The sequence below is a fragment of the Cupressus sempervirens genome, chromosome 8, assembly GCF_028749045.1.
Source record: "Cupressus sempervirens isolate cs-2001-9-10 chromosome 8, ASM2874904v1, whole genome shotgun sequence".
NCBI classification, from domain to species: domain Eukaryota; kingdom Viridiplantae; phylum Streptophyta; class Pinopsida; order Cupressales; family Cupressaceae; genus Cupressus; species Cupressus sempervirens.
In genome coordinates, this window is record NC_143125.1 from 740,233,515 (window position 1) to 740,377,693 (window position 144,179).

Here is a 144,179-nt window from a genome sequence, read left to right on the forward strand (position 1 = left end):
GTTCCTATTGTGTAGGATTGATATGTTGTTGATTTATTCTCTTTCATTTCTACATTATTTTTTAGCTTGATGCTAGTCAATATTTGTTGGTTAGTGGCTACGAAGACTAATGTAGATGCTTATGGAAATGATAGAATAATGTTTATGATCAACAATGTTGTTGCAGTCTTCATTGTGCTTGTGAGCCAAGTATTCAGATGTACAGATGACATAGGACAAGTTGGGAGGCCAATTCCTCACTTAATGTCAGAGTAAATATGACTTTTGGAGGTCCAAAAGTTCTTCAATGGGGAGGCCTGATCTGACAGATAATTTTAGTAAAAATTGAAGTGTCTTCAAATATCTAGATTTTTGCACCAACAAAAAGATCTCAGCATCCTAATTCCAATGCAACTCTAATGGAGCAAGAAGGAGTTTGTTCATGCAGGTTATGCTCGGTCAAAGTTTTGGTCAACAAGAAAACCAGAGGGCTAGATAAGGGGCAAAATTGGACCATCTCGAAAGTGGTCAACAATGGGTTTCAAATTAAAGATCTCGTCACAAGCTTTCCGACGGCATTCGTTTTGTCAAAACAAACTTAATATGTGAAAGTTATCGCAATTTGAATTTTGGAGGTAAAAATGTCATTTGAAAGTTGATGATGTCATCATGATGTCATGGTGACAATTTTAAATTTAAAAAAAGAAAAGAAAAAGAAAATGGTTACTGGTGAGATTCGAACTCCTAACCACCCCTTTGCTAAAATAAGGCATGGCCGTTGGGCCACGCAGATTGTTCATTACACAAATTTCAAAACTTCTATTTAAATTTGAGCTAGCCACCAATTTGGTTGTCAAAAAGGTGCTAGCGGGGGTTGAACTGCCAACCCAACACGTTTCAAAATTAGCTATAATCGTTGCACCACGTGCATGTTTAAAGATATGGAATGTGTGATTGCTATTTAAAGTTTAACAAATGGCCTGCTCCCCTTTTAAATAAGGAATGTGGTTATTTTGTTAACCACCCTAATTTGGCAAAATGCTAAAATACAAAAATGTAAAGAGGGCTATTTTGAAAGGGGGAGTTTGTTCAAGGCCTATAATTAATTTTTTTTGTTTTGGCCTAATTTAAGTAAATTTTTTGTATAAAAAGGGGGAGAGAGTGAGTGTTTTTCACTCATAATTTTTTCAAGAGTCTTTTTGGAGGATAATTTTGGCCAAATATTCTTGGAGGCAGATTTTATTCTCTTCAAGTGATGAATTATTGAAATAGGTATTGTGACAGAGATGTCTTGTAAGGAGATTTTTGTACCATTCTTGTATCTCAGAGTTTTGTTACTATCAAAGTGCTCAAAGGAATGGTCTTGGTGCTTTGTAATTGATTTTTGGAGATTAATCAGATCGGTTGTAATCTATTGGAGCTGAATCAAAGATGTAGTCACTTTTGTGGTGAACTTTGAAATCAAACTTGTTTCCATTTTTTCCTCTCCTCTCTTATGTTTTGATTCTCACCTTAAGTTTTTGAGTTTTAATGCATAATTTTAATTATATATAATTATGACTTATACTGAGTTGTGTTTTTAATTAAGCATTCAATACTACAATTAGTCTAGATCCGTCCATTAGATCAAGTGGTATCAGAGCCCAGTTGACTACTATTGTAGTTGTTTTCTTGAATGCTAACAAGATCCAAGATTCAAAAGGGTGAAGGCAAGCTTGAAGAATTTAATCCTGAGATCGGGAAGCATAGAATATTTCCAAAGATGTCTATTTCTGGAATGGAGGTTCCTGATGAGAGTAGTGAGCAAGAATTTTGAAGAGCATTCCTTGAGATGAAGGCTAAGGTGAACATTCTTCTCCAAGAGAGACATGAATGAAAATTGAGAAAATAAAATAAGGCTAAGAAGAAGGAGGAAGAAAAATCCTCGTTAAAGGATGGCAAAGCCAAAGGAGTAGGAGGTGGTACTGACCCTCCTAAGCCTTTGTCCCCATCTTCATCATCATCATCATCTTCTTGTTCTTCTCCATATTCTCCTCATTCTACTTCTTTTAATCCTTTCAAGAGTGGGTATATGCCTAAGATCAAACTGGATGTAAAATTTGACTTGCCTAAGTATTGTGGTGAACTTGATGCTGAAAAATTGGATGATTGGATTCAACAAGTAGAAGTCTACTATAGAGTCAAGAACCTATTAGATGATGTTGATAGGATTCAATTAGCTACTCTTCGGTTAGGAGGTACAACTTTAACCTAGTGGGAGAGTAATACTAAGGCAGAAGTTTCATAGCATGGTAGAGTGAATTTAACTTGGGTAGAGTTTGTTAATGCTCTTAAGAAGCAATTTTATCCCCTAGGACATATGCAATAGTTAATGATGGACTAGCAAATGGTTAGGCAAGGGAAAGATCAAATTGTCCAAGAGTACACCCATGAACTTAGGAAATGGGCTATTGCTTTGAATGCTCCTTTTTACACCCAAGATAGATTATTGAAGTACATAGGAGGTCTTCATTCCTACCTTAGACATTATATTTTGGTATTGAACCCTTGTAATTTGGATGAAGTGTCTATTCAAGTTACACACTTACAGTCAAGGGGTAAAGGATCTTTTATTGATAAGTTTGACAATGATGTAAAGAAATCTTCTAAGGTTGTAGAGACAAAGAAAGGAAAGAAGGTAGCTAGAATCAAGAAGGATGAGAAACTTTCTTGCACTCATTGTGACAGGAAGGGTCATGATGAAGAACATTGTTGGAAGTTGCATCCCGAATTGAAGCCTAAGTGGGCTCAAAAATGTGATCAGAAACAAATAGGTAAGGAGAAAGCCGCAAATGTTGTTATGGATCTTGGTTTAGATTCAGATGATGAGACTAAGACAACAGCTATGGGTTTGAAAGGTAAAGCTCCTATTTCTAGTGTTTCTGTTGCTAGTTGTGCTTCTACTTCCATAGTAAATGATTTGTCTGAAGATAAGAAAAGGAATGAGCTATTTCATTTAAGGGTTGTTACTAAGAACACTAAAATTGATGCACTCATAGATAGTGGTTCTCAAGTGAACTTGATTTCAAAAACTATTGTAAGAAACTTGGGATTGAAAACTACATTACATAAGAAACCTTATCCACTAGGTTGGATTTGTGAAAATGATAAGTTGCAAGTAACAAGAAAATGCACCTTAAGATTCACAATCGCTAGTAAGTTTGTGTATGAAGTACAATTTGATGTGGTTCCACTAGATATCTATGGGATAGTTCTTGGTAGCCCTTATCTTTATGATCGAAAAGAAATTTTCTATAGGGAGAAGAATCATTATCACTTGTTTAAAGATGGCATTCAGTATATTGTGCATTCTCACAGGATTAAGACTGATCGTTCTCTTGCAAACATAGGGCAATTAATGAGGGTGATTAATGCAAGTAAAGAGTTAACTCTTATATCTATTAGTATAGGTTGTTCTACACTTGAAATTGGAGTAGCTAACTAGGGTCAGATGTTGTAGGATGCACCCACAGTACAACATCAGGGAATGATGATTGAAAGTATTGATGGTTCCTTGTGTAAAAATGTTCCTATTGTGAAGGATTGATATGTTGTTGATTTATTCTCTTTCATTTCTGCATTATTGTTTAGCTTGATGCTAGTCAATATTTGTTGGTTAGTGGCTATGACAATTGATGTAGATGCTTATGGAAGTGATAGAATAATGTTTATGATCAATAATGTTTTTGCAGTCTTCATTGTGCTTGTGAGCCAAGTATTCAGATGTACAGATGACACAGGACAAGTTGGGAGGCCAAGTCCTCACTTAATGTCAGAGTAAATATCACTTTTGGAGGTCCAAAAGGTCTTCAGTGGGGAGGCCTGATCTGAAGGATAATTTTAGTGAAAATTGAAGTGTCTTCAAACCTCCAAATTTTTGCACCATCAAAAAGATCTCAGCATCCTAATTCCAACACAACTTGAATGGAGCAAAAAGGAGTCAGTTTGTGCAAGTTATGCTCGGTAAATTTTTGGTCAATAGGCAGACTAGAGGGCTAGATAAGGGACAAAATTGGACCATCTCAAAAGTGGTCAACAATGGGTTTCAAATTAAAGATCTCGTCACAAGCTTTCTGATGGCATTTGTTTCGTCAAAAATGGACTTCATATGCAAAAGTTATGGCAATTTGAATTTTGGAGGTAAAAATGTCATTTGAAAGTTGATGACATCATTATGATGTCATGGTGGCAATTTTTAATTTAAAAAGAAAAAGGTTAGTGGTGAGATTTGAACTCCTAACCACCCCTTTGCTGTTCATTACACAAATGTCAAAACTTCTATTTAAATTTGAGCTAGCCGCCAATTCGGTTGTCAAAAAGGTGCCAGCAGGGTTTGAACTACCAACCCAACACCTTTCAAAATTAGCTATAACCATTGCACCACGTACATGTTCTAAGATATGGAATGTGTGATTGCTATTTAAAGTTTAACAAATGGCTCGCTCCCTTTTTAAATAAGGAATGTGGTTATTTTGTTAATCTTTAACCACCCTAATTTTGTAAAATGCCAAAATACAAAAATGTAAAGAGGGCTATTTCAAAAGGGGGAGTTTGTTCAAGGCCTATAATTAAATATTTTTGTTTTGGCCCAGTTTAAGTAAATTTGTTGTATAAAAATAGGGAGAGAGTGAGTGTTTTTCACTCATAATTTTTTCAAGAGTCTTTTTGGAGGAGAATTTTGGCCAAGTATTCTTGGAGGCAAATTTTATTCTCTTCAAGTGATGATTTATTGAAATAGGCATTGTGATAGAGAGATCTTGTAAGGATATTTTTGTACCATTCTTGTATCTCAAAGTTTTTTACTACCGAAGTGCTTGAACGAATGGTCTTGGTGCTTTGTAATTAATTTTTGGAGATTAATCGAATCGGTCGTACTCTATTGGAGCCAAACCGAAGACATAGTCACATTTGTGGTGAACTCCAAAATCAAACTTGTTTGCATTTTTTTCTCTCCTCTCTTATGTTTTGATTCTCACCTTAAGTTTTTAAGTTTTAATGCATAATTTCAGTTATATATAAATGTATTAAGACTTCTGTTGAGTTGTGTTTTTAATTAAGCATTCAATACTATAATTAGTCTAGATTTGTCCATCAGATCAATAATAGTCCAAGAAGGTCTAGCTACTTGGAGAACATGTTTCAAAGATGAGAACACCTACTCATTACATATCTTCAATTTTTCTATGTGTTCCCATACACATTCTAGAGAAATATTTAGCCATGAAATGTAGAAATAGACAATGGGGAGTTAATATACAAAATTCATTGCAATGGTCTAAATTTTGCACTAAATTATCCATCTAGTAAATTTCCTACATCTTTGGAATCAACCACCTCTTTCTCTCTCTATATATATTGATATATCTTGTTTAATTAATCTACATACATTAGGCCAAATTTGTAAGCTTCCTTAAAAATATTATCTTAACCAAATTAATCTCACCCTAAATAGATGTTCCCAAACCATTAAGGTATCTTACAATTATTCAACCTCATCATCTATATGTCAAGATATGTCATCCAACCTATAATATTCTTTTGCATACTCTTTTATAGTAGATTCCTTCAACTTTAAATTTCACATCTTCCTCAACAAAATAACTTGGTAAATAACCAAGTAAGAATTTTCCTCTTAACTTATTTACTATCTTATCTCATGAGTTGATCTTTTCCTTTTCTCTTATATATCTATCTATTTAAAAATATTTTTACACCATAATGATGCATTTCCTTTCAACTTAATGCTAGCAATTTTCACCTTCTTATCTACATTTGAAATTTAAAATTTGATTTTCATTTCCATCTTAGTAATCCAATCAGGTAATTAATTTGAATATAGATTACCATTATAATTACATAAATTAAAATGTGTCCAAGCATTTACATCTAGTTAGGTCTCTAATAAATCATGCATTTCCCTAATCATGTACTATTTCAACATCTCTTGCAATTGATTCCTAAATTTCTTCATCGTTGTTGGTATAAAGATTTTCCCTTTAATAGAAAGAAATAACTAAGAACTTCTATGCCCAAATTTGCAAGACAAATACAAGTTTCCAACAGTTGAGGAATTTTAACTTCTTTGATTCCTCTCTAAATTTTGGTAAGGTTTAGCTTCCTTATTAGATGTTCAATCAAAACTTCCTTCTAAATGAGGGTTACTTTTAACCAAAAAGTAATAAGGCTTCCCATCTATTCTTGGATAAAGGGATGATAAAAAAAACAACAAATAAACAAACAAGAAAGAGCAAAATAGAGAGAACATATAGTTTCTCTATCAATCGCTTCTCATAAACACATATAGAATAGAAGCTTATTTTAACATGTCTACCATATATCATCCAACATCAAAAAGAGATTTCAACAATTTGACATCAATTCAATACCAAATCAACAAGGAACTAATCAAAAGCATACAATCTTTGAATAATTAGATCTTTTTCATTCCAAAAATAACAATCATGTTCAAGTACAATGCCAGAAAACTTTTTTTAAAACATCTATTTAACTATTAAAACTTAGATTTAAGTTCATAGTATGATATCTATCAAAAACTATCAATCCATAGCACTGCTAAGTTTCAAGCTTAAATAAAAAGCTATTTGAGAATCTCCCTTAGAACTTGATTCTCCGATAGTTAAAAGTAGATATATTGCTATCAAGATTTAACTATGTGATTTTGAGTCAAACTCATTGACTCATGTTTCATGAGTAGTGATTCAACATGAATCCATCTCTCATGAGAATAAATGGAATACTTATCACTCATTGGATCTAGGTGATACTCACAAGGTACTCATTGGATATCCTACTTATCAATTAAAATTAATTATGAAAACCAACTTAACGGAACATAGACCTAGAAATTAACTTTAGAAACAAAAACCAAATGTCTTAAAAGAATTTTGAAGATAAAACTTAATCATTCACCAGTTGTTCAAGTGGTTCTTCTTCCTCCTCATCTTCAGCATCACCCTATGCATGTGCAAGCTTCCACATCTTGAACACTTTCATGAATTTGGTCATGGTAGCTATATTTGTGCTTGTGATGCTCTACAGTCAATTTTTATAGAAGTTTCTATCCAATTGAGCATCTTGTTGACACTATCCAAATAACTAGAAAGTTAGAGAGTGAACATGCCTGATATTATCTCACTCTTAGCCACCTTCAAAAAGTCAAATGATGTGACATCAATTTTATCATTCATAGAGTTCATGCACTCCTCATATTTTTTGATCATGATCTCCACATCTAAATGTCCTTCTTTAAGAGGAGTGGAAAAGGCTAAGCCAAAGGATTGGAAGTCCCTATTTACATTTTCAAGAAATGTTTTGAATTCTTTTTAATGTGACTACATCTAGGAAATAGAAGAATTCTAATTAGATACCCTCCAGGCTATGTTCTTTCTTAAAACTTGAATCAACCCTGCATCTATGTGTGATAGTGAGTTTTCCTCTAGAAACTTTTCTGGCCTGTAATCCTCTACCTCTATCAATTGAGTTACCATATCTAAAAAACTTTCAATTTTGCCCTTTCCAACTATTGATTGAATGTGGGATTCATCAAGCAGGGTTCTGGCTAGAGAAATGATTTTATGTGCAAATTTTTCATGAGTTTAAAAACTTGATTTGTTACTAGACCAATCCAACTAAATAGAACTTCCATCATCATCTTTCCCTTCTTTAAGTCACCTAGAAATTATTGGTTTTTTGGGGCACTAGAGTCAAAGGTAAGTTGTTGTTGGTCACTAGGAATCAAACTCTAACCTTTTAGTGAATTAATGTATTTGGTCATTGACTTTATCTCAACTTTTAGTTTCTTCTTTTCAATCCCATCTTTCTACAACTATAGAACAATTTTTTTGGTGGATGCTTCCAACTACTATTCCTTTGTCTCATGGTTCACCACCCCCAAATCTATGTGTATGATTTCAAAATTATTTAGATCCAATTCATTAGTTCCCTCTTTTTGATTTTAGGTAGCAACTTTAGCTATTCTCCTCCCCATTGCACTATCAAAAGTTATTCTAGCTATGCTTTTAATCCTTTTAGGTTTTGAGGCCTTATTGGTATACTTTCTCACAATGTCATCAGTAGGAAAACAAACAAGAATTAAAATCCTCTTCATATTTATTATAGCTATGAGCTAGTTAGGAGTAGTAGCATCCTTTTTTGATTTAGTAACTTTTTTAGGGGTGTTTATGACTTGAATCCTCGAAGGATATGGACCCACTTTCGTTTGGACTCTTTGGCTATTTTCAATAAGCTCACCACCTAGGTCTTTATCTTGTTTTTTGTCTACTTGGATTACTTGGTGAAGTTTTATTTGCACTAACATTTTGGTTTTCTTGTTAGAATTGGCTTTCTACACAAGAGGAAAATTATGGATCTTCCTCTTAGAAATCCTTTACAACCTTCTATTACCTATAATCATAAGATGAACATTAGAAACAAGGTCAATTTGGTTCCTAGTATGTGTGCCCTTTATCATTCTCTACCAAGACTTTTTCATTTCAATCACATTTGTTGTTCTTTCAATAATATTATCCTCTTCTTTAGAGTTCTAATCTATAGAAACCATGTTAAACTTATAGTTTCAATTTCTTGGGGGGCTAGGGTATCAACTCTATCTTCTTCTATGTATGTGATACCTATACCTAGTTTTAATTTAAATAGATGGACTTGTGAAATAGTGAACCTTGATGACTCTCTTCTTCTCACCTCCAACTCAGCTACAAAATCCTCCCAAAAATCTTCCACATTAGGGACATGTAAAATCTTTGCATGAGTAATGAATAGACTATGAAGAATTCTTTTGTTGTCAAAGTCCAGTCTATTCTAGTAGAAGCCAAAACCAAGCTTAACCAAGTTAGAGCTTATACATGTTGCATCTTCCATGCTTCTACATGTCAATTTTCCTAACTTAGGTGGGAAAATAATATCACAAGCCTCTTCATCAAAGAATTTATTTATCACAACAATTAATTGTTGAGCTACCTCCACTAGGAAAAGCAATCAAGAATGAACCTGGGAAGGCATGTGGGCTCTTCATCAAAACCCCCTACCCTCAAATAAGTGAATTTAGTGAATTGGATGTATAGGCTACCAAAATAATGAATGAGATTTTGAGACTCAAGGACAATCTATTGCGCAAGGGGCTTTTCAATTCAAAACACAATTTTCTAGAAAATACATCATGGACTCTTCTGAAGTCTTCCAAAGCACTATCCTTATGCAACATGTGGAAATAATTATATATGGTGGTGTTCTCATTCCAAGGTTCATGTGGTAGATATTGTAAATCTTGAATGCTAGCTAGCATATACATCAAATAATATGACATAAAAAAGTTCTTTTTCAAATTTAGAGCACCCTTTACCTAATTTCCTAGAGAGCTAGATATTAACTCCATGTAGTTTAGAAATTGTGAGCCTTTCAACACCATTTAATTATTAAAATACATCCACTCTTCAAAGAGAGAGACATCTGGAGACCCACAAATCCTATGCAGTAGAACCATTATGTCCTAGACCTAAATGGTCATTTGGTTTTTTTTCAAGGTTTTGGGTAACCTAATACCACCTTTGTAGAAAGACTCAATCCATCTCTTTTCTATGGTGTTCCTAAAGAAATTTTCTTTCTCTCAAAAATCTACCCATGTACAATGTAGGAGCCAGGTCAAAAAATAATTGCTCCTCTAGGTCAAATAATCTAGATACATTTTCTCTATTTGATGCAGTACAAGGCAGAACAATCCCCAAAAGAGATGTCCTAGCCCCTAGCTAATAACCACACCTTGGAATATAAATAACAAACCAATATTTGAAGCCAACTTACAATAATTTATTCATGGATATAATTTATTACATACAATGTGTCTAGTTGTAAGGCTTTCCTAGATATGGCCAAATCCAAAGCAAGTAATAGTTCTGCAAGATCCCTTAAGATCCAATCCAATCAAATGTACTTTGAGGTATAATAACATTTTCATCAATCATTCACCAACCCGATCATTCTTTCAATTCATCCTTTCCTCAAGCTAATTGTTGACCAAGGATCTCCCTTAGAAATCCTTGATCAAAAGTGATTATCCCAAAACAATCTTACAAAAAATTTGAAAGTCTATTAGTATACAATGTAAAAGGGAGCTTCCCTATTCCACCTAGAGACTTCTTTCTCACTCATCATTTTTATTATGTCCTTGGTGAATTAAAAAAAAATTGGCATGAAGACTTGAAGAAATTTGACTTGGCTGAAAATGGATTTGATTCAACTTCTATTCACTGAGAGACTTAGTGGCTGAATAGTCTGCACCCTCTCAAGATCTATCTAAATTCCTTTATTTGACATAGTGTGTCTTAGCAACTTTCCTTCTTCAACAAATAAGACTAACTTTTTAGGATTTAGGGATATCCCATGTTCCCTGCATCTCTAGAATATGGTAAATAAGTCTTTAAAATGAATTTTTCTCCTCTTAGATAAAACAATCAGTCATTAAGATAAATCATAATGATTTTGTCTCTCAAGTCTTTGAAAGAGGAATTCATGACCTGCTAAAGTGTGGCACCAACATTAATGACACCAAAAGGCATGCTATTATAAGAAAATGTGCCCCAAGGAGTTATGAAATTCATTTTATGTTGATCTACTCTAATACACTAATTTGGTTATAACCTAAAAAATTGTCAAGCATTGACATCATTTCTGCTCTTGTGAATTTTTGAAGAAAATGCTCCATTATGGGAAGTGCATAGTTATCTTTGAGGCTAGCCTAATTCAGGTTGTAAAAATCTACATAGATACTTATTTCTCCATTTGGCTTCCATACTAGGACAATGTTAGCTACCCAAATATAGTGCTAGATGGGTTAAATGATTCACACTTTGAGCATCTTTTCTACCTCTTCAAAAATAGCTTCTAAAACTTTAGGGTTGTAACTTCTCAAATTTTGTCTAAAGGGAATAGCTTGTGGTTTCAATGGGATAGAATTTTTGTACTCTCCATTCCCAAAAAGTTTCAAATCATCATAACTCCAAGAAAAAATATCCTTAAAATTAGTTAATAATGATCTAAGTTTATCTTTTTCCTTTAAACAATATGTTCTCCCAATAGTAATCCATTTTTGATCTTCACTGCTTCCAACATTGATCAAATCATATTCTCTGATTACTTCAAGATCTAGCCCCATTTTTTCTATAAAACCTTCACCCTTCCATGAAAACATATTTTCTAGAGAGACTAACCCACAAGGGATTTTTTTTCCTCGAACTTGTTTTATAATTAATTCAACATCTCCTTTCATAGTGAGTGATTTTATTCCTTTAAACTTTTCTTCATGCAATCTTAAAAGAAGGCCTTCATTTTTTGAAGTATTATTTGTGTTAGGAAAATCTAATTTGAAAGAATGTGTGAACATATCTCCTTTAGGGGAAATTAGGACAACCCTCGCTCCTAATCTATAAGTAGAGAAAATTCCATCAAACTCCATGTTCCACATTTCTTCCTCCTCAAAGTGACTTATCACTTCTTTAGACTGAATAAAGTAATTACCAAATTGGCATTCCTAATACAAAATGTGAGATTTTAGATCATTAGAAGGAAACATTGTTTATTTATTTTTCTCCTCAAGGGTTAACCAAACCTTCTTGTTACCAATAAGGATAAAAAATTTAGACCAATCCATCTTTATCTTGCCATCCATATCTTTGCAAAAAGTTTAACTAAGTAACATCCCATAACTCACTAATATCTTAGCCACTAAATTGGTTAGTTTGATCCTTTTGTCAGGGTATGCCACTAGCATTTCTTGTGCATCTTTCACTTGACCTATTAGAGGTACTTGTTTACCATCCATAGAATAGGATTTCCCATAATTCTTTGTAAGAGTTAGTCCTAAGGCTTTGGCAATAGAAGAAGGCATTATATTATCATACACACTAGAGTCAATGATGCAATTATTGAGTTTCCTCCGATTAAGTAAAAGAGAAATATAAAAAGGATTACATTTTCTATCTTGATTGTTTTTCTTGAGGATCATCAAACTCTCAAGATCTATAGCTTGCTTTGGGGTATGTTCATTAGTTAGGATAGGTGTCATAGAAAAGTTAGAAAATTCTCCAATGACTTGTGAATTATTACATGCTTCACCTTTTATAAACTCCACTAGTCTATCTATTTCCTTAGGATTTTATTTTAGGTAATCAAAAATAGATATAGTAATAGTAGAAGATTTAAAAAACAGAAATATATCAAACGAAGAAAAAGAACTTGAATTTACAATACTTTTCCTAGGGGAAACATTTTCAGTACCTTTGGGAGGATCTTTGATAGGCTAAGATGAATCTTTCATCTTTGTACCTTATGAGCTTGAGATTTTCCCAAGAGTAAATTTGGATACCCTTTGACCTCTTGTTAATATAAAACATGAAGGATAATTTGTGGGTAATAGAAAATCTCTACTTTGATATAAATCAGACTTGTACTCTAGAAAGAATGTGTGTGAGGTACTCATTTCAAGTGGATCTAATTCTACTTTAGTAACAATTCCATGTTGATTGATTAAAAGAATTTAAGCAATGGAGAGAGGGAGAGGGAGAGGTCAAGGGAGTAGATGGGAAGCATCTATTCAAAATTCAAACCTTGTTTCAGGCAAGAGTCCTCAGAGAGGAGGATCTTAGAAACTAGGTATGAAGGAGGGTTTTTAGGAAAAGTGTAGAGAGGTGGAAAATGGGGATGGAGACCCATGTACTAATGGTGAAGTCTAGATAAGCCAAAAATTCAACCCAATGTGGTCAAGCTAGGGAATCTTCCAACAAAATGGGCCCAGCTCTTTAGTGTCAAATGATCTACTTAGTCGTCTTTCCCTTTGATTAAGATTGTATCAATTTTGGAAAAGGGATCATGCACGATTGCTATTCTAGATGAATTAGTTGATCATACCATAGCTTTGATGGCATCCAAGATGGTTGGAAAGTTTATCAGTCAGAGACCAAACATTGATGTGGTGCGGTCCTTCACCTTGAAGAAATGGCACCTTAAAGGTCAGGTTAGTGTTAGTACGATGGCAAAGGGTTTTCTCTCTTTTGAATTTACCTGTAATGAGGACATGGCTAATATTCTGTGTGAAGGGCCCTAAAGTATAGGATGGGCAACTCTAGTGGTGCATAAATGGTCTTCAAAATTGGACTTATATGAATCTTTTTTTTAGCAAGCTCCAGTATGAGTTAGAATCCCTGTACTGCCCTTGGAATTCTATAACGAGGATGTTTTTATGGGTGTGGTTCGTTCCTTTGGAGAACTATTATCAATTGATCCTATAAATACTTCTAAGAGTAGACTTACCTATGCAAGGATATGCATAGGAGTAAGGGAAAGGGAAGATATGCCGAAAGTGGTGTGCTTTGAGTATAAGCTCGGCGCCCACATACAATAGTTTGACTATGACAGCATACCTTTTGGTTGTTATCATTATTTTAAGATTGGACATAAGGCTTAAATTCAATGTCTAAAAGTGAAGATGGACAAGAAGAAGAAGTCTCTCCCTTCCTCTTATCTAAATAGGGACAAGAAAATTTGGAAGAGGAAGACCACTAGCATAGGCCACAAGGCTGATTATATTATGGTTGGTCAGAAGGCTAGAGAAGTTAACAAGGACATTACACATAAGTCAACACCTTCTTCCACAATAGCTTGAACCAAAGATAAGAAGGATTTTCCGCATTCTTAAGAGCATGCCCAAAAAATTTCAAATGGTGAAGTATTTGCAGATCTAAAGGGAAAGCTAGAGGTAAATGCCCTAGAAGGAAACCAAGTTGACTTTAATGAGTCAGAAGACTCTCAAATTGTAGAAGGGGTAGTAGATTTGCAATAGGTAAAGCCTATGGTTAAAGATTGCAAGGGAACTCCTCTATGGATTATGAAGGAAGCAGATTCGAAAGGGATCCCTGAGTCTAAAGGGAGAAGTGTTTTGGCCACCAAAGATGAAGAAAAGGTTAGAGTTAATAAGGATATAATTATCTATCAAGGCCTAGAGGATAATTTTGTTTCCTCTAGAGTAGGAGCTTAAAGTGTTGTGGAGAATGAGAAAGAAGTTTTGGTCAGGGTGCTCAATGATTGGGAGGATCCTCCTAGAACTCCAAAGAAAGCTCAAACAGTATCTAGGTCTTTGGACTCTATTTTTGAAAGAGAAGCTTTTCTTTCCCCTAAGCCTAGGAAGAAAAATTTAGGGAACCCTCTTTGGCCTCTTTGGTGGAGACTAGAAGTAGTTGCAAACTAGATGTGGGAATAGTGGCTAGAAAAGGTAGAAAAACAAAGAAGCAAACTAGAGAGGAGGAGACTAGAAGATGCTAGGTGAATGGGCACCAGAGAACTCTTTAGGAGTGTTCCAGAATGGAAAATGAAGATCATATCATGGAATATAAGGGGCTTAAATGGAGCCCACAAATATGAAATTATAAGGAATTTGATCAAAGATCAAAGACCTAATATTTTGATGATCCAAGAAACTAAGATGAAAAATGAATCTCTAAGGAAAATTAAGTTTAGTAGCATGATAATGGGCACCCTATTTAGTACCAAGCTTTTCAAAGTTGAAGAAGTGTTTAATAAGGGTAATATTTTTCTCTGTCATGTTCATCATATTCAATCTAATGAAAATTGGTTTTGGCTGAATTTATATGCTCCTAACAATAAAAGAGATAGAAAAAATCACTGGACTAAAGTAGGAAACCTAGTGCAAAGTAGTAATTTAAAGAAAGGCATCATTATGGAAGATTTCAACACTCCTCTTGTGGATGGGGAGATGGGTGGTCTGATCCTAGACTGGGAAAGTAAACTAGAACTCTCTAGCTTCATCAATGGTTTGGCTTTTCTAGATCTAGATCTTTTGGGAGGTGCCTTTACTTGGTCAAACAAATGCTTGGGGTAGGATTACATCTAGGTCAAATTGGACAAAGCTTTAATCTCCCCTAATTGGTTGAAGTCTTTCTCTTGTAGGTTAGCTCTCTTGCCTAGAGTGGGATCTAATCATTCTCCTATCTCCCTCTTAGTTGCTCCTATAGAACCTAGAAGGAACCCCCCCTTCATATTTGAAAAAATGTGGACTTCTCATCCTGATCTTTTGAATAAAGTCAAATTTTGGTGGGGTTTAGAAGTGGAAGGCACTGCTATGTTTAGAGTTTCCAAGAAACTAAGTAATGTTAAGAGAATGGTTAAATTTTGGAATAAGATTGATTTTGGCCATACCTTTCATGAGAAAGATGTCTTTTCTGAAAAACTTATTTATGTTCAAGCCTCTATTTAGAAGGACAAGTATGATGAGCTTAATAGGGAAGCTGAGTTGTCTATTCTTACAGACCTACATAATATCATCAGCAAAGAGGAGAAGTTTTGGAGGCAAAGATCTACGGTCAACTAGCTTAAAGATGGTGATTAGAATTCAAATTTCTTTCATCTAATCACCCTTAAGCATAGAGCTAATAATATAATTGTTGGGATCATGAAAGGGAAAGATCTGCTGGCTAAGGAGAAGGAAATATCAGTTCAAGATGTCTCCTTCTTCTCTTCTCTCTTGTCTTGGGATCCTCTTCTATCAAAGGTGGACCAAGAAGATTTGGTTGTTTCTATTCCTTAGATAATCCAACCTCATCATAACTTAATGCTTCGAGCCATTCCTTCTATTGTTGAAGCTCTCTTTTCCTTGCCTAAAGATAAATCTCCTGGCCCTAATGGGTTCCCTACCTTCTTTTTTCAGATGCATTGGTAGGTGGTGATGGATGATGTGTTGAAGGCAATTTAGGAATTCTTTGGAGCTAGGAGATCAACTCCACTTTTCTAGTCCTCATCCCTAAGATTCCCAGGCCTAACTCTTTGGACAAGTTTAGACCTATCAGCTTGTACAATTCCTTTTACAAGATTATCTTGAAGGTTCTTACCTCTAAGTTGCTCAAGCTCCTCCCTTTGATTATATTGTAGCAACAAACAGGTTTTTTCCTAGGTAGATAGATTTTAGACTCAGTCATGTTGGTGCACGAAGTGATCCACTCTATGGAAGCTAGAAAATGAGAAGGGATGTTGCTTAAACTGGACCTATCTAAAGCCTATGACTGAGTTGATTGGACTTTTCTTGATATGGTGCTCAAGGCTTTTGGGTTTGATTTAAAAGTTTCTAAATTGATATCTCAGCTTGTCTCTACTTCCTCTCTTGCTGTGTTGGTTAATGGAGCTCCTTCAAAAAATTTCAAACCCTCACGAGGACTATGGTAGGGGGATTCTCTCTCACCTATACTCTTCATTATCCTGGTTGAATGTATGTGAAGGCTTATTGAGAGAAAGAAGAAAGAAGGAAAAATAAAAGGGATAAAACCTTCCTCTAAAAGTGATCCTTTCTCGAATGAGCATTTTTTTGATGATACTATCATGGGGGGGAGGATTCTATGAAGGAGGAAAAAGCCATGAAGGATGTCTTGGATATCTACTCCAGAGGGTCAGCCCAACTAATTAACTAGGAAAAGAGCTCTTTACATTTTATTAATACCCTAGAGGATAGACAGAGGAAAATTTCTAGGCTTCTGGGTTGTTATGTGGGAAAGTTCCCCTCTACCTACCTTGGGCTTCCTTTGGGTCTAATTCCTCCTAACTCCTTCTGGAATGGTATTATGGATAGGTTCAACAAAAATCTTGTTGGCTAGAAAGGAGCTATTCTCAGTCAAACTAGCAAATGGCAGCTGGTTAAATCCACCCTTCAAAATTTGACACTGTACACTTTAGGCCTCTTTGTGATTCTAGTTAAATTTGTGGAGAGGATGGAGAAAATTTAGAGGGATTTCTTATGGACAGGAGTTGAAGGAAAAAAAGGATACCCACTAGTTGCCTAGGACAAAGTCTGTCTCCCTAAGAATTATGGAGGTCTTGGCATAAGGAAACTTACTCCTCTAAATAAGGCTCTTTTAGCAAAGCAATTATGGCATATCTTCAAAAAAATTGGGGAATGGAGAGACATCTTAGTCAATAAGTACATTAAGAGGCCTTCTATTTAGTTCACCCTTTTTAGTGAGGACATTCCTAGAGGATCAACTGTCTAGAATGGTTTTCTGAAAGCCAGGGACCTAGCAAAGGCAAAAGTATCTTGGAAATTTGGAAATGGGGAGGATATCTAGTTCAAGTCTAATAGTTTGCTTATTCAAGGCCGCTTAATGAACAATCTTTTCTATGATGTTTGAGTGAACCATTGTATTCAACTTTTTGGGCTGAAAGTCTGCAACTATAGGAATGACTAGGGTTGGATAGATCTGTCTATAATCTTTGATGATCTAAATCCAATCATGTTAATGTTAAATTCAATGGTTCTTAGCAACAAGATGGATGAAATGATCTGGTGGGACAACTCCAGTGGAAACTACTCTATTGCTTCTAGGTATATGGCTCTTTGGAGCTTAAAAGAGAAGCCTCCTTGGTTGAAAGTTTGGATCCCAAGCCTCATTCCTAAAATCAATATATTTTATTGGTTGGACTTACTAAAAAAAATTCTCACTCAGGATAACCTTATAAAAAGAGGATAGATTCAGCCAAGCAGATGTAGTTTATGTAAGAACTAGCTGGAAATAGGCAATCACTTGTTCATTCATTGTTCCTTCTCTAGGGAGGTCTGGAACTTCCTAACCCAAGACTTAGGGATTAGTTAGTGCATGCCAGATAATCTCCTAGATTTATTTTGCCAATGGAAATCCTTGTTCAAATCCCCTATTTTACAAGAATTAGGAACTTGGATCTTACCCCACTACTGTTGGAGCATATGGAAGGAGAGAAATAATAGAATCTTTAGAGATAGAGAGGAGCTAGCCATTTTTCTCAGGAAGAAGATTCACAAAAATATAAAGGAAAACTACCTAGTAAGGAGGGGGGAGATATCAAAGTGGGCAATTGGAAAATGGAGAAGGGAAAAGAAAGTATGTTAAAAAGATAGGAAGCCAAGTGACTTCTCCCCCCAGAAGGATGGCATAAAGCCAATTTTGATGGGGCCTCTAAGGGAAATCCTAGCTCCTCAGGATGTGGAGGAATAATTAGGAATGAATTTTGGGATGTTTTAGCGGCCTTCTCTCTCCCACTGGGATTCCAAACTAATCACTTTGCAGAAGAAAGTGTGGCCTGCCATGTGGTGAAACTAGCTTTTGAAGTTGGAGTTACTAATCTATGGCTTGAAGGGGACTCGAATAACATTATTAAATTTATAAATGGAAAATCTCATTATTCATGGTCAAGTGCAAATCTTATTGATGAGACATGTGAGACTCTTGCTAAATTTAATAGAGTCCATGTCACTCACATTTTTTGGGAAGCAAATTCAGTGGTAGATTGGTTCGCAAATAAAGGTGTCCAATCTAACCAAAAAATGACCTAGCAACTAGGAAATAGTTTTTCGATGGATGTTAAGAGGCTGATCGAGTTGGATAAGATCCAAGGGAGTACAAAGGAGATCAATCTACAATAATGAATAGGAAAGGCTTATGAGGAAAGGATACAACTCTTAAAGGTTGTATTGGTAAATGCAAGAAGTGGGAATTATTATAGTTTATTCAGCATGCTTTATGGGTCCTTTTTTGCATTTGTAACCTGAGCAATGACAAGGCTTATTTCTTCAGTCTCTCTATAAAACATAAAGAAACCTATTAGGTGGTGAGGTGTCAAAGGGCTATACAAAAGTAGGGAGAAATTGTGGGAGAAGTTGGTTCAGGGTGAGATTTCAAGGTATATCAAGAAGCTACATGGTTACAACCAAAATGTGACTGATAGCATGGTCAATTCATGAAAGGATGGTAGAGTCAAGGTGAATGGGATATCTTTTTTGATAACATAGGAGGTGATTTTTGCTATTATTGAGATTTTGATGGTGGGCTTTAAGTTCTTTAGGGACAAAAAGCTTTCGATTAGTAGAGTGAAGGACTTTGTCGACAACTCTAAGGAGTTGAATACCCTGAAAAAGAGTGATATGTTTTATGATCTAGATTCTATAATGAATATTTGGAGGTATATTCTACATGCTATTATTGAGTACATTACTCATGAACCTAGGTTTGATCATGCTCAGACTCACCATTTCATTCTTTCAAATCATTTTTGGCATGATAGCAAAGTTTCTTTCCCTTTCTATTTGTTGAACTCTATGAGCAAGGCAGTTTCAAGCTTCAAAAAGAAACCCTCTGCTAACCCTCCTTTGCATGAGGTATTGTTACTACTCATCTATGAGCACTTCAAGGCTCAAATGATAAGTAACATCCCTTTATAGGCTAGGAATGAGGAAATCAAAAAATCTAGCTACTCCTCTAACTCGGATGATATTCAGAGCATTAGTTCTAAGGAAGGGGGGATTTCTTTCTCTAGTAAAAAAGCTACACCTAATGTAAAGAAGTCACCCTCCTCCATTACCCCTAGAAGAAAAATCCCCAGAGATCATGGTCAGAAGAAGCTTGGGAATGAGGAGTAGGTCAACTATGATGAAGAGGAGGCTATGGAGTCTAAAGATGAGGAAAAGGAGAGGTGGGACGAAAAAAAGGAAACCTAGGGTGGGAAGAAATGCAAGAGGGTGGGCATGGAGGATGAGAGGTTGCAATAGGACCCAGATTCTTCTCTACTTCCTCTCTCCCCTATCCATCCCCAAGCCCACCTGGAGGAGAAGATAAAGGACAATTTTGGAGCTGTGGGGGGGGATGTGTTGGCCAAAGATAGGAGGAAATCTTGGATAAATTTTAATGTGAGGACTTTGAAAATGGGTATTTTTAGAGAAGTGATGAACCCCTAGATCCTGGTGGATAGCCAAGAGGAACCACATTTGGAAGAGCTCATTGACCCTATGATTGTGGCAATCTCTAATAATGCCAAAGAGTCTAAGATGAACCTCTTGAAAAATTCCCACAGTAACATGATTGACAATTATAGGTCAATCAAGTGCCTTTTTCATGAGCCGGAGGAGATTAAGGAGAAGGTGGGTCAAATGGAAGGAGCTAGGAATCTAAAGGGCCTAGAGAAAGGGACAGATTATGATGATCGACATAGCCTAATGGAAAGGAGGATCCACATCTTGAAAAATTACAGTCATAATCTATCAAGCCAGACGATCTCACTGCTCAACTTGATTAATAACAACATTTTATCTTTAACTATTCAACTTAAAGATAGAGGCATACAGGGGGATGTGGATGGAAAAGATAGGGGTAAAGCCAAATCTGATGATGATAATACCACTGGTATCAATTTTCCTGCTCTAGGCCAAGAAGAACACAAGACTCAACAAAAGGAGGCTGAGGAGAACCAAATGGCCCAAGAGGCTACCCAAGTCATGCAGGAGTTGGCAAGAAAGATCGAGGATTAGTTCCTATCTTTTTGCTTTTTGGCTAGCTTTTTGTTCTAGCTTTTGACTGTTTCATTTGTCTTGTCTTTTTTGTTTGGCCTTTTCTTTGGCCTTTGTTTACTTGGTTGGGCCTAGTGCTTATTTTCAGCCTTTAGACTTGTTACTTTTGTGGTTGGGCTTCTAACACTTATTTTCATCATGTTATATTTTAACTCTCAGTTTTCAAGATCCCTGTAAAACTTGTTTATCTAATAAAAAAAATTCCATGTTGACCTTCAGTCTCTTTAAGCTAAAAATGCCTCAACAATTATGTACATGTTTCACCATCATGATCTATAGTAAGATGGAAAGAACACATTTCCTCTTTACAAAGAGGAGCTTCAATTTGCAATTTATTATGTGGACCAAGTAGCTCATAAGAACCTCTTATTTTCTATGCAAGGAAATTGTTCCATCCAGGTTTATTCTAATATTGGTAAGGATAAATACTATGTCTACCCTATTGTCTCTTTAGGGTGATAACATCATTAACTAATCTTTTGACTATAGAATCTAGACTTGTAGAGGCTCGAGGATTCAAAGTTTGAACATCCCTTCTCCATTTTCCTATGATTATGAAGTCATCTTCAATTCAATGGTTAATCTTTGGGCAGTAGAAAAATGACTGCTACATTCCTTCTCATATAAAAAGAGATATCATGGCGCATTTCTCCCGTGAAGAACCCCTTTTGATTTTCAACCTTGGGTTTGGAAGTTGTAAGAATTCTTTATAAAAAAAAATTATATTTAGCCACAAATTCTCTCATAGGCTCATGCATTTCTTTCTTAAGTTGAGATAATTAGATAAGAAGACAATTTCCATCACTAGAGATCTTGAAACATGCTTCAAATGTATGGGCCATGGTATCCCAACTAGTTATAGAGGCATGTGAGAGGTCATTAAACTAATCAATAGCAACAACATCAATAAATGTTTGGATGAAAAGTCAAACAACAAAATCTTTAGTAGGGACATCTACAGTTCCACAAGCTGCCTTGAAAGAGCTTAAATGATGTTCAACTAGAACTTTACCATCTCCACTAAATTTAGGAAAGAAATCTTTAGTGCCCTTGGTCATGGCTTGAAGGTTCACTCAAAGATCGAGAGGTTCATTTTGTTGGCTCCAGAAAGCCATAACTAGAAGGATGATAGTCAAAGGTTGGATATTTAAAATAGAGGAGGTAATAGTACTAAGAATATCAAGAGCTTATAGAACCTAGGAAGGTTGTGTTGATGATGGTAATGTAGGCCTACTAATTGACCAAAATTTATTCTTTCTTTTATGAGTATCATATGCCTTAAAATCAATCAACCTTAAAGCTTTAAAGTCATTATTAGCAAAAAAAAATTCTTTATTTGCTCTTGTAAATCTCTCTTCAACTAGCTTTCTTGTCTTTCTTATTCAATTTCATATTGGCCCTTGAACTAATCTATCCACTAAGATGGCTTCTTGAGTCATATGGACTCCTCTCAGTTGGCTATCAATTTCCTCCTCTCTTTCTAGGGTTCTGGCAACTTGTGAGTATTGTTGATTGTTTTTCCTTTCTCTCTAAGCCACTACATTCAAATCAGGTATGATATCTTTTTGGGTGTCATTAAAGCCAAGATTAGGTTGAAGAATAGGAAATATATCATAATGTATGAGTACCATATTGGAGCATAATATCAACTTTTTAAATAGTGAAATACTAGATCTTCTTTGATTGAATCCCCAGTAGAGTTGCCAAAAATCTGTTGGTATACAAATTTGTCCTTTAATAGAAAGAAATAACTAAGAACTTCTATGCCCAAATTTGCAAGACAAATACAAGTTTCAAACTATTGAGGAATTTTAACTTCTTTGATTCCTCTCAAAATTTTGGTAAAGTTCAACTTCCTTATTGGATGTTCAATCAATACATCCTTCTAAATGAGGGTTACTTTTAACTAGAAAGTAATAATCCTTCCCATCTATTCTTGGATAGAGGGATAATCAGAAAACCACAAATAAGAAAACAATAAAGAGCAAAATAGGGAGAACACATAGTTTCTTTATGAATTGCTTCTCAAAAAGACATATAGAACAAAAGCTAATTTTAACATGTCTAAAATATATCATCCTACATTAGAAAGAGATTTCAATAGTTTGACATCAATTCAATACAAAATTAACAATGAACCAATCCAAAGAACACAATCTTCGAATAATAAGTTCTTTTTCATGTCAAAAAGAACAATCCTATTCAAGTACAATGCTGGAAAACTTTTAGAAAGACATCTACATGACCATTAGAACTTATATTTAAGTTCAAAGTATGATATGCATCAAAAACTACCAACCCTTAGCACTACTAAGTTCAAGACTTAAATATAAAGCTACCAAAGAATCTCCCTTAAAACTCAATTCTTGGACAATTAAAAGTAGTTATGAAAACCAACTTAAGGGTACGTAGACCTAGAAATTAACTTTAGAAACATAGACCAAATGTCTTAAAAGCATTTGAAAGATAAGACTTAATCATCTTCCAATTGGTCAAGTGGTTCTTCTTCCTCGTCATCTTTAGCATCAACTTGTCCACGTGCAACCTTCCACATCTTGAATGCATTCATGAATTTGGTCATGGTGGTTATAGTCAGGCTCTTGATGCTCTATAGATGGTTTTTCTAGATGTCTCTATCTAGTCTCATCTTATTCATAGTATAAAAATAACTAGGAAGTAACAAAATAAACATACCTTACATTATCTCACTCTTAGCCATGTTGGAGAAGTTAGACTATGTGAGATCAAATTTATCTTTCATAGAATTCATGTACTCTTCATGTTGTTTGATCATGATTTCCACATCAAAACCTCCTAATTTAAGAGGAGTGAAAAAGGAAAAGCCAATGGACTAGAAGTCCCTATTTAAATTTTCAAACAATATTTTGAATTCTTTTTCACATGACTGTATCCTAAAAATAGCAAAACTATAATTAGATACCCACCAGGCTATGTTCTTTCTTAAAACTTAAATAAACCCTATATCCATGTTTTGAAGTGCATTTTACTTTAGAAACATTTCTAGCCCATAATCCTCTACCTCTATCAATTGAGTTACCATAGCTGAGAATCTTTCAACTTCACCCTTACAAACTATTGATTGAATGTTGGATTCATCAAGCATGGCCCTAGCTAGAGAAATGATTTCATGTAAATTTTGCATGAGTTTAGAAACTTGATTTCTTACTAGGCCAATCCCACTAAACACAACTTCCATCATCATCTTTCCCTTCTTTAAGTCATCTAGTAATTATTGGTTTTCTAAAAATTTATGCATTTAGCCATTGCATTTATCTTAGCTTTTAGTTTCTTCTTTTCAATCCTATCTTTTTGTGATTGTAGCACAATTTTTTTGGTGGATGCTTCCACCCATTGTTCCTTTGCTTCATGGTTCACCACCCTCAAATCTATGCATGTTATTTCAAAATAATTTAGATCCAATTCATTAGTTCCCTCTTTTTGATTTTAGGTGGCCACTTCAACCATACTCCTCCCTATCACACTATCAAAATTTATTTTGGCTTTCCTTTTAGTCCTTTTAGGTTTTGGGGCCTTGTTGGTATACTTCCTCACAATGTTTTGAGTAAGAAAAGAAACAGAAACTGAACTCCTCTTTCTATTTAGATCCCATTCATCATTTCCCTCCTTTTAATTGTAGGTTTCCACTTTAGCTATCCTCCTCCACATTAAACTATCAAAATTTATTTTGGCTATGCTTTTAGTTATTTTAGATTTTGGGGCCTTATTGGTATACTTTCTCATAATGTCGTCAATAGGAAAAGAAATAGGATCTAAACTCCTCTTCCTATTTACTAAAGATATGAGCTAGTTAGGACTAGTAGCATCCTTTTATGACTCAGTACCTTTTTTATGGATGTTTATGACTTGTATCCTTGAAGGAGATGAACCCACTGTCATCTAGACTCTTTGGCTATTGTTAATAAGTTCACCACCTAGGTCTTTATCTAGTTCATCATCTACCTAGATCACCCAATGAATTTTTATAGGTATTAACATTTTAGTTTTCTTGTTAGAATAGGATTTTTTATCAAAGGTAGATTATGGATCTTCCTCTTAGAAATCCTTTATGACCTTTTGTTACCTACAATTATAAGACCACCATTATAAATAGGGTCAATCTAGTCACTAGTATGTGTTTCATTTTCCATTCTCAACCAAGACTTCATCTTTTCAATCACATTTGTTATTTTTTTCAAGAATATCATCCTCTTCTTTAGAGTACCAATCTATATCAACCATGTTAGAAATTATGGGCTCAATTTTATGGGGGGCTAGGCTATCATCTTTGTCTTCTTCAATGTTTGTGATATCTATACCTAGTTTTAATTGAAATAGGTGGACTTGTGCAACAATGAACCTTGATGACTCTCTTCTTCTCACCTCCAACTCATTTGCACAATCCTCCCAAAAATATTCCACATTAGGGACATCTACAATCTTTACATGAGTATCAAATAGACTATGAATAATTCTTTTGTTATCAAAGTCTAGTCTAGCCTAGTAGAAGGCAAAACCAAGCTTAACCAAGTTAGAGATTATTCATGTCTCATCTTCTGTACTTTTTCCTATCAATTTTCCTAACTTAAATGGGAAAATAATATCACAAGCCAATTTAGCCAAGAATTTATTTATCACAGCAATTGATTGTTGAGCTACCCCTAGCAGGACAAAGCAATCAAGAGCAAACTTGGGAAGGTGTATAAGCTCTTTATCATAACCCCCTACCCTCAAATAAGTGAATTTAGTGAATTTGATGTGCAAGCTACTGAAAGATTGAATGAGCTTTTGAGACTCAAGGGAAAATCTATATTGCAAGAGGCCTTTTCAATTCAAAAGACAACTTTCCATAAAAGACATCATGGACCCTTCTAAAGCCTTCCAAAGATCTTTCAATTTGCAACATGGGGCAATAATTATATATGGTAATGTTCTTAGTCTAGGGTTCATGTGGTAGATGTTGTAAATCCTTAGTGCTAGCTAGCATATACATCAAATAAGATGACATAAAAGTGTTCTTTTTCAAATTTAGAGCAACCTTCAATTGATTTCTCAGAGAGCTAGATATTAATTCTACCCAGTCTAGAAATTGTGAGCCTTTTAACACAATTTGAATATAAAAGTACATCCAATCTTCAAAGATGGAGATGTCAAGAAACCCACAAATCCTATGCAGTAGAACCATTATGTCTTGGACCTAAATGGTCATTTAGTTTTTCTTCAAGGTTTTGGGTAACCTAGAACCACCTCTATAGAAAGAATCAGTCTAGCTCTTTGCTATGGTGTTCCTATAGACATTTTCTTTCTCTAAAAATCTAGCCATGGGTAATGTAGGAGTCAGGTCAGAAAATTGTTGCTCCTCCAAGTGAAATAATTTGGATACAATTTCTCTATTGACACCCAACAACACACTTCCATCTTTCCTCAATATATTCCTACTGGACACATTATAAATATGAATGCACTCTTGAATTAGCTTTTGGCAAGGGTAGGCTAGTGGGAAAATGGAGGCTATGAGGAGATTGGTATCTAACACTTTAGTGGAAAAAGGTTGTGCGAGTCTTTCATGCAATCTCTCTGCAACACCCCCCCAAATCAACTCTTAAAAGGTTTGTATCCATTACTATAGGTTAATTACATTGCAAACTATGAGTATTCCCAAATAAGTGTAGTGTAGACTTCATGATTTAGGAACTTTACTCATATTTGAAAACAAAGAAACAACCACAATTATGCTTCATATCTTTTCCCTAGATCTATGTCTTAATTGGGCTAATTGTACACACATGGCATCTAGACCTACATTATTTGAGAAATTGGTTCAATTTCACAAACATGTTATCTTTTAAGTTCCTTGAAGAGTATATTTCCTTGTTTTGTATTCCCCTCTATAATTTAAATTTAGTATTGGTTCCCTTCTTCCTTTTGGTTATGGGTATGTGTAGGATCATGGTGTGCCAAAAAGTGGCGATCTAAAAAATCTGTAGTTCTAAAATATCTCAAACCATTTCAAAATCTATTCCAACTTTTTTCCCACCCACCCTAATACTAAATGAAAAAAATTAATATCTTTATAAGGTCTCTATATCTTTTGATACCAAACCTATATGGTCAACTTTAAAAGTGTCCTAAAAGTGTGTTTTTGGCCTATTTTTATGTGATTTTTACTTTAAACATGTAGTTGATGACATTTTTTTCACCAAAATTTGATGAAATGAAAAGGGTTTCTTAAGAATGTTCTTATCTTTTCATAAATGTAAGGTTTATCAAATTATGAGTTTAGTAAGTAATTATTACTTATTTTCTAATGGAGTTACATATAAAGTGTTGACTGACACACTACTTGAAAAACAACTGTAATGTTCAAATGATACAACATTTTTTAAATCCAAAAGATGTATCTCATTCTATGTTTTTTCTACAATAAGGAAAAAAAAAATTGAATTTTACAGAGTTTTGAATTAGTTAAGGTGGTCAGACACAATATTTTTTTTATTCCAAAAATACTAAAGTCAAAAATTAATTAATTATTATTTATTTAGAATAAAAATCCCTCAAAATATGTGTCATATCTAGGCATGAGTCTACTACTTATATCTAGAATATTATTAAAAAATATTATCATTTGATTTTGATTAAGGTGGTCAAACATACATCCACTTCATATTTTTGTTTTGACACTTTTGTAATATTGCATTAAAATTTAAAATTTTGACCAATCAATTTTTATTTTTTTTAGATAAGTCCTAGTAATTTAGAAACTAGATTCAATTTAGTAGAGATTATTTTCTCTCAACTTTTTGATATAAAGTTGAAAACAAGTAGAAAATTGCACGTCAAGTTGACATAACCATGATTTTCTAATTTTTTATTGCCACTTAAGAGCATAGTTTTGTTGACCATGATCCTACACATACCCTTCTAGCTAATGTAATTTGGGTCATAAGTGGAATCATATCTAGGAATTCCCATCTTCCCCTTTCACACATATTTTAATGACTTAGCAGCCCAAATAAGCAGAGACCTACAACCCTATTAAAGTGTCCCCCTTTTCCTCCTAAACTTTTTTTTTTTTTTTTTAAATATATTTATTAAATATATTGTTTTCTTGTGTCTCTTGTTAATAAATGTATATCTCCTAGTAAATTAATTACCCCAATTAATATTCTACCATTCAATTTGAACAACATTGTTCAAATTATGTAGAGATATTTATTTTTATTATTTAAAAAGGTATTAGGTGTCTCACTTGTGATAAGAAATTTAGGTCCCTATTAAAAGAAATATAAATTTAAAATAATGAACAAATGTTTCTTACTTATTCAAAATAAGTTGGAATGATTATGTGGATTGTAACCTATATACATAGAATCACAAGAGTTTTTTTATAGCTAGAGTCCCACAAAATGCAAAAAAATTAAAATCAAGTTTGACTGGAAACTAGCTTTGAAGGCTTTGCAGAAATGTTTGGTCTAAACTTTTTTTACTTTCTCATACTTCATTTAATATCCATTTCATACCTTGAACATAATTAGATATCAACTTGCATACAATTATTATGAATTAAAAATGCAACCTTAGTATATCCTTTAAACTAAAAAACTTATTTTAAAAAATGCTACTAGGTTAATTGCCTTTAGAAAGCTCAATTATTGATTTGGTATGTGCAAATATGTGAAATTTAAGAAAATACTCTATATTTTTGTGTATAAGAACTCAATAGTAAAAAAGAAAAAACCAACATTTAGGTTGACGCTAGCTCCTCCAGCTTTGTGGCCCTAAAATACCCTAGAATGGGCACATGATATGTGATTGAAAAAACATAGTTAATGGAGTGGCCTACAGTTGTGTAAAATCCCTTGATGAAGCCAGAGGTCTAGGTTTTCTAATTTATTTTGTGTAATTATTTCATATCGTATTATAATCTCCAAGTGTATGCAAAGAACAAAGAGGGTTTTAGAAATTACAAGGAAGAAAATGCTTTTCATAAATTATGAAAATATAGACATTGCCCTTAAGACCAACGCCCAATTTTCTATTAAGACCATTCCAAAATTTCTTTGAATTGATGAATATTGTCCCTTACCTATGTCCTTTACCTATCAAAGCTAATTTCATTCTTGTAGGATTTTATTAAAAATGTTACAGAGCTCACAAATGTAAAGAAATTTTTAATGCCCAAATGAAGAAAGAACCACGATAAAGAGCTAAGACATAAGGCACACTCCAAGACACATTCCAAGATGTAATAATGTAATTAGCGTTAAATTTGCCCTATTTTTCCTTGCTTAAAACTCAAACTTTATTAAATCCAATAAAGTGCTCAAAGACTTTATCAATTTCAATTTTTTAATCAAGCAAAGATAAATCTATAGAGTATTGTCTTATTTTATATTTGATTGGTGTTGGTTTAATTCATTTAATGCATAAAGCTAATAAATAAGTTATTATAATAAATATAACATATAATAAATAAATAAATAAATTTAATAATTGAATTTTTTATATTTAATTTAGTAAATACTACTAAAGATATTAAATTCAATCATTACATACATAAGATTATTTAGCATTCATACAAAAAATCATTCACTTTGAGATTTTAACCCTATTTTTAAGTAGAGTCAACAAAAATATTAGATTTTTATTGTTAAGCTCATATTTAATAGGTCGCACAATAATTATTTTTAAATTTTAAATGTTAAATTACACATTCTAAAGAAAAATTAAGTATATTATAATACTAATAAGAGTAATAAAATAAAAATAATAATAAACATTAACTAAGATACACGATATCATAATGATAATGATATTTTTTAATGATTACAAAACTCACTTAAAAATAAATAATAATAAATACTTCACTTGTTAATAGATTAAATAAAAATTTAAAAAAATGGCAAGCAGAGCAAATTGAAAAAAAGTAAAAAATATGAACCTTGTGAATGAAGACAAACAACAAAGAGGCTGAAGATGGCAACCTAAAAAGTTAGGGTTTTCAGTGAATTCTTTACAAGCATCCCAAAACCCTAGTGAAAAATAGGATAAGGAGGGGAAATTCCCTGATCTCCACCCTCCCTTCGATAAGGATCTTACAAAGTTTAACTATGTTGTAAAAAAGATGAATCCATTTTCAATCTTAGGACATATGCTTTGGAACTACATGATAAGTAGCAAAATAATCACAAGTTAGGGTTTATCTTAGTAGCAAATCTATAAAATAGTGCAAGGAGGATAAGGCATAAGACATTGTCAACTCCAAATGGTAATTCCAGTGGTCGAGCCAAATGGCACTCATATTGAAGGTTTCTTTGTCTTTTTTTTCCCACGTTCAAAATAGAACTAGTAAACCTATGGTTAAACCCCATATTTTGGATAGTGATTTCTTCATAGAAAACAATTTCCAAGGCCCACATAGTTCCCACCCTTTTATGCTTTCTATTTTAAGCCTTGATAAACAAATCCACTTTTTCAACCTTACTAAATATGCAGACCACAATAATAATTCTGTGTATGCTCAATAGATAGGTTTCTTAGTTGATTCCTATGTAAATCTCATGCCTCTCCATTAGATTTAACCTTGGAAGATTGAGAACACAAGTATCAATCCTTCTCTAGCCACTCCCAAAACATATATTCCCCCACATTGTAGGATTTTGGTCTCCAAAACTCCTTCTCATCCTGTGACCCTACCCCTCTCACCTCTAGGTCCTAATTCAATCAAATCCAAAGAAAAATTCCTTATTATTAGTCATTAGGATAGTGAAAATTGATGGCAAGAGTGTCTAAACGTTGGTGTATTTGCATTCTATAATGGGCCAAGATTAGTAATGCACAATCTCATCACTTGGCTTGAGGATTTCTACAAAGATCAAGTAAGTATCTCTCACCATTCTAATAAACTATTATACATCCACTGTAGTGATGGGTATATCAAAAAAGACTTCCTCTTGTTTTTTGATTTTTTCTTTAAAGGATATGTAGTTAAATTCTTCAAGTGGATTCTAGATTATAAGGAAGATATGTTAAATTTTTTTAATTCCAAATTGGATCTCCCTTAATTCCATCCCACCAAAACTAATGCAAGTATAAATCATCAGGAAAATAGGTCTTTCAATTTAAGACCTTATTAGATTGGATGCTTCTTTTAAATTTTGCAATAACATCAAACTTTTGATCAAATGTAAGGCTAATAACATGGAACTCAAACCCATCAAAGTAATAACTAACCGATCTATCTGTAAACTAAAATTTTGTAGATGGGAATGAAATATCTCAAAAATTATTAGATTAGATGATGAGAGAAAAATCATCTTCAAAAAACTGCAACCTACTATGGATTTGATTGGTACCTTCACAATGATGAACATAAGAAATCAAAGAATCTATCAAAGGGAATCTATATTTGAGCAAGCCTGCTTGAAGGCTTCTTAGGACACAACAAGGAAAGAAAATTTAGAATTAGAGATTTGATTAGTGAGAAAAGGTAAGACAACTAAGTCAAGTCCATCTACAATGGGTAGTAGTAGTCCTCCACCAACCTCCAAGGAAGATCAGAAGATAGTACTAAAGCTAATAGAAGAGGATAAGAAGGAAAAATCTCAAAGCATAGAAATGGAAAAAACTTTGAATATCAATTAAGAGTAAAGGAACTATTGAATTGTCAGACATGAAGGATTCTAAAGGTATCAATCCTAATTTAAAAATCTAGAATATGTAGGATGACTTGAGTTGCAAAGATCTCAATAGAGTAATAGATGAAACTATTCAAGATATGGCTAACACAAGGAGGCAGAGTACAATGACTAGCAACAAGAAGTTTAAGAAAGGATCAAAGAAAATAAAGAAGGGAAACATTTCAAAAGTATTTAATGGAGAAAGAAAATCATTGGAAAATTAGCCAAGGATCTAGGATAAAAAGTCCTTGGGTAACATGATCAGAAGTATTGAAGAGATAGAAAATAACCAACTATTTTCTACTGAAGTTCCAGATTATTAAAATAACAAGTATAAAGAGGAAAAATTGGAGACTTTGCAACAATAGCTAGAAGAAACTATGACGGAAACTAGAATCACCAACAAAAAGGCAATAAATATGTTCTCCAAATTTTGGCTGACACCCTCCACAAGGAAAGAATCTCTAAATCATGACTTTAGTGAGCACAAGGAAAAGGAAGATGAATAAAGAAAGATAGAAGGAACCTTAATACTAGATTTTTAGGACTTTTTGAATAAGGATATGGAAAAGGATGAAGAATGGCAAATGGTATTGTTAAATGAGAATGAGAAAGAAAACATGTCCAACTTTTATCTAATGAATTGATTTTTGTATTTGATTATGAGAATTTAGATAAGAGTAATGAATCACAGAAAGAGGATCTTATGCAATGAGTATTAAAGCTAGATGGAGACAACTACCTTTTTGAAGACTTAAAAAGAGATCTATTATTAATTGTGGATGGAGAAAATAATAGTATAACCTTCCAAAATTAGAGCATAAATCAATTATAGCATAGGGTGATGGTTCTAATGAAGTTAGTTATATCAAGAATTCTTGGACAGATGATAGATTGTTAAATAATCAGACAATTATGGTATAAAAAATAATGCAAGAACTAGTTAATGAAGATAAAGATGAAATAGAAGGTAAACAATCTGAAACTACTTTAAATGTGCATGAAAACATAGATTAGTTGGGTATTTAGATGAACCAAGAAGGGATAAAATCCCCCAATTATGGAATATTTAAAGCTAAAATAAGATGAAAATCTCTTAAGGAACTTAGAAAATCTAATAGGTGGGCAAAAGAGCAGCAAAAGATTAGTCAGTTACTTAATCTAGGGAAGGGGAAGATCCTTCCCAAGGCAACATGAAGGTCACTACTTGGAATGCTAAAGGCCTAAATGCCCCTAGCAAGAAACACTTATTAAAATAGAATCTAAAACAATTTGAATTTGAATCTAAAACTATCATGTTACAAGAAACAAAATTGAATAAAGGAATTAAGCTAGAAAAGAAATTGGGCAATTGGGATAGTTATCTACATGAATCTAGAGGAGCCTTAGGAGGTCTCGGTATGATTTGGAACCCCGAGAAAGTTACCTTAAATATTTTAAGATCAAATAATTCATGGTTGAGTAGTACAATCAAAAGCATTAAACTAACCCACAGTTCATCTTAGTTAACATTTATGGTTCAACACCTTTAACATAGATTTTTTTTTTAAATGTCTATGGGATGAAATTGGTATATTTATTAATTGTCACAACAATGAACTCATTCTTCTCAAAGGTGAATTTAATACTATTTTAAATATAGATGAGAAATTTGGAGGCATCTAGCAAACTTCCCAAGCAACTAAGGAACTTAAGAATTGGTCAAATCTTAACAACCTGATAGATATTCCACTTAACAATGGAAAATATATGTGGAACAATAAAAAGAAATATTTTTCTTAAATAGCTGAGAAATTAGATAGATTTTTTCTCAAAGGAGAATTGAGTGAATTAAACTCTAATATCCAATCCTCAATTCTTCCAATAGTAAGATTAGATCACTATCCTATTTGTATCAAATTCTTGAAACCTAATAAACTAGATAGAAATCCTTTTAAGTGTGAAAAAATATGGGTTTTAGACAAAAACTTTATGGAACTCGTTAGAGAATGGTGGACTCAAGGTAATTTTAAAGGCTCTAAAATGTATATTTTTGTCTCTAAAATGAAAATGATTAAAGAAAAGATACTTAAGTGGAACAATGAACATTTCAATAATATATTTAAAGAAAAAATAGACATTGAGAAAATATTAAAAGAATTAAATATAGAAGTAATTAAAAAAGGGGATAAACAATGATAGCTACAATCTAGAAAAGGAATTACTTGCCAAGTAGGAACTCATCTTGGCCAATGAAGAAGTCTTTTAGAGACAAAACTTGAGAAAAATGGGTAGAAGAAGGAGATCAAAATAGGGTAAAAGCACAAACCTATGTCACCCTTTTGTAAAGGAAAAGGCTAACAAAAGTATAATTGTTCACCTTCAATGACATAAAATTGATATTATTATTTTGAATTTGAAAATGAAGTAAACTAATGAAATTTGTAAAAATGGATTTTTTTAGGATGATAATTTTTAATAATTATTTGGAATAATAATTGATATATTTTCCTAATTTTTTAGGTGCTGAAAACACTGAAAATTAGGGGTCTAGTTTCGACCACAAAACTATCTGCAAATAAACTTATTTCCTTTTGATCTCAAACTATGTTTTAGATTATATATATATATATATATATATATAGAACAATAAAAAATAAAAATTGGATTTAGAACTATATTTTCTCTTTTATAAGGATTGAAATTTCAACTCGCTTGAAATCGATAGTTTTAATCTCCCACCACATTATTCAAAAAAAATCTATTCTAAATAGGGGAAAAATTATACATTCTAGAAGAGGACTCTCTCCTCTAGAATTCAATATAATTTTTAGATTTTTTTGATATGATTTAATATTTTTTTCATTCTCAAAACCAACATCTTTTTGAGTGTTAAAATATGTGGTTGTGGAATTTTTCAATTTCAATATACTATATCTAATTAAAATGCTACTTCTAGTAGTAAGAGTTATTGAATATCATAAAAAAATATCATAAAATAATATTATAAAAAATAGTAAGAGTTATTGAAATGCTACTTTTCTAAAATAAGTTTATTTCTCTGGTAATTAGATACAAACTAGTATAAAATATGCATTTAATAGACATTTCCAGTTGCAAAAGTGTGAGACCATATATAGCTTAGCTAGAATGAATTTATCTAGACCATATGTTTTTTTTTTAAAAAGAGAATTTTATATAGAAATACTCAAATTTAGTCATTTTGATAAGCTGGCCTAAAAGGTGACACAACTTTGTAATTTTATGCGATACAACAAAAAATCATAATAGTACCCTACATAATAAAGCCAAAAGAAAAATTATTAAAATAAAAGGCCCAATGGGCACCACCATAGATAACCTTGATAAAATAGCTAAGATTTTTGTGAGTCACTTTCACAATATATTAAATAATTATGACTATTTGAATATGGTAGCACAAACAAGAATGCTTGAATCCATACCCATAGTGGTCTCTCCAAAAGATAATAAAGTATTAAATAGCCCTATATCCATGGATGAAGTTAGACTTGTGTTATTCAACATAAACCTATACAAATCACCGGGTCCTGATGAATTCCAAGCTTTCTTCTACCAAAAATGTTGGGACATTATTGGTTATGACATGTGGAAAGCCATTGAAGCATCAAGGAATAGTGGATCAATTTTATCTAAAATTAATAATACTTTTCTCACCTTGATACCCAAAAAAGATAATCCTGAAAACCCAGGAGATTTCAAACCTAGAGCCCTTTGTAATACCATTTACAAATAATCTCTAAAATTCTAGTGAATCATCTTAAATCAATTCTCCCAAAGATTATATCAGAAGAACAAACTAGCTTTATTCTAAGCAGATCAATTCTTGATGGAATACACATAATACAAGAAATTGTACACTCAACCAACAAGAAAAAATTAGCAAGAATGTTCATGAAATTGGACATCCAAAAAGCTTATGAAATGGTTGATTGGATATTTCTATGCAAGATCTTAGAAGCCTTTGCATTCTCACACCAATGGATTAATTTCATCTATCAGTGTATTTCCACAACTAAGCTCTCAGTCCTTATTAATGGAACCCCCAAGGGTTTCTTTGATACTTGAAAAGGAATAAAGCAAGGAGATCTGCTATCTCCATTCCTATATATTATTGTGGCAAAATATTTTGGAAGAGAATTAACCAAAGCCTATATAGAAGAGAAAATAATTGGAATTACAGTAACCAAAAATGTTCCTAATATTACCCACCAATAGTATACAAATGACACCATCCTACCAAGTGAAAGCTCAACAAACAAGGCCTTAAATATCAAATCTATCATCCAACAATCTATGGAAGGTTCTGGTCAAAAAGTGAATGATACAAAATCTGAAATTTTTTTCATTAATACCAAGCCTGAAAAGGAAGCACAGATTTGTAACATCATGGGTTACAAAAAAGGTACATTTCCATGCAAATACTTAGGAATAGAGTTAGAAAAAGGCTAATAAATCTACCAAGGCACGGTATAGTATCCTTGATAAATTAAATTCTTAGATAGGAGGCCGGAAAGATAAATGGCTTACTAAAGTGGGTAAAGTTACCATGATTAGAATACTATTATCTACCCTTCCAAAATAACCTCTTTCCTACCTTCCTCTAGCTAAACATATGAATAAGAAACTCGAGCAAAATGGTAGAAGATTTCTTTGGAACAACTCTGCTGATTCTAAAAAGCTAACCCTCATTAAATATGACATCATATGTAAACCTAAGGATTTAGGAGGTTTAGGTATTAAAAATATGAGCTGGCAGAATGAAGCACTTGGGGCTAAAATCACTTGGTGTTATTTTGTAGAAAGAGAACTCAAATGGGCTAAAATCATGCATAACAAATACCTAAATGCTACTAACCCCTATTCCATTTTTAGACTGAGGTCCCTCCCTAAAGAATCTGAAAGCTAAAACTTTATTGTTAAAAGCCAAGCACTCATTAGTAAATATCTCACATGGGATGTTGGTAAGGGGGATGAGGCATTATTTTGGGAAGATTCATGGGATGGGTACCCCTTTGTAGATAGTATGGGGATCCTAGAAAGTTTTAAAGAGCAATTAGTAAAGCATTGGGGGTGCAAGGTCAGTTATTATAAAATGAAAATATGTATTGATAGAATCACAAGATGGGAATGGAAATCAGTGGAGAATATAGATATAGATCCACCAGAAAAAAAGGTATTTGAAAAACTAATTTGGAATAGAAAAATTAAACAATTAGATAGAAACAACAAACTCTTTTGGGCTACATCAAAAGAGGTAGGTATAGTTTCAAAAATGGATATAGAATTATCACTCATTCCCAAGAATGTGAAGAGGTAGAAATTCCTTTTAATCTATTTTAGGACTCATCCTATCTACCAAAGGAAGGCTTCTTTTTATGGCTAGCATCTCAGAATAGGATCCTAACATGCAAAAGACTTCATAAGTTAGGTGTCGAGGATCCATCAAGATGTGTGCTCTGTAGACAAGATAGTGAAGATACTAATCACATCCTATATAAATGGCCATATACACAACTCTATTGGGAATGGCTCAAACAAATGTTGGGCTAGATAGCTCCCATGCCAATATCCCTTATTGACATCCTTAAGGGATGGCCAATAGAGAGTAGTAAAGGTATTTATAGTAAAATTTGGAATATATGTCCATCTATCCTTATGTGAGAGGTATGGAAAGAAAGGAATAAAAGAATTTTCCATAATCAAGATATGCAATCGGATGAGATTCTTTAAAAAAATTGAAGCATGTATAATGCAAACCTTAAATTCTCATCTAAGGAAAACCCAAAAAGAGGAATGATCATTTTCAAGTTGAGATGGATTAATGATTTTTTTTTGGAAAAACTTAATGAACCCTTTGCTTATTTACAAAAAGAAGAATAAAGAAGCAAGGGAGAACTACAAATGGATCCCCCCACCATTAGAATGGACCACGTTAAATTTTGATAGGGCCTCAGGAGGAAACCTTGGTATTGCTAGAATTGGATGTATCATTAATAATGCATTAGGAAAGTGGATCACTAGAAGGGCTAAACCCATAGTTCCTACAACTACCAACCATGCAAAACTAGAAGCTCTACAAGAAGGTCTCTAAATTTGCCGAGATTTAGGTTAATAAAAGGTTATTATTGAAGGTGATTCTTAGATTTCCCTTAATGCCATCGGGAAAATATATATGCCAAAGTGGGTCCTAAATTTAAAACTAGAAGAAGTTCTTAATATTTTTTATCATTTCACAGATACCCAGTTCCTCCATATTTTCTAGGAAGGTAACAAAAATGTAGATCAGTTGGCTAATAAGAGAGCTAATGGAAAATATTTTTTAATCTTTAATTATTAATAGTTTTTTAATAGGAACTTTGGGTTCATAAGTAGAGATATTAATTCATAACATTAAGCAATCAAATTGGAAATTAAAAGAAGTTCCAAGTTTCTAGATATTCTTATTAAATTAGCCCGATAGAACAATTCTGGTAATTTGGACTCGTATTAATAACATCTCATTCTCTAGTTCTATCCACTTAGCCCAAGTTAACAAGCTCTAAACCACTTTATATATATATATATATATATATATATATATATATATATATATATATATATATATATATATATATATATATATAGTATACATGGGAGAGATGTAGAATTAGCAATTAGGTTTCTTATAAATAGATAGATTTAAGAGCATAGTTTAATAGTGGTATATAGAAGGTATCCCTAAATTTCTTGAAATATCTCATCATCTTCATATAGGTGGTAGGTTTCGTGAATTATTAAAAGAACTCTTAGAAAAATTCTAGCCGAGTATTAAGAAGGCTCCAATCAGTTCTAAGTTGTGTTTTCATATTGCCATCTTATAACAATGCTCCCTATATTTTTCTTTCCTATTTTTCCCATCATGTAACAGTTCTAGGTCTATTAAGATGTCATCTAATCTAGGTTTCTCTAATCCTTTGCTTGTAGTTTCAGTATACCTTATTTAAACTTAGTAATTTCTCCATCTTTTTTAGTCTGAGCTAGTTTAAACCCTAAGATGGATACTAACATTAGTTTATTCCTACCAAATTTGAAACCTAATAGATGGAACTAGTTATTAAAACTAGTGGATGATATTACTAGGATTGTGGTGAGCCATGCCATTAGAGAAGGTACCTTCAACTATGATTTCTCCTAGTAGACCAACAATGACATTATAGGGTAAAAGTACAAACTCGTGTCACTCTTTTCTAAAGGAAAAGGCTAACAAAAGTATAACTTCTCACCTTCAATGACATAAAATTGGTATTATTATTTTGAATTTGGAAATGAAGTAAACCAATGAAATGTGTAGAAATGGATGAATTTTAGGATTGTAATTTTTAATAAATATTTGGAATGATAATTGATATAGTTTGCTAAAAATTAGGGGTCTAGTTCCCACCACAAAACTATTGCAAATAAACTTATTTCCCTTTGATCTTGGACTATGTTATAGATAAACATATATATCTAGAACAATAAAAAAATAAAAGTTTGGTTTAGAACTATATTCTCTCTTTTATAAGGATTGAAAATTCAAATCACCTAAAATCAATACTTTTCTTCTCCCACCACATTTTTTGAAAGAAATCTATTATAACTAGGAGAAAAATTATACATTCTAGAAGAGGACTCTCTCCTCTAGAACGTCATTTAATTTTTAGAATTTTTTGATATGATTTATTTTATTTTCTTTCTCAAAACTGACATCTTTTCAAGTGTTAAAATGCATGGTTGTGGAATTTTTCAATTTTAATATACTATATCTAATTAAAATACTATAAACTTTACATGAGAATATTTTTGACTCTGAGCTCTATAAAATGTCACTTATATGTTATTAAAAATATATCATAAAATATAGTAAGAGTTATTGAAATGCCACTTTTTTGAAATAATTTTATTTCTTTAGTAATTGGATACACGCTAGTAAACACTATACATATAATAGACATTTCCAATTGGAAAAGTGTGAGACCATATATAACTTAGCTAGAATGAATTTATCTAGACCATATGTTTAAAAACAAATGAATTTTAGATAGAAATACTCAAATTTGGTCATTCTAATAAGTTGGCCTAAAAGGTGACACAGCTTTGTACTTTTACCCTATAGGGGCTTTCATAGGTTGTTTGGCCAGAGCCAAGGTAGAGAAGTGGGAAATGATTAGACTTTGCTCTAATGTCTTTGACCTAGTTTGGCTTGTGGGTATGGAAGAAGCTATACAGAGCATTGATGAGAAGCTTAGGATTCCTCTTCCAGAAATGTATATGGCACACCCACCTAGTAGTTTTAATTTGATAGTTGTAATTAGGCACCCCTCCTTGGTCATCCAAGAGATTGTGGCTTTTTTGTAAGGAATAGCTGAAAATGGAAGCCAACATCCAGTTCCTTCTCTGGTGGAGAGGGATCATTGAAAAAAGTAGCAAGGTTTGGCTTTAAAATTATCTCGATATCTTTACATCATATATCCATCTAATTGTGGAGCTCAACAATTTGGAAGCATTGGAATTCTGCACCCCTAACATGGAGAAATCAAGCAGGGCATAAAGTGCCTTTGAATTCCTGCCAAATTTTCATTTAGAGAATCCCAAGGAAATCATAGAGATTATCATGGTTTTTTTTGAAATAGTTGCTAGATTTGGAGGATTTTTTTCTCACTGGTGCCTTTAGGTTTCTTAATGTATGTTATCTAGATGTTTGGTTGGGGGTTTCCCCTATTTTGTCTCCCCTACCCTGCTCTTGGCCTTTTGTTCCAGTTTTGTCCTTTTGGTCTCTGTTCCCTCCTTTTTAGCCTTGTAGGCTCTATTTGTAGTTTTTCAGGTTGCTTATGATATGAGAAATTTTCATATATATTACTAAGTTTCTTATTTTGGATTAGAATAGTATATAGTAAATCCTAATTTTAAGTTTTACAATTTATGAAGCTTAATGTTAGGACAGTGTAGATAGGAAGATATGCATAGTATCTTGGTCCCTACTTCAAATGGTGGCCTATAAGTATGGTTGTATATTTTAGTTTGGGTGCTTCCTTACCCAAAGATGTCTATATGTAAAATATTATCTTCATAAATATATATGATTGTTACATCTATCTCAGCTTATTGTGATTATCTATTCCATTTTTCTTCTTCGAACAATGTTGCTTGTTAGGAATGTAATAATTTTCTAAAAAATGTACAATTTAAGCCATGCCCTATTCTTTCTATTTAGGTACAATAGAGGAAGTTTTTTTAGTATATCATGTTACAAATTAAATATGGAATACAATTGAGTAGATGTGTAGTACCTAACTCATTTTGGTTCAGTGAAATAGAATAATGTACATAACAACTCTTAGAGACAACTCTAATAAGAAAAAAATCAAAATATGGTATCTAAAGAGTCATTAAAGTAACTAGTAAGGTCAAGAATCTAATTTATTCATAGAATTATTGATCAAAAAATTTTAAGTTAATCTCAAATAAATTAGGACCTCTAGTTATATACTTGACTAAGGACTTAGATTTTGGCAATGTTTTTTGTACAGATTAAAGAATGTTAGGGCCAAGCATGTATTGTTCGTGATTATTAGGGTAGAACTAAGAGAAATTATCCTAGAATTTGGTCTAACTCTAGTTTTGAATCCAAGGATCCCTTAATCAAAGGTTTTTTACTAATAGTACTAACACTTTTTTTTAAGTTATATTATTAATCAGTAAGTTTGAAGGCATTATTACTATATGCAAATCTAAATAAGAGGTGTCTTTGAAGTATATAAAGATTTGGTTGAATCAGGCATGTGTTCTTCGGACAAGAACTAGCAAAGATTGATATAGGGATTGAAAAAGAATAATAAACTAGAAAAAAGAACTCAAGTCTTTCTTTGTGTACTTAATAAATTTTGAATATTGGCAACTAGGGTATGCCCCTTTTAATTATGTAATGTATAGGACTTCGGTCTCGAGCAAGACTCTGTTGTTCTATTATTAATTTTATTATAATCAAGGCCTTGGCCATTTACTAATCAAAACATAAAAATAAATAATTTTAATAATATTTTACATATTGTAATTAAAATTAAAATAATAACAAAATATTAGTAGATATTTATGTATTAATTCAAATTATTTTAAATTATTTTCTAACTTTTATTTATTTCACGAATGAATATTTAAGACTCTAAATATTTTCAAAGATAATTATATTATATTATGGTACATAATTTTAAACTAAATTTACTATTTAAGGAGTAAATTTTAAAAGATAAAACCCTTAAACATATAGAACTTTAAATCAACATAACATTAATAAAAATTAACAATACTAGTATAATAAAAAAAAGTTTTAAAGTATTAATTATAGAAATATTATATTGTAAATACTTTTACATTCAAAAAATATATATTAATAGTTGTCTTGTACCAATACTTGAGCCTTAGAGAAACTCATAAGAATGGATGATACTACTAGACTAAGTCCTCACATGAATGCTAGAGCCTTGATTGTGCTTCAGCTACGCATGGAAATCCTTGCTACTTTGGAAATCAACCTTGGTGATGAAATATTTTCTTTCCCTGTTTAGGTTTTTGGGGGGCTGAATACTTGCTTCCTCTATAAAAACAAAGGGCATCTTAGGAAGGACTACCTGATTCTTTCTAGTAAGGTTCCCCCTAAATCTCTACCACCTACAACCCAAGCTTCCTCATCCCTTCCGAAAGCTCCTCCTCCTCTTCCTCCCTCAACCTTGTCATCCGATGATTTTTCTACTCCAACTAATTTTTAGGCCATCATTATCTTCTCCCAACAATTATTTTCTTCTCATCCTATCTCAAATCTTGATCCTATGGATGGTTCCAAACCATGGTCAATAAAAAGTAAAGAAGGCAAAATGTTCTTCCACCCTACAACTCTAAACCTAGGGCTTCATCTGTGTCTACTTTGTTGGTCATTATTCTAGCTTTGGACTCCATTTCTTGCCCACCAAACATCAAACCCATTGAAAATAAAGTGGATATGATTTCACCTCACAGGTTCACCCAAGAGGTCTTTAAAGAAATTGATGATGACTGCACCTTTGAAATTATACCAGCCACCTCCTCCATACTTCTCACTCATCTCCCATCACCTCACCACATAGCACAAAAATCCCTCTATCCAAAGCTTATGACATGGAAGTTTTGGTGCAATCTAGATCTGATAATGAAGGATTGGATGAAAAAACTACTCTCTCCTAGTAAAAAAAAAGTGTCAACCCCTAGGTTCCAAAAATAAAAACACAAGTGGCAAGAATGGAAATCCTTCTTTTAATTTGATTGGTGTTGGGCCCATGGACCCTAATTGTCCCCCTCTTTCATCAAGTTCAACATGAATTGTATTTCTTGGAATGTGAACAACTTTCAACAAAGCCCCTCTAGAATTTATGCCAGACTTGATAGATTTTATGCTAATAAGTGTTGTTGTATCCATAACACATGCCCCCATTCCTCGCTCCAAATGGGGACCCCCTACTTTTTTGACTCTGAAACTCACAAGTTTGAGAGTCGAAAGAAGAAAATTCATTTGAAAGTTTGACTCATAGAGTTGAAAAATTCAAAAACACAAAAAAAGAAAAAAAAATTACAAAAAAATTTACCAAAAAAAAAAATTATTAAAAAAGTCAAAAACACAAAAACATTTGAAAATGAGAAGAGTTTAAAATTTTTTTAAAATTTAAAAATTAAAAATTTTCCCTCTGCCTGCAAGCACACCGAGCTGCAACACACCTTTTTTTAGTACACGTAATGAAGGGGAGGGTTATAAAACCCTTGCCTACCCCTTTCTTTGTTGTGTGCAAGTTTTTTTTGGAGAAGAGAGGGTAATCTTTCCCATTCCCCTCGAGCGCTAGGCTTTTGCACCCATACAGTGACGCTCGTAAGCGTGCGCACAACGCTACCCTTAGGCATGACACACAACGCTGCCCTCGGCCAGGCACAACATAGGAAATGTTGCCCTTGTGTGCACAGGCACAAAATGTCACCCTCGGGTAGGCACGAAACATACAACACCACCCTCACACATGACATGCAACATTTCGCTTGGGCGAGTGTGGCATTGCACTGCCCTGAGGTGTACATGTGCAACACTGCCCTTAGGTAGGCGCATGCACCCCATCGCCTTTGGACCCATGTGCACAAGCCACGGCATTGCCTAACTAAATTTTTCACTTTAATGTTATTTATGTTTTTTTTAATTTTAAATTTTGAAAAAATATATATATAATTTTTTAAAAATTCAAAAAAAGGGGGGGGGGGAATAATTTTTTTCTAAGTTAGAATAAATAAGTCCCCAAAGGGGACTTTTTTTTCATTTTATCATGTGACTGATGATGTCTTCTTTTCTTATGATATGCAAGCAACATAATCAGATGGCATCCGGAGCAGTAGTGAAACTAGTTGTTTTCAAGGTCTAAGGTGTACCCCCAAAGTCAAGGTTACATGAAGATTATGTTGAGATCAAAGACATTGACCTCAGACACATGGACTTTGGAGAATTCCTGTGAGTTTGCAATAGTCTGACAGAAAGGTCAACCCTGAGGTCCACACTAATCCATTCTGGATTAGTGAATGCACCATCACATCAAGGGACCATATAGTCAGCTGAATTGATCATGACCTTGTCTCGACACTTCGTTCCTAATGAAAGGATGGTTAAGTGCATCACTGGAGAAGTGGTCTTAGATCTACAACCTAATAACATAGAGAGGGTCTTCCATCTTCCCAGAGCTGATCAGACCATCTAACTCTCCTATAAAGTACCTGAAAGATGGTACAAGGAGCATCACCAAGAGGCCATTGATATTATACATTCCTTGTACATCATTGAGAAGCCACCTCGAGGAAAGACAATTAGCAAAGTGGATATGACTTAGGGATACATGAAAGATGACATCAGATACTCTATCATTCTCTTGAGCAGAGTCATGGGCTTACCTATAGTAGGTTATCTCATTCCATTCATGGTCAAGTTCATTGAGACCATTAGGCATGCAAAGATACCACTAGATTGGGCCACCACACTTAGTGAAAACTTGTGTGAGTAGATAAGGATGGTAAAGGACAAGAAGAAGTTCTATATGACCTCTTATGTGGTGTACCCACTTGCAACAAGGGCAAAGAACTATCCCAGGTTATACAAGAAAGGCTATATGCAGGAGCCCAATGCTTGACCATGCATAGTCTATCCTCAATTGGTGAAGAAGAAGCTCTCACCACATAGAAAAGAATACATAATTGTAAATGATGCTTTCACCTTTGTGATCATTTGATTCATTAAAGGGGACTATGGGAAGAGATTTTCCAAGGAAGCCAAGGCACAGATCACAACTCTTGGAGCATATTTCATCTAGCTCAAGACATTTACATATATTTGGGTAGGTGGTGCATCTATCAACCGAAGAAACTCCCGAGGTAACCTAATGACAAGTTGGTCCTAATGGAAATATCCCAATAGATTAAGTTAGCTTATGAGAGGATCAAAATAGAACAAAGGCCTTGTTGGGATTGGCCATTTTTCATAGGAGAATATCAAGAGAAGAGAAAATAGGATATTTTGACATTTTAGTGGGAATGGGAGAACTATCCTCTTGAAGAGTACAACTCTCCTCAACCATATTTTGACAATGTGGGAAAAGTGAAAAACCTAGTAGGGAAGGATTTCTATCATGAGGATGCCATTGAAGATCATTAGAGGGATGCCATAAATAAATACAATGTTTGCATCAGAGACTATTGTAGGATGACTTTGTATCTAGTAGAAAAGGCTCTCCATTTGACCATCCCTGATAAGATAAGGCTACAAAACTCCAAGGAACTTCTAGATCCCCAATTGAATGCAAATAAAGTTGGTGAGAGACCCATTATGAATGCATAAGTTAATAGAGAGGAAGGAGATGATATCAATCATCGAGCGAGACATGTCATTCGAATGACAAAGAGTTGGATTAAGAAGCATTTTCAACTCAATCCATTTCTGAATACAATGATCTTACACACACATGTTGTCCCAAAAAGTGGTAAAGGGAGGAAAGTCACTATTCCTACCTTTGTAGATAGAGCATGTTGTAGAATAGGTCTCTTCCTAGAAATGAGAGCCAAGTCCACAAGAGCCCTAGGATGATGGAGCTACCCAAATCTAGGTTGAACTTCAGTTGCCTCCTATTTTTCCAAGCCAACTTCACTAGGGAGAAATTTTAGAGACCTTTATTCCTCCTATGCAAGAAGAGTCTACTTCTCCTATGGTTCCAAAGAGACAAAAGAGGATCAAGGTTAGGATGAACAAGAGGCAAAGAGTCAATAAGAGATTAGTGCCTAATCCATTTTTTTTTTAAACCATTCCAGAGGAAGAAATAGATGATGACAAAATAAAATCAAATAAGGAGGAGGAATAAGTGCCCCTACAAAGGAGAACTTAGTTAGAAAAAGTTGTAGAATTGGAAAGAATAAAGAGTGCCACAAGTACCCCCCATTGACCCAAAAAAAATCTATAGAAATCTCTTCTTTGGAAGATGAAGTGCAGTGATGGGTGAATGAGCAAAGAGAGCAAGGTGAAGATGTTCTCTCCATACCAAATTTTGATTTCATGCCTATGGGTAAAAAGTTAGTTGTAGGTAAGATCATGGACACCCCTACAGGTTAACTGCAACCAAAATACTAGATGCAGATGCCACTAGAGACACAGGGTCCTGATCTCACTCCCCCATCTCCACCATAGGTCATGGTGGTAGATAAGGGTCTAGTAACTCCCCCACCTCCAAGTTTGGAAGAGGAACATGTTCAAAAGGAACCACCATCACAAGAGAAACCATAACCAAGAGTTACTGACGAGGCATCAAAAGAGGCACAGATAGTGGAATATGCACAACAACCTTCTCAGGATGTTGAGGATCAAACTACAAGATCTATAGAGACCGAGACTATAGAAGAAGATTCCTCATAGTAGGAGACTCCAAAAAAGAGTGATAAAGGGAAGGAGGTAGTTGAACACACCCCTTCATCATCTAGATCCAAGTTTGTAGAGAGACACATCCCAAGATGGTTCTAGAAAGAAATAATGAGAACTGCCAAGTATTAGTTCTGTGCTTCAAACGATGACAATTGTGATATTGCAGAGATCTTGAACAAGCCTGATTAAATGTCCCTTTCCTAATTTTGTATGATATTTCATGTCTCTAATCAGATTTTCAAGATCAAACAACTAATATCACAAAGATCCACCAAATTTCTCAAGAAACCCCAAATCGGGTATGCTGAAAATAGTGCCAAAAGCTTCACAACTTCACAAATTATTAATGAATCTAAAAATGGACATTTGTACAGAAATTTCAGCAGCATAACATCCTAAAAAATGAAATTCCCAGATCTGTATAGCCTTTACACAATAGTTCACAAATGTAGGACAAAAACTATGCTCATCGGGCTCCCGAAATTAACACAAAAATGCCCGAAAACACCACAAAAACACTAATAATCTATCTCAAAAGTTTAATCACATCCCAATACATATATTTAGCTCTATTTTAACACCTTAAAGTCTAAAATACAACAGCAACCCAAACTGATATGAAATACTCAACTGAAAACACCAAACTCATACAAAAAAACACACTCGAAAACTCACAAATCTGCACTGTTCAGCACAAAGGCAAACTCTGTATGAGCATGCACATCGAATGGCTTCAAACTCCCATCCTTATCCTTCCTAGAAATGTGCAAAATCCCATTCTTGGGTCTCCCTGGAAACCTACAAACTCTCATTCTTGGGTCTCCTTCTCCATAAGTTTGGCAGCCTCTGAAGAATAACAAAGAATGAGCAAAAATCAAGTTCTGGAATCTGCCCAAAATGCCTCCAAACCCCTTAAAAGAGGGCATAACTGTAACTCACATCTAAGAGAGGTTAATGAAACATATTTTAATAATAATTTTCATTTATTAGTCCAACAGTTTCCAAAGATTAACCCCCTTTTTTCGAAGCTTCACTTTCTTGGGCCTGCCTGCCTTAGCAAAGATTATTATTTTTTAATTATTTAAAAAGGGGACATGAAAAGTACTCCCCTCTCAAACATTTCTTGTCCTCAAGAAATGGTTGAACAATAAACCAATCAATCCACCTAGATCCCAAATGTATTCATGAACTATACTACTACCAATTAACACAGGTTCCTGCAATATCCTCTGCAATATGACCAAGAGCAATCCATAATCAAACTGACAATTATAGCTCAACCAAACTCCAAAATCACCACTACCATAGTCAAAAACCCATGAGACACAAACTCTTAGAACATTAGAACCCAAGTAAAGTGGACAAATCAAACTACCAACATAGTAAATACCATCAACACATCCCACTAGCCTATACAGAATGTACAATCCAACTTTGCAACAATGGTGAATGCTCTTGAATGAAGCTATACCAAGTATGGAGAATCCACACACTGTACAACTCCTACAGTCAATACAACTTTGCAAATCACTGACCATCATCTCATAACCATAACTCCCATGCACTACTGATGGTGAAAAGACATTACAAGATAAAGAGTAAGAAGTGGAATCCAAACCAAATTTTCCCACCATCAACTCCTCAAAACAAGGATCAAATGCTAACTAATGTACATACCCTGCAATATAATGTTCATTAAAAAAACCAACCTTAGTCAACAGCTCACCATGAACAAGTGATACAACCCATTATGACTGATCACTAGCTAAGTCAGGAGATGTCATAGCCAAAGGAGTAGAATCAATAACAACACCCACTGAAGCATCACTCCCAAACTCCTACTCTAAGTCACATATTATCAAGCTGTCAATTGCAGAACCTATCACCATGTCATTTCCATCACAACTCTCATCTTGAGGCATCAAACTTTCCCATAACTAATGATAAGCACTAGGAACTAAATTACATCTCTGTATCATCATCTCATCAACATGGTCATCAAAGGTAAATTGATGAGCGTACCTCACAGTGTAATGCCGATAGAATTCACCAATCTTAGTCAGTCGCTCAGACTATAATCTAGATGAAACTAACTGCAATTGGTCATTAACCATGTTGGAACTGACTACTACCTCCGAAGATATCAACAAGGGAGTAGTATTACTAGCAGGAACCATGCCAACTGCCGACTCACCAACATCACACATGATCTTTGATACATCTCTAGTCTCTGTGCCATCAATACTAGAGGCCACCACCATGTCAGGCATATAACAATTTGCTACAACACCCAACTCAACTGAACCGAACTCTAGTGGGAATGAACCTGATATGCCAATGTTAGTATCAAAGATGGATGCATCCATATCTCCACTGTCTCTGACAATCTTGGCCATGGACATCCTCGGATCACCAAACACCATAGCTTGTGACTGTATAGAATTAGTTAAAGACTGTAGTTGCTCTAACTCCATGGTCACCTTAGCCAAATGAAACTGACTCCTTGAAAGCTAACTGTGTACTCTCAAGAATCTCAGAAGTCACCTCAAGCTACTTAGTAAGCTCACTCACCTCATCTTCCTTGGCCAACAATGCATCATATGCTATACTGCTCCACTCCATAAGATAATCTCTGTCAGCTACCAATTGCATATGATTTTGTCTCAAAATCTGAATAGCCTCCCATAAAGAGTGGATCTCTGTCAAGGAAAGATAACTGCCTTCCTGCTCTTCGCTAGTAGGAGAACCCCATCCATAAACTGCTAACAACTGACGAGTAGCATCGAAATGCTGGCAAGTGATACCAATGTCTTAGTCACTAACTCTCAACTAACTAGACACATGATGGCACTGGCTTGACTGTCTCCTACAAACCTCCTTCGATGCACTGTCTAAAGGAGTATCCTCAAAGTTACTATTCTCTAGAGTATTACCATCCATATCCTATGAATCAAATCTAAAGCTCATATCAACATACGAAGTATCAAAAACATTAGTACTGCTATCCAACTCCTCTGTACCCAAGGAAACTAAGTCTTCAAAACTGCCCACTGCATCCTCTTGGATGTCATCAATGCCAATATGATCCTGGGACTCATCCATACACATTGCCAAATATGAAATATCATCAACACATTCCAGCAAGTATGGTCGACTGGATATATGAACAAAGCCCAACATCGGTGTATAAAAACTAATACCAACATCAGACAAGATACTAGCACAAGAAAAGCCAACACCATGTAATCTGCTAATCAAATCCATGATAGCACCCAAACAAACACTGCTACCAAAAAGTGTTTAAGATCTCTAGTCAACTGAATCCCAAATGCCAATATAACAATCTCGAGTCCATATTCGTAAACTAGAATCAACTGGTAACTCAAGCAAACTCCTCACCTCAGTAATATGACCAATACCAACTAACTCCACATACCTGTCATGATGAGATAATGAAGTCACAATACTATCTTTGTTCACCTCCAGCTGGCTGGACAAATCATGTGAAGTACTAACTGCCTCAACCTCATGTGATGAAGCATCTAACTGTGCCTGGTGCTCTTTCTCAGCAAATTCATGAATGCTCAATGTCTGCTCATCTCTACCAGGTATCTCACCATCCTGCACAACAATATCCTCATAATCATCATCTGAACCCACTACACTGTAGTCACTGCTTGTTGTAACTATACCATCCTGAATACTTGTGTCATCACCCTTTGATGACCTGTAAACAATTGTCATAATTTGAGTATCAAGTTGACCGTTACTATCAATCTGTGTAATATCATTTCCCACCACCTCCTGTGGCAGAGTAGAATCTGAGACCTCTACCTAGCTATCAGCTAGTTTCTCAAACTCCTCATGCAAGTTCTTGAGAATTGTGTCATCTGTCCTGTGAGAAAATCTGCCAAATAGAAATCCAGTCAATTTATCCACCTTAGCTGGGTCAGACAACATGTCATTCATTATATGGTGGTGCTCAACCAACTGTTCAGACATGTCATGGCTTATTTTCATAAGTTTATCTCGAATGTCTAAATAACCATCCTTTCTACTATTTTGACTTTGGATATCAATTGTCCAAGATCGTGTCCTCTGAGACTTTGTACTATACCTGTCCATTCTGGATAAAGTAGAGTGTAAACCCAATAGGATATAACTTTTTCAAACACCAAGAACTAACATGCAAATGATTAGAAGTAGCATGCAACCATAGATTTTGACATGCAACTAATTAGAAGCAACATGCAACCACTAAATTATGACATGCAAGATTTGGGTAGTTGTCAAAACTGACATGCAAACTTCTACAACCACCAAATTCACCAAGAACTAACATGAAAATGATTAGAAGTAGCATGAAACCATAGATTTTGACATGCAATTGATTAGAAGCAACATGCAACCACCAAATTATGACATGCAAGATCTGGGTAGTTGTCAAAACTGACATGCAAGATCTGCGTAGTTGTCAAAACTGACATGCAAGATCTGCGTAGTTGTCAAAACTGACATGCAAACTTCTACAACCACCAAATTCACCAATAACTAACATAAAAATTATTAGAAGTAGCATGCAACCATAAATTTTGACATGCAGCTGATTAGAAGAAACATGCAACCATAAATTATGACATGCAAGATTTGGGTAGTTCTCAAAACTGACATGCAAACTTCTACAAACCCTCAGGCTGGCAAGATCATGGCTCTGATACCATTGAAATGTCCATTTTCTGATTTTGTATGATATTTCATGTCTCTAATCAGATTTTCAAGATCAAACAACTAATATCACAAAGATCCACCAAATTTCTCAAGAAACCCCAAATCAGGTATGCTAAAAATAGTGCCAAAAGCTTCACAACTTCACAAATTATTAATGAATCTAAAAATGGACATTTGTACAAAAATTTCAGCAGCATAAAAGCCTACAAAATTACATTCCCATATCTGTATAGCCTTTACACAGCATTTCACAAATGTAGGACAAAAACTATGCTCATCGGGCTCCCGAAATTAACACAAAAATACCCGAAAACACCACAAAAATACTAATAATCTATCTCAAAAGTTTAATCACATCCCAATACATATATTCAGCTCTATTTTAACACCTTAAAGTTTGAAATACAGCAACAAACCAAACTGATATGAAATACTCAACTGAAAACACCAAACTCATACAAAAAAACACACCCGAAAACTCACAAATCTGCACTGTTCAGCACAAAGGCAAACTCTGTATGAGCATGCACATTGAATGGATTCAAAATTCCATCCTTAGCCTTCTTAGAAACTTGAAAACTCCCATTCTTGGGTCTCCCTAGAAACCTACAAACTCTTGTTCTTGGGTCTCCTTCTCCACAGGTTTGGCAGCCTCTGAAGAATAACAAAGAATGAGCAAAAATCAAGTTCTGAAATCTGCCCAAAATGCCCCCAAACCCCTTAAAAGAGGGCATAACTATAACTCACATCCAAGAGAGGTTAATGAAACATACTTTAATAATAATTTTTATTTATTAGTCCAACGGTTTCCAAAGATTAACCCCCTTTTTTCGGAACTTCACTGTCTTGGGCCTGCCTGCCTTAGCAAAGATTATTATTTTTTAATTATTTAAAAAGGGGGCATGACACCTGAGTCTCCACTACATGATGCAATTCCATTTTTTTTTGTCATTACCATATGGAAATAGGACTTATTTGCACAAGTGGCTCACCCTCCTGAAAGTTCAAATGCAGAAGCTATTAGTCTTGAGGACTATTAAGTGAAAGACATTATGTTTGGAAAGCCTACACAAGATACAACCTAATAGATGATGACTATGGGAGTCAAAGACATTCTCAAGCACATGGAATAGGATGAGATTGAAATTAGAACACTTCAAAGGCAAGTTGAGATCCTAAAGGGATATCTAGCCAAAGTTGTTGGTCCTCTTGATCTTGAACACCCCAAATAGACCCTAAATACCATTCTTAGTGAAGGGGAAGGTGTACGGATCAATCCATTTTTGAAAGCTTTTCAGGAATGGCAAGACAACCTTTAGGTTAAAGGTATCACTATAATCGTAGGAAGTTTGGAGCTGTTACATGCTACACAAGAGAATGTTGATAAGATCGTAGCAATTTTGAGGTAGGACTTTAGTATCATGGATGAGGTATAGGCATGGAGCAAAGATTTGCAAACTCTACAAGCCACAAAGGACCAAAGGTACCATACTCTAATTCATGTATATACAAAGAAGAACTAGACATGATAGATGATTGGATAGAGAAGATAGCATATGGGAATAAAGTGATCGAAACATTGCATGATGAAATACATAGGCTCAAGACCAAACTCGAGTGTAAATTTTGGAAGAAGAAAAGTTGTATAATGATGCATGCTTGGACATCTTTGAAGATGAAGAATGAGAGAAGTTTTTTCCAATTGAGGTATTAGTGAAGAATTTCAAGAATACTTTAGAGGAAGCATCCAGTGATGAGGACATCAAACAAGCCTTCAGGATAGAAGAAGCACTATTAGAATTGGACACCAAACTCGAGGATTTTATAGAGACTCAAATTGAGGTGGAAAACTATAGATAGAAGGTCAAGGAAAACCATGAGGATTTAGATCTTCCAAATGCTGCTAAAATTATTGATATGATAGAGAAATTCAAGGGAAAACATCTAAACATGGCTTTGTGATGAAGATGAACAAAACCCAGATGCCAGAATTTCAATTTTGACACTTAGTAGAATTTTGAGTTTTTGACCTAGTTGAGGTCTGTAGCTTAGCATTTTCATGCAAGTCTAAAGGTTTGTAGCTTTCCAATTTAGAGGTGCATCGAAAATTAACTTCTAGTTCCAAAATAACACTTTCCATGTATCAAGAGAGCATTTTGATGACTGTAGGTTAACTCTGACACATGCCTAGTGAAGGGCAAGCTTCTATTTTTAGTGTCTCCATGCAGTTCCACTTTGAATGATGGCTTCCTATTAATTTATCTCTTGTTTCTTCTTTTATTTTGTCATGTAAAGGGCTCATGCATCCAATAAAAGAATAAAATATGGATGGAGTCCCTCTAAGCACCAAATTAATTATTAGTTTGTATATATTTAGTTTGTTTTAGTGTTTTAAAAGAATTTTATTGCATGAAGATATCTCTGACTCTCAACACAAATTGAGGAAATGGTTTCTTATAAATACCCCATTGTAAAATATAATAAGGATCATTTTTATTATGCAATAAAATTATGCTTTTGGTGCTCGCATTTGGAGTGTAGTCATTCTTGCTTGAATGTGTCATTGTTTTGTGGATTTTCTTCATTAGATTGTGATTGAGCCAAAGATTTATTGTGTTGTTTTTGTTTTTGTGATATTTTATTTCTAGTGTTTGCTACAGATATACAAATATCACTGACATAACAAGCTTGAGAAGAGATCACCCGATTGTGTCTACATAGCCTTTCGTCTCACATGAGCACACTTTATGTGGCCTTGTGATTTGATGAAGAGTGAAACATCGTTTGATTTGTTAAGAAAATTCTCACTGATGATTGCATTAGTGGATTCTAGGAAGTGTTGCTCCTATTTTCATTGGTTTCCTATCAATTTCTTTGAAGGTTTAAATTGCAACGTGTTGTGTTCTATAGCTTATGTCTATTTAGGACTTTCAATTTCAAGTCATTTTGATTTCATGTTATTTTCCTTCAATTTCATTATTTTCTTTGCTAACCCCTTATTAGAATAGGACCTCATAGTAGTTGCATGAAATGTCCCTTTACTGGTTTGTATGATATTTCATACCTCTAATCATATTTTCAAGATCAAACAACCAATATCACAAAGATCCACCAAATTTCTCAAGAAACACCAAAACGGGTATGCCAGAAATAGTGCCAAAAGCTTCACAACTTTACAAATTATTAATAAATCTGAAAATGGATATTTTTATAGAAATTTGACCAGAATAATAGCCTAAAAAATGACATTTTCAGATCCATATAGCCTTTATACAAAATTTCACAAATGTAGGACAAAAACTATGCTCATCGGGCTCCCGAAATTAACAAGAAAATGCCCGAAAATACCACAAAAACACTAATAATATATATCAGAAGTTTAATCACATCCCAATCCATATATTCAGCTGTATTTTAATACTTTAAAGTCTGAAATACAGCAGCAACCCAAACTGATATGAAATACTCAACTGAAAACACCAAACTTATACAAAAAACACACCCGAAAACCCACAAATCTGCACTGTTCAGCACAAAGGAAAACTCTGTATGAGCATGCACATGGAATGAATTCAAACTTCCATCCTTAGCCTTCCTAGAAAACTACAAACTCCCATTCTTGGGTCTCCCTGGAAACTTGCAAACTCCCGTTCTTGGGTCTCCTTCTCCACAGGTTTGGCAGCCTCTAAAGAATATCAAAGAATGAGCAAAAATCAAGTTCTGGAATCAGTCCAAAATGCCTCCAAACCACTTAAAAGAGGGAATAACCATAACTCATGTCCAAGAGAGGTTAATGAAACATATTTTAATAATAATTTTCATTTATTAGTCCAATGGTTTTCAAAGATTAACCCCCTTTTTCTAAAACTTCACTTTCTTGGGCCTGCCTGCCTAAGAAAAGATTATTATTTTTTAATTATTTGAAAAGAGAACATGAGAAGTCCTCCCCTCCCAAAAATTGCTTGTCCTCAAGCAATGGCTGAACAATAAACCAATCAATCCACCTGGATCCCATTTGTAGTCATGAACTATACTACTGCCAATTAACACAGGCTCCTACAATATCCTCTACAATATGACCAAGAGGAATCCATAATCAAACTGACAATTACAGCTCAACCAAACTCCAAAATCACCACTGCCACAGTCAAAAACCCATGAGACACAAACTCTTAGAACATCAAAACCCAAGTAAAGTGGACAAATCAAACTATCAACATAGTAAACACCATCAAGGCATCCCACTGGCCTATACAGAATGTACAATCCAACTCTACAACAATGGTGAACACTCTCGAATGAAACTATACCAATTATGGAGAATCCACACACTATACAACTCCTGCAATCAACACAACTCTACAAATCACCGGCCACTATCTCATAACCATAACTCCCATGCACTGCTTATGGTGAAAAGACATTACAAGATAAAGAGTAAGAAATGGAACCCAAACGAAATTTTCCATGAACAAGTGATATAGCCCACTGTGACTGACTACCAGCTAAGTTAGGAGATATCATAGCCAAAGGAGTAGAATCAGTAACAACAACTTCTGAAGCATCACTCCCAAACTCCTACTCTAAGTCATGTATTATCAAGCTGTCAACTGTAGAACCTATCACCATGTCATGCCCATCACAACTCTCATCCCAAGGCGTCAAACTATCCCATAACTGATGACAAGCACTAGGAACCAAAGTACATCTTTGTATCATCATCTCATCAACATGGTCATCAAAGGTAAATTGATGAGCGTACCTCATAGTGTAATGCTAATAGAATGTGCCAATCTCAGTCAGTGGCTCAGACTATAATCCAGATGAAACTAACTTCAATTGGTCATTAACCATGTTGGAACTGACTACTACCTCCGAATATATCACCAAGGGAGTAGTATTAATAGCAGGAACCATGCCAACTGCCGACTCACCAACATCACACATGATCTTTGATACATCTCTAGTCTCCGTGCCATCATTACTAGAGGCCACCACCATGTCAAGCATACAACAATCTGCTACAACACCCAAATCAACTAAACTTGGCTCTAGTGGGAATGAACTTGATATGCCAATGTTAGTATCAAGAATGGATGCATCCCCATCTCCATTATCTCTGAAAATATCTGGCATGGACATCCTCAGATCACCAAACACCACAGCTTGTGATTGTATAGAATCAGGTAAAGACTGTAGTCACTCTAACTCCATGGTCACCTTAGCCAAATGAAACTATGACTCCTTGAAAGCCAATTGTGTACTCTCAAGAATCTTAGAAGTCACCTCAAGCTACTTAGTAAGCTCACTCACCTCATCTTCCTTGGCCAACAATGCATCATATGCTGTACTGCCCCACTCCATAAGATAATCTCTGTCAGCTACCAACTCCATATAATCCTGTCTCAGAATTTGGATAGCCTCCCATAAAGTGTGAAACTCTGTCAAGGAAAGATAACTACCTCCCTGCTCATCACTAGTAGGAGAACCCCATCCATAAACTGCTAACAACTGATGAGCAGCATCAAAATGCTGGCAAGTGATAGCAATGTCTCAGTCACTAACTCTCAACTGATTAGATACATGATGCCACTCGCTTGATTGTCTCCTAAAAACCTCCTCTAATGCACTATCTAAAGGAGTATCCTCAAATTTACTAGTCTCTAGAGTATTACCATCCATATCGTGTGAATCAAATCTAAAGCTCATATCAACATATGGAGTATAAAAAACATTAGCATTGCTATCCAACTCCTCCATACCCAAGGAAACTAAGTCTTCAAAACTACCCACTACATCCTCTTGGATGTCATCAATGCCAATATGATCCTGGGACTCATCTATACACACTACCAAATATGAAATATCATCAACACATTCCAACAAGTATGGTTGACTGGATATATGAAAAAAGCCCAACATCGGTGTATAAAGACTAATACCAACATTAGACAAGATACTTGCACAGGAAAAGACAACACCATGTAATCTGCTAATCAAATCCATGATAGCACCCAAACAAACACTGCTACAAAAAAGTGTTAAAGATCTCCAATCAACTGAATCCCAAATGCCAATATAACAATCTCGAGTCCATATCCGTAAACTAGAATCAATTGGTAACTTAAGCAAACTCCTCACCTAAGTAATATGACCAATACCAACTAACTCCACATACCTGTCATGATGAGATAATGAAGTCACAACACTATCTTTGTTCACCTTCAGCTGGCTGGACAAATCATGTGAAGAACTACTAGCCTCAACCTCATGTGAGGAAGCATCTAACTATGCCTGGTACTCTTTCTCAGCAAAGTCATGAATGCTCAATGTCTGCTCATCTCTACTAGGTATCTCACCATCCTGCACAAGAACATCCTCATAATCATCATCTGAACCCACTACACTATAGTCACTGCCTGTTGTAACTATACCATCCTGAATACCTGTTGCATCACCCTTTGACAACTTGTAAACAATTGTCTCAATTTGAGTATCAAGTTGACCATTACTATCAATCTGTGTAATATCCTTTCCCACCACCTCCTATGGCAAAGTAGAATCTGAGACCTCTACCTGGCTATCAGCTAGTTTCTCAAACTCCTCATGCAAGTTCTTGGGAATTGTATCATCTATCCTGTGAGAAAATCTACCAAATAGAAATCCTGTCAACTTATCCACCTTAGCTGGGTCGGACAACATGTCATTCATTATACAGCGGTGCTCAACCAACTATTAAAACATGTCATGATTTATTTTCATAATTTTATCTCGAATGTCTAAATAACCATCCTTTCTACTGTTTTGACTCTAGATATCAATTGTCCAAGATCATGTCCTCTAAGACTCTATACTATACCTGTCCATTCTGGATAAAGTAGAGTGTAACCCCAATAGGTTATAACTTCTTCAAACACCAAGAGCTAACATGAAAATGATTAGAAGTAGCTTGCAACCATAGATTTTGACATGCAACTGATTAGAAGCAACATGCAACCACCAAATTCACCAAGAACTAACATGAAAATGATTAGAAGTAGCATGCAACCATAAATTTTGACATGCAGCTGATTAGAAGCAACATGTAATCATAAATTATGACATGCAAGATCTGGGTAGTTGTCAAAACTAACATGCAAACTTCTACAAACCTTAAGTCTGGCAAGATCATGGCTCTGATACCACTGAAATGTCCCTTTACTGGTTTGTATGATATTTCACACCTCTAATCAGATTTTCAAGATCAAACAACTAATATCACAAAGATCCACCAAATTTCTCAAGAAACCCCAAATCGGGTATGCCAGAAATAGTGCCAAAAGCTTCACAACTTCACAAATTATTAATAAATCTGAAAATGGATGTTTTTACAAAAATTTGAGCAGCATAAAAACCTAAAAAATGACATTTCCAGATTCATATAGCCTTTACACAACAGTTCACAAATGTAGGACAAAAACTATGCTCATCGGGCTTCCGAAATTAACACAAAAATGCTCGAAAACACCACAAAAACATTAATAATGTATCTCAAAAGTTTAATCACGTCTCAATCCATATATTCAGCTCTATTTTAATACCTTAAAGTCTGAAATACAGCAGCAACCCAAACTGATATGAAATACTTAACTGAAAACACCAAACTCATACAAAAAACACACCCGAAAACCCACAAATCTGCACTGTTCAGCACAAAGGCAAACTTTGTATGAGCATGCACATGGAATGGCTTCAAAATCCTGTCCTTAGCCTTCCTAGAAACCTACAAACTCCTATTCTTGGGTCTCCCTAGAAACGTACAAACTCCCATTCTTGGGTCTTCTTCTCCATAGGTTTGGCAGCCTCTGAAGAATAACAAAGAATGAGCAAAAATCAAGTTCTGGAATCAACCCAAAATGCCTCCAAACCCCTTAAAAGAGGGCATAACCATAAATCACATCCAAGAGAGGTTAATTAAACATATTTTAATAATAATTTTCATTTATTAGTCCAACAGTTTCCAAAGATTAACCCCCTTTTTTTTGAAACTTCACTTTCTTGGGCCTGCCTGCCTTAGCAAAGATTATTATTTTTTAATTATTTGAAAAGGGGACATGACATTGCATTTTTAGAGTTTCATTCATTGAAAAAAATAGAAAATTCAAAAATATTGTTCTTTTGGTGTGATATTTTGAGATAGTGAATAGATTTACTTCAATTCTGAGATAAAAGAGTCCTTTAGAACTAGCAAAGGCCTCCTTGTGAACATTCACATTTATCTTCTACTAAGCAAATTTTGATATGTCACAAGACAAACACTGAACCTTCGAGCGGATCCTTAAAAATATTTTCTTTTCAAGAGTGGAATTAGGTAATTAATTCCTTCCATTGACTTCATGCAAAACAAATGCCCAATAGAAGTGGTGCTAGAAAGAGGGCCACAAACTAAAGAACATACTCCTAGAAATGAAGAAAATTTGACAAAGTTTTAGAATTTTTGGCACCCTTGCAATAATCTTCACTCCTTACAAGTTCAAAAAGTACTTCTAAAATTTTCAAAAATTCTAGTGCGCAAGTCCATAGGTCCACAGGTCCATAGCTCCATAGCTCTATAGGTCCACAGGTACGTAGATCCACAGATCCCTAGGTCTGTAGGCCTGCAGATCTGCAAAACTCTGTAGTGTGCAAAATTTAGAGAGGTGAGGAAGTGTACTTTTATAGAGGTGCACTTTTCTCCAAAATTTGATGCAAGCAGGAGGATATTGATCCAAAATCCCCATTTCAGTGAGCATTAACGTCTATGCCTAGTACACATGAGTTTCTCAAGCTTAGCCACTTCCGTAAACCACGTAGTGACAAGGGAACATCCCAAGTTCAACCACTTCCTTTCAAACTTTCATCATCTTCTTCAACTCTACCTCCACTCCAACCACCTGGTGAACCACCACATACTCTGATAGCTACTCCCCAACAACCATCGTTAGGTCCACCAAACCCTCCAATGGCCTTTTTTGCAAATGTTGTAGACTCACCATTAAATTTGAGAGGCGCACTCCATGACCTCCCAAAGAATCCCGAGAAGTTTTTCCCAAGATTCATCTATGGTCAAACACAAACTACCAAAGATCATGTCAAGGTTTTCAAATAAATTTGCAACTAAAAGCAAGTGGCTAGTGAGGACTTGGTTCTTCATTTATTTCCCTACTCTTTGGGAGAAATTACTTTCAATTGGTATGTCAATTTTCCACCCGAATGCATTGGATATTGGGATACATTCAAAAATTGTTTTTGGAACAATTCAAAACATTCATCAATCCAATTGTGATACATCAACAATTCATATCAATAAAAAGGGACCTAGCTGAGACAATTTCACACTTCAACCATCACTTTCATTGGTTGAAGCCACTATTTAGATTTATTTGAATGCTATGGACCCTCTTATTGTGATCTTTCTGAGAAGATTTCCTGCAACAAATATTGACACATTAGACAAATTTTTTGTAGAAGCGATCACATTCATGAAGCAAACCAATCCTAATGGAGGAGGAATGATGCTTCCAGCACAAACAGTACCTACAATGCCAACATACCCCGTGGGAGGACCCACCATGCCTAGCCAGTTTGTACCTATGAACCTAGTTCCATTATAACAGCTACCCCTTCCACAAACTTAGGCAATAACATATCCAAGGTATGAGCCTCCAAAAATGGCTTTCTTTGAATAGAAATTGACGGTTCCTATGGAAGAAAATAACAATATAACATATCCAAGGTATGAGCCTCCAAAAATGGCTTTCTTTGAATAGAAACCGACAATTCCTGTGGAAGCAAATAACAATCTTCTTTTAAAATTTTGTCAAATGAAGAAGACTATGTCACAAATGAACAATGAGTTGACATGTCTTAGATTGTCACAAGGACAAAATAACAACTTCCAAAGAAATAATGCTAGCCCCTACAAAAACAATTTTAGTCAGAATTACAACAAGAACTTCAACAATAATAGTAACAACAACAATGTAGAAAAAAACAATGGTGGAGGAAACAACTTTAATCCTCCTGATCGCAACAAGGGGTATCAATCATTTGTTAACAATGTTCAATATGTTGATAGCCAAAATGTGCCTAGAAATGATGGTTCATACTACTATGGTAATCAGGAGGTAAATCAAAACTCACAAGTAAATGACAATCCTCATCTTGTTCAATTCAATGCAATGCTATTGGAATCTTATGATTCTACACAGAATACACAAGTGGAACAACAAGAAAATAAGGAATTCTCATTCCCATTTAGCCAAGAACTAGACCTTCAACATGATGAGATGTTTGCCTTTAGAAATGACAATTGGAATACATACAGTCTTCAAAATAGAAAGGATCCCTTGATGGATGGGATTCCTCTAGGTTGAAACCAACTCCACCTGATCTAAGAGAAAATAACAATCTACCACCAGTAGGACTAGTCTAGGGAGGACAATACTATTAAAATCAAGTGAACATACCAATAGTACTAAAGAATCCTGCTTGGTCTACTGAAAAGTACAATGCAGTAGAAGATCTGAAGAAAACTAAAGCCAATATGTCCATGTTCAACATGTTATAGAATTTTCCACAACAAAGAGAAGTGATCATGAAGACATTGGATAATACAAAGGTTTCCCACAATACAAATGTTGCAGAAGTGATGCCCACTATGTTCAAGGATAAAGTTGAGGTACCCCCAGTTTTGCTAAGTATAAGGATATATGGGAAGAATCTTCACAATTGCCTCATTGATTTAGGAGCTTCATGTAATGTAATGCCATTATCAATAGCCCAAAGGGTAGGAGTTAGTCCTCAACCCTCTAATCGAGTGGTGATACAGTTGTTTAAAATGGAGGTAAAAGTCATTGGAGTATTGAAAGATGTGTGGATATAGTTAACAGTTGATCCTTGGATGTAGGATGTTATTGACATACATGTCGTTGACATCCTGAAGACATATGGATTACTTTTGAGTAGAGAATGGACAAAACGTCTAAGAGAATGGTTCCCTACAAACTTCACTCAATTGTGGTTGCCACGGAAAGGATGGAACATTCAAATCAAGATAGATGCTGAGCCCAAATTGGAAACAATGATCACAAATTACAATACCCCAAATGAGATAGCATTCTTACAATTGGATTTGAGTTCATACAAAGTAATTTTATTGGATATGGTTCCAAATAATACACCTCAAGATCAAAATGAAGAGCATAAGGTGCTAGTACCCAAAAGTGAAACCGTGACATAGTTCATAGATAGTATGGTGACTAATTAACAATGTTTAGGAGAGGAAGCTAATCCCATCATCCTCCTCCTTCTAGGATTTCGTTGATTGCACAAAGTTTGTGATTTAGAATTTGAATGTTCATCATGTCAAGAAGTAGTTGTGAAGGTATTGACCCACATGATAGAAAATAAGAATACAATGACCTCAATAGATGAACTCATAGAAAGTCAAGATTCTGTAAACTCATCCCACCTTGTTGAAAAGATTGAAGAAGAAAGTGAAGACCTAAGCATATCATACAGTGATACCTCTTTAGATGGTGGAGGTTTGTCTTCTCCTCCTCTAGGGATGATCAAAGTTCAAAGAAGAAGATGATATGTGAAAGATAAAGGATGAACCTTAGTAGTCATTCATCTTGAACCTAAAGTTGAGGAAATCAAAGAGCTAATAGGGGAAATTAAAGATAAACAAGAAAAACACACACTTCCTCTATCTAAAAGATATGAAGGGGACTCATCAAGTACTACACAAGGAAAGTCACAATGGGTTCCTAAGAAACAGTCATTCAAGGCTCAAGTAAAAGAAAAGCTAAGGATGAATAAGCACAATGTTAGAAAACCCAAGGAAAATGCAATTTGGACACTCTGCTTCGATGGTTCCAGATGCAAATCAGGAGTTAGTGTAGGTATTGAACTAATCAACCCAAAAAGTAGGTCTTTCTATGCTACATACCGATTACAATTTAGATGTACTAACAATGGTGTAGAATACAAAGCATTGATGCAAGGACTTCTCTTTGCATTGGAGAAAGGAGTTACTGCTCTCATAATCAAAGGGATTCTCAACTAGTTATACAAAAAGCAAAATCCATATACTCTTGCAATGAAAAAAGATTAATCACTTACAAGAAAAGGGTATGGGATATAATGGATGACTTTGAAACCTTAAACATCAAATCCATTCCAAGAAGAAAGAATGTCGTAGAAAATACTCTTGCCATCTTAGCTAGTGCATTGCAACTAATTGAAATAACCAAGTTGAAAACATTTTCAGTAGAATTGGTCATTGTTCCATCTATCCTTGATAATATCACAAAATTTTAGGTCTTTCAAGATGATCAACATATACTTGAGTTTATCATGTGTAGTCATCATTTTGAGGGACAACAGATTGACAATACACTAGATGACAAGCCTGAAGATGATGAGCTAAAGGATGAAGATATAATCCTTAATTTGAAAACCAACACTATTTCAAAAGAAATGGTTGAACTTGAACATATCCTTGATCATGATGAATCAAAACTCAATAGAAGGGATACTCAAAAGAAAGGAATTGAAGAATGTGACTTGTACAATTTGGATACTAATGAAGAACTAAAAATGGTGCAGATAGGAAAAGAGTATAACTCATAGGAAAGAGAAGACATGCTCAAATTACTCACTGAATATAAGGATGTCATTTCCTAGAGCTATGAAGATATAGAGACTTATTATCCTAAGATTATTATACATGACATCCTATTGAAACTCGATGCCAAGCCATTTCGATAAAGACAAAGATCAGTAAATCCTCTCATTGAACCAATGATCATGAAGGAGGTAAAGAAGTTACTGGATACTAAGATAATATTTCCTATCTACCATTCCACATGGGTGGCCAATTTGGTTCCTATGTAGAAGAAGACCAGAGAGATTCATCGTTGTGTTGACTTTTGCAACATAAATCTAGCATCTCAGAAAGACAACTATCCTTTACCCTTACTAGATTAGGTCTTGCAAATTGTGAATTGTTCAAAGATGATGTCCTTCTTGGATGGTTACTTAGGATACAACCAAGTGATGGTCCATGAAGAAGATCAATTGAAGATTGCTTTCACAACCAAGTGGGGAACTTTTTCTTATAGGAGGATTCCTTTTAGATTGATTAATGTTGGCGCTACATTTCAATGAGTAATGGATGAAGATTTCAAAGGATTGATAAATAGTTGTATAGTCATCTACATGGATGACTTAACTATCTTTTCAAAAGATCAAAGTAATCACATTACTAATTTGAGATAGGTTTTCAATAGATGTCATAGGTACAACATATCTCTCAATCCCAAGAAATGTTCATTCGGTGTTACTAAAGGAAATCTCCTGGGACATGTCATTTCTAAAGCTTGAATCTCCATTGATCTAGATAGAGTTGAGTCTATTTTGAAGTTAGCACCTCCACACAGTCAAAAAGAATTGAAGTCTTTCTTTGGAAGGATAAACTTTGTGTACAAATTCATAAGTGGATTTACAAAGATAGTCCATCCACTTAATGACTTACTCAAGAAAGGGGCTAAGATGCAATGGGTGCCAGAGATAAAAAAGTCATTTGAAGATATTAAGGTCACCATTTCAACAGCCCAAGTTTTGGTAAGTTTGAATTATGAGTTACCATTCAAGATCTATTCCTTTGCTTCTGAACACTCTTACGCAGGGCTCCTAACATAGAAAAGAGAGAAGGAAGATGAGCGACCAATTACTTTTATGAGTTTTCCTTTGAAGAATGTAGAGTTGAAATATTCAAACCTTGATAAATAGTCCTTTGTGTTGATCAAGGTAGTAAAGAAGTTTCATCACTACATTCTTAGAATTAAGGTGTATGAAATTGTTCCTGATCTAGTAGTAAAGACACTTTTGATGTAGAATGAGCTTGGTGAAAGGAGAGGAAAGTGGATGGCCATACTTCAATAATTTGATCTCGAGATTCAATATATGAGATTAGTCAGAGATCAAGGGTTATAAAAAATGATAGCTAATAACCAAGACAAAAATGAAAGGGATTTCAAGTTTGATGATGAAATAGATGAAGATGATCAAAAGAAGATGGTTTTATAACAAGTTGATATTAACCAAGGAGTGGTGACAAATGTGTGGTACCAAGACATTTTTTATTATCTCTTACAAGACCAATGCCCCAAATGGATGAATAGTTCACAACGTAGGGGACTTAAGATGAAATGTGAGTCTTACATGTTACTTGATAACAAGTTGTATAAAATGAACTATAAAGGGATCTATTTGAAATACTTAGGACATGAAGAAGCCAAGGATGTCTTGGAACATTTCCATGACAAGTATTCTACAAGAAATGGTTTAGTAAAAGCAACAACTCATATGATTTTAAGATCAAGTTATTTTTGGCCCTCAATATTCAAGGGTACTTTTGAGCATGTGCATTCTTGCCATATATGTCAAACTAGTGCTAACAAAGAAAGGAACCTAGCAATTCTCCTACAACCAGTGTAAGAGGTGTGCCCCTTCACAAAGTGGGGATTGGATTTCATAGGTCCAGTCAATCCACCTTCATCAACTGGACATGCATTCATCCTTCCAGCTACGGATTATTGTACACAATGGACAGAGGCAGAGACATTCAAAAATTCCATTGCTAAGGTGGTGACTAACTTTCTAGAAGAGCACATTGTTACCAAATTTGGAATGCCTTTCACCCTGATGTGTGATAATGGGTACACATTTTTATCCACATTCCTGACCCAATGGGCATTTGAAAATAAAGTCATTATGAAATTCTCTTCAAATTACTACCCATAGGGAAATGGGGTAGCAGAATCTACAAACAAAAATTTGATCACAATAATAAAGCAATTATTGAAGGAGAATCCTAGGGATTGGCATACACAACTGAAATATGTCCTATGGAAAGATCAAGTGAGAGTCAAAAATGCCTTGGGGACATCTCTATATTTTCTTGTTTATGGGAAAGAACCAGTGTTCCCACTTAACCTTAGAATTATTGTTTTGAAATTCATGAGTGGGTATGCTGAAGATGTTGATAAAGTACAAATTAGATTGATGAATCTTTTAGAAATGGATGAAAAATGAACAACTACATTAGAGCAAATGGCTAAACATCAAATTATTGTGAAAAGATGGTTCGACAAGAGGGCCATGATCAAATCATTTAGGATTTTTGACCTTGTTCTACGCTAGGACAAGGAAAAATAAAAGTTGAGTAATCATACTAAGTTTCAATGCTTGTGGATAGGCCCTTATCAAATCATAGAAATTTTGGGAGAAAACACTTTTAGGCTCAGTTCCTTACAAGGAGAATTTCTTCCCTTGCCCATGAATGGGCAATTTTTGAAGCATTATTTTGAAGCCTAAAAACAAAAACAAAAACAAACAAAAAAGTTAGATTTCATTATGCATTTAGCTTAGATTTCCATTCCTGCAAGTGTGTTTTCTTTCATGTTGTGTGTTTATTTTCAGTCGTGTGTTCTATTCTAGAGTTGCATTAGTCCTAGGGAGTAAGGTGTACTTGAGATTTTCTCTTAAGATTTCACTAACCACTATTTGTTTTCGATTTTAGGAAGAGGTATTTTTTTGTCAAAACATTTAGATGATTGTGTGTCTTATACCAGCCAAGCGACGGATATTTTTTATGGAAATACAAGGCTCTCAATTTGGAAATTAGAAGCCTAGACCATCAAGTTCTCAACACTTTGCAAATTTAAAGATTTGATTATTTTAGGTGTTGTTGATTTGAAGTCAAAGATGGTGAGAGATAATCCAAATTTAAACTAGTTCAAACAAGAGGGGTCTCCTCAAAAGGTTACTAAGATCAATGATTTGGCGTGAGGGTTTTCCAAAAGTTCTAAAAGAGAAATACAAGGGATGTTCATAAGAGATCAAATTTGAGAAATGACACTAATGTTCTAACTACACAATCTAAGCATAGTCAGGATGTAGAAAATTTATTTTAAAAAAAGAAGAAGCCAAAATACAGTGTTAAGTGTGAAGTATTCTACAATCTAAAATGGAAAAAGATACATTCTCAAAACAAAGTATCTTGTATTCAAATTATTGTTCCACCAAAAGTAATATTTTGAATGACATGGAGCAATTATTCAAAATCTAAAAAAAATATAAAGAATGTGGCATCCTGCCAAGAGCCCTCAAACTGATTCTCTCATATGGTTAATTAATCTATTGATAAAAGCCTTCATGGAGACTTTGAATGAATGAGCTGAGGGGAGTGGAAGATTTTTTTGAGTTGTTAGAAAACTTTGTTTGATCACATCCCAGCACATCAAAGGGAATGAATACACAATGCACACACTAAGTTGGAAGGTTTCAAGTTCTAAGATTTTCATTGAAGAATCATTTAAAAAGCTTTCGAGATGTTCAAATTCGGGTTGGTGTTTGACACATGTTGAAGAAATATTTGCTAATGAAGAAATTTCTTGGCCATTTCTTCCTTTTATTGGGGTTATTTTTTGTGGTATCCACAAGTTTCTAGGAATGGGGACCCCCTACATTTTTTGACTTCTGGACTCACAAGTTTGAGAGTCAGAAGAAGAAAATTTGTTTGAAAGTTTGAGTCATAGAGTCAAAAAATTAATAAACACAAAAAAAATTAATTTAAAAATATTTTACCATAAAAAAATTATTAAAAAAGTCAAAAACACAAAAACATTTGAAAATGGAAAAAAAAATTCCTCTGCCCACACACATGCACTGAGGTGCAACGCGCATGTTTTTTTAGTACATGCAATGAAGGGGAGGGTTATTAAACCCTTGCCCAACCCGTCCTTTCTTTGTTGTGTGCAAGTTTTTCTAGAGAAGAGAGGATAAGCTTCCCCCTGCCCCCCAAGCACTAGGCTTCCACACTTGCACCACGATGCCCATGGGCATGTGTAATGCTACCCTTAGGCAAGTGCAACACACACAACAGTGCCCTTGGGTGCACATGTGCCCAATGTCACCCTCAGGAAGACATGGCACACACAGCACCACCCTTGGGCGTGGCACAAAACACCATCCTTAGGCTAGCATGGCATGCACAACATCACCCTTGGGTGCATGCGCATGCAACACCACCCTCAAGCTCAGAATGCATAGTTCCACCCTTAGATGGGCACGTGCACCATGTTGCCCTCAGGTGTGCATGTGCAACACTGCCCTCACGTGGGCATGTGCATAGCATCACCTTCTAGTTTGTGTGTGCACAAGGCATGACATCACCTAAAAAAAATTTGCTTTAATTTAATTTAATTTTTTTTTAATTTTAAATTTTGAAATATATAAATAAATAAGTCCCCAAACGAGACTTTTTTTTTCATTTTACCTTGTGATTGATGGCATCTTCTTTTCTTATGATATGCAAGCAACATAATCAGATGGTGTGTACATTCAGAGTAGCAGGGAAACCAGTTGTTTTCAAGTTCCAAGGTGTACCCCCAAAGTCAATGTTACATGATGATTACACTAAGATCAAAGACACTAACCTCGGACACACAAACTTGGGAGAGTTCTTAAGAGTTTGAAATAGTTTGATAGAAAGGTCAACCCCAAGGTATGCATTAATTTGTTCTAGATTAGTGAATGCAGCATCACATTCAGGGATCATACAGTCAGCTAAATTGATCATGACCTTGTCTCGAAACTTTGTTCCAGATGAAAAGGTGGTTAAGAGCATCATAGGAGAAGTGGTCTTAGATCTACAACCTGATAACATCAAGAGGGTCTTACATCTTCCCAGAGCCAATCAATCCATCTGACTCTCATATGAACTAGCTGAAAGGTGATATAAGGAGCATCACCAAGAGGTCATTGATATTATACATTCCTTGTACTTCATTAAGAAGCCACCTTGGGGAAAGACAATCAGCAAAGTGGACATGACTTAGGGATACATGAAAGATGCCATTAGATACTCTATCATTCTCTTGAGCAGAGTCATGGGCTTACTTGCAGTAGGTTATCTTGTTCCATTCATGGTCAACTTCATTAAGACCATTAGGCATGCAAAGATACCACTAGATTGGGCCACCACACTTAGTGAAAACTTGTGTGAGAAGATGAGAATGGTGTATCTACTTACAGCAAGAGCAATGAACTATCCTAGGTTATACAAGAAAGGCAGTATGCAAGACCCCAATGCTTGCGCATACATAGTCTATCCTCAATTGGTGAAGAAGAAGCTCTCATCACAAAGAAAAGAGTACAGAATTGTAAATGATGCTTTCATCTTTGTGATCATTTGATTCATCGAAGGGGACTATGGGAAGAGATTGTTCAAGGAAGTCAAGGCAAAAATCATAGCTCTCAGAGCATATTTCGCCCAGTTCAGGACATTTACATATATTCGGGTAGGTGGTGCATCTATCAATCCAAAGAAACTCTCGAGGTACCCAAGTGACAAGTTGGTCCTAATGGAAATATCCTGGTAGATTTAGTTAGCTTATGAGAGGATCAAAAGATAATGAAGACCTTGTTTGGATTGGCCATTAGCCATAGGATCATATCAAGTGAAGAGAAAACAAGATATTCTAACATTTGAGTGGGAATGGGAGAACTATTCTCTTGAAAAGTACAACTCTCCTTGGCCATATTTTGACAATGTGGGAAAAATGGAAAACCTGGTAGGGAAGGATTTCTATCATCAGGATGCCATTGAATGTCATTGGATGAATGCCACAAATGACTATGATGTTTGCATTTGAGACTATTGTAGGAAGACTTTGTATCTAGTAGAAAAGGCTCTCCATTTGACCATCTCTGATGAGATAAGGCTAGAGGACTCCAAGGAACTACTGGATCCCCTATTTAATGTAGATAAAGTTAGTGAGAGACCCATTCTGAATGCAAAAGTTGATAGAAAGGAAGTAGATGATATCAATCATCAAATGAGACATATCATTCAAATGACAAAGAGTTGGATTAAGAAGCCTTTTCCACTCAATCTAGTTCTCGATACAGTGATCTTCCATGCACATGCTTGCCTAGAAAGGGGTAAAGGGAGGAAAGTCACTATTCCTACCTTTTTAGATATAGCATGTTGTAGAACAGGTCTCTTCCCAGCAATGAGAGCCAAGTCCACAAGAGCCCTAAGATGGTGGAGCTACCCAAATCCAAGTTGAACTTTAATTTCCTCCTATTTTGCCAAGCCAACCTAAAAGGTGAGAAATTCAAGAGACCTCTATTCCTCCTATGCAAGAAGAGTCTACTTCTCCTATAATTGTGAAGAGACAAAAGAGGATCAAGGTTAGGATGAAAAAGACACAAAGAGTTAGTAAGAGATTAGTGCCTAATCCATCTATTCCTTACACCATTCTAAAGGAAGAAATAGATGATGAAGAAACAAAATCAAATCAGGAGGAGGAACAAGTGCCCCTATAAAGGAGAACTCAGTTAGAAAAAGCCACAAAATTGGAAAGAAGAAAGAGTGTCATAAGTACCCCACCACCCACCCAAGCAAAACCTATAGAACTTTGTTCTTCAAAAGATGAAGTGTAGCGGTGGGTGAATAAGCAAAGGGAGCAAGGTGAATATGTTCTCTCCATCCCAAATTTTGATTTCATGCCCGTGGGTACAAAGTTAGTTGGAGGTAAGATCATGGACACCCCTACAGGTGAACTCCAACAGAAAGACTGGACACAAATGCCACCATAGATACAAGTTCCTAATCTCACTCCTCCATCTCCACCATAGGTCACAGTGATAGATAAGGGTTTAGTAACTCCCCCTCCTCCAAGTTTAGAAGAGGATCATGTTTAAAACGAACCATCATTACAAGAGAAACCAATTACAAGAGAAACCAAAACAAAGGGTTACTAATTAGGCATCGAAAGAGGCACAAATAGTAGAATATGATCAACAACCTTCTCAAGATGTTGAGGATCAAACTACAAGATCTATAGAGACCAAGACTATAGAAGAAGGGTCCTCATAGCAGGAGACTCCAAACAAGAGTGATAATGGGAAGGAGGTAGTTGAACACACCCCTTCATCATCTAGAGCCAAGGTTATAGAGAGACACATCCCAAGATGGTTTTGAAAAGAAATAATGAGAAGTTCCACGCATCAATTTTGTGCTTTAGAGGATGATATTTGTGATATTTTAGAGATACTTGAACAAGCATGAGTCTCCACTACATGATACAATGTCATTTGCATTTGTCACTACCATACAGAACCAAGACTTATTTACATAAGTGGCTCACCCTTCTGAAGGTACAGATGAAGAAGTTGTTAGTCTTGAGGACTATGAAGTGAAAGATATTATGTTGAAAAAGCCTATACAGGATACAACCCGATAGAAGATGACTATGGGAGTCAAAGATATTATCAGGCACATGGAACAAGATGAGATTTAAATCAGAACACTTTGAAGGAAAATTGAGATCCTAAAGGGATATCTAGCCAAAGTTGTTGTTCCTCTTGATCTTGAATGCCCCAAACAGACCCTTAATACCATTCCTAAAGAAGGGGAAGGTGTATGGCTCAATCCATTTTTGAAAGCTTGTCAAGACTGGTGAGACAACCTTGAAGATAAATGTGTCACTATAATCATAGAAAGTTTGAAGTTGTTGCATGCTACGTAAGAGAATGTTGATAAGATCATGACAATTTTGAGGCAGGACTCTAGTATCATGGATGAGGTACGGGCATGGAGCAAAGATTTTCAAACTCTAAAAGCCATAAAGGGCCAAAGGTAGCACACCCTGATTGATGTATATATCAGAGAAGAGCTAGACATGATATATGATGGGATAGAGAAGATAGAAAATGGGAATAAAGTGATGGAAACTTTGCATGATGAGATACATAGGCTCAAGGACCAAGCCTGAGAGAAAATTTTGGAAGCAGAAAAGTTGTACAATGATGCATGCTTGGACATCTTTGAAGATGAAGAATGAAAGAAGCTATTGCTAGTTGAGGTAGTAGTGATGAATTTCAAGAAGACTTTAGAGGAAGCATCCAATGATAAGGAAATCAGACAAGCCTTTAGGACGGAAGAAGCATTGTTAGAATTGGACACCAAACTCAAAGATTTTGTAGAGACTCAAATTGAGGCAGACAACTATAGATAGAAGGTCAAGGACAAGTATGAGGCTTTAGATCTTCTAGATGCTGCTAAAATTATTGAGATGATAGAGAAATTCAAGGGAAAACATCTAAACATAACTTTGGGATGAAGATGAACAAAACCCAGATGCCAGAAGGGTATGTGCAAGATCATGGTGTACCAAACTATGGCCTTAAGTGGCAGTGAAAAATCAGCAAATCAGGGTTATGTCAACTTGACACATAATTTTGAAGTGGTTATGGACTTTATATCAAAAAGTTGTAAAAAAATAATTTGTAGAAAATTGAATGTAGTTTCTAAACTACTAGGCCTTATCAGGAGAAAAAAAAAATTGATTGGTCAAAAGTTTGAATTTTAATGCAGTACTAAGAAAATTTCAGGGCAAAAATAAAAAGTAGGTGTATGTCTGACCACCTTAATCAAAATCAAATCATAATTTTTTTAAATATAATTATAGATATGAAAACTAGATTCATGCCCGGATGTGACGCATATTTTTTGATATTTTTATTCCAAATAAATAATTAAATATGAATTTTTTACCAAAAAATTTTTGGATTAAAAAAAGTCCCGTGTCTGACCACCCTAACTAATAGAAAATTTGATCAAATTTTTTCTTATACTAGGCGAAGTATAGAATGTGACGCAACTTTTAGATTTAAAAAATGTTATACCGTTTGAAAGTTATAGCTATTTTTCCTTCAGTATGTTAATCAGCACTTTACAATAATCTTCATTGATAATTAACTAATAAATACTTATCGAACTCAAAATTTGACAGAAATTATATTGATGGAATCTAGAGAGTGATATTAAAAAACCCATTTCGTTTCATTCAATTTCGATCAAAATAACATTGTCAGACGGCTACCCGAAGTCTGAGTATCACTAAAACTCTCTATAAACATGTCTTTGGGGTTGACCGGGCAGGCTTGGTAAATACCAAGCCTGATCGGATATCCGATTTCAAATCGGATATCTGATTTGATATCGGATATCTAATATGGCTCGGTAGTCAAATTCCAAAAATCTTCAAATTTTGGAAGAAAATTTGATTTAAACATTCTAGTTTTTTATTTTTAAATTATTTCACTTATGTTAATATGTAAAGGCATATTTTAATATATTATATATATATATATAATAACGTAATATTTTTATTAAATGTAATATGTATTATATATTATTATATTAATATGTATAATAATATAATATTTATATAACAATGTAATATTTTTATTAAATATAATATATATTATAAATATTATTATATTAATATGTATGTTATTAATATATTTATATAATAACGTAATATTTTCATTAAATATAATAATGTAATATGTATATGTATATATATATATATATATTATTATATTGATATGTATATTATTAATATATATGTATATTATTAATATATAAGAGTCAAAGGGGGTCATAGGGTGACCTATAACCCTCTTTGACCCATTAAACGACGATATATGTCTCTAGGGGTCGTAGGACACCTAGGGACATATGTCGTCCTTTAATGGGTCAAAGGGGGTCCCTTTGACCCATTAAATGATGACATATGTCCCTAGGACCCCTAGGGACATAGTCGAATCGTTCATATCGATCAAAGGGGGTCATACGGTGACCTATGACCCCCTTTGACCCATTAAACAATGACATATGTCTCTAGGGGTCCTAGGACCCCTAGGGACATATTTGAATGGGTATTATAGGTCAAAGGGGGTCATAGGGTGACCTATGACCCTCTTGACTCATTAAACGATGACATATGTCCCTAGGGGTCCTAGGACCCCTAGGGACATAGTCAAATCGTTCATATGGGTCAAAGGGGGTCATAGGGTGACCTCTGATCCTCTTTGACCCATTAAATGATGACATATGTCCCTAGGGGTCCTAGGACCCCCAGGGACATAGTTGAATCATTCATATAGGTCAAAGGGGGTCATAGGGTGACCTATGACCCCCTTTGACCCATTAAACGATGACATATGTCCCTAGGGGTCCTAAGACCTCTAGGGACATATTCGAATGGGTAATATGGGTCAAAGGGGGTCATAGGGTGACCTATGACCCTCTTTGACCCATTAAACGATGACATATGTCCCTATGAGTCCTAGGACCCCTAGGGACATATTCGAATCGTTCATATGGGTCAAAGGGGTTCATAGAGTGACCTATGACCCTCTTTGACCCATTAAACGACGACATATGTCCCTAGGGGTCCTAAGACCCCTAGGGACATATTTGAATGGGTAATATGGGTCAAAGGGGGCCATAGGGTGACCTATGACCCTCTTTGACCCATTAAACGATGACATATGTCCCTAGGGGTCCTTGGACCCCAAGAGACATATTCGAATGCGTAATATGGGTCAAAGGGGGTCATAGGGTGACCTATGAACCTCTTTGACCCATTAAACGACGACATATCTCCCTAGGGTTCCTAGGACCTTAGGGACATATTCGAACTGTTCATATGGATCAAAGGGGGTCGTAGGGTGACCTATGACCCCCTTTGACCTATTAAACAACGACATATGTCCCTAGGGTTCCTAGGACCCCTAGGGACATATTCGAATGCGTAATATGGGTAAAATGGGGTCATAGGGTAACCTATGACCCTCTTTGACCCATTAAATGACGACATATGTCTCTAGGGGTCCTAGGACCCCTAGGGACATATTTGAATCGTTCATATGGGTCAAAAGGGGTCATAGGGTGACCTATGACCCTCTTGATCCATTAAACGACGATATATGTCTCTAGGGGTCCTAGGACCCCTAGGGACATATTCGAATGGGTAATATGGGTCAAAAGGGGTCATAGGTCCGAATGGGTAATATGGGTCAAAGGGGGTCATAGGTCACCCTATGACCGTCTTTGACCCATTAAAAGACGACATATGTCCCTAGGGGTCCTCGAACACCAAGGGACATACTCGAATGGGTAATATGGGTCAAACGGGGTCATAGGGTGACCTATGACCCTCTTTGACTCATTAAACGATGACGTATGTCCCTAGGGGTCCTAGGACCGTAAGGACATATTCGAATTGTTCATATGCGTCATAGGGGGTCATAGGGTGACCTATGACCCCCCTTGACTCATTAAATGACGACATATGTCCCTAGGGGTCCTAGGACCCGTAGGGTCATATTTGAATCGTTCATATGAGTCAAAGGGGATCGTAGGGTGACCTATGACCCCCTTTGACCCATCAAACGACGACATATGTCCCTAGGGGTCCTAGGACCGCTAGGGACATATTCGAATGGGTAATATGGGTCAAATGGGGTCATAGGGTAACCTATGACCCTCTTTGAACCATTAAATGACGACATATGTCTCTAGGGGTCCTAGGACCCCTAGGGACATATTCGAATCGTTCATATGGGTCAAAGGGGGTCATAGGGTGACCTATGACCCTCTAGAGCCATTAAATGACGATATATGTCTCTAGGGGTCTTAGGACCCCTAGGGACATATTCGAATTGGTAATATGGGTCAAAGGGGGTCATAGGCTGACCTATGATCCTCTTCGACCCATTAAACGACGACATGTCCCTAGGTGTCCTAGGACCCCTAGGGACATATTCGAATGGGTAATATGGGTCATAGGGGGTCATAGGGTGACCTATGACCCTCTTTGACCCATTCAACGAAAACATATGTCCCTAGGGGTCCTAGGACCCTAGGGACATATTTGAATGGTTCATATGGGTCAAAGGGGGTCACAGGCTGACCTATGACCCCTTTGACCCATTAAACAACGACATATGTCCCTAGGGGTCCTAGGACCCCTAGGGACATATTCGAATGGGTAATATGGGTCAAATGGGGTCATAGGGTAACCTATGATCCTCTTTGACCCATTAAACGATGACATATGTCTCTAGGGGTCCTAGGACCCCTAGGGACATATTCGAATCGTTCATATGGGTCAAAGGGGGTCATAGGGTAACCTATGACCCCTTTTGACCCATTAAACGATGACATATGTCCCTAGGGGTCCTAGGACCCCTAGGGACATATTTGAATAGTTCATATGGGTCAAAGGGGGTCGTAGGGTGACCTATGACCCCCTTAGACTCATTAAACGATAACATATGTCCCTAGGGGTCCTAGGACCCCTAGGGACATATTCGAATCATTCATATGAGTCAAATGGGGTCGTAGGGTGACCATGGACCCCCTTTGACCCATTAAACGACCACATATGTCCTTAGGGGTCCTAGGACCCCTAGGGACATATTCGAATGGGTAATATGGGTCAAATGGGGTCATAGGGTAACCTATGACTCTCTTTGCCCCATTAAATGATGACATATGTCTCTAAGGGTACTAGGACCCCTAGGGACATATTCAAATCGTTCATATGGGTCAAAGGGGGTCATAGGGTAACTTATGACCCCCTTTGACTCATTAAACGACGACATATGTCCCTAGGGGTCCTAGGACCCCTAGAGACATATTTGAATCGTTCATATTGGTCAAAGGGGGTTGTAGCGTAAGTTATGACACCCTTTGTCTCATTAAACGATGACATATGTCCCTAGGGGTCCTAGGACCCGTAGGAACATATTTGAATCGTTCATATGAGTCAAATGGGGTCGTAGGGTGACCTATGACCCCCTTTGACCCATTAAATGACGACATATGTCCCTAGGGGTCCTAAGACCCCTAGGGACATATTAGAATGGGTAATATGGGTCAAATGGGGTCATAGGGTAACCTATGACCCTCTTTGACCCATTAAATGATGACATATGTCTCTAGGGGTCCTAGGACCCCTAGGGACATATTCAAATCGTTCATATGGGTCAAAGGGGGTCATAGGGTGACCTATGACCCTCTTGACCCATTAAACGACGATATATGTCTCTAGGGGTCCTCGGACCCCTAGGGACATATTCGAATGGGTAATATGGGTCAAAGGGGGTCATAGGGTGACCTATGACCCTCTTTGACCCATTAAACGAAGACATATGCCCCTAGGGGTCTTAGGACCCTAGGGACATATTCGAATGGTTCATATGGGTCAAAGGGGGTCATAGGGTGACCTATGACCCCCTTTGACCTATTAAACGATGACATATGTCCCTACGAGTCCTAGGACCCCTAGGGACATATTCGAATGCATAATATGGGTCAAATCGGGTCATAGGGTAACCTATGACCCTCTTTGACCCATTTAATGACGACATATGTCTCTAGGGGTCCTAGGACCCCTAGGGACATATTTGAATCGTTCATATGGGTCAAAAGGGGTCATAGGGTGACCTATGACCCTCTTGACCCATTAAACGACGATATATGTCTCTAGGGGTCCTAGAACCCCTAGGGACATATTCGAATGGGTAATATGGGTCAAAGGGAGTCATAGGTCCGAATGGGTAATATGGGTCAAAGGGGATCATAGGTCACCCTATGACCCTCTTTGACCCATTAAAAGACGACATATGTCCCTAGGGGTCCTCGAACACCAAGGGACATATTCAAATGGGTAATATGGGTCAAACGGGGTCATAGGGTGACCTATGACCCTCTTTGACTCATTAAACGATGACATATGTCCCTAGGGGTCCTAGGACCCTAGGGACATATTCGAATTGTTCATATGGGTCATAGGGGGTCATAGGGTGACCTATGACCCCCTTTGACTCCTTAAACGACAACATATGTCCCTAGGGGTCCTAGGACACCTAGGGTCATATTTGAATCGTTCATATGAGTCAAAGGGGGTCGTAGGGTGACCTATGACCCCCTTTGACCCATCAAACGACAACATATGTCCCTAGGGGTCCTAGGACCGCTGGGGACATATTCGAATGGGTAATATGGGTCAAATGGGGTCATAGGGTAACCTATGACCCTCTTTGAACCATTAAATGACGACATATGTCTCTAGGGGTCCTAGGACCCCTAGGGACATATTCGAATTGTTCATATGGGTCAAAGGGGGTCATAGGGTGACCTATGACCCTCTAGAGCCATTAAACGACGATATATGTCTCTAGTGGTCTTAGGACCACTAGGGACATATTCGAATTGGTAATATGGGTCAAAGGGGGTCATAGGCTGACCTATGACCCTCTTCGACCCATTAAACGATGACATGTCCCTAGGTGTCCTAGGACCCCTAGGGACATATTCGAATGGGTAATATGGGTCATAGGGGGTCATAGGGTGACCTATGACCCTCTTTGACCCATTAAACGAAAACATATGTCCCTAGGGGTCCTAGGACCCTAGGGACATATTTGAATGGTTCATATGGGTCAACTTTGACCCATTAAACAACGACATATGTCCCTAGGGGTCCTAGGACCCCTAGGAACATATTCGAATGGCTAATATGGGTCAAATGGGGTCATAGGGTAACCTATGATCCTCTTTGACCCATTAAACGATGACATATGTCTCTAGGGGTCCTAGGACCTCTAGGGACATATTCGAATCGTTCATATGGGTCAAAGGGGGTCATAGGGTAACCTATGACCCCTTTTGACCCATTAAACGATGACATATGTCCCTAGGGGTCCTAGGACCCCTAGGGACATATTTGAATAGTTCATATGGGTCAAAGGGGGTCGTAGGGTGACTTATGACCCCCTTAGACTCATTAAACGATAACATATGTCCCTAGGGGTCCTAGGACCCCTAGGGACATATTCGAATCGTTCATATGAGTCAAATGGGGTCGTAGGGTGACCTATGACCCCCTTTGACCCATTAAATGATCACATATGTCTTTAGGGGTCTTAGGACCCCTAGGGACATATTCGAATGGGTAATATGGGTCAAATGGGGTCATAGGGTAACCTATGACTCTCTTTGACCCATTAAATGATGACATATGTCTCTAAGGGTACTAGGACCCCTAGGGACATATTCAAATCGTTCATATAAGTCAAAGGGGGTCATAGGGTAACTTATGACCCCCTTTGACTCATTAAACGACGACATATGTCCCTAGGGGTCCTAGGACCCCTAGAGACATATTTGAATCGTTCATATTGGTCAAAGGGGGTCGTAGGGTGACTGATGACCCCTTTTGTCTCATTAAACGATGACATATGTCCCTAGGGGTCCTAGGACCCGTAGGAACATATTTGAATCATTCATATGAGTCAAATGGGGTCGTAGGCTGACCTATGACCCCCTTTGACCAGTTAAATGACGACATATGTCCCTAGGGGTCCTAAGACCCCTAGGGACATATTAGAATGGGTAATATGGGTCAAATGGGGTCATAGGGTAACCTATGACCCTCTCTGACCCATTAAATGATGACATATGTCTCTAGGGGTCCTAAGACCCCTAGGGACATATTCGAATCGTTCATATGGGTCAAAGGGGGTCATAGGGTGACCTATGACCCTCTTGACCCATTAAACGACGATATATGTCTCTAGGGGTCCTCAGACCCCTAGGGACATATTCGAATGGGTAATATGGGTCAAAGGGGGTCATAGGGTGACCTATGACCCTCTTTGACCCATTAAACGAAGACATATGTCCGTAGGGGTCTTAAGACCCTAGGGACATATTCGAATGGTTCATATGGGTCAAAGGGGGTCATAGGGTGAGCTATGACCCCCTTTGACCCATTAAACGATGACATATGTCCCTAGGGGTCCTAAGACCTCTAGGGACATATTCGAATCGTTCATATGAGTCAAAGGGGGTCATAGGTGACCCCCTTTGACCCATTAAACGACGACATATGTCCCTAGGGGTCCTAGGACCCCTAGGGACATATTCGAATGGGTAATATGGGTCAAATGGGGTCATAGGGTAACCTATGACCCTCTTTGACCCATTAAACGACGACATATGTCTCTAGGCATCCTAGGACCCCTAGGGACATATTCGAATCGTTCATATGGGTGAAAGGGGGTCATAGGTTACCCTTTGACTCATTAAACGACGACATATGTCCCTAAGGGTCCTAAGACCCCTAGGGACAAATTTGAATCGTTCATATGGGTCAAAGGGGGTCGTAGGGTGACCTATGACCCCCTTTGATTCATTAAATGACCATTTCTGTCCATAGGGGTCCTAGGACCCCTAGGGACATATTCGAAATGTTCATATGAGTCAAATGGGGTCGTAGGGTGACCTATAACCCCCTTTGACCCATTAAACGACGACATATGTCCCTAGGGGTTCTAGGACCCCTAAGGACATATTCGAATGGGTAATATGGTTCAAATGGGGTCATAGGGTAACCTATGACCCTGTTTGACCATTAAATGACGACATATGTCTCTAAGGGTCGTAAGACCCCAGGGATATATTCGAATCGTTCATATGGGTCAAATGGGGTCATAGGGTGACCTATGACCCTGTTGACCCATTAAACGACGATATATGTCTCTAGTGGTCCTCAGACCCGTAGGGACATATTCGAATGGGTAATATGGGACAAAGGGGGTCATAGGTCACCCTATGACCCTCTTTGACCCATTAAACGATGACATATGTCCCTAAGGGTCCTTGGACCCCAAGGGACATATTTGAATGGGTAATATGGGTCAAAGGGGGTCATAGGGTGACCTAAGACACTCTTTGACCAATTAAACAACGACATATGTCCCTAGGGGTCCTAGGACCCTAGGGATATATTCGAATCGTTCAGATGGGTCAAAGGGGGTCATAGGGTGACCTATGACCCCGTTTGACTCATTAAACGACGACATATGTCCTTAGGGGTCCTAGGACCCCTAGGGACATATTTTAATCATTCATAAGAGTCAAAGGGGGTCGTAGGGTGACCTATGACCCCCTTTGACCCATTAAATGATGACCTATGTCCCTAAGGGTCCTAGGACCCCTAGGGACATATTCAAATGGGTAGTATGGGTCAAATGGGGTCATAGGGTAACTTATGACCCTATTTGACCCATTAAATGACGACATATGTCTCTAGGGGTCCTAGGACCCCTAGCGACATATTTGAATCGTTCATATGGGTCAAAGGGGGTCATAGGGTGTCCTATGACCCTCTTGACCCATTAAACGACGATATATGTCTCTAGGGGTCCTAGGACCCCTAGGGACATATTCGAATGGGTAATATGGGTCAAAGGGGGTCATAGGGTATCCTATGACCCCCTTTGACCCATTAAACAACGACATATGTCCCTAGGGGTCCTAGGACCCCTAGGGACATATTCGAATGGGTAATATGGGTCAAAGGGGGTCATAGGGTGACCTATGACCCTCTTTGACCCATTAAACGAAGACATATGTCCTTAGGGGTCCTAGGACCCAAGAGACATATTCGAATGGGTAATATGGGTCAAAGGGGGTCATAGGGCGACTTATGACCCCCATTGACCCCATTAAACGACGACATATGTCCCTAGGTGTCCTAGGACCCTAGGGACATATTAGAATCATTCATATGGGTCAAAGGAGGTCATAGGGTGACCTATGACCCCCTTTGACCCATCAAACGACGACATATGTCCCTAGGGGTCCTAGGACCCCTAAGGACATATTCGAATGTGTAATATGGGTCAAATGGGGTCATAGGGTAACCTATGACTCTTTTTGACCCATTAAATGACGACATATGTCTCTAGGGGTCCTTGGACCCCTAGGGACATATTCGAATCGTTCATATGGGTCAAAGGGGGTTATAGGGTGACCTATGACCCCCTTTGACCCATTAAATGACAACATATATCCCTAGGGGTCCTAGGACCCCTAGGGACATATTCGAATGGGTAATATGGGTCAAAGGGTGTCATAGGGTGACCTATGACCCTCTTTGACCCATGAAAGGACGATGTATGTCTCTAGGGGTCCTAGGACCCCTAGGGACATATTCGAATGGGTAATATGGGTTAAAGGGGGTCATAGGGTGGCCTATGACCCTCTCTGACCCATTAAATGACGAGATATGTCGCTAGGGGTCCTAGGACCCCAAGGACATATTTGAATGGGTAATATGGGTCAAAGGGGGTCATAGGGTAACCTATGACCCCCTTTGACCCATTAAACGACAACATATGTCCCTAGGGGGTCCTAGGACCCCTAGGGACATATTTGAATCATTCATATGAGTCAAATGGGGGTCATAGGGTGACCTATGACCCCCTTTGATCCATTAAACGACGACGTATGTCCCTAGGGGTCCTAGGACCCTTAGGGACATAGTCGAGTCGTTCATATGGGTCAAAGGGGGTCATAGGGTGACCTATGACCCCCTTTGACCCATTAAATGACGACCCTCTTTGTATTATATATTATTATTTTAATATGTATAATAATATAATATATATATAACAACGTAATATTTTTATTAAATATAATATATATTATAAATATTATTATATTAATATATATGTTATTAATATATCTATATAATAATGTAATATTTTAGTATATATAACGTAATATTTTAGGATATACTATTTATACTATTTTAGGATAATAATTATAATATAAATATACACTAAATATTAATATTACTATATGTATAGTAATAATAATAATACTATTATAGCTATAATAATAATATATATTAATACTATATATTGTAGCTTAATATAAATAAACACTATATATTTACACTATTATATTTATATTAGTAATATTAATACTATTATAGGTATGATAATAATATTGATACTATAGGTATATTAATACTATTTTATATTAATATTATTGATATTTTATACTAATACTAATATACTATTAACTTAGTTATAAATTAAAGTCGTTTGCCTGCAAATATTTTCATAATATTAATATTATTGTGGCAAAGGAGGGAAACCTTAGCAAGTTTTCCTCCCAAAAGTCCACTTCCTATATCGGATATCCGATTATACTGGCATCAATTTCAAATATTTGACTGTCCCTACAGACCTGACAACATTACTTTTTTACCTCTTTTTTCACGAGATTTGTAAAAAGTCGTGTTTTGGGGCCCAACCAATCGAAAAGAATTCGAAAATATAACCTTAGGTGTTCAAATTTGTCATCTGAATGGGGAGCAGCAGTCGCCGAAAGAATAAACGTAAAAGGAAGATATCCAATGAAGACATTGCAGCATATAGGGCAAAGGACAAAATGAAACACCGAAAAAAAAGACAAGGTATGCTAAATATCAATCAAGTTGACGATGAATTAATAGAAGGTGAAATCATAGAGTCAGATAATGAAAATGTACAGTTGGGGAATGAAAATGTACCTATTGAAAATGATAATGTGGAAATTGAAAATGTAGAGATTGAAAATTTTGAAGAAGAAATGCCACCAAGTCATAATCCAAATTGCATAATTGATCATGTCGAAGATGACAATGCACAAGAACTTAATGCACAAGAACCTTACATATCTCCTAATTATAATCAACATGAAGGTTCTAAAACACCAAAATGGATAATTGAAATTGATGAAACGATTATGACTAGTTTGGAAGGAAAAAAATTAGAAAGAACCATTCGATTATGGGCTTCAAGACTATATCAAATGTTTTTCGGCAACAAGACAGTGGTAGAGCAATGTCAGCTTTTCATGCACTTATTAAAGATGCAAAAGATGAGACCTATGCTTTCCAAATTGAAAATTCGTGTCAATAAAAAGTTGGAAAGAAATGCCATTATTGTGAAGAATCCTTTTAGTGCTCTCAATAGCGTTGGGAAAAATAGCAGAGAGAAGGATAATAGAGCTGCTCGAAGGGTTATTACAACCTCTTTGGTAAGTCATCATTTGAGAAAGGGTAGATATATGAGACAAACTTGAATTGATTTGAATCTAAATCATACTACTTTGAGAAGAGCACTTAGTCGACGAGAGAAAATTGATGATCCTCTTCAAAATGAAACATGGGCATTTGATGATCCGATTATTGGTTAGCACGTTGTGTAAGAGGAAAACAAAAACTTGCACAACCGATCACAGATGATGATGGATTCACGTATCCTACTGGTTCAGTGGTTGTTGCTGGAACATGGCTGCGGACATACATGTTTAGAAGGAACGAAATTCCTGCATTCGAAGACTATCAGAAGCACAAAGTAATTCTCATATATTCGCATCTTATTATAGCAACAAATGTAAAGTTATTGAAGCATCAAGGAAGACCAAAAGTAAAAGAACTTTTTACTATTGCTAATGCTGATCATGAAGCCTTGTTGGAGACCCTAAAATAGAGAGAGGACCCTATTGGAATACTTGACTAGGTATATATACTTCTTATGTTATTTTCTTCCTAATGATTTAATGAATTGATGATTATCTTGTTTAATACAATAAGTTACTAATTTTTGTATGATATTGGAATGTAGGTACATCATGAAGAGTTGGAGGGGGGTGGTATTGGGGAGAATTTCTAAAATTTATGATGTATTATGATGTAAAATGTGTAGTTTTTTGTATATGGTTTTTGTATTTTGGTAGGTTCTTTGTAAGGAATTATAAGAGGAAGATATTGAACAAGTTCTTCCAAATCATATTTGCATGTGATACAAGGCTATAACAACAATTTTAAGAGCATTTATAACTATATGAAAGATAATTGCATGCGGATATCTTATTACAAATTTGGTTTTTTCCTTATTTGACATAAAGCTGACATTATGATTATTAAAACTATTTTTATCAAACTAATCAAATAAGAAAAATCCATAAAGTATGGATGAACAATTAGAATACTTGATTTCTTCCATTTTACAACCAATCATAGCATTTGAAAGCATAAAGAGTCATAATATTGTATAATGTTTTGAAAGACTTTCATATTGAAAAGTTGTATGAAGCACATTTGGGATAAGCCAGAAAATCCATGAAAGAAGATAGCATGTAGGATAAGCAATTAAAGCCAATAAGCAAGATAGCACATGCATACTGACATGATATGAAGTTGGATATGAAGGCTATGAGTGGATGAGTCATTAGAGGTATCAACAATCCCATCATAAATGAGATCTTGGATTTTATGTTTCAACACTATGGAATCTTTAGTTTTATGAAATTTTCTTCCATGGAGATTAATTTAAGAATGCCCCGTGTGTATGTAAAGGTCTTAAGGGAGATTAATTTAAGAATGCAATATTCTCCTCTAACCTTTTCTCAAGTTTAGAATTGATTTCTATCATGTGCTTAGAGAGATGAAGGTAAGAAAGATTATTTGTCTCTTCTAGCTCTTTGTATTGAACATATAGAAAGAGAGATGACAAGTGAACAAATTTAAGTGTAGTCAATAGATCAAGGAAACCATTTAGTGAAAGAAATTCTTAGTATGCATATCATAGACCATGAAGTTAGAAAATACCAATAGCTCTAAGACCAAAGAGCCATTTTAAGTATCTTCAAGCACTAGAGACATAGAAAATCAAAGTCAATTTATGAAACTCCCCTTAGCAAAAAATGCAAACAAATATTTGCATTTGACATTTTGACTCGGTTGAAAAAGTTTGACAATAATTGATAATATTGCAAGCTTGATATTCAAAAGCAATTTTTTTTCCAAGAAAGATAGTGACACATGGAGTAGTCTTCAAACAATCATCCATCATTTGTGGCAACCCCATACCGAGGAGTCTCCAAGGTGCTCTAAGTGCATTTTGAGGTCGATCTTTCGAGGGTCATAACTCAGAGCTCGTGATGGTTATTGATGAACTATCAAATGCTACAGGACGATGATCCTGAGGCCTAAAATAACCTATCTCATTTTTGAGAGATCACATTCCGTTTGGATTCAGCACAGCGATCTCGCTCAATGCCAAAACTCGCAGTGTGCCTCAGTTCATAGGTGCACCACAGCGTAACTTTGAAACCGCTGATCTTGGCATCGAATCGTCAGTGCCATTAGCTCCGGATGGGTGGGTGAACCCTAGTCACACCCTTGTTCTAGCCACGAAGACCATCCATCATTTGCGGCCACCCCGTACCGAGGAGTCTCCAAGGTGCTCTAAGTGCATTTTGAGGTCAATTTTTTGAGGGTCATAACTCAGAGCTCGTGAGGGCTATCGATGAACTGTCAAATGCTACAGCACAGTGATCCTAAGGCCTAAAATAACCTATCTCATTTTTGAGAGATAACATTCCGTTTGGATTCAGCACAGCGATCTCGCTCGATGCCAAAACTCGCAGTGTGCCTCAGTTCATAGGTGCACCACAGCGTAACTTTGAAACCGCTGATCTTGGCATCGAATCGTCAGTGCCATTAGCTCCGGATGGGCAGGTAAACCTTAGTCACACCCTTGTTCTGGCCACAAAGACCATCCATCATTTGCGGCCACCTCGTACCGAGGAGTCTCCAAGGTGCTCTAAGTGCATTTTGAGGTCGATCTTTCGAGGGTCATAACTTAGAGCTCATGAGGGCTATCGATGAACTGTCAAATGCTATAGGATGGTGATTCTGAGGCCTAAAATAAACTATCTCATTTTCGAGAGATCACATTCCGTTTGGATTCAGCACAACAATCTCACTCGATGCCAAAACTCGCAATGTGCCTCAGTTCATAGTTGCACCACAGCGTAACTTTGAAATCACTGATCTTGGCATCGAATCGTCAGTGCCATTAGCTCCGGCTGGGCGGGTGAACCCTAGTCACACCCTTGTTCTGGCCATGAAGACCATCCATCATTTGCGGCCACCCCGTACCGAGGAGTCTCCAAGGTGCTCTAAGTGCATTTTGAGGTTGATCTTTCGAGGGTCATAACTCAGAGCTCGTGATGGCTATCGATGAACTGTCAAATGCTACAAGACGGTGATCCTAAGGCCTAAAATAACCTATCTCATTTTTGAGAGATCACATTCTGTTTGGATTCAGCACAGTGATCTCGCTCGATGCAAAAACTCGCAGTGTGCCTCAGTTCATAGGTGCACCACAACGTAACTTTGAAACCGCTGATCTTGGGATCGAATCGTCAGTGCCATTAGCTCCGGATGGGCGGGTGAACCCTAGTCACACCCTTTTTCTAGCCACAAAGACCATCCATCATTTGCGGCCACCCCGTACCGAGGAGTCTCCAAGGTGCTCTAAGTGCATTTTGAGGTCGATCTTTTGAGGGTCATAACTCAGAGCTCATGAGGGCTATCGATGAACTGTCAAATGCTAGAGGACAGTGATCCTGAGGCCTAAAATAAACTATCTCATTTTTGAGAGATCATATTCCGTTTGGATTCAGTACAATGATCTCGCTCGATGCCAAAACTCGCAGTTTGCCTCAGTTCATAGGTGCACTATAGCGTAACTTTGAAATCACTGATATTGGCATCAAATTGTCAGTACCATTAGCTCTGGATGGGTGGGTGAACCCTAGTCACATCCTTATTCTGGTCACGAACACCATCCATCATTTGCGGCCACCCCGTACCGAGGAGTCTCCAAGGTGCTCTAAGTGCATTTTGAGGTCGATCTTTTGAGGGTCATAACTCAGAGCTCGTGAGGGCTATTGATGAACTGTCAAATGCTACAGGACGGTGATCTTGAGGCCTAAAATAACCTATCTTATTTTTGAGAGATCACATTCCATTTGGATTCAGCACAGCGATCTCGCTCGATGCCAAAACTCGCAGTGTGCCTCAGTTCATAGGTGCACCACAGCGTAACTTTGAAACCGCCGATCTTGTCATCGAATCGTCAGTGCCATTAGCTTCGGATGGGCGGGTGAACCCTAGTCACACCCTTGTTCTTGCCACGAAGACCGTCCATCATTTGCGGCCACCCCATACCAAGGAGTCTCCAAGGTGCTCTAAGTGCATTTTGAGGTTGATCTTTCAAGGGTCATAACTTGGAGCTCGTGATGGCTATTGATGAACTATAAAATGCTACAAGAAGGTTATCCTGAGGCCTAAAATAACCTATCTCATTTTTGAGAGATCACATTCTGTTTGGATTCAGCACAGCGATCTTGCTCGATGCCAAAACTCGCAGTGTGCCTCAGTTCATAGGTGCACCACAGCGTAACTTTGAAACCGCTTATCTTGGCATCGAATCTTCAGCCCATTAGCTCCGGATGGATGGGTGAACCCTAGTCACACCCTTTTTTTGGCCACAAAGACCATCCATCATTTGCGGCCACCCCGTACCAAGGAGTCTCCAAGGTGCTCTAAGTGCATTTTGAGGTCGATCTTTCGAGGGTCATAACTCAGAGCTCGTGAAGGCTATCGATGAACTGTCAAATACTACAAGACGGTGATCCTGAGGCCTAAAATAACCTATCTCATTTTTGAGAGATCACATTCCGTTTGGATTCAGCATAGCGATCTCGCTCGATGCCAAAACTCGCAGTGTGCCTCAGTTCATAGGTGCACCACAGCGTAACATTGAAACCGTTGATCTTGGCATCGAATTGTCAGTGCCATTAGCTCTGGATGGGCGGTTGAACCCTAGTCACACCCTTGTTCTAGCCATGAAGACCATCCATCATTTGCGGCCACCCCGTACCGAGGAGTCTTCAAGGTGCTCTAAGTGCATTTTGAGGTCGATCCTTCGAGGGTCATAACTCAGAGCTTGTGAGGGCTATCAACGAACTGTCAAATGCTACAGGACGGTGATCCTGAGGCCTAAAATAACCTATCTCATTTTTGAGAGATCACATTCTATTTGGATTCAACACAACGATCTCGCTCGATGCCAAAACTCACAGTGTGCCTCAGTTCTTAGGTGCACCACAGCGTAACTTTGAAACCGCTCATCTTGGCATTGAATCGTCAATCCCATTAGCTCCAGATGAGTGGGTGAACCCTAGTCACACCTTTGTTCTGGCCATGAAGACCATCCATCATTTGCGGCCACCCCGTACCGAGGAGTCTTCAAGGTGCTCTAAGTGCATTTTTAGGTCGATCCTCCGATCCTTATGATTTTGAAAAGTCCCTTATGTTGCCCCATTGTGATGGAAGGAGATTGTATCATTGTTACCTAATGTAGAAGAAAATATTGATAAGGTTGTATATGCATGTTTCATTTGGAGTTTATATTGTTATGAAAGCATTGGTATGAGTCACAGATTTGCTTTGACATCATTGTTATCATTTGAAAATGTGAACGAAAGTTTTCTCCTTGTGGTATTGTAAATGACTAGTTGATAATAACAATCCATAGATTTTATGTGATACCATTGATATTATAAATTTAAAACTTAGTAGATTGCTTACAATCTTGTTGTGCACTCAATAATTTGGTGAGGAAGCAATGTTGATAGATAATGAGGATATAGTAATATACTAATTGTCACATTAATATATATTGTAATGATTAATGAATGTGTGTACATTGGTAATGAGGATAATAAGTAATTATGATCCCCTTCCCTTACATGCTAGAATCATGACCTAGTCCATATGATACAACTGACAGACCCTAATAGAATATTAGTATCAGATTGTTAGGATATGAATTACCTCACTAATTTATGAGTGTTGTATCTTGAACTTTCTCGTTTGACTCGTGACGCTAACTTGAACATGATTGTCATCCAATCTATTTGAAAACCACCTGTGACTAAAATGTTAACACCTTCACACTATTCACATGAGTCTTGAACTCATATTCAATGATAACCTTGTTTTACAATATGTAATTTCTTATGTGACTTCATAAGCTAAAAAAAAAAAAAAAATTGTTGTGTTTTTACTAGTAAAATTTAGGGCATGACACACGATCCACGATAAATTGAACAATACTAGATACTAAATTAATATGTATATCATTGTGCACGTAAATGATAAAAATATATATCAAAATACATGTATCCATAGACAAAAGTTTACACAAATATATATCAAAGATCATGTATCCATAGACAAAGTACTCAAATATATATATATCAAAATACATCGATCCATATACAAAATGTGGCTGATCCTGCCATCAGAATGTGTATAATATCAATGTTTCTATATACAATGTGGCATATGCCATCTCAAAATGTCTCATGATGCATCCTACGAAAACTATACTATCCTAGGGTGCTGGTGGATGATCAAAATGCAGCCTCTTCACTACACTAGGTGGATCGGATGCCTCCTCCATAAACAAAAAAGGAAAACCCAAAGTTAGACTACTAAATTTATATGATTCTACGTATCTAACATTGAATTACTCAAATGCATAATGATCTTTTCCATATTGGAGATTAATACTATCAAAATTTCATAATAAATACCTCTCTCGCCGACCTCTTGTGCCACTCAGGAGTCCTCTCGTATGCCCTCGACAATGTTGGTACCTCTGTGATTGTGGGATGTATATGTTCAAATACCTTTGTCAGATGAATCTACAATTTAAACTATAAAATTATAATTCATAGCATGCTAAATTTATAACATATTTAATCATGAATTCAAACTACAACTTACTATTGTAGGCTCCTCCTCAGGAGTGAGTGGCCGCATCATCAAATCTACATAACTGTCCCGTCGAACCTCATGTGCACTAGGAGTCTCCTATGAGATACAAAATAGTAGTTGTTAATATCATGGAAATTAGTTTTGAATTTATTTATGAAGATAAGTGATGCAAGAGCATCCCATGCTCATCAGGGGAACATTGAAGATCCAGGGCATTACAGAGGTCATGGAACATCTCTTGAAGTCAATTGGGCAATCCTTGCACCAATTATGGCTCATGGAAGCATACAAAGTTATAATGTTGGACTCATATGTGGAAGAAAGTTGTAATTGGGCATGAGATAGGATTTTAGGATTTTAGGATTTTTGCATCAATTAAAAAAATAAAAAATAAATGATACTTATACATACAATGGGGCTCTTTGTGCGAATGAAAATCCCTGATGATCTAGGACGCTGAATCTGTACAGGCTCATCGCCAGTAGCCACACCCTATATACAATAAATAATGTAATTAAATGAGATTACCACAAACATTTTACAAGAATGCATCAATATTTAATCAATTAGAAAACATCTAATTACCTTTCCTTTGTCAATGCATGCTGGCTCACCCCCCGCACTTTGTCCCCCCGGGGCAGGTGGTATCTGCAAGATAAAAGAAAGATTAGCAACCATATATGCTACAATATCAAATAGAAAAAAGAAATGTGAACACAACATAATGTACCGTAGATGTCTCAATGCCAAATGAAATGGCCGAGAGTGTAGCATCATCTATCTGTCTGAGCTCCTCCTCGGTCATCAACTAAACATGAATGAAGATCACATACATGTAAAAGTCAGTATGGCTTAAAAATTAAAATTACTCTATTATAAAAATTAACTTTAAATCACATATTTCATAACAAAAAAATGTATACACGTACTGACACCGAAGGAGTCCATGCCTCTACATTCCCCTCCTCTCTCGCATCAGGGTCTGTAGCCTCTGCACATGCATCTGGTGTATCCTCGTCTAATACAAAATGATACTCAAGAAGATCACTTATGGGACCCAGGCAAATATTCTTGCATGTAATGCAAGTGTGAGGCACACAAACGTGTGATGAGCTAGCCGATGATGAACTGTCACCAACATCATCAACACGAGGAGGCAAGACTGACCTAGCCTAAGATATCATTAGGCTACTCAGCCTATGAATGGCTCTGATGGTCTGAGAGCTAGCCTCTGCCATAATATCTGGATGCTGCACTCGAGGAGGGGGGGAGATATTAGGGGGGGGGGGGGGAAGTGCCAAGTTTCTTCCACTGGGAAGAGGGTCTATCCTGAGGAGCTCCTAGTCCTAAGCCCATGTTGGGCTTCATGCTCCAATAGTTCACTTTAAGTTTCAACACAAATTCTGCATATAATTTTTTAAGGAAATAAAATGGTATGTCTAAATTTCCATGTGGAGGGATATCAAAGACCATCCACCAACGGTCCCAAAAATTTGTACGTATGGCGTCATTCGTGCACCATTTAATCGATAGTTTGGTTTTTTTTGGGTCAACTAGTATACCCATTTTTGGGTTAGCAAAAAGGCTTGCCAAATCGTCTTTGGTTATGTTGAGGGCCGCGACCTCATCATAATCCAAACCATCATCAAACATCTGGTGCATTTCATCACGCCAATGAAGAGCGGCATTTTGTTGGTTTATAAGAGTTTCAATGTTATCCACTATGGTGTTTAACGTGGATAACATAGGAGCCAGTGCAGGTACATTATTGTATGTTCTATGCAAACCTCTCAACTCAGTGAGATTTTGATTTATCAAATCCTCAATTCGAGGAGGGTTTTGAGGAGGTAGAGGATCATTTGGTGGACGGTTTTGTGGGGATACTGGATCGTTTGGTGGTGGGTTGCGAGGAATATTATTCCCTGCCTCAGTGTCATCATTTTGATCAGCCATTCCTATTTAATTGCGAAACGTAATATATATTAAAAAAAAAATCTAAAATTTAACCATTTTTGTCAAAAAAACCCTAGATTCAACTAAAACAAACAAAATCTTGTTAAAATCTATTAAATTTAGGTTAAAAATGAGTCAAGGGGGGGGGGGGGGGGGGAACATATCTGATATCTGATATCCGATTTGCTATCTGATATCCGATTTATTATCTGATATATGATCTGACTGGCCCAAATTCGCATGAAAATAAGGGCCGCGGGTCTATGATTTTGTATTTAATCCATGCACAGGTATCGGATATCCGATATTATAATATATATAATATAACATATATATTACATTTTATATATTTTTATATTATATTTTATATTTATTATATTAATTTACTATATATTATAATATAAAATATTATTATTATACTATATTATTATAATTTATAATATATTATACTTTTTTATTATATATTATATTATAAGATATTACTTTTTATTATTATATTATATATTATATATATATATTATATATATATATATTATATATATATATATATTATATTACATTACTATATATTATAATATATGAAATATTATATTATATTATTATAATATAATATGTTATTATAATATTATTATTATAGTATAATACTATACGATTATAATATAATAATAATAATATTATTATATTATAGTATAATAATAATTATAATATTAGTATTATATTATAGTATAATAATTATTATAATAATAATATTAAATAATAATAATATTATTATAATATAATAGTATGATATATTATTTAATAATATTATTATTATTTTATATCAATAATAATAATATTAAATAATATATCATACTATTATATGATTTTAATTATTAGTCGGATATTGGATTTAAAATCGGATATCCGATATCAAATCGGATATCTGATATGATATCGGATATCGGATATGATATCGGATATCTAATAAGGCTCGGCTTAACCTTCCAGGTTTGGTTCCTGGATAGGTAAAAAAAAGTCAGAGCGGATTTTGAAGCGCTTTTAGGTGTCTTCAAACTCTTTTTTTTTCACATCGCCACTTTTTGGCACACCATGATCCTGCACATACCCAGAATTTCAATTTTGACACTTAGTAAAATTTTGAGTTTTTGACCCAGTCGAGTTCCATAGGTCCACAGCTCCGTAGGTCTATAGCTCCACATTTTCATGCAGGTCCATAGTTCCCCAACTCCACAATTCAAAGGTATGCTAACAATTAATTGCTAGTTCCAAAAATAGCACTTTCCGTGCATCAGGAGTGCATTTTGATGGTAATTTAACTCCAACACACACCTAGTGAAGAGCCAACTTCTATTTTTAGTGTCTCCATGCACTTCCACTTCAACTAATGGCTTCCTCCTACTTTTTCTCTTATTTATTCTTTGTATATATTTAGTTTGTTTTAATGTTTCAAAAGTATTTTATTGCATGAAGATATCTCTCACTCTCAACACAAATTGAGGAGATGATGTCTTATAAATAACCCATTGTAAAATGTAACAAGAGTCATCATTATTATGCAATAAAGTTATGCTTTTGGTGTTCACATTTGGAGTGTAGTCATTCTTGCCTGAATGTGCCATTGTTTTGTGGATTTTATTCATTAGATTATGATTTAGTGAAAGGTTTATTGTGTTGTCTTTGGTTGTGTGATCTTTTAGTTCTGGTGTTTGCTACAGATATACGAATTTTGCTGACATAACGAGCTTGAGAAGAGATCACCTGATTGTGTCTACATAGCTTTTTGTCTCACATGAGCACACTTTTTGTGGCCTTACAACTTGATGAAGAGTGAAACATCATTCAATTTGTTTAAAATATTCTCACCGATGATTGCATCACTGGATTCTAGGAAGTGTTTCTCCTATTTTCATTGGTTTCCTACCGATTTCTTCAAAGGTTTAACTCGCAGTGTGTTGTGTTTTGTAGCTTATGTCCATTCAAGAATTTCAATTTCAAGTCATTTCAATTTGATGTTGTTTTCTTTCAGTTTCATTATTTTCTTTGCTAACCCCTTGTTAGAATAGGACCTCATAGTAGCTACATTGTTAGAGTTGCATTCATTGAAAAAAATAGAAAATACAAAAATATTGTTCTTTTGGTGTGATATTTTGAGACAACGAATAGATTTACTTTGATTTCAAGATAAAAGAGTCTTTTAGAACTAGCAAAGGCCTCCTTGTGAACATTCACATTTATCTTCTACTGAGCCAATTTTGGTACATCACAAGACAAACACTGAACCTTGGAGAAAATCCTTAAAAAGATTTGCTTTTCAAGAGAGGAATTACGCAATGGATCCTTGTCATTGACCTCATGCAAAATGAATGCCCAACAATAAGTACTCCTTCTCTTTCCTCCCTACTAACATTGGGAATATGGTCATGATTTCAACTACCTCTTTTTCCAACTACCATCCCATTTTCACCTATATTATACTTAACAATACCCCTACTATTCAAAAGGCTACTAACTCGAGGTTTATTCTTAACAATTCTCTCCTATTAGATGAAGATGTTCTTGCTGCCATTTAATTTATTAGAATTATTAACCAAAAAAAATTCCTTTGTCTTTCTCCTATTGACTTATGAAACCATAATATCTCTTCCTAGCATAGAAATCTTAAGACCATTGGTCAAAAGAAAGCTAAGGACTACAGATACTCTAAAAAAATTCTCTCTGCTAATCTTCATTCTTTTGAAACTAATGTCCAATCTGATCCCCAAGATATCAATCTCTATTCATAAATTGCTCAAGCTTGGAACAACATCAAGCACCATCAAAAAATCAAAATCAATGGAACCAAGATTAGATCTTGGGCTCACTAGATCCAAAATGGTGGTAGAGGTTCTAAATTATTCTTCAATCTTCTTAAGTAAAAACAAGCTAATGAATCTATTAACAGAATCATTATGGACAACCAAGAAATCACTCATGAAGAAGGTATAAAAGAAGCTTTTATCAAATTTTATAGTAAGTTATTTTCTTCAAAAGACTCTTCTAAAGTTAAGATTCTCAGACATGGCTATAAAAAGCTTATCCCCAACATTATATAAAACCAAGATAGTAATCTTCTTAGCTAAAATATCTCTCTTCAAGAAATTGAAAGGGCAATTAAGACCATGAAAGATGACAAGGCCCCTTGCCCTGATGGTCTTTCTAGTGAATCTAATAAATCTAACATGGACTAGATTTGTAATGATCTTTACAATTTATACTCTGATGCGTACAACAAAGGTACTCTTGGCTACCTTATTAATAGAGGCATTATTAAACTTATCCCCAAGGAGGGAGACAAGGTCCTTCTAAAAAATTGAAGATCTATTACCCTCCTTAATGCTCTTATAAAATCCTTGCCAAGATTATGGCTTTGAGGCTTGAATCTATTCTTCCTAGTTTATCAACTCTACTCAAATTGGCTTCATCAAAGGTAGATTTATTCTTGAAAATCTGATTACTAGTTGGGAACCCATGAATAGGTCCAAACACTCAAATTAAAACTCTACTATGTTGCTCCTTGATTTTGAAAAGGCTTAGGACCATATTGAATGGGACTTCATCCACATTGTCCTGGGAGCTTTTGGATTCCCCTTCCCCCCCCCACCTCCCTCACCCCCTATTCTATAATTTTTTTCAAAATCCTTCTCAAAGATGCCTCAGCTCAAGTTTAGATCAATGGATCCCTTTCTACCCCCTTTCTCCTTCATAGATCTATTAGACAATGTTTCCCCCTAGCCCCTACCCTATTTTTATAGCTTCTAATGCCTTATCTTATACTCTTAAGGATAATTCCCTTTCCCTTATCATTGAAGACATAACCCTTCCCAATAATGTCAATCTTATTAACTACCAGTTTACTGATGATACTTATTTATTCTTTGAAGTCAATGAGGCTAATTTTGATCCCCTCCAAACTAAGATCAATGCCTTCTACTCCATCTCTAGCTCCTATATCTCTCAAACTAAGTCTATCTACCTTAGCTGGTCTGATCAAGCCCCTAACTAGTTTGCTAAATCTAGTTTCCTTTGGGGATGACCTCAAAAAAATGTGTGTTACCTAGGTATCCCCTTTTCTATGGACCCCTCCCTTAAGGATATCTAGCTCTAGGTTAAGAATAAGATCTTTAATAAGATTGATAAGTGGCATAATAGATCCCTCTCCCTTGCTAGTAGAGTCCAAGTTTGTCAAAAAAATCTTTCATCCTAGAATTTTTACTAATCTTCTACTTGGATGTTTAATAATTATCAAGTTTTTGATATTCAGAAGACCATTAGAAACTTTCTTTGGTCTAATGGTAAAAGTACAATAAACATCAGGGACTAGTGCCAAATCAACAAGATCCTTGGTGGATTGGGCCTAAAGGATCTTAGAACCCAAGGGAGTGTATTAGCCACCAAAAGGATCATTCACTCACTAGAGGGTGAAGAACCTTGGAAGGTCCTTATTAGATGCAACATTGAAAGAGGGATCCCTAAAAAAGGTAGAACTTGGAAGAACATCCGCTTCTATGATATCATTGAGGGTGACTTCTCTATTCTTGTTCAAGGATCCTCAGTCTCTAAAACTATATGGAAAGCTTGGGAACATACTAAGAAATTCATAACCAATAGAACCTTATTTGATCAAAATATCCTCTATGGTGAATGATCCATTTGGTGGAATTTATATCTTGGTAGAAAACTCCTTGCACTCTCGCAATGCTTCTCTGCCAATCACTGGAACAATCTGCTAATTTCTTAATTCATATCTCTCTTTGAGAATTAAATAGACTAATCAATTGGGAGGATATCAATTCTAAATACAATATTCCTCCTTCTCAAAAGTAAACTTATAACATGATTGTCAAAGCTAGAAAAGATCTGCCTACTAATTGCCATGTTAACTCTCATACATTTCTTAAAATGAAATGGTCGGATGGTATTGTTATGGAAAAACTTAAAGCTAGAAACATTTATAAAATTATTGCTGCTAACAATAATATTACTACTCATCTCAATAGTCTCCGGTACTCTAACCTTAATGACAACATTTGGAAAAGGTATCTTGACAAACTTTAAAAGTCTATTATTGAGACTAAAATTAAGTATTTTAAATAGTTGTTTCTTCTTGAAAAAATTCCTATTAAAATGGATCGTAGCAGTAATTCTATATAAAAAAATTATGGAAGTTTGGAAACTAGCAAACACATTTTTTTTATTGTGCTTTTTCCAAAAGCCTATGGTGCATGTTTGGTATTTATTACCCTATGTTTGTTACTAATTTTGAAATTGCTACTGGTTTTATCGATAATGTTAAGAATGATATGAATATTTTTTGGCATATGCTTTCCTTTAAAATTCTTTGGTAGATCTAGAAAAGAAGAAATAATGAAAGGTATCAAGACTCCCCTATATCCCTTACTGATTTCTTTTCAAAAAATCATATACATTAAAATTTCTTCACAGGTAAACTTGAACATGAGCTTGGAAATGAAGAAACTTAGAAGGTTCCTTCAAACTGGGCATGCTACCATGTTTATGTACAAGCTAAAAGATGGATATGATTGAAGGAATCACATTGATAACTTTTCCAACTTTGAAGAAACTCTGAAAAAACTCCCCAATAAAGTCAATTTCAACAAGAATTCCACTAACCAAGAGATTGTGATGCTGCGCCAAATCCAAGATAGGAAAATCATTGTTTGGATGGAAGGCTTTAGGGGCTAGACCGCTTGGCTTGATGATAATAACGATTCTCTAGCATAATACTTTACTGTTGTCACAAAATTTTGCAACCTTGTCCAAATTTTTTACCTAAGTACAACCTTGTGAAACATAGAAACAACCTCCAAGCTATGGGACTTGAACTATGAGTTTGAGTCTCTGGATAAGGCCAACTTCCTTTACTATTAAGGTACTCCTGACTACACTTGGAGAGAAAAGGGGAGAAGGAATGCATGAAAGAAAATGAAGCCAACCTTCTACAAAGACTCAACCTCACAGTTCAAGTCCCATAGCTTGGAGGTTGTTTCCATGTTTCACAAGGTTGTCCTTAGGTAAAAACTTTGGACAAGGGTGAAAACTTTTGTGACAATAGTTTTTGGCATGCTCGATGGGACCTTATGACAAGAATATTTCTAGTCTACTAGTGTCAAAAGAGAAAGAATTTAAAGCTAACATTTAGAAGATAGTATTTCTCTTAGTATTCCAGGCCTTCAAGGGGCTAATTTTACAAGCACTTGGTGAATCTACACCCTTTACATATGGTTCCATGACTAAAGTTGATGTGATTCATGCCCAAAGATGAAACAAGGGCATCTTCTAAAGGTAATTTTTAGTACCAAGAGCTCTCATTTTCAAATCTTAGAAGAAGAAAGACTAGACTATCTCCATCACCAATTAGGAATACAAAGGAAATACATAACCTTGCAAGATCAATTTCAACTCCTCCTATTGTTAGATCTCAACCTAGGTTGCCATCAACTCATATTAATAGATTTCTTTTTTATATGGCTAGAGCTCATGCTTTTTCTACCTTTAATGGTGGAAGTCCTCTTTTATTAGCCCAAAGGCATGACATACTAGTAGCTGCACTTAAAAGTATCCTAAATTTATTGGTGAAACTTCTATCTCTGGCCTTAGAACACATTTAGGATGTTTCAAATGTCTACAATATCCATGGTATTATAGAAGATGATTTGGTTGTTAGACTCCTAGGTTCATCTTTAAAAGTGAAAGCCCTACAATGGTACAGGGATCTATCACATGGTTCTATAATGGATTGGGATGGATTATGAGTCGGACTATGTAAATACTTTGAGGACAAAAGTGACTACTTGTCACTTTTAGAATAGCTAACTACTATAAAAAGATCCCCTCGTGAATGTATGAATGATTTCAATTATAGGTTTCAGAAAATATGGGATAGAATTCCTACTTTAGTAAAACCTACCCCTGGGCCTTCTTACATTACCTCAAAGTTTTTAATAGTCATATTTCTACTACAATCCAAACCATTGGAGGAGATACCATATCTGATGCTTATGAAATAGAAATAAGGGAAAAATATATATATTGATACAAGGAGGAAAGTTAGATCCAAGGCCTCCTATGCCCTTCTTCATTGATGTCCCAAATCACCAACCAACAATGGTTCCTATTTCCATAGCTTCCACACCACAACCCCTTGTTCTATTCCCTCAAGCTTCCACATCTTTGAATGGAATGGATGAAATCAAGGAGATGATGAAGTCTATGATGTTGAACATAGATAAAAGATTACAAGTCCAAGAAAAGAGGCTAGAACATAGCTTCTTTGTGATGCAAAAAGAAAGCAACAAAATGGTGACTTTAGAAAGGTAGCAAGCTCAAGATAGTAAGGCTCATTAATTGCAATATCAAACTCTAAACAATGGTAGGCCTCCAAATCATAATTATGGAAATAATTCTTTTGATTAGAGTAGGTAGAATAGTCATGCCTCTACCTCAAATGCAAATCAAAGTAGCATCATAGTCCCTCAAAAGAAAATGGCTCAAGTTCAAGAGTTTTGTCCCTCCTGCAACTAATCATATGCCTATTGTTTGTGTCAAAAGGTTGAATCTTATTTGGCTTTGACCACTCAAGAGCCTATAGCAAGATAATCATACAATGAAAGCCAACCCAAGGATGCCCAGCATTTGCAAAGAGAGGATGATTGCCCCTTCATGAATCATTAGGTGGAGGAATATTCTAATGTAAACCAAGATTCCATTACTCACAACACTAGGAGAAAAAGCAGAGCTATTGAAGATGCTACCCCTCCTCCTCCTAATCAAGCTTCAACATCAAATGCAGTGCCTCATGCACAATCAAAAAATGACCAACCTAATGCCCTCCAACAACAAAAATAGAGTACTTCTAGAGGAGACATGAATAGCCCCCAGGTTGTTTCAACTCAACCCCCTACACTATAGTTCCCAAGGCTTCTACCAGAGCACATAATGCTTCATTCAATGTGGTAGAGAAGATGAAGAAGATAAATGTGAATATTTCCATGTGGGATATTGTTGCCACCATACCCATGCAAAAGAGGTTGTTGCAACAAGAATTGGAAAGTATTGAACCAAAGGACTAGCCACCTAGCATGGATGGTGCAACAAGCCTAGTACAACCATCAAGGGAGGTAGAAACAAGTAAAATGGTTAGACTTCATTTGTTTTATGTTTTTCTAATTATAGGGGATAAACTAGTTCACAATTGCATGATTGATTCAGGGGTTAGTAGTTAAGTGATGCCTAAGTGTGTTGTTGATGCTTTACAAATGAAATATGAACCCATTGTTAGGGATGTATTACAGTTGGATAGTAGTATTGTCAAGACTATAGGGATCCTTAAGAATGCAAAAATGGCCCTACATACATGCCCTAGATGTACTATAACTCAAGATATATCAGTTGTTGAAGTTAAGAGACACTTTTCCATTTCTCTATCAAGAGACTTCACTTCCCAACTAGGTGGTTACATATCTTTTGATTGGTCATATATGTTTTTTAGAACAGGATATGGGACCAAGGCTTCAATCAAATAAAAGCCTCTATCTGTCCATCGTATTGTATCCTACACCCGTAATCTCATCAATATGAATTGCACTATCCTAGAAATGGATGAGAATGACATAATGAATGAGCCTACCACTTCTCTAGCAAAGATACCTGATTTTCTCTTAGATGAATGGGCTAATGCATATCAATTTGATCCTATATCAAAAACCCTTGAGACAAGTCTTAGTACATACTATATGTCAGAAGAGGATGCTCTTGTCCCTAACCTTATAAAGACCAAAGAAGATATGAGTAGGATATGAAGTATGTATTTTGATGGATCAAGGAATAACAATAGATCAGGGGCAGGGGTGATGTTGATCTCTCCTGCACAAGTAAGGTACTACTTTTCCTTTAGGCTCCAATTGATTTGTTCCAATAATGTGCTCGAGTATGAGTCCTTGATTCAGGGTCTTCTACTTGCTCAAAAATGAGGAATTCAAACATTAACTATATATGGAGATAGTGATTTTGTGGTTAATCAGGTGAGAAATTAGAATACCACTAGGAATGGTTTACTCAAGTCTTAAAAACATAGGATATGGGATTTTCATAAAGGTTTCAATGCATTTAATATTCAGAGCATCCCTAGAAAAGAAAATAGACATGCTGATAGGCTTGCAACAATAGGTACATCTTGTGATGTACCAAGGAATCTTGAGGAGGAGAAGGAGAAACAAAACAGAGTGTAGTTAGACCTACTATTCTAGACAACAACACCAAGTGGAAAGTTTTTTAACTTGATGCACAAATTGTAAGTTTCTTGCAATGAGGCAGAGTTCTTAAAGAAAAACCAATCTAAGTTACATGACAAGTATGGAGATCAGATCATCAATCTCAGTTCCAACAAATTTCCTAAGGGTCTCATTACCTTAGAGAATGTCTTCAACCTTGATAACCAAGCAAGAGATAGAGGCATGAACCTAGCTACTGACCAAGATGATTATACAAAAATTATAGTTGATAATGGAAGGTCTCTAAACATGGGAAAGGTATGTTTTGAAATTGAGAAAGAAATTTTCATTCATCTATGTCAAGAATTTAATGATATATTTTCTTGGACATATGATGATTTAAAGGGTTTTGACCCAAGGTTGTTTTAGCATACCATAGACCTAGTAGAAATTGTCAAACCCGTAAGGCAAAAATTGAAGCTAGTGAATCCTAGGATTGAACCATTAATAAGAAAAGAGCTATCCAAGTTAATTGAGGCTAATATAATTTTCCCTATCAAGAATTCATCATGGGTAGCAAACCTTGTCCCTATTAGGAAGAAGAATGAAGAGATTAGATTATGTGTGGATTTTAGGGATCTTAACCAAGCTTCCCTTAAGGATCACCATCCCCTTCCCTTCATGAAGAAATTTTTTTCTAAGGTCAGTGGCTCAGAGAGGTTCTCATTTCTTGATGGATTCTCTGGTTACAATATAGTGTTTGTCAAAGAGCTTGATAGGTACAAGACTACATTCACCACCAAGTGCGGCACCTATGCTTATAGTAAAATGCCTTTTGGGCTAACAAATTTTGGTGCCACGCTTCAAAAGGAAATGGAGATGGCCTTCAAAATCATGATTGAAAGGTTTGTATTGGTTTACCTTGATGATATCACAGTGTATTCAAAGAATATGGCATATCATTTTGGTCATTTTAAGCAAGTTTTCATAAGGTGTAGAGAGTTTGGGGTATCCCTTAATCCAAGCGTGTCTTCGCCACCAATCAAGGAAAATTATTAGGACACATTGTTTCAAAGGATAATTTAACCATTGATCCAGAGAGAACTCTAAAGAGAACAGAGGAAATACTTGCCCTTCCCCTTCCTAGTCATAAGAAGGGTCTATAAATTTCTCTTGGTAGAATAAACTTTGTGAGGCAATTTGTCCCTAATTTGGCTACCATGATGAAACCTCTTATAGTCATGCTTTAAAAGAATATAGTGCTTACATGGACCAAGGAAGGGAAGCTAAGTTTTGAGGAAATGAAAGCAGCAATAGCCTCAGCCCCTACTCTCATCAATCCAAACTTTGAGAAGAATTTAATTCTTTATACCTTAGGTGGTGGGTCAAATATTTCTGCTATCTTGACTCAAACAAATGATAAGAATGAAGAACAACCTATTTCCTTCTTTAGTGAAGGGCTTAAGGAATATGAAGACAAATACAATTTTGTAGAAAAGCAAGCCCTTGCAGTCATAAAAGCTTTGAAGAAATTTAGACACCTTTTGTCCCATAACAAGATCCATCTGCTAGTACCTCATGAAAGTGTAAGGGACCTTCTTTTAAGAAAATACACTAGTAAGAAGAGAGCTAGGTGGATTACTAAGATAATGGATTATGATGTTGACATACAGGTCACCAAATTTGTAAGAGGAAAGGGATTATGCAAATAGATAATTTTGTCTCAAGAATCAAATGAGGAAGTTACCATGATATTGACAGAACAACAAGAAATAAGAAGTAATAAGCCAAAGAGTTGGATAGATGAAATGATGGCCTTCTTGTTAGGAAATGGATATACTCAAGGGTTATAAGGCTAAAAAAAGACAATATAGGTTACAGTCAATTCCTTATGCCATAATTGATGGTATCCTTTTTAGGAGGGACTTCAACGGAATCCTATTGAGATGTATTGACATAAACCAAGCTAAAAAAATGATCAAAGAGCTTCATGATGGTCCTGATGGTGGCCACTTCTTAGCAAGGATGACTACAATGAAGGTCATGAAAGCTAGTTAATAATAGCCATCCTTGTTCCATGATTGTCATAAGTATATACTTGGAAGTGCAAAAAATGTGCCTTCTTCTCTAGTAAGAAAATACTTGCAGCTCTTCCCCTTCGTCCCATTTAGGTGGACCAACCCTTTGCTCAATGGGGATTGGATTTCATAGGCCCTGCTAATCCTCCTTCCAGCTTTGGTCACAAATGGATACTAGTTGCTACAACTTATTTCACTAGATGGATAGAGGAAATTTCATTTAAGGATGCCACAAAATATTTAATTGTTGAACTCCTTGATGAAATTTTACTAGGTTCAGTGCCCCCTTGACAATTATTTCAGATAATGAAATTTTTTTCTTAGGAGCTCAGATGTGTGCATGGGTAGTTGATTATAATATCTACTTGAGCACGTCCTCAAACTATTATCCCCAAGGTAACAGATTGGTTGAGTCATCTAACAAAAACCTAATCAAGATTATGAAGAGAACTATAGAGGACAACCAAAGATGTTGGCATCAAAAGTTGAAGACAACATTGTTGGTTGATAGAATAACACCTAAGAGGACCATAGGAAATTCACCCTTTATGTTGGTATATGGTAGGGAAGCAAGGCTTCCAATTTCATTAGAATTACCATCCCTAGAATTGGCTCATTAGCTAGAGCTAATGGACAATGATGGCATGATAGTAAGAGTGGCAGAGCTAATGGAGTTGAAAGAGAAAAGGAAACATGCCATGCAGACCCTAGAAACACATCAATAACAGGTGAAAAAGAGCTTTGATAGGAAGGCCAGGTTTAGAATCTTTAGAGAAGATGATCTAGTACTAGAATGGGATGTAGATAGGAAAAAACCAGGGAGGCACTAAAAATTTGATGCACTATGGAGTGGTCCTTATGTGGTTATCAGTTTCAAATAGGCCAATGCTTTTCAAGTAAGCAGGCCTAATGGTGAAATTCTGCCTATTCTAGTCAATGGAATATATCTAAAGTCTTATTTTGGATAAAGGATGAGTATTTCATGTATATAATTAGGTTAGTTTCTTTCCTGTGGTTTCTTATTTTTCCAAGAAGTGCACTAGCACATGTGTCCTGCAAAGGTTGCAGAGGATTTTGGTTCTTGGTTACAGTTGCAGAGAGGTAGTTTTGAGGTTTCTTGGGTATGTTTTATGTAATTTTAGGGTTTTTCTAGGTGGATTCTCACATTTTCTATGACTTTTTTGTCCAATGGATGTGCAGGATACTAATCTATGCGTAGCTAGCTTGCATCCCCCTTGAGCTACCAGAATTATTGGCCAAATTTGCCTTCTCACCAAAATCACCACATTTGAATTCAAATGATAAATGACCATTTCCCATTTTTTAAATTCAAATGCCATGGAAATATGAAATAAATTAAATAAGGAGCCTTATAATATTTCCATATCCTCTTAAGTTTTCTTTTTGGGCTCCTACAATTTTTTGGACAGTCAGATCTTTGCACAAATCTACAGCAAGCACTTTCCTATTTTCTCAAAATGAATGACTTTTAAATAAATTAAGAAAGTCCCTTGCTGCCATGTGGCATATGGGTCCTTTTTCTCATGGGCCATAGATGAAGTAAGGTATCATGTTGGCATGCCAATGTAAGTTGGAATATGGCTAAGATTCTATTACTAGTTACTTTCTCGCATTTTGTCTCTTTTCAAACTTTTTGACAATGTAGGCAAGCAACATTGTGACATGTGGATTGGTTGGTCCATCCTTTCGCATGGGCCACTAGGGTTAAAAGTAGTGCCAGTTGGATGCCAAGTCAAGCTGGAGTGGATGCTAAGTAGTCCATGGGCCTGAAAAATAAAAGGACAGGTGTAGTAATAATCAAGGTTTTCAATGATTGTCGATCTTCCATAGATCAATGATCAACACTTTCCTATATAATGGAATTGTAAGGATTTTAGGAAAATAGGGAAGCACTTGAAGGACACGTATCCTTGTGGGCCTGGGTAGTAACAATTGGGGTAACATCATAGTTGAGTCGTGGTTCCTTGGGCAGTCATGGTTAGGGATGGCATAGTTATGATGGATAAGAGGGTCAAACCACGAGAACTTTGTAGGGTGGTGGAAAGATAAAGAGCTATTGGTCCATGTGGCTTATCCCGATTGTAGAACTCATTTGACCTATTGACTTTTGCTAATCTATTGGGCCAACTATGGAAAGGAGATAGTTTTCTTGCATGATCCAATATCCATGATCAATTCCAACCACTCTCCAATGAATGCCATGCCTGGTAAATGAAGGAAACACACCACCACCTCTAGTTTTATCCATCTACCCAATCAGAGTGACTTAATGACATCGTTATGTCTTCTCAAGGCACTATTTTGGCAAAATATTAGATTTCATTGTATCTGAATCTATGCCAAGATCAAATTTTCTCTAGAAATGTATGATTGTTCTCTAAGCGTTTAATGACAATAGTTGTGGAGTAACTCAATTAGAAATATCTCAATTATGCCTAAGCTATAAAGGAAAATTTTGTGATCTTTGTAACGATGGACCTTTCTCTAATTCTCTAGTATTGCTTTCATGCATACTACTGTAATTTCTCATGTCTTTGAACCATTATAATCCTCTACTAAGTCTCTTTTAGTTGTTAACACACTATGCAAGATTTCTTTTCCTCTGGTTAATGTTCTTGTCCATATTTTGCAATTCACATGATTGTATCGACTTTTGACATTTGAATGATATTAAGTGAATTTCTTCCTATAACATTCTTTTGTTGTCTGATCTGCATGTGGTTGTTGAATTAAGCAAGGTTTGAATTTATATTCTTTGAGGTTATAACTACTTAATTGTGCATTCATGGGTAGAGATAAGTTCAAAAACTCTATTTTTGGTGCATCACCCCCTTAGGTTAGAGTAGGTAGATTTACTTTCATGCATTCCTTCTCCCCTTTTCTCTCTAAGTGTAGTTAGGTGCACCCTGATAGTAAAGGAAGCCGACCTTCTCTAGAGACTCAACCTCACAGTTCAAGTCCCATGGCTCGGAGGGTATTTCCATGTTTCACAAGGTTTTCCTTAGGCAAAAACTTTGGACAAGGGTGCAAACTTTTGTGACAATAGTTACTTTCTATGCTCTGTAATTAACTTTCAAGCTCTTCGTGATCTCGTGTGGCTAAGGTTGGGCCTCTCCCACTTGAAATCTTATTGTTCCTTTTCTTATTATTGATATCCTTATATATATACACACTATACCCCAAAACTATATTATATTATATTTTATAAAAAAATTATTTTAATATTAGAAATAATATAGGACTTCATCTTAAAACTATTGAGGTGCATCTTTTGTTTGTACAAAACTCTACATACAAGTTGGCAATATTGATTAATAGTTATTATTTCTACTTCAAATATCTAGGATAATTGTTTCTTATTTTTTTTAAAAAAAATAACTTTACATAAAAATAAATTAAAGAAATCACAATGCATATTGAATTTTAATTATAAAAAACTGTTTGGGATGAAATCCATTTAGTCTTGTGAGTCCTCAATGGTAAAAAGAGGAAATGAAAATACATGCGAATAAATGAATTCTAAATCTTTGGTTTGTGCTAATATGATTGATTAATGGCATCTGCTACGATGCAACTTATTTGCACCAAGTCCAATAGTTTGTGCCATTTAATAAAATGCTCCTATCAACATTTAATACTTTTGTCATGTGTCATTTCATCCATGCACATTTCATTTTTCACACACACACACATATATAATACTCGAATTAATTTTAAAATTTGGCTCACGATATAACCAAAAAAGGTATTGTATGGTAATAAATTGTTAATAAATATAAAATATTTTTATAATATAATTTTTTAATTAATTATTGTAATAGGTGATTATTATTAGTAAATGTTAAATTCTTATGATTATATTACTATTTCTTAAATAAAACTAAAAATAAAATATTGATGCTTGATTAGAAATTAGAAATTATATTTATTTAGGAGGGAAGTTATTTGAAGATGTCATTTGTATTGTAAATTTTGACATCAATTAAAGTGTAATTTTTTTCTCTTCAATATGTATAAATCTTTAGAAAAGTATACACTTACAATTATTATTTTTAAATCTAAACCTCACCAAATATCACTTCCAAACTCTAACAAAGTTTACAAATTTTAAAAATAAACTATTCAAATAAATGATGTAGTGGATTTATCTTTTATTTGTAATTATTATTTTTCTTATTATTTTACAAAAAAATAATAGAAACAAAGTTTATTTTGTAGGTCATAGAAGCTATTATGTATAAATTTCACTAACTCTCGTACTTTATTGAATAAGTTTAAATTAATTACATTTAAAATAATATTTTAATATTACTATTTTATTATTTAAAAAATAAATAAATAAATAAATCATGTTTGTGATAAGAATAAATATATTATTAAAAAACTATTTGAATTAGATATGTTTTAATAATATATATTAATTTAATTATTAATATAAATATTATTTAAATTTAAAAAAATATTATAATTTTTATAAAGAAAATAATAACTTAATGTAAATGATCAAAATAATATTATTATTAAAAAAAATTATTGAAAATTTATGTATAATAAATATGATATCTATGGTACCCATAAAAAAATGATATCTATTTAAATCATTCAATAAAATTTATATATCTTTAAAACAATTTTTTGATTTAAGATTTAATAAGTGCCACATAGTGGCTTGTATTTTCCTAAGTTGTAATAGTTTAATTAGAAAAAATAGCAAATATGAAAATTAATAAAATTAATTGTAATAATAGTATTTAATACAATATAATTAGTAATTGATTAATATTTAAATAGTATTAAATGAAACTTTTACATGAAAACTTTTATTTTAATTTAGAATGATTATAAAAATTATCCATTTTTAAGTAATATTTTTTTAGTACAAATCTTTATAATTTAAACTAATTTCTAATTTTTTGTATGAATGTAATGTTATTATTCAACTTAGTTATAATATTAATTTTCTTAATATAAGAAATGAAAAATAAAAAAATTTAATGTCAAAAGAGAAGTAGTAATTGTTAATATCAATTTAAATGTGAAATATAAATTAAAATAAAATAAAATAATGATTTATTTACAAATCATAGACTTTTAATCCATTTTAGTCATGTTAGCTAAAATGATAAAATTTCCTCAAATTATTGATTTTAATAAGCAAATTTTATATATTACTAAATAGATTTATACTACCAATATTGAAAATTGATATATGTACAAATATGTATAATTTAAGTAATTTTATATTTATTGCTAAAATATTCTTTTTATCATTTATATATGTATAAATATTGTGTATTAAACTAAGAAAGTTCTTTATTATAAGTAAAATAGAGTTTTGAGTTCTCACATTGTTTAGACATAGATTATCTAAGAAAATGAATAAAGACGAATAAAAATAATTTTTAATACATTAGAATAAATATTTAACTATACACATCTTTTTACAATATTTTGAAAAATAATAATAAGTATTTAATATGGAAAAATCATTAGATATTTATTATTAATTAATTTTCTTATAATCTTCATATTAGTAGTGCTTCCTTAAAATCTGCTCTTATAAGACTCAAAGTATATGGACTGGAAGAAAATTAATTTTAGCAAATTTAGAAATTCTCACAAATAAATATTACAAATTTTAAAAGTAAAATAGAAATACTTGTATCTAATTGGTAGAAATTGAAAAGATTAATAGAAATTGAAAAGATTAATCATTAGTTAAACTTGAGTGATTACAATAGTATTTTAGCCTATGGCAAATACAATAAAAGTACTGGTAAGCTTTCTAAAGATTCATAAATAAATATTGAATAGAAAAAAATTACACTAGAATTGATCTGAAAGGAATCTCATACCCAGCCTAAACGTAACATTTTAAATATGCACATCCTACTAATTCTCATTCTCAAGGTTTTAAAAAATGAAGGGAGCTCATGCTGATTATGTAGCAAACGGCAAAATGATTAAAGTGAAAAAAATAAAAAAGGCGCACTGTATATCCAGCAACTCCATCTGAACCCCAACAGATAAAACTCATGCCCTCAGACTGAGCATTGCTGCTAATCCGCTACATTCAAACAGGCCTCGTCTATCATCCCCGCTACCAATTTCTCCTCTCAAGTAGAGCGTCAAGCCGAAACGCTTTCCCGGCTGCTCGTAAAATTCTATCCACTCGCCGGCCGGCTAATAACAAGTCCAATCGACGGAGGCATTTACATCCTCTGCAATGATGCCGGCGTCGATTTTATAGAAGCCGCCGTAGTCGACCTCAGCGTTGCGGATCTCATCAAAGACAACGTTCCGCCAGCCGTCAAAGAGCTCTTTGCCCTCCACGGCGCCGTCAACTTGCATGGCGATCGTCTTACCTTGCTCGTAGTGCAGGTGTGTGTGTCTGCAAACTTCATTGGTCTCATTATTTTTTAGCGCTTTATGAAATTTGCAGGTAACGCAGCTGAAAGACGGCGCCGCCGTCTGTTTCATGGTGAACCATGCAGTAGTCGACGGGACTTCCTTCTAGCATTTTATCAACTCGTGGGCGCACCTCTGTAAGACAATCAGTCACGAAATCCCCATGAATCCCATCTTTGACCGTCCTCTGCTGGACGGTGGTAATCCAACGGTTAGGCTTGGCTTAGACCCGGACGGTAACTTCCCGCGGTTTTGCCCTCCTCCGCTGCGCTTCAAAATCTTCCATTTCAGCGACCACGTGATCAAGCGCTTAAAGGATCGCGCCAAGCGGGATTCGCCTGTTGAGATCTCTTCACTACAGGCACTGAACGGTCACTTGTGGGCTTCGGTCACGCGGGCACGTGGGCTGAGCTCGGAGGAGCAGACGGTTTTCTGTGTGGTCGTGGATTGTCGGGCACGACTGGTTCCTCCGGTGCCTCGCGCCTACTTTGGCAGTGCTCTTCAGACCGTATACACATCCGCTACTGCCGGAGAAGTTAGCAGTTTGCCTCTTTCTTTTCCGGCAGGTTTGTTGAGCAATGTAATTAGAGGGCATGTGGATGGGGCTTATTAGGCAGAGGATTGAGGAGTGGCACAAGAAACCAGTTTTAGTTGACCTCAATAAGGTTCCGTTTGGTTGGGGAAGATGAATTTGTGCCATAACCAGGTTATCTTATACCCAGGTTTTCGAAAACCTGGGTTTGTGGTTTGGAAAGTCAATGGTCCGTTTGGTTGACACAGAAGATGAATATACTGTGGACCCCACAATATTATTAATAAAACTATCATAAAATTCAAAACCTGGATTTAATTTCGAATTCCACATTTTTATTGGAAGAAACATCTTCCAATTTTTGACCAAAATTGGAAGATGAAATTGAAAACCAGGTTATAATTTTAACCAACCAAATGCCCATGTTTTTCTACAAAACCTAGTTTTACCCCTAATAACCCGGTTTTGACCTTCATCTTCCAGCAACCAAACGGGGCCTAAGTGTCCCAAGAATTGTTTGACGTTGGCAAGCTCCCCGCATTTCGATATGTACGACAATGATTTTGGTTGGGATCGAGCCGTGGGGATTGTGAGAGGACCAAACCATCAACGTTCTGATGGGCATGTGTTGGCTCGTCGTGGTAGAAAAGGCGAAGGGATTATGGACCTAGAGCTCTTCCTTATGCCTTCTTCAATGACTGCTTTGGAAAGTGATCCTAACTTCACCTCTCCTCCTTTGTCCTACTTGTCTTAGGCAATACTATTGCATTCACTTCTGAAAAATTAGTGAATTAGTTACTATTGCATTCACTTCTACAAAATTAGTGAAATAGTTTTTGTTCAATCAAATGATATGTAATGATTTTTCTATTAAACAAATAATTCAAAAGTTTATATATTTATTTATAATTAAATATATTATAGAATTTTTTATTTCATTTCTGATAGGTTGATTTGATTTGGTGTTACAAGAGCCTTTTCTCGAAAGTTTCCCATATTATTTTTTTTGGCAGAAGGGTTGTCAAGTAATAAGGGCTAAAGACACACCTAACTATCAAACCACCTTCCTAAGTAAACACAATGGAAGCCAAACATAGAGAACAACACCAAGGAGAGAGAGAAACAATAATATGTTATAGATTCATCAAGTTATCCGCAAACATGTCTGGCTATAAGGCCTTCTATGTTGCAGCCAATACAAGGATGATAAAATACATTAAAAAATGCATCCAACATGATAGATCTACGATCTATTATAGAATCTCTAGCTCGCTACCTTCTCTAATCTTCCTTCTACTCGCTCTTGATGATGCAACCCAAGACTCACTACTTATACTTACCAGACTGGCTTACAAAAGATTCTAGATCCTCACATTAGAGAAGGATGATCAAATAAGGGTTTGCACACATCCCAATGATCAATCCTTACATTAAATGCACAACTTAAAATAAATGAACAAGTAGGCTCTCAGTAAGAAACGCACAAAGAAAAACTCAATCAAAGAACAATCAAGCATTAGAAGAAACCATTGAGCCGACTTGGCAACTAAAGCAACTTGATGATCACTAGAACTCGATCATCACTAGAGCTTGGCAGACATTGCAACTTGCCCAACATTTCAACTTGACCAATATCGAAACTCGACAAACACTGACAAGACAAGCACAATAGAAAAGCAACCCAAGATGTTGCATCTGAATAAGATATTGAGCAACTAAATCAAACATGGGAAAGTGGTAGAAGATTAATCTAGAGAACGAAAAGCAATGGGATCCTATGCCCGGTGAAGGAAAATCTAGAAAGGAAGGTGAAGAATGTGGTAAAAGGAAAAGGTCGAGATGGGAAGTAGAAGATAACAAAATTGTAATGCTAAAGAAAATAAATATGCTTCACTTTATGTATGAGATTCAATTAGGCATAATTAACCCTGAAGTTCTTATAGTAACAAAGTTGATTAAGAAGGACCTTGCATTCGAGCCTTCTGCAGACTCTAAAATTGTCTACTCCTATCAAAATCTGACTGGATTCAAGTGAACTCTCTTGTACATCTAAAAATTTAATATTCATCCATGCCATTCCTTCTTGTAATGCCTTCACTCTACAACTATAAAAGCTAAATAATTCCAAAAGTAATAACTATTCAAAAGATTTGTTGACAACAAATAAATAGGTACATCTAATCAAAGTCAACTTTGTTACACTACCCAAAAATCTTGAAGAATGGTTTGCACCCTTGCAATGATAAATATTGGAGATGTAATAATTGAGTAAAATGATTTGGAAACATTGGCAAATTGTTGCAAATAGATATATCTAGATGTCTCAGGTTTTTCAAACCCTCAAAATCGATTGGGAATAATTGAAAACCATTTTTTTTGTAGACTAGTTTAACCAAATTTTCTAAATCTTGGTGAAACCACTTTCCCAAATCTATGAATTGTGAAGTCAACTCTAGATTTTCATATATGGTTGGAGGAAGAACTAGAATCTCACTTTGGATTGTGGTTTCATACTTTAAAGTGTAGTTGATCATTAACTAGTCAAACTGTCAAGGAAATTACTATAGATATTCATTAATAAATTTATAATTGCAGAAGGAGGAAACATTGGCATGTGCAAAATTATTTATTGCGAAAGAAAATGCACATTTTTTTCATAATTATCAAGCAAATATTAGAAATCCCAATGGCTTACACCATAAGTTCCAATCCTCTTAAATATCTTATCAAGAGGCTAGAAGAAATGGCATTACAGATAGATTTGCACAAATGAAGCCATATTAGTTCTCTAAACATCTTGTTACATTGATAGAGGAGAGTGAAATTAATGTTATAGCTCATTTCATTTACATTATATCAAAGTGTGATAAGTCACATTATCTAAGGCACAAATACATTAGGAGGAGATTTGGAATAGAAATTATCTCTTCAACACAATGCACCAAAGAAATAATTAAAAAAGCTCAAACCCATTCAACACAAGCTAAAAAAATGCATTCTCACTATCTTGAATACAATAGAGTTCTAGTTGCATTTGAAGTTGAACCCTTATCTATTCCTTTATATGGACAGCTATGGAGAACAATAAATAGGGAGAATTAAACAAATACTAGCCACTATAAAATCTTTCAAAAAAAAATAGGGAGGATACAATAGATACTAACCACTTTAAAAATATTTCCTTTTCATTACTTGTGTTTCTTTAGAATGTCACTTAAAAATTCTTTGAGTTTGAATATCCATAGAAATGAACAAAAAGAAAAAGAGTGGGAAAAAAGGAGAACAAGATAGAATGGTGCAATTGATAAAATCTAAATTATAGAAGAGATTTTTAATGAAGGTTGAATGTTGAGGCAAAAATCTAAAGAGGCCAAGATTATGCATACAATTAGGAAGTGAACAAATGAATAATAGCATAACAGTAGAAAAAGTGGGGTAGGCACATTTTTATCCAATATCCACTTTTACATTCTTGAAAAAGTGTGTATAAGAACCCCAAAGATCCAATCAATGGCGAGAAAACTATTTCCAAATATTTAAAATTTTAAAAAAGAGTACGTAAGCTATAATGTGAGAGAAAATAACATACAAATATTAAATTTGGTTGTCTACAATTAGTCAAATCAAAAATTAAGCAACACCCATTGAAACAATAATCAATAATATTTTCCTACTATAAATTACTCAAATGAAAACAATCAAAGATGATTTAACTATTCTAAGTCAATAACACAAAGAAAATGTAGAGACAATTTCCTTAACTCTTATTCATACTATAAAATCTATTCAAAGTTTCTAAAGATTAGATCCAATCCCATCAAACTATTCTAATATTCTCAAAATTTTCATACCATAAATATGATCACTGATGCTTACATTAATGCTTTAAAAAAAGTACTAATGATAACTCCTTTTGACCAACATGATATTCATACACTAGTTAGCCAAAGACCACCTATTTGTTCTTTTTATATTTATTATTAAATTTTATTTTATTTTTCTTGCAATTATGTTCTTCCCAATTGTAACACTCATTGCAAACAACTCATAACTCAACCACACCATTCAAGAAAAGTTTATCAAACAAAAGGAATGTACTTTTAATTTTATTTTCCTATATTTAATTAATAAATTGATAAATGATATAGTACTATTTTGCATTAAATAAATTTTAAAATATGGTTTACAATTTAGATATTCAATAACTAAATAAATTATAATTATTTGTTTTGTCTAATAAGATCAAAGATGCATTGTGGTTGTTAGATAGATTATTATACAAATTAACATTATAATAAAATTTCTCTAAAACTTAAATCTTTGAGTACTCTTATTTCAAAACAAACATTCTTTCATACTTAAAATAAGAAAACTCTTTAAAAACCTCAATCCTCAATAGAAACAATGGCTACCCAACAAATAAAATACTCCATAATTTACATGATGCTTGCTTTATATTAGAAAGTTTGACAACTAGAAATTGGATAACCACTTCCAAGTTCCAAGCCCCAATTGATTTATAATAACTAACCCACCTATATATAACTTATTCCTACTAGAGCTTGTATTTAGACAATGTGTTTAGTCTATCTTTTAACAAACAAAAGTTTTGAAATACACTATATGGTTATAGTGCAATGTTTTTGTGCTACTTGTTTGGTTGTTACACATTATAATGTTGCATTGGCTCAATAAAAGAAGTATCTGAAACATATTATTAACCAATAGGCTTTTACATTAGCCCTTGGCTAAACAGTCGAATATCTGCACTTGATTTGATAGTTAATACAATTAATTAATTAATTTTAAAGTCACAATTAGTGGTTTTGTGGTTTTAAAATTAATTAATAAATTGTATAAACTGTTAAATCGGGTGTAAATTTTTTGTTGTATAGACATCGCCTTTACATCAGGGCAACCTATCCTGAAAAGTATCACACAACTAGAAAATGGGTTTTCTTGGTACATCTATTGCCTACAGTTTCTACCTCTAGCAATCCCATGCCACTAACCTAATTATAGCAGGGATGAAGTCATCCAACTTTGGAGCCATATGCCCTAGCCATGATAGGTCATGATATCAATGTTGGACGACACTGAGTTGTTTTACACCCACAAGGAATAGCCACAATTCAATCACCTAGACAGGTAAATCATGACATGTAATTATCTCCACTGCCTATGAATTCATCCCAGTTCAAATCAACTATCATCAACCGCTATAAAATCCCCAACCATGTTTCATGCTACAATAATTCACACTTCGTTTATATTCAAATGGGTATGGAAGTCCTATTTTTTATTTGATTTGAATGCAACTTGATGTCAGTCCTTGTTTTGTATTCGACTTGAATATCTCTTGATGTGCATGGTCATTTCTGATGGTGCTTGATGTGTTTGTTACAAGAACGAGGGAGTTGAGAGTCAGGGAGACTGACTACAGCCAGATCGGCTCTTATAGCGCATACTAGGTAATTTCGCAAACTAGATAGTGTGCCTCTGAAATGTTTTTTCTGACCCCTACTAAACAGTGCATATGTTTGGCAGTTTGTAGCTTCTTATCTGAGATTAAAGTAAATTATGTATCCTTAAAATAAAGAATCAACAACTTGAAATGAAATTAATAGTAGTGTACTAATTGACATTAACACTTTCCTTCATCATGACTGCAATTGCTCTAAAAGATCACCAACTATTGGCATGCATTTTTCATAGCCCATATGCCATCTCTTTGAAGGATTTTTCCAAATGGTTCATGTGCCATGCGGATGTTAACTTCATAGTGGGAGACTTTAGACATTGGAAGACTTTTATGCAAAGTCTTTGGCCAAATTTGAAGTCTCTGGGTACGTGTCTCCAAGATGCATCTACAGTGGGGGAGACACGGTCTTGTGGTGATTATATTTATACATGTAGTTAATTCTAGAAAAATTACTAATATTTACTAAATGATCATAGTCAGTGATCTATAGTATCTTATTTTTTCATGGCAAGTAATTTACCCAAGTTTAAAGATTTTTATGTCGAAGGCATACCTATACTAAAGTTCTTCAACTTCAAAATTGCATTGACAGTTTGTATTTCTATGAAGTAGTGCAAGATGATTGAAATGTTATTGATCGTCAGACTTTTTAATTCCTTTTTGTTAAGGTTATTAATATTTTAGAAACACCACACCCTTTTTGTGGCACTATCTTCACTAGAAGTGATAGGAAAAAAAGTGGGGAAGATGATAGTGATCTGTTTCCATAAGTTTGAATGATGATTGTCAACACAAAAATGCTTTCAAATGGCATCACTTTCTCCATGTAGCAAATTTATGTTACTCACAAGACTCTGCATACCATGGTCGTGATTTTTTTTTATCATCAATAGACTTGGCAATACAAGAATTCATGGACTCCAATTGCAGTCCTGCAAGCTCTTTGTACTCCATGACAGATACAATTTGCAAGTGGATCTTATATGTGGTGATAAGTTCAAGGTTGGAGTGGTGCAGTCTACTTTCTAACTTTGTTGTCTTGCTGGTGGGTATTTTCATAAAAATGGAAATTATGTGATTGTGTAGAATTAGAGTAGCTCATGTACCTGTAATACCCCAAAATTGGCTCATTGCCATTATACCAATTTTGGTCTATTTTGATCAATCCTAAGACCTATTATAATAGGCAATCCTTGTTCTAACATTCGCTACTTGACTTAATTGTCAAATGCAGAAAATCCTAATATGCATTACTCACACTCTTTATTTAGTTCCTAAGTATTGACTCAAATTAGCTACATTAAATCTATTGATTAAATTTAATTTAATTATAAGTGTTTATACTTTAATTAAATTAAATTACTTCTTTAGCTAATGTACAAAGGGATTAAATATATTTGATTTAATTAAATATTCTCATTCTAATTGTTGAATTTAATTATTCAATTTAGAATACTCAATTATGAGGTCATATTCAATTTCCTTAAATCAAATATCTTGTCCAATATTCTCTCTTCAGTTAAAAAATGGAAACTCTCAATTGACTAAAATCATAAAAGGAATTTAAACTGTTAACTTCTTATTCCACTCAAAAGAAATCGATTAACTTCCTTTTGATAAGGAAAATATCCATTCTAACTGAATCTTATTTCTAATCTCGACCGTCCATCCAAATTAATCTTGACCATTGATCAATTCTTGGATTCTATTTAAGAAGCTCTCAATTCCTAATTTCAAAAAAAAAATGGAGGGGTTCAATTGAATTGATATCGAATTGCTGTCGAAATTCATACTCACTTAGCTCACATATTTGCACACATTTATATTCCTAGCTTAATCTCATTTAGTTTAATTATGCATATGCTTAATCTAGTTAATTTTACATGTTCTTAGCTTAATTACGTAACACATTTAGAATACTTTGCACATTCATCTAGACTAGCTGCATTTCTTTAAATCCTTCGTTCTTAGAGGGGCTGGTTGCTTACACCTTGAATCAGAGGATATCTAATAAGAAAAATCCCTTTAGATAGAAGGCAACAAGTTGCCTTGCCAAACTATTCTTGGGTGAACAATCTCATGTTCATTCTAGGATGAATCCGCAAATAAGGATTGTGTTGAAGTGTGTGTGTTAACATAGGCCACATATTCACACATACATTTCTGGTGCCCACCGTGGGGCCAAGAAATCAATTTTCTAGCCTCATTATTTTTTATTTTGCATTTTTTGTTTATATCTTGTTTTGTAGGTTTGACTTGTTGCAGGTTTGGAGATACTTCGAGAAGACATCTAACAGTCATGAGCATTTGAGAAACCTCTTCCTCTTCTCCATATTAATCTTCTTCTATTTCTTTTCTTTTTCTTCTTCCTTCTCATGTTCTAAATTTTTTATTTTTTTTAAAAAAAAATTAATCAAAATTCTTTTTTTTAATTTTTTTTTATGATTTTTCATAAAAATCATTAAAAGTATATTAAGTTGATGAATTTTGGTCTAAATTTTTTTACTAAAGGTTCTAGACAATAGAGTGAAATCATATGAAAATTTTCAGATTTTTCTAATAAAAGCTCTATTTTATATATTTTTTAATGATTTTATCATATGCAAATTATTTGAGCATGTAAACCAATCCGTGTTGATCTGATTTATTTTTTGCAAGTTCTAGAAAATAGCTGGCGCGCACAGTAAAAATTACAAAAAAATTGGAAACAAATTGAATTTTTAGTAATTTGTTAATGATTTTTTCATTAAAAATTTAATTTACCCTCCAAATAATCAAATTAAAATCTAAAATTTTTACTAAAATTTTAATATTATGTCATGATAATCCAATAAAAATTTCAGATTTTTTAGATCTAAAATATATTTTTAATAAATTTTTAATGGTTTTTCATAAAAAAAAATTTATTTATTAGATAAATCTCAACATTTTGATCTGAAATTTCTATTGCAGATTTGGGACACTTTCAAGAGGTCACAGTAAAAATTTAAGATTTTTCTGATTGGAAATTCATTTTAAATGTTTTTTTAAAAGCTTTTTCATCAAAACATTAATTCATGATGCAAATCCTCGAGTTTTAATGAAACTTTTTTTATTGCAGGTATATGGAAAGTGACAATGAAGGACATGGGAGGATTTTAAATTAGAAAGGAATGAACTTGAATGATTAATCATTTTTCTTTGAATGAATGTTGCAATTAAATTTAAAATCCAAACACACTCTTGAATGCCTTCAAATCTAAAACAATCAAATTTAATCTTGAATGTCTTAATAAATTGACAAATCTTTCATTTGAATGAATGTGCTAAAAAATCAATCTTCAATGTCATGGATTAAAATCTACATATTTTTCATTGGAGTGAATGCTATAACACACTCTTGAGTGCCTTAAAGAGAACACATTTTCGTTGGAATGTATGTTAATCAACACAATCTTGAGTGCTTAAGGATCAAAGAACCATTGCGATGAAATATTTGGATTTTTGGTGCTTAAAATGAATACATTTAATCTTGAATGCATAAAGGAATTGAATTTTTTCTCTATGTATTTCTTATGTTGATGACGCTCAATTTACTTTTGTTGACGAACTCTCGATTTATTATGTTGATGACGTTGTAAGTTGGAAAGAACCTTGCATGCTAATCATGAGTGTCTTCAAGAGTAGTATACAAAAATTAAAGATTCATTGGGAAATAACGAGTGTCTTTTAAACCCAAAGTCCACTTACATATTCACTCCTCTCGTGCCTTTGGGTGATCTTGAGTGCACAAGAAATAAGTGGACTTGTTTTATTTTTTTAGGAGGCTTGCTTGGGGATTTCATCACCTTTTGAGACAACCTGAACTCCTGTGTTCTAGCAAAGCATAACTATCAAGAGGTGAATCGAAAGACACCTCTCTTGGAAGTATAATCTTGTCACTCTTGGCTAAGCCCCAAAGAACTTTATACCTTTGGAAAGTGAAGGTGGAGATTTGGGTTACTGTCTCCTCCTAGCTGTGTGGCATTATTTTCTTTCATCTATAGATTTGGGCCTCACATACCTTGTGTATATCGAGGACACCTTATAGTTGATCTTTGTATATCCTAGTTGAAAGCCTTGATAGGATTGTTGATGCATTTGGTGTTCTTGAGTACTCAAAGTCCAAAATCTACATAGAGATGACATTTTAGGTATGGTCTTAGTCTAAACCTATCAAACCTTTTATATGTGATTGTTCACTTAAACCTAGGACATCACAATGGCTAACAACAAATGCTTTAAATCCAATATGCCTAGTGAGGAAGAAGAGATACTTATTACAAACATGAAGCAACAAATCCAATCAATGAGAACTCAAATTTAAAGACTGAAGTAGGAAGATGACACATCATCGAACAAATTCTCCTTGTGAGATTATTTACCTTCCTATAATGTTGAGTCCAAGCCATCTCAAAACAATCTACAAACACCCAAGAAATCTGGAAATATTTTTGAAGAAAAACCTTGGGAACCTAAACCAAAGCATGATTTCACCCCTTTGGGAAGATCTTATGAATCAACATGAGTAACTATTGTGCCTATCATAGACATAATTTACATAAAACTTCACATTGTAAGGAGCTGAAAAACAAGATCCAAGTTCTCTTTGATAATGGCAGAATTCGAAAGTATAAGCTCTCATCTACTATAGATTCTACTCTCAAGAAGGATCAACATCATGAAACCATGTCTAGCAATGGTTCAAATGCAACTTCTACTTTTTCCAACATGCCATCACCTTCTAAAGCATCTAAGCTTTCAAACATACCTCCACCAAACAAAGCACCTAATTCTTTTGCTATTAACTATGTGTACCCACAAGGGTTGCCTCTAAAAGAAACCCAAGCTAATCTTGACTTGGGTACAAGCCTCTCCCATAATTGGTGCAGGAGTGCACCCACATAAAGTATTTAGGTAAAAGTTTTATATAAAGTATTTAGGTCAAGTTTTATGTATTTAGGTCAAGTTCTATGGATGAGCCGACTTGAGAAATGTATCTTGATCTCGTCATTAGGATAAGATAATTTTCTTGGGATTTGTACAAATCATTGTGGGGTCATTCTTCCCCATTCTATACTAATCTAGAATTTTCTATTTTGTAATAATCTAGAATTTTTTGTAGACTGTCTTAGCAAGTATAAATAGAGTTATAGGTTTAGGTTTAGGTCAAGCTTGAGAGAAAAGTTTCTAGAAACAAAGTTATGAAGAGAAGAAATCTGCAGGAGGAGCTAATGTATGTATTATTCATTTGATAAATTAAATAGAAGAATTTTATAATCTATCTCATGCTTGGTGCTGGTTCCTATTGCTATTGTGTTTGCTTCTGTTGTGTTTTACCTCTGCATCATTTTTGGTATCAGTTCTTGGGGAAAGCTCTTGAGGCAATTAGATTTTATGTTTGGATCAGAGTTAGAAGCTAAAACATCAAACATGGTCACCAATGCTAAACTGGCAAAGAAGATGCAAGAACAAGAGAAAATCAATAAGTGGTTATTAGATGAATTTGAGAAGATGAAGGGCCAGATGGAAAAGAAAGAAAAGGTTTACTCAAAGTAAGAGGAAGAAGGGGAAGAAGAGGATACCCCAGAGCAGGAGGTGGTTAACTTACCTGCAGACCAGAGATACTTTATAGAAGCCCATGAGAGAGTTGGTAAGAAGGATGCCAAAGGTGACCTACCCATCTTCTCAGGAAAGATGAATGCCAATATTGTTGTAGATTGGATAGAAGCCTTGAACAACCATTTTGAATGTGAAAATATAGCAGAGAAGGATAAGGTAAAAATTGCCAAGTCAAAGTTGAAGGGACTAGCCCTCACATGGTGGAATTTCATTCAAGGAGAAAGGGTCAAAGAAGGTAAGAACATGATAACTTCATGAGAAAGGATGTGTGCCAAGGTGAGAGAAACATACTTACTTGAGGATTATGGAATCCAACTTCATCGAAGGAGACAAAGTTTAAGACAAAAGGAGCTAGATGTCACTGCCAATACTGAAGAATTTCAAAAATTAAGCTTGAGGTCAAAGCAGAGTGAATGTGAAAGTATAAAAGTTGCTAGATATCTCAATGGATTAAGGTTGAACATTTAGGAAGAACTTAATTTATTATGTCCAGATATAGTATAGAAATGTTATCAACTAGTATTGAAGGTGGAAGCCAAATTGAAAAGAAGGCAAGAACAAAATAGCAGAGGAAGAGGAAGAAATCAAAGGGGAAGAGGAAATTTCCAAGGAAGAGGACAAAACCATGAAGATCATAAGGAGATAAAGCAAGAAACTAGTCAAAGTGAAGGAAATTTCAGAGGTAACTTCAAAGGTAGAAGAGGAAATTCAAGAGGTGGATTTGGTGGTAGAAGGGAAAGTTCAATTTTTTGTTTCAATTGTAATAAGGAGGGACATTATGCATCTAGGTGTCCAGATAGAGCAAGTTCAAGTTCACAAGGTGAAAGAAGAACCCATTTGGTATAAGATGATGACTACCAAGAGAAGGAGATGGCTGATGTAGATAGTGTACCTAAAAGAGGAGAAATTTTAATGATGAGAAGAACACTTTTGAAACTGCCTACTACCATGGAACCACCAAAAAGGAAAACTATCTTTAGGACTGCTTGCAAATTTGGAAGTAAGGTATGTAAAGTCATTATTGATTCAGGATCTACTGAGAATTTAGTTTCTCTTGAGATGGTTGAGAAGTTAAAACTTAGGAGAATACCTCATCCTTTTCCTTATAAGATTTCATGGCTAACGAAGGGTCAACAAACTCTCGTAAATGAGCAAGCATGGGTTGATTTTCATATTGGAAAGTATAAGGATAGAATTTTGTGTGATATAGTTGATATGGATGCATGCCACCTATTATTTGGTAGGCCCTGGCAGTATGATTTATAGGCACAACATGATGGAAAACTCAATATATACACCATCAAGAAGGATGGAAAGGTGATTAAATTGATTCCATTTGCTGATCATGAGGAAGTGGAAGAAAATAAGGAAAGGGGAGCCAAAATTATGATGGTTAATAAAAAGGAATTCTTACAAGACATGAAGGATGAACCTAAGCCTTGTTTTCTTTTGATTCCTAACCCACAACCACAAGAACTCATTCAAAAAGATAGAAAGGAGATTGAAACAAAGAAGGCAATTCCTAATGAAGTGAAAGAACTTTTGGATAAATATGAAGGTTTGATTTCAAAAGGTATGTCAAAATCTTTATCACCTATATGAGACATTAGTCATTGTATTGATTTCATTCCTGAAGATACTTTACCCAATAAGGTTGCATACAAGATGACACCACAACAAAATGAAGAGATTTCCAGACAAGTAAAGGAGTTACTCGATTCTTGCTTGATTACGAAAAGCTTAAGCCCATGTGTTGTACCTTCTATTTTGGCACCTAAGAAGGAAGGAACCTAGAGGTTATGCATTGATTCTAGAGCCATTAATAAGATTACAATTAGATATAGGTTTCCAATACCAAGAATTGAAGATTTGCTTGATTGTTTGGGAGGTGCAAAGTATTTCTCCAAGATTGACTTAAAAAGTGGGTACCATCAAATAAGGATAAGAGCTGGAGATGAGTGGAAGATAGCATTCAAAACCAATGATAGATTATATGAATGGAAGGTAGTGCCATTTGGACTCTCTAATGCTCCTAGTACCTTTGTGAGACTTATGAATGAAATACTCAAGGACTTCAATGGAAAGTTTGTCATAGTATATTTAGATGACAAATTAATTTTCAGCAAGACAAAGGAAGAACACCTAGAGCACATTGACATGGTTTTGAGAAGAATTCATGAGGAGAAGTTGGTAATAAATTTGGAAAAATGTTTGTTTATACAAGAGGAGCTGGCATATCTAGGTTTTGTGATCTCCCAAGGTTTCTTGAAGATGGATAAAGAAAAGGTAAGTGCTATACTATCCTAGCCACCCCCAAAAATAGTTGGAGATGTTAGAAGCTTTCATGGTCTTAATATATTTTATAGGAAATTCATAAGAAATTTCAGTCATATATGTGCTCGTATGTTAGAAACTATTAAAGGAGGAAGGAAGTGTAAGTTTGCATGGAGTCAATCAGCAAATGAAGCTTTTGAGTTGCTTAAGAAAAAGGTTAGTGAGTAGCCAATTCTTTCTTTACCTGATTTTAACACAGTTTTCCAAGTAGAATGTGATGCTAGCAAGGTTGCTATTGGGGTAGTTCTTAGTCAAGAAGGAAAACCAGTGGCTTTCTCAAGTGAAAAACTCAATGAAGCCAAGCATAAATACTCTTCGTATGACTTAGAAATGTATGCATTGGTTCAAGCTCTCAAAAGGTGGAGACATTACTTATTGCCAAAGGAGTTTTTTGTGTATATCAATAACCAAGCACTTAGTTTTCTTAATAGCCAATAAAAATTAAGTCATAGGCACATGAAATGGATGGAGTATTTGCAGGCTTATACCTTCACCGTCAAGCATAAGAAGGGAATATCAAATAAGGTTGCTAATGCTTTTAGTAGAAGGAATCTAACTGTCTCCCAGACACAACTAGAAAGTGTGGGAATTGAAGCACTCAAGGACATGTATGTAGTAGATCTAGATTTTGGTGACATCTACAAGGTATGTATGGAGTTTGGTGAGAGATACCATGCTTATTTTCTTGATTTCTTCATACAAGATAGACTTCTTTTCAAAGGAGGACAAATATGTGTACCCAGGTGCTCTATGAGGACAAACATTATCAAAGAGAAGCATAGTGGAACAATGGGTGGACATTTTGGTTTGGATAAAACCTTAGAATTGGTTAGAAGGTACTACTATTGGCCTAAACTTCAGACTAATGTGAGAAACTTTGTGGCAACATGTATGATTTGTCAAAGGGCCAAAGGAAGGACTACAAATATTGGGCTTTATTAACCTTTTCCAATACCATCTAGACCTTGGGAAAACATAAGATGAATTTTGTAATGGGGCTGCCACGGACACAAAAGGGGTATGATAGTGTATTTGTTGTAGTAGATAGCTTCAAAAAAATGGCTCACTTCTTACCCTTTAAGTCAACCAATGATGCTTCTCATATAGCAAATCTCTTTTTCAAGGAAGTCGTAAGGATTCATGCTCTACCCCTCAATATAGTTTCAGATAGGGATGTGAAGTTCGTAGGACACTTTTGGAGAACTTTATGGAAGAAACTTGGAACCAAATTATCATTTTCATCAGCCTACCACCCTCAAACTAATGGCCAAACAGAGGTAGTTAATAGAACATTGGACAATTTGTTAAGAACACTCACAAGACAACATGTAGCAAAATGGGATGTAATCCTACCCCAAGCTGAATTTGCATATAATGACTCCATCAATAGAAGTACAAGAAAGTCACCATTTCAAGTGGTATATGGAATTCATCCTAGAGGGATGTTTGAGTTAAGGGATATGAGTTCATAGCAACAAGTTAGTGCCCAAGGAAAAGAATTTGCTATTGCCATAAAAGAAATCCATGATGAAGTCAAAGCACAACTCCAACACACCTCTGACAAGTATAAGAAGCATGCAGATCAGAAACGGAGACATTTAGAATTTGAAGTGGGAGATTTAGTATGGGAAAATCTCAAGAAGGAGAGGCTACCAAAAGGTAAATCTACCAAACTTATGTTGAGAAAACTAGGTACTTGTAAAATATTAAAGAATTTTGGACCAAATGCTTATGAGATTCAATTGCCACCTGAGATTGGCATTTCTCCCATCTTCAACATAGCAAACCTCACACCATTCAAAGCACCCATTGAAGAAATTGATACAGGATAGATTGCTAATGTAGAAGACATTCAACGTCTACCATTTAAGCAAACACCACAACTAGACAAGATACTTGACACCAAAGTCATTAAGTAGTGCAAATAAAAGGAGTCCAATCAGTATTTGGTAAAACTCAAAGGTTATTTGGATGTAGATGCTATGTGGACAACTGAACAAGATATCAAGAAGCAAGGTACCACTCTACAAGAGCTCATCTCAAGTGGGCTTGAGATAAAATTTCTTGGGGAGTATGGTGCAAGAGCACCCACATAAAGTATTTAGGTCAAAGTTTTATATAAAGTATTTAGGTCAAGTTTTATGTATTTAGGTCAAGTAGGTCAAGGTTTATATATTTAGGTCAAGTTTTATGCACGAGCCAACTTGATAAATTTATCTTCATTTCGTCATTAGGACAAGATAATTTTCTTGGGATTTGTACAGGTCATTGTGGGTTCATTCTTCCCCATTCTATACTAATCTAGAATTTTCTATTTTGTAATAATCTAGAATTTTCTATAGACCTTCCTAGCAAGTATAAATAGAGTTTTAGGTTTAGGTTTAGGTCAAGCTTGAGAGAAAAGTTTCTGGAAACAAAATTATGAAGAGAAGAAATCTACAGGAGGAGCTAATGTATGTACTATTCATTTGATAAATTAAATAGAAGAATTTTATAATCTATCTCTTGTTGGTGCTAGTTCCTATTGCTATTGTGTTTTCTTCTATTGTGTTTTACCTCTACATCAATAATACTCAAACTAAAGATCCAAAACCTTCATTTGTTGCTACTCCCATTATTCCCACTCCAACTAGCAATTCACTATCTCTTCAAGAGCCTATCATGCAAACTCCATATCCTACCTTGTCCTTAGAGGTGGGTCCATGTCAAGAGGATTTTAAAAAATCTAAAGATCAAGATCAAGAACCCTCGCATATCCCTCCATCTCAAGAACCATGTAGTCCTCCATCTCCCATATCATACCCCTCCACTAGGCAAGATCATGATATTCCTTTCACCATCCCTAAGGAGACTATTAAAGGGCAAGAGAAGGATACTTTTCCTCTACTACCTAAGATTCCTTTTGAAGAAAGTGTTCCCTCACTCTCTTGTTCTACCTCACTACATTCACTTCAAAACTATTGTCAAGCTTTAAATACTCCTGTCAAAGGTATTGCTCCTATAATAGTTACTCATAAATCTATTGATGGCTTTGGTCATATTGCTCACTCTAAAGATGCTGATATCCATATTCATGGTCCATTCACATCTTCTAAATCTATCCTTGGTCCCTTCCCATCTAAGCTAAAACCTTCAAGTCTTCCATCCATATTGGGACCTTATGTTCCTCTATCTCGTGCTTCCACTCTTATCTCATTACACGTTCATCCTACCCTACCCCAAGATCAAAAAAGATGCACATACTTGAACTCTTCACATCCACATTTCCATTTAAACCAGTCATATTGGCCTCATTCATCCATAAATCCCAAGTCCTTTGGAAGCAATTTGGATGATCAACTCAAACACAAGTGCATGAATCCATCCTCAAAAGTTCACTATGTCTCCTCTAATCGACATGTGAATGTCAAGAAGGAAAATACACAAAAGAGATTGCAAAGGTCCACTATTAAAAGAGCTCAACCAAGGACAGTGTGGGTTCTTAAATCTATTATTGAAGAAATGTGTTCCAAAGCATCTAATGAACAATCAAAAGCTATATGGATTCCCAAGTCTCTTTCGAAGGACTTGAATATTGAAAACAAATCAATGTTGACATTCAAGCTTCCAAAGGTTTACACTCCATCTCCTTCCCAACATCTTCCTAAAAAGGTTTCAAAACCTTCTACTCCACCCCTCTCCAAAATGGCTTTGCTACCTCATATATCTAAGCCTCAATCTATTTCATCCATATTTCCTCCATCATTCCACTACCCTTCAAGGTGTGTGTCAATGTTGATCTTTCCTAATATCTCATCCACCCTCATGAGATCTTCTAAATCTTATGCCTGCCTACCATCCTTTCTTGTTTCAGTCTTCCAAAACCAACAACCTTATCCTCCATCTACCTCTCATTTTCCTATCATTTCCCTTCTATTACCTTATCAACATCTTTGAGTGTACCTTGCTATGGCCTTGTCTTATCATAACTTATCTTTCTTATAGGCATGCTATATAACTTGAGAAAGGCTTGAATTCTTTCCAAAAACTCTAAAAATTAAAAAAAAATAAAAAAGGAAAAAAAAAAAAAATGTGCCTTGGTGAAAACTTGGAAATAGGCACCTTGGTAGCAAAAGTAAAGAAAAATAAATCCATCCTATGGTGAAGACCACTTCTTGTGGCACCTTGGACAAGTACCATGATGAAAACCTGGTAAATAAGCGTCATGCATAATTCTTCCATCCATAACATCCTATCATGATCTTGCTTATCCTTCAAATGTCCTCATTCCTAAAGTCATTTACTCATAACCTCCATAAAAAACTTTTTTGTCCTATTCAATTAACCCTTTGGTCTTGATCAATGAAAGAAAGAAGAAAACTTAGTTCTTAGCACTTTCTTGACATGGTCATTTTCTTGGATTACTTACATGATACCCTTCATTACACCATGAGTTTGTACTATTATATCCTATTATATCCTTTTCCCTAGCTTGGGTAATCTTGTGAAGGCTTTCCTTAAGGGTAGCATTCACTACTTCATACTCTTTGCCTATCCATCTCCACTTATCCACTAGCTTGCTACTACATATTTTCCTGCACCTTGCTAGACACTAGAACAAAATCAAGGTAATCCTTCTTGAGAGCTAGTAATCTCTGACAAAGTTCTAAACTTTTGAAAATATCTAAAAATTGAAAAAGTCTTGAAAAAAATTGTTACCCTAGTGAAAACCTAGCAATAGGCTCCTTGGTAACACCAATAAAATTGAAAAAAATCAAAAATACAAAAAAATCCAAAAAAAGAAAAATACAAAAAAATTGAAAAAACAAGAAAAGTGTCATTGGTGAAAACCTAGAAACAAGCATCATGGTAGCAAAAAAGAGAAATTTAAGCCAAGAAGGTGAAAACCTAGTAAACAGGTGCCTCTTGTTCCCAATGCTCCATCTAGCAGCACATCTTCTGGCTCTTTGTACAGTTGCTTCACTGCTTTTCCTACTTTTCAATCATGTATCCATGGATTGAGTCTTGTCACAGCTCAGGGGCATTCCGCTTAAGTGTCACTCCTTTCAAGATTCTCCTCATAGAATCTCTTTCATGACAGTCACTAGTCATTTTGGCTGTGTCTTCCTACTATCACTAGTGTCACTCTTTTCAAGATTCTCCTCATAGAATCTCTTTTGTGACAGTCACCAGTCATTTTGGCTATGTCTGCCTACTATCACTAGTGTCACTCTTTTCAAGATTCTCCTCATAGAATCTCTTTCACAATAGTCACCAGTTGTTTCAACTGTTTCTGCCTATTGTTTCTTGAGTAATGTTTCTAGATTCCTTTATGGAAGATCTTTCTTGCGTCAATCACCAGTTGTCCTAGCTATGTCTGTCTATTATCGCTCAGTCCTCCTAGGTTCTTCACCTTGAGGTTTCCTCTTTGACCTCAGTCACTAATCATTCTGACTGCATTTGCCTACTGTTTTCACCCTGCTAAAGAGATTTCTTTTAAACATACTCTAAACACTGATACTTGACATAAATCCTATAACATAGAAATGAACTCAAAATGACATACTTGTTAGGATATGCTGAGCTCTTTTCTTTGTTTGCTGTGTTTTTTCTTTATCATGTCTCCTTGAGCAACTTGATGATGTCATTTCTAACTAGAGAAGTAATGACGGGGGGCACAACCTTTTCTTTGTTTTCTATTTGCAGTTTAGTTCCAAAACATCTAAAACATTCATGAAAGAGGGGTGTCCACTATAAGAGCCTCCATCTCGTGTTGGATGGCCATGTGTACCTTGACTCCTCTTAATTGGACAATTAATAAGATTGGTACTTTTCCTTTTATGTTGAAGTGAATTCTTTATGCTTTGGTAATATCTAATACTCATCCTACTAAGTGAATATATGGGTCACTACAAGTACAAATTACGAATGTTGTCTTAGGATATAGATGCAAAGGTTGTTTTGAACATACTATTTATTGATTACTTAGCATAAGAAGGATGTTCCATGTGTTTGGTGTGTTTGCATGCAAGCAAGATTCTGGTCATCCTAGCATTTATGCTCTGATGCTTATGTTAACTTGTTAAATTAAAAGGGACAAATGTTCTGGTCATTCTGGCTACTTGTGCCTTGAATGCTTACATTTAACTCCGAAAAACCCATGACATATGTCCTATTAATATTTCCATGATTGCAAAGTCAGTGGTAATTGTGGGACATATAAGCTTTCTTTAAGTCCAGTGATGATAAATTGTTGAGGCTCAGTAACCAAACCTAGGGTTGCATTTAACATAGTCTTGCATTGCATACTTCACTTGCATAAGCATGTGATTCAATTGCAAATCTACTTTCACCTTTTGTGATGAGGGATTGTTGATCTCTTCAAAGTATCATGTTTCTTAATAACTACACAAATAATCAATCAATCACCCTCTTGGCTATTTTGGCTACTTTGAATCCATTTTTGAGATCGAATTCAAAATTTGACACACCTAAGTGCCTCAAAAACGTGTTTAAAAATTTTTGGGCCTGACGTGATTGAACACTTGTGCAATCCAAATTTTTTGATATTTTGGGATTCCTGGAATTCTTTTGAGTCAAACTTCATCATATTTTCAAAATATACAACTCAGGTCAATCATGGCCAATTCTACTTTTGGTCAAACTTGGTCTTCTACACCTCAAAACCATGCTGAATTAACTCTGAATCTTCTTCTGATTTCTTCTACATTCTGTTGAATCTCAGATTCCTTCTACTATTTTATGTCACATTTCTGGTGTGTCATCTTTTGATTTCTCTCCCAAGGGGGCAAGGTGATTACATCATTGAATACTTATTGCTTAGGGCATCTCGTTCCCATCTTATGTCCTCATCATTCAGGGCATCTCACCACTTAGGGCATCTTGTTTCCCTCTTTCTAGCATCTTTTTCATCTTTTCATCATTTGATTACAAGTATCAAGACAATCTAAACCTCGACTCCTGAGGATCAAGCCTCATTCTGGGGATGATTCTATGACTCATAATTTGATCTTGCTATCTTTTATCAATTTTAGGTATCTAGGTGTTCTATCTGGATCCTTAAAGATTAAGCTCTGTTCTGGAGATGATCTTTTAAATGCTTATCAATTTTAGGTATCTAGGTGTTCTATCTAGATCCTTAAAAATTAAGCTCTGTTGTGAAGATAATCTTTTAAATGCTTATCAATTTAGGTATCTATGTGTTCTATCTAGATCCTTAAAGATTAAGTTCCATCTTGGGATAATCTTTTAAATGCTTATCAATTTTAGGTATCTAGGTGTTCTATCTGGATCCTTAAAGATTAAGCTTCATTCTGGAGATAATCTTTTAAATGCTTATCAATTTCAGGTATCTAGGTGTTCTATTTGGATCCTTAAAGATTAAGCTCCGTTCTGGAGACAATCTTTTAAATGCTATTGCTCTCAGGTATCTAGACATTCTGTTTGGATCCTTAAAGATTAAGCTCCATTCTGGAGACAATCTTTTAAATGTTATTGATCTCAGGTATCTAGATGTTCTGTTAGGATCCTTAAAGGTTAAGCTCCATTTAGGGGATAATCTTTTAAATGCTTACCACTCTCAGGTATCTAGGTGTTCTATCTAGATCCTTAAAGGTTAAGCTCTATTCTAGAGATGATCTTTTAAATGCTTATCAATTTCAAGTATCTAGACGTTCTGTTTGGATCCTTAAAGGTTAAAGTTTGTTTTCAAGGAAACCTTTAAAATGCTTATCAATTTTGGGTATCTAGGTATTCTTCTTGGATTCCTTAGGATTAAGCTCTATTCTAGAGATGGTCCTTAAAATCTTATCAATTGGTCTCCGTATCATCAACTTTGGAACCAATCTTATCATTTGGTCTTCACATCATGCTTTTTTATTTTCTTTGAATCAAACGTGTTGCTCACACATTCATTCAAAGAGGAGCAAAATGTAGTACCCCAAAATTGGCTCATTTCCATTATACCAATTTTGGTCTATTCTGATCAATCCTATGACCTATTATAGTAGGCAATCCTTGTTCTAACATTCACTACTTGACTTAATTGTCAAATGCAAAAAATCATAATTTGCATTACTCACACTCTTTATTTAATTCCTAAGTATTGACTCAAATTAGCTACATTAAACCTATTGATTTAATTTAATTTATTATAAGTGTTTATATTTTAATTAAATTAAATTACTTCTTTAGCTAATGTGCAAATGAATTAAATATATTTGATTTAATTAAATATTCTCATTCTAATTTTTGAATTTAATTATTCAATTTAGAATACTCAATTATGAGGTCATATTTAATTTCCTTAAATCAAATATCTTCTCCAATATTCTCTCTTTAGTTCAAAAATGGAAACTCTCAGTTGACTGAAATCATAAAAGGAATTAAAATAGTTAACTTCATTTTCATAAGGAAACTTTCCATTCCAACTAAATCTAATTTCTAATCTTGACCGTCCATCCAAATTGATCTTGACCATTGATCGGTTCTTGGATTCTATTTAAGAAGCTCTCAATTCCTCATTTCAAAAAAAATAGAGAGGGGTTGAATTGAATTGATATCAAATTGCTGTTGAAATTCATACTCACTTAGCTCACATATTTGCACACATTTATATTCCTAGCTTAATCTCATTTAGTTGAATTATGCATATACTTAATCTAGTTCATTTTACATGTTCTTAGCTTAATTACATAACACATTTAGAATAATTTGCACATTCATCTAGACTAGTTGCGATTCTTTAAATCCTTCATTCTTAGAGGGTCTAGTTTCTTACACCTCGAATCTGAGGATATCTAATAAAAAAAATCCCTTTAGATAGAAGGCAACAAGTTGCCTTGCCGGATTATTCTTGGGCAAACAATCTCATGTTCATTCCAAGATGAATCCACAAATAAGGACCATGTTGAAGTGTGTGTGTTAATAGAGGCCACATATTCATGCATATAGTGCCAAGATATTAATTTGAGGTGAACAATTACTCAACCTAATGTAACCTTTATAAATCTATAGTTTTCCAAATACATGTAAATTTAAAAAAATTGTGAATTTAGATATGATAGAACTTGAATTTGGTATTTAAAATTTTAGTATGGTTTTTATTAAGAAAAATAAAAACTTCAAAAAAAATCTAGTCTCACCTAAAATCTATAACTTTGTTTCTACCTTCAAAAACTTTGTATAATTTAAGAATCTATAGTTAACAAGAGCTTTATTCTAGCTTGAGTCCCTACCTCTTGTGAGGAATGGAAAGTAAATTTTGAAAGAAAATAAATTACTAAAAGCATAGATGGATGGTGGTTAAAACATGAGGTTCTCACTTTTAAATCTATGTAAATAGACATGGTTGTAGTTGTGCACTTTTTTTCTTCCTCCATGAGCTTTTCATTATTAGTTCTTTTTTCCATGTAATTAAGCCAAGGACAGCTCAAGTAGAATGCTCTTTCCTATTGCTTTTGTTTAATTATTTAATTAGTCCATTAAAATTATAAGTTGTACATGTTCATATGAAAATTTTCTATAGATTTAATAACATAGAGGAAATGAACTCCATCTCTGAATGGTAATTTTTTAATTTAAAAAATTCTAAACATGCTCTCTTGCAAACTCTTTAGCTCTAGAAAAAGAAATTTTGTCATGTCATAACTTTTCTATCACAAGCATGGCAAGGAAAATAGGATTTTTGATAGTAGAAATCTAGAAGATTCTCAACACTTGTTTCTTGAATCACCCATCATGCATTCTCCCATTTCAATTGTCTTTTGTACATAATGTTAAGATGTGATCTAAATTTAAAATTGGGTTTCTCTCAAGCTCCCTTACTTATACATATCAATCCAAATGGAGTATCAGTGATACATGAAATTTCATGTTCCATCATTGAAACAATTCTATTGGGAAATATGTTTAGAAAAAATATCAATTTTGAAAGGTCAGAATAACATACTTTGATTGCTTACAAATCAACATAGTCATGTAGAGGAAGTAGAGAAGAAATGATTGATAAAACCCATTGAAGAAAAAAATTAGACTTTCAAAACCTAAATAGAACATAGTTTCAATTAGATGTTCAGTTTTTTACAAGATTATACTCATTCCTTTTAGTATTTAAAATTGGATAAGAATGAAACAAACAGAACTAGAAGAAAGAGATCAAAAAATTATATGGTAAGAAAGTAGACTAAATCCATGCCCTAACCACAGTAGAGGACCCATGGTTTTGCAGTTTTAGGTGTCATACAAGGAGCCACTATTTCATAGGTGTTACTTTGATGACCCTTGGTCCCTTGCATGCTTGTAGTCAACTCTTCTCTGGAGAGTCATGATGCAGAGTCATTTTAGAGCCATGATGCATAGTCATTGCAACCTTGAGCTATTGTAGTCCAACACTAGCCCAATTTACTATAGTCAGCACTAAATGTCCTCATCCCTATGTGTCTCTCCTTCTAAATTAGATCTGTGAGCTAGAGTGAGCCAGTTCAGAGCTATGATGCAGAGTCAGCTTTTGTTGAGATAGTTCTTTTTTGTCTTTTCTGTCGCCATGTTACAGAGCCATTGCAGCTCTGGTGTGAACTGTGAGTGATTCACTATTTTATAGTTTTTTTAGGTTTGTTTGTGTTTCCCTAGCCATTTTTGTAGATTCATTGCTTCTCTTTGCAATGCTCTACTATGTTGGGATCTTCTTCATTGGTGTCTCCTATTGTTAGGTGAGTCTGCCCATGTACTACTTTACCCTAGCTATCTGTCATTGGTCCCTAACTTGGAGGGGTTGAGAACCATTGGTATGCTAGTGTCTATAGTTTGTTTGCAGACTATTTGACATATTGCTAGTTGAAAGTTGTGTAACAACAACATCCAGCAAAGGGCACATTTCCTAGAGAAGTGTAAGTTTATTCATCTACTATGGATCCCCAATTTGACCCAGTCACATTCAAACAAATAGTTTCTCGCTTGACAAAAATGGAGACTGGTCACAAGGCTCTTCAAGATGTAGCTCTTTCATCACCCTCACTCTCTCTCAGTCTCGATGATAGGTTGATTAAGGTTGAAGCTGAAAATCAATCTTTTCGAGAAATTGTGTAGTCCCTATTGAGACATTTTTAGAAATACAAACTAATTTGAAGAGTCAGCTTGACTATCATATGCAAAAGAACCTGGATGTACCTACAAATCTAAGTACAACTAATATGGATATTGGTCAACTCAAACTTCAAATGATCAATTTGCAATTTTCTAATATCAACCAACTAAAGAAGAAACAGTCTGAACTCGATAACAAACAATCCTCCTTAAAAACTAAAATAGAACATTAATAGTTGAAATCATGGGCATCTATTTGTAACAACCCCATCTCCACTTCCACTTCTCTCCCTAGAGTGGAGAAGCTAGTCCAAACTAAGATAGAAAATGAAAGGGTCAGGCATGCCCATGAACTCAACTTGTGAGTTCGTGGTCTCCCTCTTCCTTCTTCTTCTTCTTCTTCAAAGCCTCTTGCAATGGGTTAATCTTTCCTCAAGGACTAATTGGATATCACTGACATCACACTAGACTATGCCTAGGTTGGGCATGAAAGCACCCTCTTTATCTAGTTCCTCTCACTTGTTGATCAACTTCAGGTTCTTAGGGCAAAGAGGAAGCTTTTCCCTCTCTCTGTCAAGATTTATTTTAATGAGGATCTTACTAGATCACAAATGACAAAACTTAAGCAGGCTCAGGTTCTTATTATGGCTACCTGATAGGAGGGTAAGTGGGTAGTGATCAAAAACCTCAAGGTAGTGATTTGAGACACTTTTCCTATAGGTTGGGATTCAAGGTTGACATCTAAGGCTAATTGATGTGCATAGCCTATACAACTTCACCACACACATACCCTCTCTCTCTCTCTCTCTCTCTCTCTCTCTCTCTCTCTCTCTCTCTCTATCTCTATCTCTCTCTCTCTCTCTCTCTCTCTCTCTCTCTCTCTCTCTCTCTCTCTCTCTCTCTCTCTCTCTTCTCTCTCTCTCTCTCTCTCTTCTCATATATTTCTTGACTTTGTTCTTGTTCTTTTGTGAATACCATTTGGTGTTCTTTTATCAACACCATTTGGTGTTTCATCTAGTGTTATCTTATTGGTTGTAAGCTTCCAGTCCCATAGACCCATGTTGTGGTCTCTCATTGGAGATTAATATTTATGTTATGTTATGTTATGTTATGTTATGTTATAGTCCTTTAGTTGAAGGTAACATGTTATTTTACCCCAAATAATTAATGTTGAATTGAAAAACCTTTTGGTAGATGGAATTCTTTATAAGACTTGGCTCCAATAAACAAGTTTTTAATCTAGAAAACTTGTAGAACTTGCTCAAAAAATAGTCTCCCAAAACTAGGTATACAACTGCAAACATTTCCATGTTTGAATATTTGGTTTATAGATGTAATTTAGATCATATGCATTTGTGACTACTAAGTGATAGTGAAGCCCTTTGAGTTTCATCATGCCCAATAAACCTTAACTTATAGATACACCACTCATTTAGAGTGTTGATAAATTTTTTAATAAACCATTTCACCAATTAATAATTGATTAGACTTTGGTTAGTGAGTTTATGAAGGTTTCTATGTGATTGCCAAAGTTGAAGAGAACTTGTCAATGTATTGGCCAAAATGTGAACTTTGGTGTTTGTTTTTGTTAAGTTTTGGTGGTGTAGATACAATTCAAACCTCTCAATGTAGTTCACTAAATAGTTTAGGGTTTGGTGACTAGTATTTGTAATGGTAGATTTACACTTACTAGCTGACATAACTGATTCTAAAACTAATTGACAATATTGATAGTTTATTTGTTCTTTTCCTTGTAATAACTCTACAATAATTTTTTTAATACCATGTAAAAATCATATGGGAATATCAACTGATAACTCCATTAAAATTTTATAGGGTATTTGATGGATCCTACTAATGATATACAAGTTTACGAAATCATTGTTAGGAAGATCACGCTCTTACATGTACTTTCCATTTTGCTTGCAGCCCAAGCAATATTCATAGTAGCAACATCAGAAGATGGTAGAAGACAGATGGGCAAGAAAAGAAGGGTTTCCAATCCTTTTTATAAACATATTATGTATTCCAATGAGATAGATTGCCATGACCAAATACGCATGAGTAGAGTAGCATTCTTCAAACTTGCCAATATTCCAAGGGAGAAAGGGAGCATTAAAGATACAATAAACATGAAATTGGAAGAACAACTAGTTATGTTCTTACATACTCTTGGCCACAATTTAAGGAATTGTAAGATTAGCCATAACTTTGGTCACTCAAGAGAGACAATGAGTCACTACTTCCACAAGGTCTTGAAGGCTATCATATCACTCCATACTAGTTACTTTTTTCCCCCTTCTATAAATACTCCTCTAGAAATTATAGGGAAGGACCATTTTGATCCATACTTCAAGGTAAATCTTATTTTGTCATGTAGTTTTTTGCTTGAGTCTATTGCTACATTTATGACAATAATATTTATTACACTAGGATTGCACTGGAGCACTTGATGACACCCATATACTAGTTATTGTTGAGGTGGAAAACCAAGCAAAATATTGTGATAGAAAAAGGAAACCTATCACAAAATGTAATGGGTGTCTGTTCATTTGACTACATGTTTCAATATGTTTTTATTGGTTGGGAAGGGTCAACTATAGCTAGTTGTATTCTTGCTTCAGCTCTTTCAGTAGTAGATCCACTACTAGTTCCCCCAGGTACATTAAATTAAAATTTTAATGATTATATCATCATTATTGTCAACCATAATTTTAAAGCATTTTTTAATTCATAATATTCTTTTTCCTTTGTATAGGAAAGTTCTATTTAGTTGATGTCAGCTATCCAAATGTTCCTAGATTTCTTGCCCCATATCGGTGTACACAGTACCACATAAAAGAGTTTTACAGAGCAAACCCAATCAATAGTGTGCATGAATTATTCAACCACCGACACTCCTCTCTTAGGAATGTGATTGAGCATACATTTGGTATTTTGAAGCAACGTTTTCCTATCTTGAGGCATGCGACATCCTACAGTATCATGAGTCAAACAAAGATCATGTTAGCCTATTGCATACTACATAATTTCATTATGATAGAGGATGGTTTTCCACCCAATATGGAAATTGAAGAGGATGATAATCATGATGGGATAAATGTGCCAATTCTTGAAACTTATGGGATGACTCAACAAGATAGAGATGACTGGGGAAATTTTTGAGATGAAATAGCAAGAAGGATGTGGGAGGACTATAGATCTCAATATTAGTTGATTTGTATCGACATTAGTTGTTCATTTTACTCGTATTTACAGTTTTTTCTTCACTTATGAACAGCTACAATACTCAAATTAACACTTTGTATAGACTATTGGTTCATGAATTGTAAATCAGAATTATTGTTATGCTTTAAACTATTGATTAAGTGATTTAGGAATTGTGAAACATAATTATTGTTATAATTTAAACTGTTGATTAAGTTATTTTAAAATGTGATTTAGGAATTGTGAATCAGAATTACTATTATGCTTTGAAATTGTTGATTAAGTGATTTAAAACTATGATTTATGAATTGCAAATCAGAATTATTGTTATGCTTTAAACTATTGATTAAGTGATTTAAAGCTATTTTTCAAGTTTATTACTAACAACTCATTATTATTACTAACAACTCATTACTTATTGGAAGTTTTGCAGCAATATAACAACTACTTATTTCAAAGGTGAAAATGTCTTTCACAAATCTATTGACAAGCATACATGAGGATGTTTGTATGCCCTCCATTTCTACCTCTCTTGCTACCCCCATTGCTCCCCCCATTGCTACCCCCATTGCTAGTTCTTCTTGAAGTCCAAGAGTGGTGTGGACTAGAGATACGGAGCAGAAACTTCTAGACTTGCTCCTTGAGAAAGTTACTCTAGGAAGGAAAGATGAAGGAGGTTTTAGGAAAGAAGTGTGGACAAAAATAGAGAGGAGATTCAATGAAGAGTTAAAGTTGAATCTTGGAAGAGATAATTTAAAAAGTAAGTTGAAAACATGGAAATCAGTGTATACAGTAATGAAAGAGTTACAAAATACAAGTGGGTTTGCTCGGAATGAGACAACGCAGTGCATGGATGCCAAGGACAGTGTATGGGTTGAACTTCTAAAGGTAACATCCTCTTCAAAGTCATTTCCCATTCTAATTTCAAACAAATATCTAATTATTTAATTTTTCCAACATGTAGAGAAATGAATTCAGGATTGCAAAAGTTTATAGGAGGTAGCCATTCACCAATTTTAATGATCTAGTGGTCATTGTGGGAAATGACATGGTGGAAGGAAATGTAGTTGCAATGGTACAAGATGGTGAAGATAGTAACCTCTTTGATGAGGCTATTGATCTAGGTGATGAAGAGGAAATTAATATACCTCTTAATGTTGCTGATGATTGAGATGAAGATTACCTTCAGTCAAATTAGTCCACTACATCTAGTAGAAGCAATCCTTACACACCAACATCAAGGAGGCCAAAGAGGTGGAAGGCAAGCATGGTTGATTCTTTAGATTTAATATCTGAAATCATCCATGAGATACAAGAGGGAATCAATAAGTTGCACAACATCAAATTTGAAAAAGAGGATACTAAGAAAGATAGTGCAGATTTGTTTGTTGCCTTGAAAGCCATCCCCAAAATTAGTTGACACACTATGACTATCGCATCTAATAATTTTATGCAAGAACCAAAAAGAGTTATTTGGTTCTTATAGATGGATGATTAAGTGAGGGAAGATTATATTAGATATAAATTTGGAGGACTGTAATGATTTTATTTGAAAAAAACATTTAAATGTCAATTTTTTTTATTTCATGCCAAAAAAAAATTTCATAATTTTGTATTGAACTATGCCTTTTCTTTCTTAATTGAATTCCATTTAGAGGGGTGCCTTTCTTATGATGTCTACTAAAATATAGAAAGGCACAATAACTGCTACAAAATTTCTATCCACTGACTTTAATTTTTAAAGATTTGGTTGATGGCTATACTATAATTGCACCTTTTAGAGATTTAGAATTTCCATAAAGATAGTTTCCATAGAGATTCATGTGCTCTATTTCTTATTTGGCTCATAGTTGGCAATGTTGAAACTTGCAATTTTTTGTGATTTTATGAGAACTTCTACGATTGCTATTTATTCTTGCAAAAACTAATATGAAAGGAAAGTGTATTGAAGGTCATTGAGTGACCAACATTCTACTTGTAAAAAATTCATTAAGAAATTATCATAAGTTTTTATCAATTACTTTCTATTGAATTTCACAAAAAAGGAGTTCATCTGCAGTTAGTTACATGGCTTCTTATCATTTTTATTATACAATGTGTTGTGTAGTCTATTGTAAGTTTACAAGATTTTCAACAAACTAAACAAGATATTCTTGCACATTTAGCTTCAACTATAATATTCCTGATGTAGAGCCCTCTTCTATCACCCTGAGAAGATCAACTCAACTTGAGAGTTCAACAAACTACTATGAATCCACTCAAGGATTTAACCTCACACAAAGATCAAATAGAGTTCTCTGACTTGATAGATCACTTCCATCTTTCATCATTCTTCACTATAGTCCTTCTAGTCCTACCTAGTAGCCTTGCCCAGACAAAAAATTTGTAGATTCCATGTAAAGTTTCCATTTGATTGTAACAAATGTTGTTTACTTGAGTTTCATGGCCCTACCCATTGTGCTCTGGATGGAGTAGGGATTTTTACATGCTTAGAAAGAAAATATATAGATGATGACCCTTCTTATCAATGTATATGAAAAAGTAGGATTTTTATATCTATTTTGTTCTCAAAATTTATGCAATTGTAATGCTTTTTTAATGAAGTGAGCATTATAGTTAAGTAGCATCCAAATTGTTCCCCTATTTTATGATATTTTTTCTTCATGGGTTTGACACCAAAATATGGCTACATATGCTCAATATTTCAATCAAGATCTAACTAGCATAGTAGAGAAGGTTTCCTATACATGTGATTGGTCTAGGAAGGCCACACAACATTTGACAAACAAGAAAATAACATTGTAGCTATAGATTACCATCCCCTGCCTCATTTTGATGGTCTAGTTCATTATCAAAGTGCACCTACCAAGAAAGAAAAATATGGCTCACATTTTTAGCTTATTGTACTTAAGTCTTATCACCAATCATTTTTAGCCGATTCTAATCACACATGGTGGCCAAGCACTCGATACATACCTAATGCTTCTTCTTTTGTTATAGTTGACTATGACTCAGGTTCACTTTAGGAATAGGGTTTAGACATGGAGAGACCATTTTTAGTATCTTCATTTCTCTCCTAGATTTTTAATAAGAGAATCATTAGACTCTTTCAAGAGGCATAGCTAATCTGGTCCTCTGAGAACAAATAGAAGTTAACCTACTTGGTAAATGAATCATGGTCTAATAAGAGGTAGCATGAGTGGACATAGTTTTATAAGGCACTTTGGAACTAGTTTAGTTACAAATGTGAATGAATTTTGGCCCTAATGGTTGTTTGTAACATTTTTGGCCTGGATAAGGACATGAGCTGGTTGGCCTTACATAGCTTGTGCAAGGTGGAAAGAACTAAGGCTCCCAATTAAAATTTTGTCCATAAGGAAATGTTTGAGCTTTTCAAAATGATTTAACAAGTTGCTTGGTTGAAATTTTTGAGCATTAGTTTGTTTAACTATTCCTACATGATGCATGAAATTTTATTTGTGCCTCGAGTATCTTACAAAGAGACAAAATAATTATTGGAGCCATGACACTATACTTCAAGGACAAGATCATTAACCACTATTCTTGGGCCTTGGGATTCAATTTTATGATGAAATGCATACTCTAGATTCATTTCTTGCTGGGAACAATAGTGGAATGTTATTTGCTTATCTCCAATCTATAGTTCAAAAAGAAACAATGAACAAAATAGATTATTGTTGACTATACTCGTAGGCACAATGAAAATCAAAATTGCAAAGAATTTAAATTTTATTCATAAAAACTTCCATCTTTTGTTCCATTTTATATATTGGATCATTATAGATCACATCTCACCCCTCTAATCACATGGAAGAACCTCTAAATAGAATCCATCTTCTCCCACAAACTTGACAACAACCTCTTAACTATTTGTAACCGTTTGCAACAGTCAGCATTAAAATGACAAAACATAAGATTTAGTTGTCAACATGATAACATAACACTCTTAAACTAACTTTTAGACTTATAAAAGGTTTAGTGAGAACCTTTATCACCTTATGACCTTACTAACCCAACTGACTCCATTAAGCCCATTTTAGGCTATTTTTTCCATTATAGGCAATTTACAAAATCTTGCACTTTTAGTACCTTTAACATCATCTAGAGGCTTTCTTGGCCTTATTTTTCTTGATGATCTTTGAATGCCATTTGGCTTCCACTCCTTTAGGGATCCATTAGTGTCCCTATTGCTCATCTTACCTCCTGCTTGTGACTTTGGTGCTCCTGCACCAATCTCGCATCAATTCTGCTGGAAAAGGGACAAAAAAAGCCCTCAAATCCCTTTGCAAGAGGATCAAAGGTATTCAAGTTGAGGTAGAAATGAATGAAATTTCTATTTCTTCTACTCTTTAAGAAGAATCTAGCTGAAATCACATATTATGTAGTTGCCAATTTTTTATATGAGATAATTGGTCAATGAAATGTGTAGTAGGTTTAGATATATTTGATTTGGGAATACATCTTTTTGTACTATGATTAGCTACATTTTTTATTAATTTTTAAAGCTACATAATTTATTATATCAGTATGAAGTGATTGGAAAATCATAAGGACTTCTGTGTTGAAGTTAACTATGTGCATGCATCTGATTTTTAATTCAAATTACAAGTTTCAACATTACCAACCATTGCAAGTTATGTTGCAGACACGAAAGAAAAGGATGTTAAGTAATGTTAACTATTATTTATTTATCTATTTTGCACAGTTGTGTTTTTTTATTTAGCTATAGTTTTTAGTGTCATCATAGAGCTTTTGTATTTTTACTCTCACTTTCACTAAGCAAGTAGTTGACCAAATCTTGTATGTATTATCATTTTAACTTTTAATTGGAGAGGTTATTTTCTTACTAGATCTCCTTTAGAATTCTAGTGAATTTTCCATTTTAGTGGACGTAAGATAAATGCATTCTTGTATAATGAAATTAATGTATGTAAAATAATATATCTTGCTAATTTAATGTTTTATTTTATTTTATTTTATTTGTATTTTATATAGGGTTGATGGATTTAAATTTTCCAATGTGTGAGTGTGGCAATGGCCATGTAGTACTGAATACATCACACACAACAAATAATCTAGAACATAAATTCTTTTGTTGTCCAAATGGAAGAAAAGTTATTATTATTTTTTGTTGTATATTTACGTTTTTTGTATCAACTAATTATTGTGGACACTACTAATTTAGATTTTTTATTGCATAGGGATAGTGATTGTAATTTCTTTCAATGGGTCGATGATGTCCCACCCACATCTACCATAGCTAAATCTGTAGCACATGAAAGTACTTATTGCAAGTTGTGCAAGATCCCAGAGAGTGAAAACATGTTTCTTCAAGGCATCTTAGGAATTATAATTGTTTCAATATTACTAGTCTTTTGGGACCATATGCATAAATGCAGTTAAAAGTGAAAGGAACTATTGAACACTGTGATTTATTTTATGATTTTGAATAGAAATGTTGGACATATTTAATAATGATTTGACTATTTTAATTTTTGGAACTTGTTTTTTATTGTATTGTGGTGACTAATTCTATTAAAATAATGAATAAATTATACTAGTTTCATTACTATTTCAATTGATTATGTCTAATTTTTTTAAAAATCCATAATTTAAAAATTGAAAAAATAAAGGCAAGAGCCTACAATACAATGGTAAATTGTGAGCTGCTTATCGAAGAGGTCTTGGGTTCAAATCTATTCGTGATCACACTTAATAAATAATAATAATAATTAATTAATCACAACACATAATAATTAATCTTGGCTTCGGTCTCTTATCGATCCAAAAAAAAAATGAAAAAAATAAAAAAATAATCTTTAAAAAAAAAAAGTAATCCAATTCAAATGTATAATGAAAAAAATATTAAA

The 144,179-nt window shown here is 35.1% G+C and overlaps 1 pseudogene; it reads left to right on the forward strand.

Moving 5' to 3' along the window:
- The first annotated feature begins 67,863 nt into the window (after nucleotides 1-67,863).
- LOC149544547 (BAHD acyltransferase DCR-like) lies at nucleotides 67,864-111,297 on the forward strand (annotated as a pseudogene).
- Nucleotides 111,298-144,179: the final 32,882 nt, after the last annotated feature.